Source organism: Mustelus asterias, chromosome 3 (genome assembly GCF_964213995.1).
Source record: "Mustelus asterias chromosome 3, sMusAst1.hap1.1, whole genome shotgun sequence".
Classification (NCBI taxonomy): Eukaryota; Metazoa; Chordata; class Chondrichthyes; order Carcharhiniformes; family Triakidae; genus Mustelus; species Mustelus asterias.
This window is the reverse complement of record NC_135803.1, coordinates 140,460,025-140,604,203: the sequence shown is the minus strand read 5'-3', so window position 1 is coordinate 140,604,203 and position 144,179 is coordinate 140,460,025. Positions and strand designations below refer to the sequence as shown.

Sequence of the window (144,179 nt, the reverse complement as noted above, 5' to 3'; positions counted from 1 at the left end):
AAGGAAAGTGGCTGATAGTGAGACTGCATCAGAAGGGAAAAACAATAGAAATGTGGGTGGGTGGTTGGGGATGGGAGAGTTGGATGAATGTAAAATGTTGTTTATTATTGTAAGGATTATAACCCAACCATTTTAGAATGACCAACCTATATTTTGAATAGGCTATCAGAAATTTCTTAAATGCGAGCTAGACATTTGTGGGTTCCATTTCCACCTTGTGCCATGTTTAGCATAATGCAGAACTCATTTTCATCATCTCCTATATCCATGACTTAAGCAATGTATTAGCATTGCACTGGCAGGAATCATAGAATTATAGAATCCCCACAGTGCAGAAGCAGGCCATTCGGCTCATGGAGCCTGCACCGACCACAATCCCACCCAAGCCCAATCCCCGTAATCGCATATATTTACCCTACTATTCCCCTGACACTAAGGAGCAATTTAACAATTTAGAGAATATACAGCCCTCCAATAACCTAATGCTAAAAATAATGCACAGATAGAATTGATCCCTTGAAATGTCCAGATTTTAGATATAAGATTTTAGTACCATCTGTTACTTGACATCAGTTGCTAAAATTTTGCTTTACCATCTTTTTAAACATCACAACTGAAGCATTTGTCCCACCCACGACCATTGCACTATAACCCACCCCACCCAGTTCTTACCACTCTCCCCTTTTGACTTTGAACTTGGCTAAAGGCCAATTCTATTTAACATGAATACAAAATAAAGCAACTTGCTAAAATGCACATACTGATGCAAGAAGCAAAATAAATGTAGGTCAACCCATATTTCACCTCAGGAGTACAATTTTTCATTTGTTGCCCCTGTCCATGCCTCAGTCACAAAGATCCAGAACAAAGCAGCCCAACAGTAAATGCTTCCTGCCCTCCAGCCACACCAGGACCATCTGATATCTCCCAACCACAAAGCCCAATCCGGTCTATCTCCCTTCCTTGTGGGGGAGAATTGATGAAGAAAAGTGATGTAACCCACCTCCTCCAAGGAGGGAAAACTGCCACTGAGGGGTTGGGTGGGGAAGGTGGAGGGGAGGGCGGTGGACATGGAAAGGACACAAGTGGACTGTACCCTCCCACAGAATAAAACTATCCCGAAGCAGCGTGATAAGGAAGATACATATATGTATCACTCTGCCCAGAGTCCTTACCTTGCCTCTCTGCGCTGTTACAGAGCGAGGACATTGAGTGACCCACAGCAACAGCCCCAGTGCTGCTAAACGCCAGGGACTGACACTTTCCATGACTCCAGCCTCCGTCAGCTGAGACTTTTGGATTTATTGTTGTTGCTCTTCTCTTCTTCTCTTTGCTCGCTCGCCGGTCTTGTAGGTCGCAGATGTGCAGTAGCACCGAGCGGAATCCAGAGCTCCAAACGCACTGGCCGGATTTAAACAACAACTGGATTGGGGAAGTGGGGGGGGGGGGGGGGACTCTCATCTGCTGTACGCCTCCACCAGCTCCTAAATACAAGTGGACACAAAGATGGAAATGAAAGCCAAGAGCCCTGCACTAGGAGTCGCTGATTGAAGCAAAATCAACAAGGGATAGAATTTATGCTTGGGGAGAATTAACTTCACTTTGATACATCAATGTATATCTATATGGAGCAGGAATTCGCGTTCAAAAGTATTCCAGAAAACAGGAACATTGGGGATTTCCTCCGGCCGTATCAGAGCGGGACAGAAGTTCGGAAATCCGTCTGTTTCTGCACTGACATTACAAATAATAATATTTGGGGGGGGGGAGTGGGGGAGGGCTTGCCTGGGTGCCCTGGGATGTTTCCGCTCTGTTCAGTTGTCACCCACCCGCCCCCCCGGTCTACCGATGTTGTTCAATGCTGATTTCTTGCTCTGTAACTGTGCATCGTGCAGCCCAGAGCAGCACCACTCACACACTCACTGTAACGCTTCACGTACCAGCTCCTTAACTGTCCCTTAATGTTTTACACAGCTATAGAGAGGGCGCTTCCACCCAGACACACACACACACAGAAAAACACCCAGATAACAAACTCTCTCTGAGCAAGAAATCCCAGATGATGTGTCAAAGCCCTTAATGTTCATTCACCCCAACAATACATTCCATCTTCAAAACAGGAAAACAACAGAGTTTGCACATTTTTTTTATTTTTGGAGAGGTCTCCCACAAATAACTCCAGGCTTAATGAAACTTCTGAGTCAAAAAGAACTTAATATTTGCAAACGTTAGCGTTTTCTATCCCCCCCCCCCCCCCCACCCACCCACTGTCCCTCACAGGAAGTAGTCTGTCGGTTAAAAACATCCCCAATCTTTTGGGTCATCAAATATTCGCCCAGGGCTGTCGCTTTATTTTTTTGACTTTAGTGAAAGTTTTGATTGTTTCTGTTCCGACTTTGGCTGTTGGATTCAATGTTCTTTAGAGAATGTGTCTGGCTTCTCTCCTGTAATGAACCATTATCTCTCTGGGCATTGACTTAATGGTTGGCACCGTTAGCCTTTTGTGGCCAACTTCACAGTCTGGGCAGTGAAATTCCGGGCACTGCCAACACCAGGCGCCGCAGTGATGCTTTTGGGGACTGTCTTGATTTAAAATGAGGTAAAATATTAGAATTACACAGTGTTCAAAATGCATCCATATCCCTTGGGGGGCAGGAAGGGGATGAGTTTAGCTCCCTCCTGACATACCATGCCTCCCCCCCATGTTGAATTAACGAGTTCTATTTTTAATACTTCAATTGAGAACACAGTTGTGTATTCCAACTGAATTCATAATCACTGCGCTGGATGACGGTCTATTTTGCCCAGGCCCTATTCAATGTACCAGGTGCCAAGCCATGCCAGTCCAGTCCTATTCAAAGTGCTACGTAGCTATGCCAACCCAATCCCCATTCAACATCTGAGGTAGTTATGCCAGCCCAGTATACCATTCAATAGACTAAGTAGTTATGCCAACCTTGTGTACATTCAATCAACTGGGTAGCTATGCCAACCCAGGCCATATTCAACATGCTTATTGGCAATTTTCCACAAGTTAACCATTTTAAGCTTGAAATACTCAGTTGCATTTAGATCAAGGCTTGCTTAGTTTATAATCATCTTCCTTTGTTATCATTTCCTGGTTCAAGACAAATAACTTTGCAGGTCCACCAATCCCTTAATTGTGATTATAAATTCTGAATTATGCTCCTACATTCCTTTCTTCACCAAGAGCAAATTCCCATCATTCTTCACCCAGTTAAGCTCTTTTGTTTGTCTTTTTTATTCCATTCGACCATCTTTTGTCAACTGTGGTTCCGTTGGTAGCACTCTGGTCTCCCAGCCAGGAGTTTGGGATTTCAAGTCCGACTGCAGAGACTTGACCTCAGAGTCCTGGCTCCAGTATTGTTTGAGGGAGTGCTGGCCTATTGTAGGTGCTATCTTTTGGTTGGGACATTAAATTGAGACCACATCTACCCTCTCAGGTGGGTGCAAAAGACTCCACGACACTATGTTGAAGAAAGCCAGGCATTCTCCCTGGTAACCTGGCTAATGTTTACAACACCATCACTAAAAGAGATTATAGAATCATAGAATCCGTACAGTGCAGAAGGAGGCCATTTGGCCCATCCAGCCTGCACCGACCACAATCCCACCTAGACCCTATCCCCGTAACCCCACATATTACCCTGCTAATCCCCCTGACACTAAGGGGCAATTTTCCATGGCCAATCAACCTAACCTGCACATCTTTGGAGTGTGGGAGGAAACTGGAGCACCCGGAGGAAACCCACGCAGACACGGGGAGAATATGCAGATGCCACACAGACAATCACCCGAGGCCAGAATTGAACTCGGATCCCTGGCGCTGTGAGGCAGCAGTGCTAACCACTGTGCCACAATGCTGCCCCAATTATCTGGTGGTGATCACATTGCTGTTTGGGGCAATCTTGCTGTGTGTAAATTGGTTGGCACATGGTGCAGAGGAGATTCACTGGGTTGATTCTGGAGTTGAGAGGGTTGGCTTATGAGGAGAGACTGAATAGACTGGGGCTATACTCATTGGAATTCAGAAGAATGAGGGGAGATCTTATAGAAACATATAAGATTATGAAGGGAATAGATAAGATAGAAGCAGGGAAGTTGTTTCCACTGGAGGGTGAAACTAGAACTAGGGGATATAGCCTCAAAATAAGGGGAAGCAGATTTAGGACTGAGTTGAGGAGGAACTTCTTCACACAAAGGATTGTGAATCTGTGGAATTCCCTGCCCAGTGAAGCAGTTGAGGCTACCTCATTAAATGTTTTTAAGGCAAGGACAGATAAATTTTTGAACGGTAAAGGAATTAAGGTGAACGGGCGGGTAAGTGGAGCTGAGTCCACAAAAAGATCAGCCATGATCTTATTGAATGGTGGAGCAGGCTCGAGGGGCCAGATGGCGTACTCCTGCTCCTAATTCTTATGTTCTTATTTCCTCCATTACGACATTGAGTACACTTCAAAAGCAATTTGAATTGAGGAGAAACTTCTTTACATGTGGAAAGTGGTTAGAATGTCGAAGTCTTTCCCCCAAGGTGCAGTTGAGGTTAATGACATTGAAGTATTTCAGGGGAAATTAATGATGAGGAAAAATGGAACATATTGATGGACTTTTATAAAAAAGGATAGAAGGAGGTGGCATCAACATGGGTGCATCAACATGGGCATGCTTGGGCCAAACTTCCTGTTGCTGTGTTATAAATACTAAATTGGCTATAGGGCACATCCCAAGGCCATGAAAGGTGCAATATAAATGCAAGGTTTTTCTTCCTTAATTTTCAATTTTATTTTCCCTGCAGTGCCCAGATTAGTACTTAAGACTACAGGCGCCATTTCATTCACTCTTTGTAGAGTGTCATTGAAACCTTTCTGTGCTTATCCATCTATTTGTACACCCTAACAACTTCCTTCAAAATGCTGCCTTGCAGTAGAACAATGCTGACTGTTACCCCATCTGGCACACCCAATCTTTCTTCCTGCTGAACTCAATGACAACATTTGCATTGTTTAATTATTTTACAATTTTGGCACCAACCTATTCATTTTCTAATTTTCTCATTCAAGTGGCATTTGTCATTCATCAGCCCAGTGGCTAAGTGGCTGTGCATCTTTCTGAGTGCTATCCATTGCCTTGAACGTCTTACATTTCATGGTGTCATTCACAAATCCTTAATCACAGTGCTTTTTATCGTGAAAATTAATATGCACAATGAGAAGCTATTAGTAAGACCCCAGACCTGTAAATAGTATTTTTGATAATGAATTACATTCAACAAACTTTGCAGGGCCCATTTACAGAAACACCTTCAGCAAAGGGTGCCCTCACCCTCATGTCATTACTCTGGAATGAATACATTTACAGGGGGTGCTCTCCCAGCACAGATCCTTGCTCACTGGAAGCATACAATGATTTGATTTGATTTGATTTATCATTATCACATGTATTGGGAAAAGTATTGTTTCTTGCGTGCTATACAAACAAAACATACCATTCATAGATAACATAGGGGAGAAGGAAAGGAGAGGGTGCAGAATATAATGTCACAGTCATAGATAAAGTGTAGAAAATGATTAGCTTAATATATGGTAGGTCCATTCAAAAGTCTGATGGCAGCAGGGAAGAAACTGTTCTTGAGTCGATTGGTACGTGATCTCAGACTTTTGTATCCTTTTCCTGATGGAAGAAGGCGGAAGAGAGTATGCCCAGGATGCATGGGGTCCTTGATTATGCTGGCTGCTTTTCCGAGGCAGCTGGAAGTGTAGACGGAGTCAATGGATGGGAGGCTGCACTCCTGTAAGTAAGGCTCACTATCAGGAGTACAAGTTAGCAAAATGATTCTTCTAATTCCCACCTATAAAAACTAACTGAAAATCAATTATGAGCAATATTTCAGTGATTTGTAATGGTAAAAATACTATTTGTAGGCCTTCCAGTTGCAAATTGGCTTTCAATAAGTGGATGCAATTTTTTTTTAAAAATGTATTTTATGTCACTTAACATAAATGCAAGTCTCAAAATACATTTTGCACTCAAAATTGGTGCTGTTCCATTTCAGTGATGTGTTCCACTGAATAAACACTGTACATTATATTGAGAAACCAGGGAGGGAATTCTCCCGTCCTGCCCACCACAGGGATCATAGTGGGTGAGGGGGGAACCACGCAAAGGTCCATTGTCCTTGGGCGGGATTCTCCTGTTTTGGGGCAAGCACGGCTGGAGAATCCCACCCCAGGTATTGCTGCAAATTACTGGAAGAATGTTTTCTCCGAGGCTTCAATCGATTGTGTGGGCTCTGAGAGTGATGCTTGAACAGTTTTTTATCATCTGAAGACAAAGTATAACTGTTGATTTTATAATGATCCCCGGCCAATCCATATTTTATGAAATACATACAATTTAATTAGGAAGATTTAGTCCAACCAATTGTTGGTTAGTGCTGTTCTTTCAAAGACCTTCTTTACTTTTGATGCCAGTACTGATGTAGTCCAAAGATGTGCAAGTTAGCCAGGCTAAATTGCTCCTTAGTGTCCAAAGATGTATAGGTTAGGGGGATTAGCCATGGTAAATTGCCCCTTAGTGTCCAAAGGTGTGTAGGTTAGGGGGATTAGCCATGGTAAATCCTTGGGGTTACCGAGATAGAGCAGAAGGGAGGGCCTGGGTAGGATGCTCTTTCAAAGAATTGGTGCAGACTTGATAAGCCGAATGGCCTCTTTCTGCACTGTAGGACTTCTATAGTTCGATGGTTCTAGATGGCTAGTGCTCAGCTGATGCATGACAATCTCCCTAACTGAATGATTGAGTGCAGAACTACGAGACCTTCATCTGCAGTGGACCACTGGGAAATAAAACCATATCAAATTAAATAAAATTATAACAGGTATATATTTACATCACAGATCCATCATGTCAGTGTTTATACTCCATACAAGCCTCCTCCTACTCACTTTTGTCTGACCCCACAGACATTTGTGAATGGGGTAAATTTTCATCCTTAACATCCATTTCCAATTTAACAGCTTGATTCCTGATATTATTCATTTTTATCACATGTGAAGACAAATGTTCAATGATTCTAATATGTTTTCACCTTGTGCTGTCTATTATGTCAAGGGTTGGTTGTGATTGTTAATGTCCCTGATTCATCGAGCACCTGCAAGGTAAGTGAAAATAATAATCCCAATGTTGGAGCCACCAGAGGGCAGCAGAGTGTCCATACGATGTCAGAAAGGACTAAAAATATTTCAATAAAACAAAACAGATTGTCCCAACCCACCCTGAAAATATCTTTACTCTTTAATAATGAGACAGCTGTGCATTACTGAGTGAGATCACTTCCCTTAATGGTTGCAATTAAAATTGGCAGAGAAAGAGTTCTCAGCTGTACAATTCTTCAATATTTAAACTTAAAATTAACGCAGTGATTATTGAGACTGAACAATAGCTTTCCTCCTAATAGCGAGAACACATAAACATTGCCATTAATTTATGATTGAAGGAAATAAAGTCCATTCTGGCAACAGGAACTGGCAAGGGTGGGGAGGACTTGATTTGGTTCCCTATCGTGCAAGGAGGCCCAGTCCATTTGAAAGAGACTAAGCAACAATGAAAAATCACAGAACCTTGCTGCCCTTGGAGCTGAAAGGAGCAGTTCTCATCTGTGGAGTAGGGTTTGGGTGGTGGAGGGAAGAATTGGAGTGGCAACTGCCCCAGTCTGGGTTTCTGAGGCTGGTGATTGGTCTCCAGTTCCTCCCAACTTCACAAAAATGGAGAGGAATTCACCCCTGATGTTCTCTTAGGCCCAGCCAACTGCTGGTGTGGAGGATACTGACTCTCTGCATGAGGGACCTGGATTGGTTCTCGACTGAGCCGGAGGTCACATTATGTAGGGATGTCTTTATAGAGTCATAGAATAGAATCATAGAATCCCTACAGTACAGAAGGAGACCATTCCATCCATCGAGCCTGCACCGACAACAATCCCACCCAGGCATTTAACCCTAACTGATCCCCCTGACACTAAGGGGCATTTTTTTTTAGTATGGCCAATCCACCTAACCTGCATATCTTTGGACTGTGAGAGGAAACCAGAGCACCCAGATAAAACCTTGCAGACACAGGGAGAAAGTGCAAACTACACACAGTCCCCCAAGGCTGGAATCAAACCTGGATCCCTGGCGCTGTGAGGCAGCAGTGTTAACCACTGTGCCACCGTGCCGCCCCCACTGTGCCTTGCTGGGACCTGGCCCAGATGCTCACTGGTTTTGATCATTCAGGCTGTCAAAAAGGAGTTTTACAGAGTACCCTTATTGGCCTGCGATTTTATCTCCACTTTTTACCTCTCTCAGGAGAGGGTGGGGAAGTGTTTGCTCCCAATGTGCTGGCCATCATGATTTGTAAGTTCGAATACTGGGAAGAATGTGCATGGCAAAGATGGCATCAGGATTCTATTGGCATCATCAGATGCTTATTTAAATATTTCAATCAACTGGGTGCCCTCTTCAGATGGACATGCAGACAGCCTGCTCAGAGGCCAGCCAAACCTATTGCTGAGTTTAGGCACTCAGGAGGCTTGAGAATTCAGTACCTTCTTTGATTTTGCTTTACAATTCCCTAAACATGAAAATAGAGAACCTTCTCAATACGTGTATAATTTCATTGACAAAAAGGCTTTTCACTTTTTCTCTCACTTGTCCTGTGAAAAAGCCTCAATAAATGCAGTAGAGGGGAACTCCAGCTGTAGCCAGCAGTGAAAAGTTGTGGGTCAGCACTTTCAATCAACCCTAGTTGAATTGCTATTTTTGTATTGACAAACTGGGCGACACGGTGGCACAGTGGTTAGCACTGCTGCCTCACAGTGGCAGGAACCCGGGTTCGATTCCCGGCTTGGGTCACTGTCTGTGGAATTTGCCAGTTTTCCCTGTGTCTTTCCTCCGGGTGCTCCGGTTTCCTCCCACAGTCCAAAGATGTGCAGGTTAGGTGGGTCTGCCATGCTAAATTGCTCCTTAGTGTCAGGGGGGCTAGCTAGGGTAAATGCATGGGGTCATGGGGATAGGGCCTGGGTGGACGGTGCAGACTCGATGGGCCAAATAGCCTCCTTCTGCACTGTAGGATTCTATAATTCTAAGATAAAAACTGTATACTTACTATTATGTCATATTGCACAGCAACAAGTTAAAGAATTACACCCATTGCTCTGTATAAAAGGAATTCCTGAACTATACAGAACATCCTGGGAATATGTCTTTTCCCAGAAAGAAGGTAGCAAAGCTTATGGGACCATCTACCTGAAATACTGTTTTCCCATCTCCCTTAAATAGAAGTACTTGAAAAAGTTAAGGAGGAAAAGTAATCACTGAAGACAAAAAAATAGAAATTACCAGCAAGGGAGACATTTTTAGCATAATTTGCAATTTCACCTGGATTATCTAAAGAGATAAACTGACAATCAACTACATCTTACTTTATGGACATGGAAATTCTAAATTATACTTGAATTAACACAATGGTGAGGAAGGAGAAGTGGAAATGAATAGGGTTGGGAAGCATATTCAGATCAGGGCCAGTGTGATCTCCTGGACTCGTTTCGATCGCCTCAGGGGGTCGGAGAGGAATTTCCCAGATTTTCTTTTCCCCATATTGGCCCTGGGGTTTTCACTCTGGGTTTTCGCCTCTCCCTGGAGATCACATGGTCTGGAATGGGGGGGTGGGGGTGAGTTAATAGGTTGTGATGAACAAAGCATCGTAGCTGTGAGGGACAGCTCGGTGGATAGGATATTAGGATGTAGATAGGCTGGAAAATTGGGCGGGGATCCTGGATTCAGGATTCAATCCTGGACCGGGGAGCGGCGCGGGCTTGGAGGGCCGAAGGGCCTGTTCCTGTGCTGTATTGTTCTTTGTTCTTTGTTCTTTGATATTAGCTCCAACAATATGGAGTCTGTATGGATATATCTGAGAAACACCAAAGGGCAAAAATCATTAATGGGGGTTGTATATAGAATCCGAACTGTAGTAGTGATGTTGGGGATGGCACTAAACAGGAAATTAGAGATGCATGCAATTAAGACACATCTGTAATTATGCGTGATGTTAATCTGCATATAGATTGGGAAAATCAAGTTAGCAACAGTACCGTAGAGGAGAAATTCCTGGAGTGTGTACGCGATTGTTTTCTGGGCCAATACTTAGAGGAACCAGTTAGATAAAGATAATACTAAAAACCTGTACTGGGAAAGTGGTTCCCTTGAGGGGCTGTATCGACGTAAATGTGCCGTTAAATGGACAGTGTGCAGACTCGTCCCTGCACCTTGTTAAAGATAACAATCCAGCCCTAATGGGGACATACTGGCTGGAGAGAATCAAGCTAAACTGGGCTGAGAAGAATCTCATGTCGGGTCCAAAACAGGTCTCCCAAAGATTTTAAAGAAACATGCCATTGTCTTTAATGGAGAACTGAAAAGCATGAAAGAAATCTGGGTCAAGCTAAAGATTAAGGACAAAAGCCAAGCAAGACACTTAAAGGCTGGGTCAGTGCTGTATGCTTTCAGGCCTAAGGTTGAGGCAGAATTAGAGAGGCTGGTCAAGATGGGGGACCTCAAACCTGTTAATGTAAGTGACTGGGTCACGTTGATAATATCCGTGATGAAGAAAGATGGTTTGGTATACATATGTGGCAATTTTAACGTCACTATCAATCTGATACTGTGTGCAGAGCAGTAGCTTCTGTCTTTAATTGATGATTTATTTGCTGGGTTTGCTAGAGGCCAGCATTTCTTGTGACACTAATAAATAAACTAAATTAAACTAAACTTCAGTAAAGTTGACCTTAATTGCCAGATAAATGTGGATCCAGATTCACAATAGTTGACAATAGTGACACGTAAGGGGCTACTCAGATATAAAAGGCTTCCATTTGGCTTTATGTCTATACCTGCTTTGTTCCATGTGCCATGGATCAAACCCTAAGCAGACTGGAAGGAGTCCAGTGCTACTTAGATGATATCTTAGTTGTTAGAAAGAAGGAAAGTAGTGTAGCATCTTCAAAATTTAGATGCTACACCGCAGAGACCAGAAGATTATGGATTAAAAATGTCGAAGGATAAATGTGAATACTTCAAATCTTCCACTGTATATCTGGGTTACGTAATAGATCATAGAATCCCTAGAGTACAGAAGGAGGTCATTCAGCCCATCAAATCTACACCGACCACAATCCCACCCAGGCCTATTCCTGTAACCCCACATATTTACACCTGACACTAGGGTCAATTTAGCATGGCCAATCAACCCAACCTGCACATCTTTGGATGTCATAGATGCAAAGGGGCTGCACAAATCAACTTCAAAAGTACAAGCAACTCCCCTCAAAGCGTAAACTTCGATCATTTTACTAAACTATTAAACTATTATGGAAGGTTTGTCCCTAATCTAGTAACTATCTAGCAAGCCTTTACACAACTCATTGTGTCAAAACAGGAAATGGAAATGCGTGGATCAATGCGAGAAAGCTAAGGAGGCATTATTGATGTCAGAAATACTGGCACATTTTGATCCAAAATTACCCTTGCAACTAGCTTGCAATGCATCACCTTACCGGGGTGGGGGGGCAGGGGGGGGGGGGGGGGGTGGTGGGGAGGAGCAGTGGTTTCTCACGTAATGCCCAATGATGAAGAGGAGCCCAAAGCATTTGCCTCAAGATCCTTCAACAAAGCAGAAATGAACTATGCACAGATAGAGGAGGAAACTCTAGGCAACCTTTTCAGGATTAAATGTTTTTACCAATAACTATGGAATGAAATTTACTTTCTTAATGGATCATCAACCATTGACGACAGTACTTGGGCCGGACAGCGGTATTCCATCTCTCGCAGCGAGCTAGATGCAGAGATGGCCATTGTTGCTGTCAGCATATACATACGCGACAGAATATCATCATGGGAATGCTGTTGGACTCTCCAGATTATCTTTATTTAACAATTTGTCAATGAATGGTTTGAATAGTAATATTTTCTATTTTGAAGAAGTTGATAACACTTCTCTAACCACAGACAAATGTGGTTAAAGAACTAATGAAACAGGAACTAATGAAAAGTGGAACTTTTTCAAGGAACAAATACTGGGTGTCCTTGATAGGTATGTCCCTGTCAGGCAGCGAGGAAATGGCCGAGTGAGGGAACCATGGTTCACGAAAGAGGCGGAATGTCTTGTGAAAAGGAAGAGGGAAGCTTATGTAGGGATGAGGAAACAAGGTTCAGATGGCTCGATTGAGGGTTACAAGTTAGCAAGGAATGAGCTGAAAAAGGGGCTTAGGAGAGCTTGGAGGGGACATGAGAAGTCCTTGGCGGGTCGGATCAAGGAAAACCCCAAGGCTTTTTACTCTTATGTGAGGAATAAAAGGATGACCAGGGTGAGGTTAGGGCCGGTCAAGGACAGTAGTGGGAACTTGTGTATGGAGTCAGTAGAGATAGGCGAGGTGATGAATGAATACTTTTCTTCAATGTTCACCAAGGAGAGGGGCCATGTTTTTGAGGAAGAGAAGGTGTTACAGGCTAATAGGCTGGAGGAAATAGATGTTCGGAGGGAGGATGTCCTGGCAGTTTTGAATAAACTGAAGGTCGATAAGTCCCCTGGGCCTGATGAAATATATCCTAGGATTCTTTGGGAGGCAAGGGATGAGATTGCAGAGCCTTTGGCTTTGATCTTTGGGTCCTCGCTGTCCACGGGGATAGTGCCAGAGGACTGGAGAATGGCGAATGTTGTTCCTCTGTTTAAGAAAGGGAATAGAAATGACCATGGTAATTATAGACCGGTTAGTCTTACTTTGGTGGTTGGTAAATTGATGGAAAAGGTCCTTAGGGATGGGATTTACGACCATTTAGAAAGATGCGGATTAATCCGGGATAGTCAGCACGGATTTGTGAAGGGCAAGTCGTGCCTCACAAATTTGATAGAATTTTTTGAGGAGGTAACTAAGTGTGTTGATGAAGGTAGGGCAGTTGATGTCATATACATGGATTTTAGTAAGGCATTTGATAAGGTCCCCCATGGTCGGCTTATGATGAAAGTGAGGAGGTGTGGGATAGAGGGAAAGTTGGCCGATTGGATAGGTAACTGGCTGTCTGATCGAAGACAGAGGGTGGTGGTGGATGGAAAATTTTCGGACTGGAGGCAGGTTGCTAACGGAGTGCCACAGGGATCAGTGCTTGGTCCTCTGCTCTTTGTGATTTTTATTAATGACTTAGAGGAGGGGGCTGAAGGGTGGATCAGTAAATTTGCTGATCACACCAAGATTGGTGGAGTAGTGGATGAGGTGGAGGGCTGTTGTAGGCTGCAAAGAGACATAGATAGGATGCAAAGCTGGGCTGAAAAATGGCAAATGGAGTTTAACCCTGATAAATGTGAGGTGATTCATTTTGGTAGGACTAATTTAAATGTGGATTACAGGGTCAAAGGTAGGGTTCTGAAGACTGTGGAGGAACAGAGAGATCTTGGGGTCCATATCCACAGATCTCTAAAGGTTGCCACTCAAGTGGATAGAGCTGTGAAGAAGGCCTATAGTGTGTTAGCTTTTATTAACAGGGGGTTGGAGTTTAAGAGCCGTGGGGTTATGCTGCAACTGTACAGGACCTTGGTGAGACCACATTTGGAATATTGTGTGCAGTTCTGGTCACCTCACTATAAGAAGGATGTGGAAGCGCTGGAAAGAGTGCAGAGGAGATTTACCAGGATGCTGCCTGGGTTTGGAGGGTAGGTCTTATGAGGAAAGGTTGAGGGAGCTAGGGCTGTTCTCTCTGGAGTGGAGGAGGCTGAGGGGAGACTTAATAGAGGTTTATAAAATGATGAAGGGGATAGATAGAGTGAATGTTCAAAGACTATTTCCTCGGGTGGATGGAGCTATTACAAGGGGGCATAACTATAGGGTTCGTGGTGGGAGATATCGGAAGGATATCAGAGGTAGGTTCTTTACGCAGAGAGTGGTTGGGGTGTGGAATGGACTGCCTGCAGTGATAGTGGAGTCAGACACTTTAGGAACATTTAAGCGGTTATTGGATAGGCACATGGAGCACACCAGGATGATAGGGAGTGGGATAGCTTGATCTTGGTTTCAGATAAAGCTCGGCACAACATCGTGGGCCGAAGGGCCTGTTCTGTGCTGTGCTGTTCTATGTCTATGTCTATGTCTAGACAAGTTAAAAAGTATACCAGAAATGATCCATTTCTGTCAGAAATTATGGACAAGGTATTTCTTGACAACACCAGGTTAAAGTCCCAACAGGTTTATTTGGAATCATGAGCTTTTGGAGCACTGCTCCTTCATCAGGTGAGTCATCAGGCTTCATCAGGCTCCTTTGCTCACCTGATGACGGAGCAGCGCTCTGAAAGCTCGTGATTCCAAATAAACCTGTTGGACTTTAACCTGGTGTTGTGAGACTTCTTACTGTGCCCATCCCAGTCTAACATCAGCATCTCCACATCATTTCTTGACAAGACTGCAGGAACAAACCCGGAGTTGAAACCATAAGTCATTAAAAGGTTCAAACTATCCATACAGGCTTGCTGTCTCCTCTGGGGAATGAGGGTCATCATTCCATTGTTAAGGAAATGTGTCCTAAATCAACTTCATCCTGCCACAAATGGGCTAGCTGGAAGGTTTGTTCAGACAATGAAGCATTCATTGAAGGTAACTTATGTGCAAGGATCATTGTTTAAATGACTAGGCCAATTCTTGATCACAGATAGGAATACAACACATTCAACAACCCAAAGTTCTCTGGCATTACTCAGAATAAAATGTCAGTTATACACAATTATGTATTTGATTAACTGAGGCTGCCTAAGACAAGAGAAATTGTTGAGGGGAAACAGCAAAGTCAGGTTTTGTGATGTAGGAACAGGGCTAAATGCCATGTTTTTCAGAAAGATCAGGAAGTATTGGCAAGGAATTATACCACCAATAAGAAGTGGATACCTGCCATCATATTAGGACAGACAGGACTGGTCTCCTACACCGTTCAAGCTCAGGATGATGTAATGCGGAGAAAACATGCTGATCAACATTTAGCAACTAGAACTACTTTGTCGGAGACAGAATCAACCAAGAGTCTGCGATAAACTGTGCCAAGTGAAGACTTGAACATTCCCGAGAATCTGACAATATCAGAAACAATTGTAGAAGACAAGGGGTGGGATTTTCCAGCCGTTCACACTGGCGGGATTTTCTGGTCCCACTGCAATGAACGGAGATTTGGCTGAGCACCAAATTCTCCGTTCTCACAGTGGCGGAGGGGCGTGAACGGCCGGTAAGATCACACCCAATACCTCAGTGAGGACACTTCAACACTGAGTAAACCTCCAAATCCTACATCAACCCCCATTGAGACAGCTACGGACGACACCCAAACTCAACCAAAAGCACCAGAGATTGCAGCCAACACGAAAAAGCTTGAAGTTCACCGACAAACACACAGGAATCGACATCCTCCAAAACATCGAACTTATTGACTGTTGTGTTTATCGATTGTTTGTGTTTTAAATTTTAATTGTTAACATTATATTGTGATTCATGCAGGAAACTCTGATGCAAAGGGGGAGGAAGATGTTGTGTATTCATTTTTGTTCCTAGTTAGAACAAGGTCACTTTAAGAGTCCGATCACATGAAGTATTGATAACGTGATCGGCCATTTGTGTGGGCAAACGGGCAGTCTATCCTAACAGCCTGTAGAGTAAACACCTTTCTAATAAAGCTCTTGTTTGTTTGTAGCTTTGTGGTCTGCAAGCCTATCCTTTAAAAATATCAGTTTCTCTCTCCGCAAACACTGCCAGATCGGCTGAGTATTTCCAACATTTCCTCTTTTTATATCTGATTTCTTCTAAGATACTCTGCCCACAAAGAAGCTCCTATAATTATGTGATGTAATAATTTTCAGCTTCAAGAGATAGTTCATGTTATTTAATCAATTAAGATTGACTGCAAACATTATAGTGGGATGTCGAATTTAGTCAGAGTTTAAGACAGAATATAACACACTAGTTTTACAATAATAAGTATGACCGTGACAAATAGTGAAAACCGAGTAGGACACCTGGCATACAAAAACATCTTTTTCTTGCTTCTTCTTCCCTTTTTCAATGTCCCAAGTCCTGACTTCTCAAATCACTCAGGAGTGTTGGACCAGACTCTTCTGTAAGAGTTCTTCTCCACCATCTATTGCACTCAGTTCTCCCAAGCTCTCTTACTTTATACCAAGTTTTGGGGGTGGATTATTGGCAAGGCCTTATTGGACTATAAAGATTTAATTTATTTTGATCTACCCAATAAAAGTCCAAGTCTTTGTCTAACCCATCGGGCGAAAGCCCACCTTTAATGTTATCCACCTGCCATTAACTCCTTGAGCCTTCACGTGAATCTTCTGCCCTTGGTCAATCAAGCACTTCCATCATTCTTTCCTTTTCTCACCTCAAGCCATTCTCCCTGATCAATTCCATCCTTTCAATAATATTGCATCTCCAGCCATCAAACTACCTCCCAAAGGTTTTATTATCTGTATCTGTCCGGTCAGCGTTTATTTATGCCCAAAGTTATTGATAAGGCCTGTTAGTGAGCTGTTCATAAATGGCCATTCAATCCACTGCTCTTGTTTCTTATCAAACTGCTGAACCAAGGTAATTCACTAAAGTAACTCCTGTTCTGTTTTTGCATGCCAGTTTTACATTTCAGCAGGCATCCCTATGAAGCATAGATGAAAAGCTTAACCATCGATTTGTGATATGGTCTTCTATTTATGTATTTATGGCTATGGCCCTCACTCCAAGCTAACTATTATTACCTAAGAATAATCATTCTGTTAGCTTTGTTTCTAAGGAAATTTAGCCCTAAACAGCTTCCAGTAAAACAACATTGATAGCACTAATCTATCCCTCTACTCACTTCAAGCTGATTATATAGAAATTATAACCATGTTCCTAATTTCTAACATTGCTGACACTTTCCAAGATAACAGAGGAATTAAAATGTCTTTTTCTCTGATTTTTTTTCTTTCTCTGAACTTTGCTTCCATCAAAGGTTAGGGAATGAAACATTTTCCATTTCAGAGCACTTGGATTCTGCATCAAACACTCCCTGGTTGGATATAGCCTTGTTATATGTGGATTAAACACTCAGCATATTTCACAACTCAGGAAAATCATAGAGGTAGCATGTCCTTTTAAGGGGCAAGCTCTCGGAGGCCCATGTCACCCGTTTGGCCATTCGGGCCAGAGTGCATGAATCCTGGAGCTGAATGTGGGTTTCCCTTGCCAGTTAGGAGTCTGGAGTTGTGGAGTATGATAGCCTTTATAGCACTCTCTGTACATAGCTATTTACCTTGATGAACCCTTCATCTTTTAATCTATTTCGTTGTAGCCTGACTTTGCAAGCTGCTACATTTTGCGACGAGGATCAATCAGAGTGCCTTCTTTCTGCTGCAGAAGTCGGGAGAGCAGACTTTGTGTGGAAGCCTTTTTGAAGCAACTTGTTCAATAGTCTGTGAGTGTCAAAATGCCTCTTTTTATTAAACTAGACCCATTCGACCCTAACATGGAGCAGTGGATGCAATTTGTCGAACAACTGCACTATATTTTTAAGGAAGAGGTTTAACAACACCAGGTTAAGGTCCAACAGGTTTACTTGGTAGCAAAAGCCACAAGCTTTCGGAGCCTTAAGCCCCTTCTTCAGGTGAGTGGGAATTCTGTTCACAAACATGGCATATAAAGACACAAACTCAATTTACAGAATAATGGTTGGAATGTGAATACTTACAGCTAATCAAGTCTTTAAGGTACAAACAATGTGAGTGGAGAGAGCATTAAGACGTGCCGGATCATCGACACAGATGCCATCATCTCACGTGAGAACACCATCCACCAGGTACACGGTACATACTCTTGCAACTCGGCCAACATTGTCTACCTGATACGCTGCAGGAAAGGATGTCCCGAGGCATGGTACATTGGGGAAACCATGCAGACGCTGCGACAACGGATGAATGAACACCGCTCAACAATCACCAGGCAAGACTGTTCTCTTCCTGTTGGGGAGCACTTCAGCGGTCACGGGCATTCGGCCTCTGATATTCGGGTAAGCATTCTCCAAGACGGCCTTCACGACACACGACGGCGCAGAGTCGCTGAGCAGAAACTGATAGCCAAGTTCCGCACACATGAGGGCAGCCTCAACCGGGATATTGGGTTCATGTCACACTATCTGTAATCCCCACAGCTTGCCTGGACCTGCAGAGTCTCACTGGCTGTCCTGTCTGGAGACAATACACATCTCTTTAACCTGTCTTAATGCTCTCTCCACTCACATTGTTTGTACCTTAAAGACTTGATTAGCTGTAAGTATTCGCATTCCAACCATTATTCTGTAAATTGAGTTTGTGTCTTTATATGCCCTGTTTGTGAACAGAATTCCCACTCACCTGAAGAAGGGGCTTAAGGCTCTGAAAGCTTGTGGCTTTTGCTACCAAATAAACCTGTTGGACTTTAACCTGGTGTTGTTAAACTTCTTACTGTGTTTACCCCAGTCCAATGCCGGCATCTCCACATCATGACCATATTTTTAAGATGTGGAGATGCCGGCGTTGGACTGGGGTAAGCACAGTAAGAAGTCTCACAACACCAGGTTAAAGTCCAACAGGTTTATTTGGTAGCAAATACCATAAGCTTTCGGAGCACTGCTCCTTCGTCAGATGGAGTGGATATCCACTCCATCTGACGAAGGAGCAGTGCTCCGAAAGCTTATGGTATTTGCTACCAAATAAACCTGTTGGACTTTAACCTGGTGTTGTGAGATGTCTTACTATATTTTTAAGGCCAGTGAAATCAGGGGGAAAGAGAAGCAGTGGGTAATCCTATTAACAACCTGCAGGGTTCCAACCTGTAGCATGATTATGAACCTGACTTCTCCAGATGCCCCGACACCAAAACTTTCTTGTAGTTTGTGGAATTAGTCAAGGGACATTATCACCCGAAGTCCTAATGTTAAAGCAGCAATACAAATTTAATTTGAAGCCAAGAGCCCCAGGAGAGTTGATATCTATCATGAATGTAGATATCAACTCAGACAACGGCTGAACAGTGTGAGCTTGGGTCTGCATCCAACGACATGTTGAGAGACAGACTAGTCTGTGGTGTTAACAAACAAATATACAAAATAAATTATTAGCAGAGGCAATAGAGGTCATCCAAGCTATAGAAAGTGCTGAAAGGGGAGCAGTGAAGCTTCAGAATATGTAATCAGGCAAGGACCACCGAGCTTGGCGGGAGATCACTGGTAGTTGAGGCGCTAGGGAGAAGGGCATGAAAAGTAATAAGCAAAGAGGCTCAGAGCAAAAGAGGGTGCAGTATTATAGGGAATTTGGTCTACAGACCAAGAGCTGTGAAGAATACTAACATTGTGGGGGAGATCGCCCCCAGAAAGATTTAAATTCTGGGAAGCTACATGTTATGCCTGCAATAGAAGGGGTCACATTAGAAGTAAATGCAAGACTAAGCAGAGCCTACCAGGAGCCAGCAAAAAACAAGTTCTGACTCCTTAACACAGTGTTGGGCATAACCCTGAAAACAATTCTGTAGTATACAGGTTAAACAACATTAACGTGGACAAGATGGCCCCAATTACAATTGTGTTGATGGTAAATGACCAGCCACTCAGAAAAGGAGTGGGGAACAGTTGTAAGAGAACAAACGTATACTTACAAAGAGGGGTTCGGTCTCTAAAGTTAAGAAGCACGACAGCTAGGCTAGCAACATATATTGGGGAAGCTTTATAGTACAACAACGCCCGTAAGCTATTGGCATCAGTCTGCTCAACTGCCTCTAATACTAGTAGGGGGCAAGAACCAAGTAATGTTCCAGTGGGAACCGGAGAAGTTATGTGCACTGAGGCAGCTTCTGAAGTTGAGAGTCCATCCATTGAGATTCAAACTGAAGTCACCTCTACTACCAGAGCACTGCTAGAGAATTACACTAGGATCAGAAAGTCCCCTGGACCAATTTACTTTGTACCTTGTTTGAGATCCATTTGTTGTATAATATTGTAAATAATTCAATTGTAATTGAAATGTGATAATTGGGAACTTTTTAAAGGTACTTAAAGATGTGGTATCATGCCCTTCTAAGCTCTTGGAGGGTCATATGACCCATGTGGCCAATCGGGCTGCAGCACGCAATTTCTGGAGCTGAACATGAGTTTTCCTTGCCAGTTACAAGTCTGGAGTGTGGAGTACAGTAGCCTTTATATCACTCTCTGTACACAGTTGCTTACCTTATTTTGTTAATCTACTTGGTGGTCACCCCGTCTTTGCAAGATACTACAAGCACATAACGTATAACTCTGAGTATTTTCATAATGCCCTTTTATAATTGGAATTAACAAGCCGATTTCTGTTACACTGTGTTCTCTATTACTAATAAATCAAATAAACTGCATAACTAATGTTTTATTCTGCAACTCATTTCCCTGTGCAAACAAAGGATATTTTCAGGAGTTACTCAAGGTCTTATTACTCAGGTCTTGTGATTGAGCTGTCACCCCTGTGCGGTCAGCATGTTGGCTGATTGAGGCCATGTGCACCTTATAAACAGTTAAAGTGGCACTGTTTTAATGAAAGCACATATTGCTCAGCCAGGCTTTGCCTAGGGTGAAAGAAGAGACAGAGGAGTTGTGCAATATTTTTGGTCACAATAGAATCTCGCCTAATTATTACAATAATGTATTTTGGCACGATTCGCATCATCATGTCATATGATTGTAATAAATTATTTAAAGTTTCTTCATCAAGCACACTACCATGAATACTGCACTCTTTAAAGTGACTCCAAATATTCAGCTTCTTTCTTAGTTGTTTGGAACTTTGAAAATATTCCTAGTTGAGAAGTGAATGATTTGGAGCTGGAGACAACGCAGGCACTTTGTTCTATTTCATCCAGCTGAAGGATGTTCACGAAGGAAACACTGTCAGTGGAGTCTGCCTTTGGCATTTCAAGTTCCCCCAGCTGGTTTAGGAATGTCCTGCCTCAGAGTAACAAAAACTATCATTGCATGAGTGCACTGCATTAATCGGACTTTAGTCCATTCATGTATATACCTTCATCAGTGCAGCTCAGAGTAGTATTTGTAGCACATCATTTAAATGCGTGATTCCCGTGATGTTTGGTATTCCAGTCTAATTGGTATGAAATGGAACTTTCACGTTTTTGCTGAAGTCGATTGCCAAAAGACGAGAGAAAGGACGAAAGAAACAGTAAACATTGTTTTTTTAGATTTAAATACATGGCGACAATGATTGATCTCTTAAACCATCATCTTCTTTTAAAGGAATCGCCACCATGTTAAAGAAAGACTTGCATTTATACATTGTCTTTCAGACATCTCAAAGCAATTACCAACCTTGAAATACTTATGAAATGTAGTCACCTACCTCCTTGCCTTATCCCATGCTTGCGGAGCGGTACCCCTCAAGATATATATAAACAATTCTGTCTCTCTAATGGAGAGAGATTCCCATTGTTCTTTATGGATTATGGCTAATTACCATGTACTCGCCAATTTGTGCACCACTTGCTCCGACACACAATATGGGAGAAAGTGGCCAGATTATCTAAATTTTTAAATTGGGGGATAAATGTTGGTCTTTGTTCTTCTTTGAATAGTGTGATGAGATCTTTTATATCCACCTGGTTTAAGACCACCATAAGGGCGTACTTGTCGACTGACCAATGGTGGAAGCATGGGAAGGCCATGTGATGAAACCTTCAGTAATACATCAACCAGAGCGGGCAACCTGAGCTACCTTGGAGACAAGGCTAACAGCAGCATCGGGTGATGGGTGAGCCTCACTCCTTGGAATAGTCTCTTTTGAAAACTATTCCTTGGCAATTCTTCATTGCAATGGAGGAAATTCTTTCAATTAAACTTGTTTTGCATCAGTAGCAACTGGCCAATGAATGTGTCACTATGATTATTCCAGCACATATCCGCAAACCAAAAACAAAACTCATGATAACAATTTAAGATTAATGTTAGCTTTGTGTGTTTCCTGTACTGAAAAACCACTGTACTCCTCTATATACCCGTGTTATCTCCTGACACCTCAACATTAAAATTCCTATTCTTAAAACCCACTTTTTTGACCAAGTTTTTTTATTTGATTTGATTTATTTATTTGCTTTATTATTGTCACGTATTAATCTACAGTGAAAAGTATTGTTTCTTGCATGCTATACAGACAAAGTTTACCGTTCATAGAGAAGGAAACGAGACAGTGCAGAATATAATGTTACAGTCATAGCTAGGGTGTAGAGAAAAATCAACTTAATGCGAGGTAGGTCCATTCAAAAGTCTGACAGCAGCAGGGAAGAAGCTGTTCTTGAGTCGGTTGGTACTGACGTCAGATTTTTGTATCTTTCTCCCGATGGAAGAAGGTGGAAGAGAGTCTGTCCGGGGTGCATGGGGTCCTTAATTATGCTGTTTGCTTTACTGAGGCAGCGGGAAGTGTAGACAGAGTCAATGGATGGGAGGCTGGTTTGCGTGATGGATTGGACTACATTCACGACCTTTTGAGTTCCTTGCGGTCCTGGACAGAGCAGGGGCCATACCAAGCTGTGATACAACCAGAAATAATGCTTTCTATGGTGCATCTGTAAAAGTTGGTGAGAGTCGTAGCTGACATGCCAAATTTCCTTAGTCTTCTGAGAAAGTAGAGGCGCTGGTGGGCTTTCTTAACTATAGTGTCAGCATGGGGGGAACAGGACAGGTTGTTGGTGATACAGACACCTAAAAACATGAAGCTCTCTACCCTAAATATCTCCTTATGTAGCTTAGTATCACGTTTTGTTTTATAATGCTCCTGTGAGCCTTTATTAAATAGGCCCCATATAGCAGCAACTTAAAAACAAAACTAATTTATTAGAGATTTAAATGTGGATGACATTACTGGATGCTTTGAGCCTTCCCAGCTCATTTTTGTACATTCCTTTGCTTTCTGGACTTGAAAAGATAAAAACCAAAATAGTCAATGTCAAGCAACAAACAAGAACAAATTAAGTTTTCTAAACAGATTATCGAGACTGCAGGCCTGGTTTATACTTTTGGAAAATATGTGCTTGCACATTAATGAGAAACTGTGGTTTTAATTGCGCAACTAAACAAGGAAAAAATTCTTGTTTGTGTCATCTGAAAACGGAATCATTTCGAGGCAACTTGATACAATGAGGAGGTTCACCTAGCGATATGTACAATAGATCTCCTGCCTGGAGAGTCCACACGGATTGTCTATCAGAAACCCCACAGAATCTCTGGAAAAGTGGTTTTTATCAGAGGCTTCACATTCTGAGATTTGATCAGGAGTATGAAATTCAGGGCTGCTACCTTTGCTGTAAAGTAGAAAGAGGATCCCACTTTGCACCAATAGCTTCCAAGTCGCTGAAACAATCTTCAGCCCTGACTTGTGGATCTCAGTATCTGCTGGTTTCAAATCCCATCTTGAGATCTCAAAATGTAGTCTTCTGTGGTTCAGCTCCCAAAAGATAAGAGGCAAGGAGACAGTTTTCTTCTAATGTTGAAGATCATCCCCCAGTTTATTGTACCAAGTGCCCCTGGCCAGTTAAAGATAAATATAAAGTTTAAAAAATGAACTAATTGTTTTGTTCTCGAAGAATCACCACTCAGTTCAACAGAGGTTCATGGATGTCCAAATGCAACCTCCTAACATAAAGAAATTCAAAATCAATTACTTCCACCTTCCAGTGATGAACTCTCTAATGTCATCATATACATTGATTTTCTCCTTGACAACCTTTTCATTCCAATTCTCATTCTTGATTACTTCAGCCTCCCCTCTACTCATTTTTCCTTTGCTCCACTCAGGTCACTATAATCCAGTCCTCCCTTAATCTCCCCCTCCTATAACCTCTCCTCGCAGCTCAAGATGAGTTGAAGAGAAGGCTGAAGTCATCAAATTCCCCTTGATATTCAATGGTGTTACCATCACCGAATCCCCCACTGTCAATGGCGTTACCATTGACCAGAAACTCAACTGGATACACCACATAAACACAGTGGCTACAAGGGCAGGGCAGAGGCTAGGAATACTGCAGTGAGTAACTGACCTCCTGACTGCCCAAAGCCTATCCACCGTCTACAAGGCACAAGTCAGGAGTGTGATGGAATACTCCCCACTTGCCTGGATGGGTGCAGCTCCAACAACACTCAAGAAGCTTGTCACTATCCAGGACAAAGCAGGCCACTTGATTGGCACCACATCTACAAGCATCCATTCCCTCTACCACCGATGCCCAGTCGCAGCTGTGTGTACTGTCTACAAGATGCACTTCAGCAATTCACCAAAGATCCTTAGACAGCACCTTCCAAACCCACGACCACTTCCACCTAGAAGGACAAGGAACACCACCACCGGCAAGTTCCACTCCTAGCCACTCACTGTCCTGACTTGGAAATATATCGCCGTTCCTTTGCAGTCGCTGGGTCAAAATCCTGGAATTCCCTCCCTTACGGCATTGTGGGTCAACCCACAGCATATGGACTGCAGCGATTCAAGAAGGCAGCTCACCACCACCTTCTCAAGGGCAATTGGGGATGGGCAATAAATGCTGGCCAGCCAGCAACACCCATGTCCGACAAAAGAATAAATAAAGCTGAAACTGATGGAGGAAAGAAGGAAGAATATCTCTATGAAAAGCTTGTTGAGGAGCTTGACGTCTGATTAATTTGGGGTAAAATAGTTCCAATATCTGAGCCATTTGTCTTTTTCCAATATTGTGGCATTTTGGATTAAGTTGCGTTAATCTGATAAGAAATTATCTGAGAAAAATCATTGTATATGATGAGATTAAACAGTACATCCTACCTCTATCAATGGAAGCTGAAGGTAATCGATTTTGAATTTCTTCACTTTAGGAGGTTACATTTAGGCATTTTGTATTTTGAGTCCTGCCCCCGCCCCCCGCCCCCCCCCCCCCCCCCCCGTGCGTGGGTTTCCTTTGGGTGCTCCGGTTTCCTCCCACACTCCAAAGGTGTGCGGGTTACGTTGATTGGCTATGCTAAACTGCCCCCTATTGTCAGGGAGATTAGCAGGGTAAATACGCAGGGTTACAGGGTGTGGATAGGGCCTGGGTGGAATTGTTGTCAGTGCAGGCTCGATGGGCCTAATAACCTCCATCTGCATTGTCGGGATTTAATAATCCTATGGGCCCACTGAATCTGGACGCAATTAAGGTCGGACTTGGAAATCTGCTCTCAAGCGCTCCCATACGCACTCAGCCTGAAAAATAAATCGCGAGTCTGAATTGCGCTGTGAGTGGGGCTTATCGCACCTGAAATGATCGGAGTTCTGAACTGCACATGCGCAGTTAGAAAAGAATTTGAAAATCGCGCCGCTGTTGCATCACTCCCGGGCCGCAAAAAGCGGATAAAGCGGCTCAGGAGGGAAAAGCGGGAGCGATGGCCCCCACAGACATCACCCCACCCCCACAACATAACATTCCCCCTTATCCACCCCCCCTCCCCGCTACCCAGACCAATCGCGACCCTCTGCCCCCTTTCCCCCCCCACTGATCGCCCGCAGAGTGGCAGTGACCCCCCTGCCCCCCCACCTCCCCGGGATCCATCTGGCCTCCCTACCCACCTCGCCCCGAGATCCATCTGGCCTCCCCCCCCCCCACCAGAGATCCATCTGGCCTCCCTCCCCCCTGCCTTCCCCCCCACATAGATCCATCTGGCCTCTCTCTCCCCCCCCACCAGAGATCCATCTGGCCTCCCTGCCCCTCCCCTCCGAGATCCATCTGGCCTCTCTCCTCCCCCTCCCCCCCACCAGACAATGATCTGACCTCCATCCTCCCTCCCCTCCCACCAGACAACAATCTGGCCTCCCACTGCCCTCCTCTCTCCACCAGAGAACGATCTGTCCTCCCTCCCCCCCCCCGTTCACCAGAGATACACCTGACCCGCCTCCTCCTCCCCCTCCCCACCAGAAAGTGATCGGGCCTCCCCCGTCCTGCCACCCCCACCAGAGAATGATCTGACCTGCCTCCCACCCCCCCACCACCACCGATCTGAGTCAGAGAGCCGTTGAAAGCTCTGAACCTATCTCCTCAGCAGCTGGAGCACCCGAAACAGACATTTTGTTGAGCATGTCTGTTTTGCACCAAATCTGGACGCACAAACGCAATGATAAAGGGGGAAATGCTGATAAAGTTGGGCAGGCAGTTAATTAATTCAATTTACATGCATGCAAATGCATTTCAGGTGCGAGTCGGATCGCGGCCATTCCCAGGCCTCGGTAAAGTGGCCATCTACATGGACACGGGCACGGATCGCGTTAATGGCCTCACGCTCGACTTTACCACATTTTCGCGCCCGCGCAATGGTAAAATCGGGCCCTTTGAGACCTGCCTCCTGCTCAAGGGGATTATGGTGCTGTCCCAAAGATGGGTACAGCTTTTGGAACTGAATATATTCAAGAACTAGCAAGAGAAAAAGGAGGTTGGATATGGGATGGGAGTTTTGCAAGGACACAGGAGTCCTTGCAAAAGGTGATCATTTTGAGGAGATGGGCCAACAATGAAAGATTTGCTTTTAGTTGTCTAGGCCCTACATTCTAGAATTCATTCCCTAAAACTCTTTGTCACTCTAACTCTCACTCTACCTCTAAGACTCTCCTTAAAGCTTACGTCTTCGACCAAGTTGTTAATCGCCTGTTCAATTGCCTCCTTCTTTGACCTGGTGCTCATTTTTGTCTAATAATGACCCTGTGACATGTCCTGGGATATTTTCTTACTTTGATGGCACGATATAAATGCAAATTGTTGCTGTAAAAAATGTTCATCAAGCCCCCCCATGAGAACTTTGTTGCTTAGCATCAAATCATTCCTTGAGGTTTATGATTTTATTTTACTGGAATTCATTAAGATGGTCAGCTTCTGAAAGTTTGTTTGTTTTTTCTATTTGGTTCAGTAAAGTATTTTTATGTAATAAATTACTTGTATTTATTCCAGATGTTACCATTCTAACTGCCACTGGAAGTATTTGCAGTTAGGGCACTAGCTGTGGGAAGAGTTACCAGGCTGATTCCTGGGATGGCAGGTCTACATATGAGGAGAGACTAAGTCGGTTAGGATTATACTCACTGGAGTTTAGAAGAGTGAGAGGGGATCTTATGGAAACTTCTAAAATTCTAACAGGGCTAGACAGGGTAGATTCAGAAAGAATGTTCCCAATGATGGGGGAGTCGAGAACTAGGGAACATAGTTTGAGGATAAAGGGTAAACATTTTAGAACTGAGGTGAGGAGAAATTTCTTCACCCAGAACGTGGTGAATGTGTAGAATTCACTACCACAGAATGTAGTTGAGGCCAAAACGTTGTCTGATTTCAAAAAGAAATTAGATATAGCTCTTGGCGCTAAAGGGATCAAGGGATATGGGAGGAAGGGGGGATCAGGATGTTGAATTCGATGGTCAGCCATGATCAAAATGAATGGTGGAGCAGGCTTGAAGGGCTGAATGGCCTACTCCTGCTACTAGTTTCTACGTTTCTATGACAGAAAAGGGAGCATGTTCAGTTTCAGTGAACAATGAGTAAGTTTGAACATGTTGCTTTCTCTTTATCCATTCAAATACTTTTTCATCGAAGTGAGTCTCTGTATTTCCACCTTCAGGAACATCTCTGCAAAGCTGTAGTGTAACTTTCAAAATGGATTCTGACACTGAGAATGAATCAGAACTGAGCATTTTAATATTAACAACATCCCTGAGAAACAGAACAACCATACACAAGAATTGATTTGATTTGATTTATTATTGTCACATTTATTGGGATACAGAGAAAAGTATTGTTTCTTGTGAGCTGTTACAGACAAAACATATCGTTCATAGAGTACATAGGGGAGAAGGAAAGGGTAGGGTGCAGAATATAGTGTTACAGTTACCGATAGGATGAAGAGAAAGATCAGCTTAATGTGTGATAGGACCATTCAAAAGTCCAATGGCAGCAGGAAAGAAACCGTTCTAGAGTCAGTTGGTATGTGTTTTCATACTTCTGTATCTTATTTCCGATGGAAGAAGGTGGAAGAGAGTATGTCCGGGGTGTGTGGGGTCCTTGGTTATGCTGGCTGCTTTTCCGAGGTTGTGGGAAGTGTAGACACAGTCAATGGAAAGGAGGCTGGGGGTTTGCATGATGAACTGGGCTATGCTCACAACACTTTGTAGTTTCTTGTGGTCTTGGTCAGAACAGGAACCATATCAAACTGTGATACATCCAGAAAGGATGCTTTCTATGGTGCATCTGTAAAAATTGGTGAGAGCCGTAGTGGCCATGCCGAATTTTCTTCCAAGACTCCCAAGTAATGGCAGATAACTTTACACACTTTAAGAGAGCAATAATGAATAATTATAATCCCAACTGAGAGGGTATTAGTAAGGAATTGTACTCACTATTTAAGACAGTGTTAGTGAGTAAGTCATTCTTAAAGGAGCTGTAGTGAATAGTTATAACTGTGTGTAAGAGGGCAGTAATGGACAAACATGCTGCACTCTTGGGTGGCAGAGACAAGAGAATCCAAACACCTCTAAAAGTTGTTTTTGCACTAACCCACAAAGCAATTTAGAAAAAAAATTGTCTACTGGGGGAATAAAAACATCACTTAGAAGAAAAAAAGTCTGGTTTGTGGCAGGAATTCCAATGCTATTGTTCATTCCAGACTTGTGTAATGACAGGAAGTGATTAGGAAGCATGGTCAAGTTTAAATTTCAGAGATAGGAAGAAGCATTTTTGGTGACTTTAAGATAGCTGAGCAAACAGTACTGGATATAAATCACCCAAATGGGAAGAGAATGGAATGAAATCACGCAGCCACAGACAAAACAGTCTTTATTCATCAGGGCCACATTAAAAATGTTGTTTACTTTATCAGTAAATGACTTTTTTTAGTTGCATGTTCAACATTAGACTGTGGAAGTCAGCATTGTGTTATAAAACTGAGAAAGTACCTAAGATTTATTAGGCAATGACTTCAATCCAAGATAGAACTGAGATTTAAAAAAAGAGGTCTCCCATGTTACGGAGGTATGGTGAACAATGAGCAGAATAGTAATAGACTACAAAACATTAAGAGGTCGGTAGAATGGCAGTGGGTGGGGGTAGTTGGCTGGTCAGGTAGCAGATGAAATTTAACACAAATTAAGTGCGAAATGGTGCATTTTGGTAGAATGAATGGGGGGGAGGCAATATAAATGAAAAGACATTCTAAAAGAAGCGCATGAACAGAGAGACCCGGGGTGGGTGCGGACGACGTGGGGGTTGGGAGGTATATGCGCACAAATCATTGAAAGTGGCAGGGCAGGTTAGGAAAACAGCTAAAACACCATTGTGAACTCTGAAGTTTATAAATAGTTTACAAACAAATACAAAATCCAGGATATTATGATGAATTTTGTAAAATACTGGTTCAATGTCATCACACTTTGAGGAGGATTTGAAGCTTTTGGGAAGGATTCAGAAACATTTCCAGGGATGATGGACTTCAGCTATATGGGTAGAGTCACAAAGTCAAGAGTTTTCTAGCATGAAAAGAGGCCCTTCGGCCCATCATATCCACGCCAGCCATGAAGCATTTATCTATTCTAATCCCATTTTCCAGCACTTGGTCTGTAGCCTTGTACGCTATGGCATTTCAAGTGCTCATCTAAATGCTTCTTAAATGTTGTGAAGGTTCCTGCCTCTACCACCTTTTTAGGCAGTGAGTTCCAGATTCCCACCATCCTCTTGGTGAAAAAGGTTTTCCTCACATCTCCTATAAACCTCTTGCCCCTTAACTTAAATCCATACCCCCTGGTTATTAACTGCCCTGCCAAGGGGAAAAGTTCCTTCCAATCCACCATATCTATGCCCCTCATAATTTTATACTCCTCAATCAGGTCTCCCCTCAGCCTTCTCGGCTTCAAGGAAAACAACCCCAGCCTGTCCAGTCTCTCTTGATAACTGAAACGCTCCAGACCAAGCATCATCCTGGTGAATCTCCTCTGCACCTTCTCTAATGCAATCACATCCTTCCTATAGTGTGGAATTGCACACAGTCCTCCAGCTGTGGCCCGACCAGCATTTTATACAGTTTCATCACAACATCCCTGCTCTTATATTCAATGTCTCGGCTAATAAAGGCAACTATCCCATATATCTTCTTAACCGCCTTAGGACACTCGCCTGAGTGTCTTTAACACATTCTAAAAGAAGCGCATGAACAGAGAGACCCGGGGTGGGTGCGGACGACGTGGGGGTTGGGAGGTATATGCGCACAAATCATTGAAAGTGGCAGGGCAGGTTAGGAAAACAGCTAAAACACCATTGTGAACTCTGAAGTTTATAAATAGTTTACAAACAAATACAAAATCCAGGATATTATGATGAATTTTGTAAAATACTGGTTCAATGTCATCACACTTTGAGGAGGATTTGAAGCTTTTGGGAAGGATTCTTGATTGATAAGAGGATCAGGGGTTATGGGGAAAAGGCAGGAGAATGGGGATGAGAAAAAATATCAGCCATGATTGAATGACGGAGCAGACTCGATGGGCTGAGTGGCCTAATTCTGCTCCTTGGTCTTATGGTCTTATAAGATGAAATGCATAAGCTGAAAAAGTTTGGAGTAGTCCCTCAGCAGATGGTGCTATTGCACTGTGTAAAGCAATCTGACAATCATTCATGTTTACAGTTATCATCTGTTGGCAAAGTGCTATTGTTTTATTTAAATCTGTCTTAGTTTTGCTCTTTCCTGTAACCAGATTAAGTTGCAACCAGAAACCAGAACTGGAACATCGGAGGAGGAATATGGCATTGTCACAAAATTCTTTGTTAAAAGGAAAGAACAGATTAAGATTTGAAAGTGGCATGTTAACTGCCAGACAGTATATAGAACAGAGAGAGAATGGATCAGTATATTCTACAGTTGGAAAAGCTGGGCCCTTTTATACAAAGTAGGATTTTATGAAAACATTTCTAAATCTTCAAAATTAACTTGTAATTCTCTGCATCTAAATGATGCCTCCCTTTACAAGAAAAGTCATGAGTAATTGTAAATAAGTCTGAATTACCCACAATTCAAAATATTTTCAAATGTTGACAAACTGGGGAAAAATAATTTGGAACATAAAACATTGGAGTGATATAAAGAAAGAATAGAACAAATTTACATTTATAACAATAATGTAAAGGAATATGGGGTTAATGTGTGTAAAAGACATTGAAGTGTCTGATCAACCATGATTGTACTGAATCGCAGATGGGCTGAATGGCCTACTCCTGTTCCTATGTTCCTATAAAGCACCTGGCATGATCACAGGACATCCCAAATCGCTTTACAGCCAATGAAGAAATGTTGAAGTGGAATCACTATTGTAATGTAGGAAATGCAATGGAAGGATAAGGTGTTGTCCTTGTGATCTTTAACAAGCAGATATCACAGCATCAACTGGAAAGCCAGAGAATGCAGGAGACTGATAAATAGACAATTTCAGAGAATAGGAAAATTGGTTCACTTCATCCAAGGCCTAAAATCAGGATTAAAGGAGGAAAGGGAGGAAGCGAGTCAGAGGGGTTTAGGGATGAAATTCCAGGGTTCAAGTGTTGCCAACCAAAGGCATGGCCACCAATGGAGAAGCATTTCAAATCTTGGACACCAGAAGTGGAAGCTATCACAGATGGTTGTAAGAGATTACAGAGATGAGGAAGGAAAGAACAATGGATTGATCTGAAAACAAGGATGAGAGTTTTAAAATCGAGGCACTGTTAAAAGGGAGTCAAGGTATGTCAGCGAGCATGGGATTAAATGGGATTTGGTGCGAGTTAGAATTTAGGACAGCAGAGTTCTGGATAACTTCAAATGTATGGAATGTGGAAGATAGGAAGCTGTCAATGGAAAAAAAATAGAAAATACAACATTGCAAATAATTTCTGCTAAAACATGTTACCAGCTTGTCCAGACTAAATGCATGATGTATGTTTTTAATCAAATGTTTCTCTGATGGACATCCAGACAACATTAAGTAAAACTACAGAAATTAGCTAAATAGATGGTTCAAAATTACTTACCTTTGATTTTAACACAACTTTTAATGAAGCTACACTATTCTGCAATGTATCAGAAATGTTGAAATTCTACATTAAATGAAAATTTGCACTCGTCTTGAAATGGAAGCAAGCTGGTTCTGTGCTGGAACACTTGTTACACATATAGGGACATCGGAACGAAGGAGGCCATTTAATCCTCAAGCCTGTCCTGCCAGTCAATGAGATCATGCCAGATCTGCAATCTAACTTCTTTGCCTGATATCCATTAATACCTTTCGATAACAAAAATCAGAATTAAAATTAATAATTGATCTGTCATCAACTGCCATTTGCAGAAGAGAGTAACAAATTTCTCTGACATCTTGTGTTAAGATGTGTTTCCTAAATTCCTTCCTGAAATATCTGGCTCTAATTCTTTGACTATGTGCCCCTGGTCCTAAATTCCCAAACTAGTAGAAATAGCTTCTCCAAATCCAGCCCACCCATTCCCTCCCTTTGATATCTTGAAAATGTGGATCAAATTACCCTTAAGGAATACAGTTTGCTTAATCTCTCCTCACAGTTTAACCCTTGGAGCTCAGGTATCATTCTAGTAAATCCACGTTGTACTCCCAGCTACAAGACCAACACCCTTCCTAATATGAGGCTCCCAGAACTGCTCACAATACTCTGGGTCTGGTCTGACTAACGCTTTGTATAGCTGATGGTACAATGGTTGGCTCAGTTTTCACCAAAGGTTAGCGCAAATTCTCCTCATTTGAGTTTTCTTCTTTCCTATTAATGTTTGGATTGAATTTCTGTGAAATCCTGACCCAGAGTTGGAACTCTATTCCGTCACACCAGCTTCCTTTCAAAGTTTCATGGAGCTTATAGTTCTATTCATTTCCACTCTGTTTGCTTATTCACAAGCTTCATGGGGTGGAGATTATCTGCCTATTCTGGGAATAGTCATTCAGTGGTTATGCTATGTTAATAGCCTACTACATCTCAAATTCAAGTTCCATGAAAAGATGTGAAATTGAATTCAATAAAATATTGGGCTTCCAATAGAAAAAAAAGCATCATGGAAGATGCTGGATCATACAACCATAGACTGATGTTCTTTAGAAGAATCACTCTACCCAATTTAGAAGAATCACTCTACCCAATTGGGCCTACATGTAGCTTTGGTTCTTTTTGTCCTCTGAAGTGACCATGTAAGGCACTTATGGTTGTGCAAAAACACTCTACAAAAAAAACCATATCCTGTAGTTGTTTGTCTGTAAATTGCTTTAATTATCAGTCCCTTTTCTCCAGCAGAGTGAAATTAAATCACCCAATCAGTGCTCAATCTCGATAATCACAGTTTAGCATCTTAACGAGTAGGAATGGGAGATCATTGGATGATTCATTAGGAGAGATAACTTTGATTTGATTTGATTTATTATTGTTACATGTATTAGCTTACAGTGAAAAGTATTGTTTCTTGCACGTTGTACAGACAAAGCATACCGTTCATAGAGAAGGAAAGGAGAGAGTGCAGAATGTAGTGTTAGAGTCATAGCTAGAGTGTAGAGAAAAATCAACTTAATGCAAGGTAGGTCCATTCAAAAGTCTGACGGCAGCAGGGAAGAAGCTGTTCTTGAGTCGGTTGATACGTGACTTCAGACTTTTGTATCTTTTTCCCAATGGAAGAAGGTGGAAGAGAGAATGTCTAGGGTGTGTGGGGTCCTTAATTATGCTGGCTGCTTTGCCGAGGCAGCGGGAAGTGTAGACAGAGTCAATGGATGGGAGGCTGGTTTGCGTGATGGATTGGGCTACATTCACAACCTTTTGCGGTTTTTTGCGGTCTTGGGCAGAGCAGGACCCATACCAAGCTGCGATACAATCAGAAAGAATGCTTTCTATGGTGCATCTGTAAAAGTTGGTGAGAGTCGTAGCTGAAGTCGTAACTTCCAGATGAGATGTTAAGCAAAGGCTCTTTCTGCTCTCTCAGGTGGACATATGAGATCCCAAGGGATTTGAAGAAGAGTTCTCCCAACATCCTGACAAAATCACTAACAAGGATGATCTGGTCATTATCTCATTGCTGTTTGTGGGAGTCTCCTGTGGTGTATTTTCAAGCCAATCTTAAAATACATACAGCAGTGATACACAGACAGGAGGTGCAGTGCCTTCGCTGGTTCCCTGGCATAAAAATGTAACAGAGGAAAGCAGCAGTCAAATAAAACTTGAGAACAGCTAGACTCCCAGTCATTTCGATTCGGCATAAACTTCATCAGCTTACAGGAAGAACAAATCAGCCAAAGGGTAAACAAATGTCACATGAAACAGTTCATCCTGAAATGCTTCAGTCTAGGATAACTATAGCACTGAGATAACATTTCAAAATTACTTAGCATTTTTGGATTTGGATTAATTTTAATGGAAAATTCCATTTAAAACTGCGGGGTTCAGAAATTTCTAGGATGTGATCCAGGTTTTGGTTTAAATAAAAGTTGGTTTTCCAACAGCTTCTATGCCTTAAGATGTGAAGTAGTCTGTCAGTGAGATTTTCAGTGAATTTGCACTACGAACCTTGAAAACGTAAGTGTGTTTTTCTCTGCGCAATGGCTTATTTCTGGAGAAACACATGAAGGGGAAAGGGTCTCACCACATCCAATCTCAACTGAGTGCACTTTGCGAGCATTTCTGGTTGGATGTGGAGATGTCGTGCATGAAAGAAAAACCAATACAAAAGATCTGGTGCGGAATTTTCCCGGCCCGCCCGCCACGGGTATCATAGCGGGCGGGGGGTCGGACCATTCAAAGTTCCATTGACCTTGGGTGGGATCTTCTGATTTTGGGCAAGCGCGGCTGGAAAATCCCGCCCCTGGAGTAGGTGGTGCACTGACCTCCACTTCTATTTCCTTCCCTATTCTTGGTCGGAGGTCAGGTGCTTTGTAGGTCCCTGTAAATGGGACAGTTTGAGATTGTCTCAAATTCACACAGGGACCGTCACTAACTTGGAAAGTGGGCGACTTTTGGGTAAGTATTTTCACTGTTTGTTGTTGCACTGCATTGAGGAATTTAATTCATTTTCCAGATCACCAGAGTGAGAAATGGATTGAATAAGGCTGGACAATGAGTAGAATTTTACAGCTTACATTCTAAAGGTGCCCTAGGTAAGCATAGATTATGGGGTTAACACATAGAGTGTAAAACTAAGGGTGTGCAGAGCACCATCAGTTTATGTGAGATTGGAGATTGCAGTGTTCTGCAGGAAACATCGTGAGAGCCAAAGAAAATGAAGGGTAAGATTGTCCTTAAAGGCAAAGCGGGGGATGGGAGAGGAAACTGTCTTCCTGTTTTTCTGTTGCAAAAGGAATTTGGAAGTTGGCAAGCGAGATCAAATGTTTTTCACAATAGAGTAAACTCAAAACGAACTATTATAATTTTCTTTTGCTTGTAAGAGGATTGTCTTTTTTCTTTTAAACTACTCAGGTCTAAGACCTATAATTTTTATTCTTTAGAAATTGTTTGTAAGCCTTCCTACTACATGGACGATCCCCATGCCTTCCAATTTAGCTTGCTGATGGCATTGAAGTGGAACAGTCCCGGGGAGCCGAAGGTCTGGCTAAAGTCCAAATGGCTAGAGCTGTGTCCCTTTAGAATTGAGTGTGATTTTACAGCCGTTTTTTTTTGGACAGGCCTATCATGCCTTGCTGAAAAGGGGCCAGCACTTCAATTAAAACTTAGAATAATGGACTGAAAAACTATTTCCCATCTGCTTAAACTGGGATTGAGAAGGAAGCCCCCATTATCTACCTGTGAAGGGGCCTGCGGAAAGCAATGTGAGCAGCCGTGGGCTCTCAAAAGCTCCAAGAAATCTTAGCCTTTATTTGTTCTGGTTTGGCAGTGCATTTTTCATGCTGTCTTCTGTTATTCATTTTGTTTACATCTTTATGAAAGATTTTTTTTATCTCGGTTTTCTTCTAAATCGCAGAGATTATTTTTCTCAGAACAATGTTTCACTGTTTATATAACAGCTAAAGTAGGTTGCTGATTTACCAAAAACTTGGCTCTAACTGAGACTTCAACATAAAGAAGAAGCACTGAAAAAGGGCTATGAGAAATTAGCTCTAACAATGCAATCCATCCAATCGGAGAAATCCTGGGATTAACTTCCAAAATTGAGTTGGGAGATTTAGTACAATGATGATCAACATATTCCCACTTCTAGAAGGACCTCTCACCAGGTAGTTAAAGAGCCTGTCTGTTATAGGCTGCAGACCCCCTTGTAAAAGATCAAATTTGGGTCACATAAGGAGATTTTGAATTCCATTTTAGGCTAGAACTGGTCAAATAGTATGAGCTCTCTGGCAAGCTCCACTAGTGATAGAGCCCAGTGGGCTTTGGATAGATAAGTATTAAATTGTTTTTGTGTGGTCCGAAGAGGGCTGTTACCCGTGCCCCAAAAAACACTAGGACTACTGCCATCCCAGCTACCTACAACTCCCTCCCACAACTGCTCCCCAAGAATTAGAATGGTGCAGGCCTGCATTTCTCAGGTGGTCCAATTGGACTGGTTGAAATCCAGCTTCTCACCTGTTCCATTTAAATGAAGCCGAGTTCTCAAAATGATTCTAGCCTATTTGCCTTGGAAGGGCTGCGCTATTGGCATGTTCCACCAGTGGGCTCGCCTATCAATTAAAATTGATCACAGGCTTAGTGAGTGAAGAGTCCAGTGATGAGTAAAGTTAAAATGAATGAAGTTGGTTTTAAACTGTTGCATTTTATAGCTGAAATTATACAAGAGTGACACACTAGCATCACTACTGACCAAATTGGCCGAGTCGTGAAGTACTTATCTGTTGTATGTTATATATTCAGTTCAGCTGGTCTCTCAAAGAGATTCTGAGTCATGAATGACTGAACGTTAAGTGTTTCTTGATAACACATAACTGTGCACATATGTACAGAGTATAGCCCAAGTTATAAGCTAACTCCAGGCTTGCTTTTACACAGGTCTCTGTCTAGTGCACAACTGACTCTAGTCTCAGGTCATGTGTCTCTTTACAATACTGCTTCCTAGTCCCATATTAAGTCTTGCTATGCCAGATACCCTTATACCACACCTCCCCCAGGCCTCTGTCCTATGTAGTTACATTACAGTCATGCTACTCCTTCTCCCCCCACCAACTCTTTGAGTTTATAAATTCAGATGGTCTGGAGGATTGACAATTTGTCCAGATCTCATTCTGGTCACATTTAGTGGAACTTTAGACTCTGCTAATTTGGCAAATCTTTGTTGATTCAGAGTTTGACTTGCAATCTATGATTCTGGCACTTATTTGTCTTCTTCTGCTGGGTTTTTCCCACTCCTTAGAGTTGAACTTCTCTTTGTCAATTCCCCATCTCCTCTGCTTAGGGACCATTTTTTTTCTAGTGAAAATGTTTATGATGTTCATTCATGGTATGAACCCAGTTTTTATTTTTCTGTGTGGTCATGATCATTGTGGGAGTTGAAGATCTCTCTCCCTGTTGTTTGAATGTTCCTCATCTGTGGTCTCGCTTTGAAGTTTGGCTCTTCACATTTTCCAGAACCATGGACTAGCCATATAAATGCTGTGGCTACAAGAGCAGGTCAGAGGCCAGGAATCCTGCAGCGAGAACTCACCTCCTGACCCCGCCAAAGCCTGTCCACCATCTACAAGGCATAAGTCAGGAATGTGATGGAATAATCTCCACTTGCCTTGGTAAGTGCAACTCCAACAACTCTCATGAAGCATGACATCATCCAGAGCAAAGCAGTCTGCTTAATTGGCATCCTTTCCACAAACATTCACTCCGTCCACCACTGGCGGATAGTGGCAGCAGTGTATACCATCTACAAGTCGCACTTCAGGAGCTCATTAACACTTCTTCGACAGCACCTTGCAAACCCAGGACTAGAAGGACAAGGGCAGCAGACACATGGGAATACCGCCACCTGCAACTTCCCCTCCAAGCCACTCACCATCCTGAATTGAAACTATGTTATTCCTTCACTGTCAATGGGTCAGAATCGTCGAACTCCCTCCCTAACAGCACTGTGGGTATACCTACACCATATGGTCTGCAGCAATGTAAGACAGCAGCTCACCACCACCTTCTCAAGGGCAATTAGAGATGGGCAATAAATGCTGGCCTAGCCAGCGAAGACCACAGCCTATGAAAAAACAAAAAAACTGACTTCTACCTGGGTCCCTCCCCAATCTAAGGTCTCGGGTGGGTATAGTACTGGCAGCAGCACCTGATATGCCAACAGTGGGCCTTGCCCTGGAATCAAGCTCCCCAGTGGCACTGCTAAACATCAAAGAGTTACTGGCCTCTGATTGGCCAAGAGCTCTCAGTGAGTGGGAATTCCACTCCCAGAGTCCTTCATCCCAAGGGTGGCACAAGGTGCAGCGGCCCTTCAGCAAAAGAGGCGACAAGATTGGGTTGGAGGCTCTCGTTGACTCTCTAGCTAACAGCTGACACCCTTGTCACCTCCACAAGATTCCACCCAAAGGGAGCAGAGGACAAACTTCAACTGGGCTGAGAGGAAAGGAAACTGAAAAATACTGAGAGAATTGAGGAGGAAGTATAGCAATATTGCAACCAGTAAATTTAAAGATAATTAAGAAGAAATAGAGAAGATAGTCTGGATTTTATTTCATGTGAGTGTTCTCAGCAGACGTGTTTCAGAGGGAACATCCCTGGCCCCTTGGTATTTTCATTTCCTTAAGTTAATTATATTTGTCTACTTATAAAATCATGTTCGTACCAGGCTCCCAGCATTGTTGTCACTGTCCATTGAGGCCTCATCCTTGGGGGATTGCAATCTGGTGCTGTTGCAGTTTTTGAACCGTGACAAAAATTGAGCATTGGGAAATAAAACAGAGAGCACTGAAATTACGAAATTCTGACAAAAGGTCATCAACCTGAAATGTTAACATTGTTTCTCTGACAGATCTGCTGAGTAACTCCAGCACGTTTGGTTTGCATTTCAGATTTTTGGAATCCGCAGTCATTTTGCTTTTGTACGAGAACATTGAAAAACAAGAAGATTAACTGAGAGGGCAATGTGTGAGGAAGTTGCAACAGGGCCTACATTCTCAGGCTCCAATAATTGATGTTTCAATGGGCCAAGTAAGAGGAAAGAATCAGCGAATCTTTCAGACTGTGGGAAAGAGATTGATGAATTGGATAGTACAGGCCCAGTGGAAGATGATGGCCTTGGTAATTGGGATGCCTTTAATCAATCAATGTGGCAACTCAGAATGACCAGGCTGGAAGAGGAGGTATTCAAATCTTGCACCAATATGGATTAATAAACCTGCTTCATATTTCCAACAACTTTCCCTCCTTTGTTCAACAGCATTTATTACCTACCAGAATTAAACAGAGGGCAGCAGGATAACTTTCCTAGCCCCTCCTTTCCACTTGTATCCCTTGACTCATAGTCTAACATTGCTAGGCCAACATTTCAAAATTGAAGTAATACAATATGATAGAAGGCATATCAGAAATATTGATAGGTATAAAGCTTGACTGTTCTAAATGATCATTAGGCTGTCAAACCTATCTGAAGGACAAAACACACATAACTGCCAGTGACTGAAGACAACTAGGTCTGCAGACTCCTAGTCAGTAGCAAGCCAATTGTACCCATCTGCAGTAAGTACCATAGCAAATCTCCTCTGAACGATGGCACTGCCATACCATTGCACTATTTTTCTGTTTCATTCTTTTGCGACACCAGCCTTCATAGCAAGAGGATTTGAGTATAGGATTAGGGATATTTTACTGCAATTGTTGGTGAGGCCCACACCTTACCTGGAGTGTTGCATGCAGTTTTGGTGTGTTTATCTGAGGAAGGATGTCCTTGCTGTAGCAGGTGTGCAGCAAAGGTTTACCAGGCTGATTCCTGGGATGGCAGGTCTGTCATATGAGGACAGACTAAGTCGGTTAGGATTGTATTCATTGGAGTTTAGAAGAGTGAGAGGGGATCTCATAGAAACTTATAAAATTCTAACGGAATTAGACAGGGTAGATTCCAAAAGAATGTGCCTGATGGTGGGAGAGTCCAGAACTAGGGGTTATAGCTTGAGGATAAAGGGTAAACTTTTTAGGACTGAGGTGAGGAGAAATTTCTTCACCCAGAGAGTGATGAATGTGTGGAATTCATTACCACAGAAAGCAGTTAAAGCCAAAATATTGTGTGATTTCAAGAGGAAATTAAATTAGATATCACTCTTGGGGCTAAAGGGATCAGGGAATATGGGGGGAAGGCAGGATCAGGAATTGAGTTGATTTGATTTATTATTGTCACATGTAATGGGATACAGTGAGAAGTATTATTTTTTGTGTGCTATACAAAGGATACCATACATAGAGAAGAAAAGGAGAGGCTACAGAATGTAATGTTACAGTCATAGAAACATAGAAACATAGAAGATAGGAACAAGAGAAGGCCATTTGGCCCTTTGAGCCTGTGCCGCCATTCATTATGATCATGGCTGATCATCCAACTCAATAGCCTAATCCTGCTTTTTCCCCATAACCTTTGATCCCATTCGCCCCGAAGTGTTATATCTAGCCACCTCTTGAATACAGTCATAGCTAGAGTGTAGAGAAGATCAACTTAATATAAGGTAGGTCTTTCAAAATGCTGATGGCAGCAGGGAAGAAGCTGTTCTTGAGTCGGTTGGTACGTGACCTCAGACTTTAGTATCTTTTGCCAACGGAAGAAGGTGGAAGAGAGTATGTCCAGGGTGCGTGGGGTCCTTAATTATGCTGGCTGCTTTTCTGAGGCAGTGGGAAGTGTAGACAGAGTCAATGGATGGGAGGCTGGTTTGCGTGATAGGTTGGGCTATGTTCATGACCTTTTGTAGTTTCTTGCGGTCTTGGACAGAGCAGGAGCCATACCAAGCTGTGATACTATCAAGATATTGAATTTGATGATCAGCCATGATCAAAATGAATGGCGGAGCCGGTTTGATGGGCCAAATGGCCTGCTCCTGCTTCTATTTTTGATGTTTCTATAAGGATCATCCAATACACAGTTTACAGATGTATCAGATGGGTGACTCATTGATCAGTCAACATGGTTAGCGTATTCATTTCCTTTTCCACTAAGTAGCAACAGGCATATGTCACAACAGTACGGTAATTCTCAGTCCATGTTGTTGCTGTTCTATCTGGGCATCAGATTCCTGCTCCTCTTTATGATTATCTGCACAATAATAGTATTTCCAACTTGTAATATCACTCCACACGACCTTAAATTGATGGAGTGAGGCATTCCCACAAATACTGCATGTGCCTGTTTTAAAAGCGAACTGTACTTCAGAAAGATGCTCATAGAATCTGCAAATCTCAAAGTTCAGCTGGTCTGAAATTTGAAAAGGAATGTTAACTCAAAAGTCTTCCATAATTCGTGTCAAGAATTCAATCAAGTTTATATATGTTTAATGTTTTACTGCAAAAACGTAATCACGTTTTACTACAAAGGTTCAATTAATCTTTTACTACCAGAATTCAACCATTTTTACACAATAATTCAAGCATTTTATTGCAAGAGCTCCAACAATCCCAAGCAGCATTGAAGGATTGTTAGATATTCCAGACTCTTGGCTTCAAGAGGTGTGCTTGTGCAATTATACGTGATGATATCCTTATGTGATGAGCAAGATCTAAATGCTGCATATTAGACCCTAACTGACACTAAACAATGTAACCATGCAGGAGACACTTCTCTGAGACGGCTGCTCGCCAAGTGGAGTGGATAAGCTTAGTTGGATTCATTCTCCTTCCTTTTCCAAACTTACATTGTGAAAGGGTACAGTTTCGAAATTTGGAACAGGAAGGCACGAAATTCACACTGAGGAGGAGTTAAGGCACAATGGCCCATAATTTCCAATGGACTGCCAAAAATAGAAGATTTTTTTTGCCCACTTCCCTGCGTTCAAAAATTGCAATGTAACTCCCGATGGGAGCAGCAGCCTTTGGCCTTCAATGATACAACCTCCAAAGGCCCCAGCGTGGCACAGGAGGACTCTAATCAATCCTCTTCTGACAGGGTCAGCTTGGAAATATCCATTGAGGTCTTGCTTGGAAGTAGCAGTTTTGTATTGAAAACAGAGCAGAAGGAGTCTCTGCTGTTATAAAACTAGGGGAATTTCACAGTAACTTCATTGCAGTATTAATGTAAGTCTTACTTGTGACTAATAAATAAACTTTAACTTTGGTATGTTGAAGCTTTTTTATCGTTGTTTTGGCTATTTCTTTTAGGGCGGCACGGTGGTACAGAAGGGTGGCACGTTGGTATAGTGGTTAGCACTGCTGCCTCACAGCTCCAGCGACCCGGGTTTGATTCCCGGCTTGGGTCACTGTCTGTGTGGAGTTTGCACATTCTCCCCGTGTCTACATGGGTTTCCTCTGGGTGCTCCGGTTTCTTCCCACAGTCTGAAAGACATGCTGGTTAGGTGCATTGACCCGAACAGGCGCCAGAATGTGGTGACTAGGGGAATTTCACAGTAACTTCATTGCAGGGTTACTGTGAGTCTTACTTGTGACTAATAAATAAACTTTTAACTTTAAGTAGTTAATCCTATTGTTGTTGGCTCATTCAAAGTGTAATTTTTAATTTTATTTTTATGATTGAGGATGAGTATTGTTTAAGAAGTATAAATGAACATAGGTTTTGTTATTTGTTTTAAATCTGTGAAACGCCTATTTAAATCTGCATTAAATTAATATAACTTTACATGTGGCATTCTTATAAGTGTTTGTATAGAAAATGGAAACTGAAAATGTGATTGTGAAGAAGAGAGGTCAGAACTTCTTGAACTATGATTTGGATACCTTATTGCATGAGGTTGAGCAAAGGAGAGTTCACATTTTGGGCCGTGGAAATCTAAATGTGATTATCATTAGTATTCTTCCCTTACTGAACTCCTTATATACTTATGACTGGCCAAATTCCCTTCCAACTCGATTTTCAAGTTTGCTGATGACCCACCATAGTGGGTTGGATCACAAACAATGATGAGACGGAGCACAGGAAAGAGATAGAGAATCTTGTGAACTGGTGCGATGATAATAATCTCTCCCTCAATGTCAACAAAATGAAGGAGATAGTCATCAACTTCAGGAAGCGTAGTGGAGGCCATGCCCCTGTCTCCATCAATGGAGACAAAGTAGAAATGGTTGAGAGCTTCATGTTTTTAGTTGTCCAGATCACCAACAACCTGTCCTGGGCCCTCCATGCAGATGCTATAGTTAAGAAAACCCACCAACTCCTCTACTTTCTCAAAAGACTAAGGAAATTTGGCACGTCCACTACAACTCCTACCAACTTTACAGATGCACCATAGAAAGCATTCTTTCTGGTTGTATCACAGCTTGGTATGGCTCCTGCTCTGACCAAGACTGCAAGAAAATACAAGGGTCGTGAACGAAGCCCAATCCATCACTCAAACCAGCCTCCTACGCATTGACACTGTCTACACTTCCCGCTGCCTCGGAAAAGAACATAGAACATAGAACATTACAGCGCAGTACAGGCCCTTCGGCCCTCTATGTTGCGCCGACCAGTGAAACCAATCTAAAGCCCATCTAACCTACACTATTCCAATATCATCCATATGTTTATCCAATGACCATTTAAATGCTGCCATCAGACTTTTGAATGGACCTCCCTCGCATTAAGTTGATCTTTCTCTACACCCTAGCTATGGCTGGAACACTACATTCTACACTCACTCCATTCCTTCTCTATGTACGGTACGCTTTGTCTGGTAGCACGCAAGAAACAATACTTTTCACTATATACTAATACATGTGACAATAATAAATCAAATCAAAATCTTCTGCCCTGCTTACTTCATTTATAATGATCTCAGATTAACTGTTCTGTTTTGATGTTTCAATAAAGCATTTGTATAATTTCATATTTAAAAGGTTAGTTTTAATGTTTCAGTAGAGCATTAGTAGCATTTTGTACACTCTAATGGAAAACATTTATTAACAAAAATAATGGCAGGAATTTTACCACGGCACCTGCCATGGGAATTGGAGCGAGCGAGGGGCAGACCATGAGAAGGTCCGTTGACCTCGGGCGGGATCTTACAGTTTTGGGATGAGCAAGGCCATAAAATCCCACCCAATGTTAAAAATACAAAACTTTGAAACCATGCTAACATTTAACTAAATATTTTACTTTAACAGCTGCACTATGACACTTTGTTCAATTGCCTCATCTTTTCAAATTTCTTACAATAAAATATTTTTTTTCTCTTTAATACAACGATCAATATTTTTTTTCATATTAACACAACAGTTCTGTTGTCTCTGTAAACAAGGAGGTAAGGGAGAGAGGTCAGTGAAGAATATGAGGGAGGAGGAGGGGGAAGGGAGGAAGGGGGAGTGGAAGGTTTGGACATAAAAATTGTACATTTTATATGTAGCCTGACTCTCCTGAGCCTATGTCAAAGCCTCAAAAGAACTTCAGTGATTTTAAGAAGCCAAGCTAAAAGTCTGTACTAGCGATGGTGGAACGTGACTCCAGATTTTCAATCTGCACTGTCCTGTGGGAAGTTCTCAGACGCCCCATCCACAATGAAGGAGTCTGGATGCCTCCTCCTTGCCTCCTCCTGTCTCCTTTTCTTCCTTCTTTTCCTCCTGAGGTGGCCTGCGAATTCCTGGTGACATTGGCAATGCCTTCATGATGATGATATGGTGGAGGACAGATCAGATCACCATGAACTTGAGAGATGCTTCATGGTCTACTGGAGGACTCCATCACTGAGTAGTCCAAGTCTCAGAAATGTTGCTTCAACAAATTAATAATCTGCTCCACGATGTTCCTATAGCCTCCGCGACTCTCGTTATACATCCGCTGACATGTGGTCAGTTGGTGGTGGAGTGTCATCAGCCATGTACACAGTGTGTAGCCTTTTGTCCCTGAGCAGCCATCTAGTGGATGTTCCTGGAGGTCCAAAGACAGTGGGAACAGATTGCCACAGAATGAAGGCAATGTGGATGCTACCAGAATAGTGGGCATCATTGACATGATGTACTTATGCATGGTCACATACCACCTACACGTTGATGGAAAGATAACATTTGTGATTCTTGTGATTGGGCGGTACGGGGGTGGCACGGTGGTTAGCACTGCTGCCTCACAGTGCCAGGGACCTGGGTTCGATTCTGGACTTGGGTGACTGTGTGGAGTTTGCACGTTCTCCCTGTGTCTGCGTGGGTTTCCTCTGGGTGCTCCGGTTTCCTCTCACAGTCCAAAGATGTGCAGCTTAGATGGATTGACCATGCTAAATTGCCCCTTAGTGTCCAAAGATGTGTAGGTTAGGTGGATTAGCCGTGGTAAATGCACAGGAGTTACGGGATTGGGTCGGGGAGCGTGAGCCTGAATAGGATGCTCTTTCAGAGAGCCAGAGCAGACTCAATGGGCCAAGTGGCCTCCTTCTGCACTGTAGGGATTCTATGGTTAAACCTCTCCCTGATAACATGGGTCCCACCAGAATCACATTGATACAGTTAATGTCTCTACTGAAAATCCCAAGAGCCTTGTAAGTCCATGTCCCACTCACCAAGAACATTTCCCTCCTGAGAGAGAACACAATGTAACTGCCTCTTAGGGTTGCGATCACCTCCCAGATGCAACAATTGATATTGTATTTGGATATGTTGCCCACTCACGTCTGGAAATCTCTCGTTGCCATGGGCAATGTTGTCCTGACCCTGGTGTGAGATTCCAGGCCACATTGATGGAGGTGACTCCGTTCTTAACTATCTCATTAGTAAAGCTGAGTACATTGTAACTGGCTCAGATTGAAGCTTGAGAACATAAGAACATAAGAAATAGGAGCAGGAGTAGGCCATCTAGCCCCTCGAGCCTGCCCCGCCATTCAATAAGATCATGGCTGATCTGACGTGGATCAGTACCACTTACCCGCCTGATCCCCATAACCCTTAATTCCCTTACCGATCAGGAATCCATCCATCCGCGCTTTAAACATATTCAGAGAGGTAGCCTCCACCACCTCAGTGGGCAGAGAATTCCAGAGATTCACCACCCTCTGGGAGAAGAAGTTTCTCCTCAACTCTGTCTTAAACCGACCCCCCTTTATTTTGAGGCTGTGTCCTCTAGTTTTAACTTCCTTACTAAGTGGAAAGAATCTCTCCGCCTCCACCCTATCCAGCCCCCGCATTATCTTATAAGTCTCCATAAGATCCCCCCTCATCCTTCTAAACTCCAACGAGTACAAACCCAATCTCCTCAGCCTCTCCTCATAATCCAAACCCCTCATCTCCGGTATCAACCTGGTGAACCTTCTCTGCACTCCCTCCAATGCCAATATATCCTTCCTCATATAAGGGGACCAATACTGCACACAGTATTCCAGCTGCAGCCTCACCAATGCCCTGTACAGGTGCATCAAGACATCCCTGCTTTTATATTCTATCCCCCTCGCAATATAGGCCAACATCCCATTTGCCTTCTTGATCACCTGTTGTACCTGCAGACTGGGCTTTTGCGTCTCATGCACAAGGACCCCCAGGTCCCTTTGCACGGTAGCATGTTTTAATTTGTTTCCATTGAGATAGTAATCCCATTTGTTATTATTTCCTCCAAAGTGTATAACCTCGCATTTCTCAACGTTATACTCCATTTGCCATATCCTCGCCCACTCACTCAGCCTGTCCAAATCTCTCTGCAGATCTTCTCCGTCCTCCACACGATTCACTTTTCCACTTATCTTTGTGTCATCTGCAAACTTCGTTACCCTACACTCCGTCCCCTCCTCCAGATCATCTATATAAATGGTAAACAGTTGCGGCCCGAGTACCGATCCCTGCGGCACGCCACTAGTTACCTTCCTCCAACCGGAAAAACACCCATTTATTCCGACTCTTTGCTTCCTGTCGGATAGCCAGTCCCCAATCCACTTTAACACACTACCCCCAACTCCTTGTGCCCTAATCTTCTTCAGCAGCCTTTTATGGGGCACCTTATCAAACGCCTTTTGGAAATCCAGAAACACCGCATCCACCGGTTCTCCTCCATCAACCGCCCTAGTCACATCTTCATAAAAATCCAACATGTTCGTCAAGCACGACTTTCCCCTCATGAAGTGCTACTGGAAAATCTGTGGTAGGTGGGGCTTTCTGCAGAGAGCCATTCTCCTCCTCTTTCACACACCTTCCCCTCTCTGTAGCCTCTCTTCTATTTGTTAGTCATGCTGCAGATTCAATGGCGCTTATATTGCAGTGCCGATACCTATTTCATACTAAAGGTGACAAAATCCCCTACCCTTCCTGAATGGCTGCACAAACTCAACAACAAATCTCTAAAAATGAACCACAGTATTTTCACCAACTTTGCAATCGCAGAGGTCAAAAGCATCTCAAGTTGGATGACTGTCACTTTAAGTAGGACTGGTGAGGGCAGAGTTCAGAAATGAGTGACGAGCACAGGCATTCAGTGAAGCTGAGAGGTTGAAGTTTTAGCAAGATGTATCAATCAGCCAGAACAGCAGATGGCATCGCTATCAAACTCTCCTCATGCTACCAGTGCACTGACAATATGCTCTGGCAGACCCTGTCCAGCATGGGTGCCTCACCAAAAGTGCCATTTCATACCTTCAGCGCTACCAGTTGCAGAGCCTAATTTCATAGCCCAGATCTTGTCATTTATTGTCCATCAGAATTAGTAAGGTGGCAGATTGGCCTGATAAGTCAATTAGGCTCCTTACAGCATCTCTGAACAATGGCTCTAGTCACAAGACTGCCTGCTTCTTTCATTTAAGGCATAAATCTCTTGACTCAAAGAATTCTTTGTTCCTTTGTTATTATTTGTTTTCAAATTCAGTGACCGGTTATTCATGCCTGAACTGTAAAATCACAGAAAGGAATGGAAATGACGCCTTCTTGGGCATAGCTTTCCTACACATTACACCCTTGACAGTTAGTGTGACCCTGTCTGAATATTTCTTTTTAGCAGCAGTGATAACCATTGTGCTACCGTACCCTGCATTGAAGAGTACAAGGCATCTTGATCCAACATGTGACAAGCAGACAGCAGAGTTTTCAAGCTCAAGAATCATTCATAAATGAGACTCCAAAAGTTATTGGAATCATTATTTCAAACAGACTCCAAACATTAAAGCTTTCATGCAGTACTTCCATAAAGTTATGTTTAACATGCTGTTATCAGAGTAGTTGGACGAGAACACCAGTCATTTTCTAGCAGTAGACATCGTAATTACTGGTGTAATGGGACTTAATGATAAGGCTGGTGATCTTTTACAACAAAATATGTAAAATGCTGCAATCCAAAATGCACAGTGATACTTTCACCATATGTAACAAATCCTGTCAGCGTACCTCAATCCTTTTTGATCTCTATTTTTTTTACCTCAGGGTATGTTCGTGTGCGTGTGAAGTTGAAATTTTTCTAATGTTTCCAGAAAGTGCACATAAACCAACAAGAAAAATAAACATGTCACTCAATTCTCCACAAAAACATCTCACCATATTCAGTACCAGCTGCTTACAAAGCTGGTAATGATTAGCAGTTGAAAGCAGTACAAAACCAGCCTTGGATCACCAGAGCCGTAAACACATTCCCTCTTTGGAAAAGTTCAGCCCACCTCCTGGGTTTTCCTACAAACATAAGAATAAAGAGGTCATCCCGCACAAACTCCTGTGTTTGTAAAGTTGCTGTGTCCCTCACTGTAAACTTCTATAGTTAACTGCATCTCAGTTCATTAAATTAGATTAAATAAATTGTACAGAGCCTCGGTCAGATCCCCTCAGTTCTGGGCACTGATTCTCAGCTAAGATATACAAATCCTGCACACTCACCAGAAAGATATCACGGCTTAAATTGTGAGGACAGAATGCATAAACTTGGTTTTTATTCCCTTGAGTATGGATTATGGGCTTATCTACTGCTGTTCCTGCTTTCCTGTGTTTCTCTAGTCTCTGGTCCTACAGTAAACAAGGAATTAAAGGGACCTTGTACATGAGTCACTAAAAGCTCGCATGCAGGTGTAACGATCAATAAGGAAGGCAAAATGGTATGTTGGTCTTCATTGCAAAGGGGTTTGAGTACAAAAGGAAAGATGACTTTCTGCACCTGGAATATTGTGTATAGTTTTGGTCACTTTAGTGAAGGAAGGAGGGAGTTCAACAAAGGTTTACCAGGCTCATCCCTGGGATGTTGGGATTGTCTCACAAGGAGAGATTGCGAACACTGACCTGTATCCTCTAGAGTTTTGAAGAATGAGAATTTTTACAGGACTCAACGGGGTAGATGAAGATAGGAGCAGGATTTTATGTGCACGTTCACCCAGAAACCGGAAAATCTCATCCGAGGTCAACTAAGTTTAAGTTTATTTATTAGTCACAAAGAAGGCTTACATTAATGCCGCAATGAAGTTACTGTGAAAATCCCCTAGTCACCACACTTCGGCGCCTGTTCAGGTACACTGAGGAAGAATTTAGCATGGCCAATACACCTCACCAGCACGTCTTTCGGACTGTGGGAGGAAACCGGAGCATCCGGAGGAAACCCACGCAAGCACAGGGAGAACATGTAAACTCCATACAGAAAGTGACCCAAGCTGGGAATCCAACCCAGTTCCCTGGCGCTGTAAGGCAGGAATGCTAACCACTTTGCTACCGTGCAGCCCCAACGGACCTTTCCATGGTCTGCCCCTCACCCCTACAATTCCCATGATGGGCAGAACGGGAAAATTTGCCCCAGGATGTTTCTCCTGGCTAGTGAGTTTAGAACCCGGGACACAGTCCCAGAATAAGCAGCATGTCATTTAAGACTGAGATGAGGGGAATTTCTTAGAGGGTGGTGAATCTTTGGAATTCCCTGTTGCAGAGGGCTGTGGAAGTTCAATCATTGAACATGTTCAAGGCAGAAATTGATAGATTTCTGGAGACTGATTACATCAAGAGATATGGACTTAGTGTGAGAAGGTGGTGTTGAGGTAGATGATCAGCCATGGTCCAATTGAATGGCGGAACAAGTTTGATGGGCTAAATGGCCTAATGGCCTACCCCTGTTCATATGTTCCTAAAAGAGATGCTTATTTATTTACTAATCTTTGATGTGTCTATTTAGAGGCATTCAAATCAAATAAAATAATCTATACACTGTTTTAGTGTCTCAGTCTTGTTAAAAAGCCAGATAAATGTTGACAGGATTACATCTGCCTTCACCTATAATACTAAACAAGAGGATTTTCCTCCGCCTATCATATTAATTACCCTTTGCATGTTAAGTATGGAGAAATGTAAATGATCCACTTGTTACTAAACTTTGTGGTTCTCAACATCCAGCTGTATCTAATGCAATATATATTTTAATTTACTTTTCTTGGATGTTGGGAAAGCTGACAAAGCATTTTAATTGTCCGTGCCCTGGGGCCAGATGTGTCACCACATCATGTGGAACTGGAGTTACAGAGAGGGCAGATCATGGAGGAGTGGGGGCAGCTCCTTCCCTGTAGGCAATTAGTGACTGAGTTAAATTTTAAATGGCAATCCAATAATTTTCAATTATCAACTGATGAATTCCTGGATTACCATGGTTGAATTTGAATTCATGGTGCCCTGAAATTGGGTTCTCTAGCGCAGCTGGTGCCAGCACTATGGATGTCCTGATGTGTTCCTGGTTGTCATTGGTGGCGCTCCCAATGCAGGGAGTGTCACCCATGGCAGCTATGCTGTGTGTGTACCAGGCGCATCAGGAATGGTCAGATCTTTACATCAAACAGACATTCTGGCTGATTTGCTGCATATTTCTGAAACGTGGAGCATGTAGGCCCATTGTACACATCTGCTGATTGCCATCGGCTGAAAATACAGCAGAGCAAGGGCTCTCCCAGTAACATTAATTAAAAGGACAAGCATGAAACTTGCAGGTGAGCTGTTCTTGACTTCCCCCTGCTGTGGCAAAGTTTGTGCAAGTGTTGTGGATTGGTTTTGAAGTGTTGTTGGTGAGCTGGTGCATTCAATCAAGGAGGGCAGAGTGGGGAGAATAAGTTGAGTCTGCATCAGCCCTGTCTGAGCTTTCAACACTGGAACATTGGGTGGCTGAGACAGCAATCACCCAATCCAAACCCATGACCACTTCCATCTAGAAGGACAACGGCTGCAGATAAATGGGAACACCACCACCTGCAAGTCTCCCTCCAAGCCACTCACCATCTTGACTTGGAAATATATCGCCATTCCTTCGCAGTCGCTGAGTCAAAATCCTAGAATTCGCTTCCTGACAGCATTGTGGGTCAACCCACAAAACAAGGACTGCAGCGATTCAAGAAGGCAGCTCACTACCCGCCTTCTCAAGGGCAACTAGGGATGGGCAATAAATGCTGGCCAGCCAGCGACTCCCATGTCCCACAAATGAATTTTTAAAAACCTGAAACTACATCATGGCTGAGACTGCAAGTGCCATCATGAAGCTCGCCATCACTTCCACATTGGAAAGAATGGACTTCAAACTCTACCCAGTGATCACTGGCATGTTAAAACTGGACTCCTCCATGCTCCTTAGAAGTGACAGGAGGCCTGTCAATGTGGCAAGCATCTCATTATGGATGTTCATTCTCCTGTATGCCGCCTCATCAATGTCCTCATTACCTATGCTGAAACATTTCTATGTGTTGCCCTCGGGGAAGTTGGCACAAGTACGATATTTTTCCCTTGGGCTTGCTGCAGCCCACTTGTGCCCAGTCACTCACCACATGCAGGTTGTAATTTTATTCTCGCCTCTCAAGTTCATTCAGTGCCAGTATATGAGCTGCTTAATGAATAGGATACAGAGAATCAGGTTTAATGGATCATTTTCAGGCTGACAAAATGTAACTAATGGAGTGCCACAAAGATCAGTGCTGCGGCCTCGACTAATAATGATTTTTGTTTAATAATAATTGATGAAGAAACAGACTGTTATATAGCCAGATTTGCTGACGATACAAAAAATAGGTGGGAAAGCAGGGTGTGAGGAGGATACAAAGAGTCTGCAGCGGGGTATACATAAGTTAAATGAGTGGGCTAAAATTTGGCACATGGAGTTTCATGTAGGAAAATGCGAGTTTGTCCACTTTGGCTAGAAGAATAGAAAAGCAGAATATTAGTTGAATGGAGAGTCTGCAGAATTCTGCGCCGCAGGGGGATTTGGATGTTCATGTACATGAGTCAGAAAAAGTTAGCATGCAGATTGAGCTAGGGAAGGCAGATGGAATGTTGGCCTTTGTTGCAAGGGGACTGGAGTGCAAAAGCAGGGAACAATAAACCTGTCACATTTCTACCTCCCTTTAGTTCCAAACAGGGCTCATATGTAACTCGAAACGTTAACTCTGTTTCACTCTCCACAGATGCTGCCGGACCTTCTGAGTTTTTCCAGCACACTGGTCTTTTTCAGATTTCCAGCATCCACAGTATTTTGCTTTGATATTATTATTATGAAAGTAGGGAAGTTTTGCTACAATTCTACAGGGAATTGGTGAGATTGGACCTGGAGTACTGTGTATGGTTTTGGTCTCCTTACTTGAGGAGGGACGTACTTGCCTTTGAAGCTGTTCAGAGAAGCTTCAGTGGGCTGATTCCTGAGATTAAGGGGTTGGCTTATGAAGAAATATTGAGCAGGTTGGGCCTGTACTCAATAGAGTTTAGAAGAATGAGAAGTGATCTTATTGAAAAGTTCTGAGAGGGTTTGACAGAGTGGACTCTGAGAGAATGTTCCTCCGAGAGAATGTTCCTCCTCATGGGGAATCTAGAACAAGAAGGCACAGTTTAAAAGTAAGATGTTTCCCATTTAAAATAGAAATGAGTAAGCATTTCATCTCTCAAGGGGGTCATTAATCTTTGAAGTTCTCTTCCCCAGAAAACATTAGAGGCTGTTGAATTAGACAGATTTTTGATCTACAAGAGAGTCAAGATTAATGGAGTGCAAGCGGGAAAGTGGAGCTAAGGCCACAATCAGATCAACCATGTTCTTATTGAATAGCAGAGCATGCTCAGTGGACTGCACGGCCTATTCCTGCTTCTTTTTCTTATGACAACCATAGAATCCCTACAGTGCAGAAACAGGCCATTTGGCTCATCAAATCTGCACTGACTCTCTGACAGACATCTTACCCACAACCCCCACCCTTCCCCTGCCTTTACTCCACTAATCCCTCTAACCTACACATCATGAGGCAATTTTTCATGGCCAATCACCTAACCTGCACATCTTTGGACTGTGGGAGGAAACCGGAGTGCCCGGAGGAACCCCACACAGACGGTGACCCGTGGCTGGAATCGAACCTGGGTCCCCGGTGTTGTGAGGCAGCAATGCTAACCACTGTGCCACCGTGCCTGTGAGTGTCAGATTAAGTAATAATGCTTCTTCATCAGTAGTGTGTCACTTCCTCCTAAAGCTGCTGTAGCTGGACAGGCAGCAGCTCTTGGGTTCCTGAAAGCAGAAAATCAGATGGGAAAGTTCAGGCTGAGGGAGGGGTGGGGTGGGATGGAAACCCAAAGATCCATTGTTACACCATCTGAGGTTTACACATCATGCCTGATAGCGAGATAAGCATGCAATAGGAGGTTAGAAGGCACATGAGGCTGGAACACAAACTCAACCTCAATGTTCTCGGTGACACTGGGAACCAAAGAGGTTGTCGCTGGACCCATGATTCAGAGAACCATCTCCTCCATAGGGCTTAGTGGATGCAGATGCACCTGGCCCCACCACTTCTGTTCTGCCCCCTTCTATTGTAGAAAAGTGAGAGGGAAGAATGTCAGTTTTTGTGTTGTCCTATGCTTGTGTGATATACCTGCCATGATTAAGTAACTGGAGGAATGTGGATTCAACAAGAGATGGGTGTGAGCCTGGCATCATTGGTGGAAGTGTGAAGGTGAGTGAAATATCAAGAATGTAAGGCCTGACTTCTGACTGTGAGGGAGTTCTGTTGATTGTTGTTCATTGGGCAGAGTGGGAAGTTGATGGTGGGTAGGAAATGCATTCACTGATCTTGACTACCTGTATGAGATCATAGAACTTTCTCTGACACTGCTATCAGGTCCTCAGAGCCAGACATTTTGTACCCTGGCCAAATGCTCCCACTCTCTGTTGAAGACATTGCTTGATGGCCTCCTGGTCTTTGCAGAGAGATAGCCTATTTTCTCTTATTAGTTTCCATGACTAAGGCACATCCATGAATCTGGTCATCCTCCTTCTGCCTTGATGCTCATTTGATATCAAATGCAGCACTGGTAACCTCTGTTCATCCAGTGCAGCTCCCCTTTAAGAAGGACATTTAGACACTGGAGGCTAGCTGGACACTTGCTTCTCTCTCATGCTATTAGGCCCCTGGAGTGTGGATCAAGCTACAATCAGGCAAATGAGGAGGCAGCACGAAATGTCCATGCTGCCTGCCTCAATGGGACCAGGTGTGGGCAGATCACAAATGACAACCTGAAAATTGGTACAAACTATTTTTACCCCAAGGCTGGATTACAGTCTAGTAGCTAATCCACTGCCCATCTTCTGAAAATTGTCTTAATTCAAGCATTAACTGCTTTTGTAAATACTTGAGGAATGTCTCCTTGTTTATTCTAGTTAGTTATAGCTTAAACTAATCATTTTTTATCCTTTTCACCTATGAAGATTGTTGTGAAGTTGAATTTGTGAGGTGTGGTCCCTTTAAAAGTTGGTTTTGTGTTCAGTGCTTGGATGTTTAAAATGCAGATGGCTACAGAGTACACAGATTGCAACATTTGTACCAAGCATCAGGGTTGCCCTGGTAACAGGCTTAGCAGGCTGTTGAATTTTGACAGCCTATCAGTTTAAAGAAGACACTCAGCTATCAGGAACCTATCAAATTTGAATTTGCTGTTTTTGACAACATCAGACCAATCATGGTGTAGGAAAATTGATAGGTCATCAGAGTTATAAAGTGGAACTCAACTGCCTGACTGCAGTTCAGTCAGTTCAACCGAAGGGCTGCCACCTCTCAACACCTAGAGAGGGAAGAGCAACTCCCTGCCAGCAAACAAAAATCTCTTAAGGGAACTCTCCATGTATCTAACAAAAGAGTACCAAATCAGAAAGATAGCGAAATCACCAGAATAACTCCAAAGATGTTTCCAAAGCCACAAAACCTGTTTGTATATTTTTGAGAGTTACTAAATTATTATTATTTTTTGGTAATGAATGGTCCTTGTGTTTATTTAAATAGCGTTCCAGTAGAACCTCACTTTTCTTGAGATATTACTTGTTTAGTTAAAGCTCCCAGTTGGTTAAATAAATAACTTGTTAATTATTCACTTAAATGTGAGTGTCAGGTCTTTCTGTTAATGAACCTCTCAACATTAATGAAAAACAGTTAACACCTTCCCAAACACCTTTAACAGATTACAAAGCGAGGTAATCCTCTTTGGGGGATCCGGCGTGGCTTCTCAAAAGGGAATCAACTTCTGTGTCATAACAAGATATAGGACTCCTATGGATTATGTCATGATGACGGGAAATTATGACTGAGTGATATTAATCAATAATCTCTCACCAGCTAATCAAAAGCATATTGAACTATATAAGACAAGGAAAAAAGCGCTAACTAAAGATGGCTGCCACAAGTCACAAGTGTCTGGAAATGTAAGTTAACCATCAAGTTACGATATGGATTGCACTGCAGACATGTCCTGACATGATGCTCATGGAATGTCACACCTGGGGGCGTCAAGGTCCACTTCCAAGAGGACCATGGAAAGAAATGAACATGTCATTTGCATCTTTATGATCTTACCTCTTCAGCGGAGACCAGCAATTAGGCTGGCCAGCAATCGGGAGGCCTGCAATGGGGGGCCACTGCGTATGTGCCGATCTCGGCGCTGACAGATCGGCGCATGCGCAGTGGTCCGCTCAGTGCTATGTTGTCAGCCTCTCGAATGGGGCCCACCCCCAAATTTCCGGAGTGAATCCCGCTAGGGCACTCTGTGATACACAGTGTCGGTGATTCATTCTGGAAATCACACTGAAAACAACAGCAGGATTTACTCCCATTTTCCCGCATGTTGGGAACTTATAATTCTTTTAGGAGAATCCCAACCCAAGAGTCCACCAAGACAATAGCTACCTGGAAGGGGTTCATCAAAATGACTAATGACACCCTCAGAAGCCAATGACTAGGAAATTATAAGTTCTGACATCCATCACGATGAAGTGCTTCGAAAGGTTAATCAGGCACAAATCAATTCCAGCCTTCCAGATTGCTTGGATCCACTACAGTTCACCTATCACCGCAACAGGTCCACGCCATCTCCCTGGCCCTACACTCAACCCTGGAACACCTAGATAACAAAGACCTATGTCAGACTCCTATTTATTGACTACAGCTCAGCCTTCAACACCATTATTCCTCCAAAACTCATCTCCAAGCTCCGTGGTCTGGGGCTCGGCTCCTCCCTCTGTGACTGCAACTTAGACTTCCAAACCCCCATAGATTGCAATCAGTAAGGATAGGCAACAACACCTCATCCACGATCACCCTCAACACGAGTGCCCCACAAGGCTGTGTCCTCAGTCCCTTACTATACTCCTTATACACCTATGACTGTGTGGCCAAATTTCCCTCCAACTTGATTTTCAAGTTTGCTGACGACACCACTGTATTGGTTTGGATCACAAACAATGACAATACAGAGTACAGAAAAGAGATAGAGAATCTGGTGAGCTGGTGTGACGACAATAATCTCTCCCTCAATGTCAACAAAACTAAGGAGATAGCCACCGACTTCTGGAAGCATAGTGGAGGACATGTCCCTGTCTACATCAACAGAGACAAAGTGGAAGAGGTCGAGAGCTTCAAGTTTTTAGGTGTCCAGATCACCAACAACCTGTCCTGGTCCCTCCATGCCGATGCTATAATTAATAAAGCTCACCAGTGCCTCTACTTTCTCAGGAGGCTAAGGAAATTTGGTATGTATGCTATGACTCTCCCCAACTTTTAAAGATGCAACATAGAAAACATTCTTTCTGGTTGTATCACAGTGTGGTATGGCTCCTGCTCTATCCAAGACCGTGAAAAACTACAAAGGGTCGTGAACGAAGACCAGTCCATCACGCAAATCAGCCTCCCACCCATTGACTCTATTTACACTTCCTGTTGCCTCAGAAAAGCAGCCAGCATAATCAAGGATCCCACGCACCCTGGGCATACTCTCTTCCACCTTCTTCCATCTGGAAAAAGATACAAAAGCCTGAGGACATGTACCAACCAACTCAAAAACAGCTTCTTCCCTGCTGCCATCGACTTTTGAACAGACCTAGCTCATATTAAGTTGATCTTCTGTACACTCTAGCTATGACTATAGCACTGCATTCTGCACTATCTCCTTTATCTCTAAGTACAGTATGCTTTGTCTGTATAGCGCGCAAGAAACAATACTTTCCACTGTCTATGAATACATGTGACAATAATAAATCAAATCAAATCAAGTTGTAGAACAAAAGCCAGGTACAAACATCAAAACCCAACACTAAAGAGGATATCAAAAGTGCTAAGTGGACTTTAATCAGCTGTAACCATATGAAGGCAATGGGGAACTGTAAGGATATACGAACAACAGACACTCAAATCCCCCGTGGTAGATGACAGAACCCCATCTCCTGTTGGCTTCTTCTATCTTGAAATGTTTCAAAGGTTTCTGAGATGAAACATCAAAAATGTGATTATTTGTTCTACAACAATGCTTATCGCAGACATGGTAATCAAATTCCTTTGGAATATGCAGCAACCAGGACTTTATGAACTAGGTTTGCTAAACAGAAGCAGAGGAATCTGGAGAGGCTGTTAATTGAGTAGTAGGGAATCTCTCACTCTCTCTCTCAGCCCAAGAGATGGTGAATATCCATCAGAAAAGATCTCAGGAGAAACTCATCGATTCCTGGAAGACAGATTACGGATTCAAAAATCAGAAACTCTCCTGCAAACACAGTTACATGGATTCAATTCAACTCCGGAATTTTAAAGGTACCAGCTAACTTAAATCAGCCACAACATTTAATAATCTGCACTCTAAGACAAGCAAAGGACTTAACTGTATGTTCTACTCATTTTTATTTGGGCTCTAACTTTCCTGTGTGTGTACAGCATCGCGTCTTTTATTTTTTTTTCCCCTTTGATTTAGTAGCTAATAAACTTGCCCTTTCTTTGACTCAAGAAAGCTTCGTTGAATAGCCCTTTGTTGTTCACAGCATAGATAGTAAAAGATATATTTGGTTTTGGAAAATAAATCCACAGGGAAAAGAAATTTAAAACATTTGTTGTGACCAGTTGAGGAACTTGAATAGAGGGGAGCCAGTCCACTTCTCCTCACCTGATTGTAACAGCTGTAAGAACAGAAATAGGCCATTTAGCCTATTCAATTAGACTATGGATGATCTGCACCTCAAATAGTTCTGTAACCCTCATTATGCTCACTGAACAAAAATCTATCAATCTGAGTTTCAAAATGCTCACTTGACCTAGCCTCAAAAGTTTTGGTGCAGTGAATACCAGATTTTCATGAGTTGCTACAACAGTGGCACAGTGGTTAACACTGCTGCCTCACAGCACCAGGGACCTGGGTTCGAATCCTGGCTTGAGTCACTGCCTGTGTGGAGGAGTCTACACATTCTCCCCGTGTCTGCGTTGGTTTCCTCCGGTTTCCTCCCACAGTCCGAAAAACATGCTGGTTAGATGCATTGACCATGCTAAATTCGCCCTCAGTGTACCCGAAAAGGTGCCAGAGTGTGGCAACTAGGGGATTTTTACAGTAATTTCATTGCAGTGTCAATGTAAGCCTATTTGTGACACTAATAAAATTTAAAACCTCTCATATTTGAATAAAAGCTAAAAGTGGTTACTGGAAAGCATGATGTGCGGGTTAAGTGGATTGGTCATGCTAAATTGTCCCTAATGATGTGCAGGTTAGTTGGATTAACCATGGTAAATGCACAGGGTTACACGGATAGAGGGGACGGCCTGGGCAGGATTCTCTTTTGGAGAGTTGATGCAGACTCAATAAATAATCGATTTATAATATGTGAATTGTATTTTCATTTACAAAAGGGTAAATACCATAGCAAAATCTAACTTTCTGATATAGTTAAGGGGAAAGCAGTTGAATCAGCTAAACATAGCAGTTGATATTAAAAACATATGCATGTATTAATGACACAGTTAGTTCTATCAGGTATGCAACTGTAAAAATTTACAATAAATGTGATGAAAGATTTAACAGCAGGTACTACAATATTCAGATGGTGTTGTTTGATTTATTGTGTTTTTTGCTCAGACAACCACTTTCCAGACTATACTTGTTGCCAAAACTATATTTAATTTTGTTCCGAAAGCAAAAATAACGTGATTGTTGCTTACTAATGAAAATGTTTTATATATAAGCAGATTCTAAATTCAGTATAGTGAAAATAGTTACACTCAGACCAGTCCACTGACAATTTAAAAAGAAATACAAATTTCATAAGTGTGACTTTTACAACATGTTTCCCCATCGGTTAATCATGAGATTCCTCAGAGATGTTTTTTGGGTACAAACTACTTCAAATTTATAAGTCAGTAATTATCTTGGATGTGCTAGTATGGACTATGTACTGACAATAATTTGTAAACTCAAATTCTTGATTAAATATTCAAAAGTAATCATCCAAGACAATAAATCCATTAAAAAAGGATGTGCAGCATATCTGAAGATTAAAATTATCTGCCTTCAGAGTAACGGTTCAGGTCTGCAAAAAGCAGGACAAATCCAATCCAACGCACTACTGCTGCTTCAGTTTACTGTCTAGCATCAGTGCTAGTAAGTGGAATTTACTCATCAACGCCTGTGTACCAATGGTCAGTTTGGGTTCTGGCAAAACTACTCAGCCCCAGACTTCAATATAGCCCTGGTCCAAGGGAAGGTCATTGATAAAGCAGCTGAAAGTAGCTGGATCTCGGACACTGCCCTGAGGAACTTTTGCAGTGAGTTTTTGGGGCTGGAAGATTAGTTTCCCATTTTCCTTTGGGTATAAATCCAACCTATGAAGGGTTTTCTGCTAATTCCCTAACAACTTCAGCTGATCCGTCGATGATCTATCCTCCAACATAAGGTCAGAAATGGGGATGTTTCCACAATTGGACATTTGCTAAATAATCCTTAGTGTGCTAAAAATTATACTGACAACCAATTTAAGATTGTCAGCCAGGCTCGCAGTGTGACACATTTGCATATATTGAAAGCTACATGTATTAATACACAGTGCCCTGTTCTTCACCCACCAATCAACACCCTTTTCTCATACAGTATAAAGTTGTTGTTTCCCCCTGGTATTGGTATTCTTGTGATTGTCTTGATGAGTACAAGACCAAAAGGTTCGACTATATGTTTTTTTTAGTAATGTGCATATTTAAACATTGTTACAGGACACGCAAACCTAAGGATTGTGAATGATAATTATTTCCACCAGTCATCCACTTCACGTGTAGGAATATTTTGCATTTCCTACAGCTGGCAACAACCACTCCATTTATGTTAGTCACAGGAAGCTTTTTACTGAAAATTAATCAAATTTGTTTCGCTTTTGTGTTTTAACATTTTCAGGCAGTCAGCAGAAGGTGCTTTGTGATGCCAGTTAAAGTCACAGAAACTGAAGTATTTCCACTGGCGAGACTATCATCAATGCAAACAAATCAACCTAATCAAAAAGACTTTTGTAAAGGCAAAATACTGCGGATGCCCCAGCTCTGATGAAGGGTCATCCAGGCTCGAATCGTTGGCTCTATTCTCTCTCCACAGATGCTGTCAGACATGCTGAGATTTTCCTGCAAAAACACTTTTTAATGTTTTATGACCAGGTGGAAATTAATTTTGCAAAATGAGTTATTTTTGCTTAAAACAAGCAAAATTAATTGTCTAAAAAATGATAATGACATTGTCAAATCTTTGAACAGTAAGAAGTCTCACAACGGGTAAAAGTCCAACAGGTTTATTTGGAATCACGAGCTTTCAGAGCGCTGCTCCTGCATCAGGTCAGTGATCGTTTGATTATTGAGGCATTCCGTAGCCACGATAGATGCTGGTATTCATCTATTAATAGAAAGGGCATTGGGCGGCACGGTGGCGCAGTGGTTAGCAGTGCTGCCTCACAGCGCCAGGGACTCGTGTTTGATTCCCGGCTTGAGTCTCAGTCTGTGTGGAGTTTGCACGTTCTCCCTGTGAATGTGTGGTTTTCTCCGGGTGCTCCGGTTTCCTCCCACAATCCAAAGATGTGTGGGTTAGATGCATTGGCCATGCTAAATTGCCCCTTAGTGTCCCGGGATGTGTAGTTTAGAGGGACTAGTGGGGTAAATATGTGGGGTTACGGGGATAGGGCCTAGGTGGGATTGTTGTTGGTCCAGACTCGATGGGCCGAATGGGCTCCTTCTGCAATGCAGATTCTATGAAATAATTTAATTTGGTAGTTTTCTCCCCTCTTTTTACTAAGTTATTATTTGCATGGATATTCTTTAGACCAGAGAGACCTTTGATGCATTTCCCAGACTGTGCTAAAATGGCTAACAAATTAGGCCTATTTATGAACATTGATCAGTGGAACTCAGCAACTATTGTAGCTACAGAATAAATAAGCAACATATTGAAAAAGCTGAAAACCGTGAACTCTTAGTGAGGATGCAATAACTAAATAATTGTTACATATATTGACAACTAATTTGCCAGAATTATAGGAACAGAGGAACAAAGACAAATTATCATTGGCAGTTTGAAAATGACAAATTCCAATTGCAAACAAAAGTCTTAAATTTAAACAAAGTCAGTGACATAGGTATGAGGGGAGAACTGGCTAATTTGATGAATAGACTAAAGTGTATGGAGGTAAAAGAACAGTGGGAGACATTTAAAGAAACAATTCAAAATATTCAGCAAAAATATCTTCCACTGAAGAATAAAACCTCAGCCAGAAGCACCCATCTGTGACTCACTCAGAAAGTTAAGGATTGTGTTAGATCAAAAGAAGAAGCTTGCAATGTTGATAAAGGGAGAAATAGAATACAACAGTACATTAGCCAGAACTATGAAAAAAGATTGTAAGAGCTTTTGTGAGTATATAAAAAGGAAGGGAGTAGCTAAAGCAAATATTCAACCGTTAGAAACAGAGACAGGAGATATTACCATGAGGAATGAGGAACTGATGGAGGTATTGAACATACATTTTAGCCGGGATTTTGCATTTACCTAAATAGTGACTGGGGTGCAAAATATCTCAAGAGGCCAAAACTTGCTTCAACAGGACATCGGAAATGATTATCCCTGCCCCCGCCAATAACTCAACGGGGTTCCTGCCATACAATGGTGGGAACCCAATTAGCATTCATTAAACTATCATTAACGGTCATCCCACAGCAATCCTCCCCTCACGTGGAAGGTCCACTCACAGCTGTGTGATGTCATGTTGGCACGCCTCAGAACAACTTTTAAAAACAGGAAACTGGTAAGCTCTCTTCTGAGGGGTTTCAGAGGGCAGTGCATGGATCAGGGGAGAGAGGGTACCTTGAAATATTGTGGGGGGGAGCCAGTTACAGGGCTGCAGTTTGGAAGCGAGGGGTGTAGGAGGTCAGAGGAGGGACAGCTGCTTGGGGCACTGGTGCTGTGCCAGGAAGGGGCAACCAGACCATGCAGCTTGGTACTGTGGGGGGGAACAACAAGCCATGAGGCTCAGGGCACCGGGTGGAGTGGAGGGGGACAACCAGCAATGTGTTCAAGAGTTGGAGAGTTGGGGGAAAAGTGTAATGGATGTGGGGGTTGGGGATGGTTAGGTGGTTTGGGGGGTTGAGATGGCATAGTTGTTAACTCAGAGGGGGAGAGCTGGTGGGGTTGAGGGGGGCAGAGGCATGGGGGGGCTCAGAGGGCCAATGGTCTTTTTTGAGAGAAGGTGTTAATGGTCTGGCCCCTGAAGGGGGAAGGGCTCATCACCGATAGGGGAAGGAAGCCACTTTTAAAACCTCACCCATCCTGAAGCTGTTCAGCTACTGAGTCTCTGCCTTCTGTCTGGGAAGCGAAGACTGGCTAGAGGTGGATATCCATTAAATAAGGCCTGAAGGATTCACTCAGATGGGGGGAGGTGGGCCTGTGAGTTCATGACTGAGAATGTTAACTCGAATAAAGAGGCATGATATGAGCATACCTTTGTCTACCATTTCATTGAGCCACTAGTCTATTAACATTCATTTACTTTGACAGCTGAGGCCACTATGCCCACTTACTGACCAGTAATGTGTGTTAGTGCCACTGATTACTAATCAGCAGTTGACCCTTTGTGCACTGACCTCCCCGTTCTCCGACTGCCATCATTTCCCTGAACCATTTGCTGAGACAGAGAGCACTTACACTCTCCCTGACAAAGGGCAAAGGCTAAAAGGTTTAACAGAGCTGCCTGCTCCATCTGGTGTGGGTCCTGCAACATCCTTACAGGGCCCTCCCACTACCCCCCTTTGACAGGGTAGCATACAGGGCCTTACACTGGACCAAGGAGCTGATGCCTGCGCCTGACATGAGAGCTCAGGAGACAGGAGTGTTTCCAAAGCTGTGGCCACTTGGTCAGGCTGAGTGAGGAAAGTTTGGTGTGGGGTATTGTCCTTTCTGGGAGACTGTAAGAGAAAGGCCCTCAATGAGATGGCCAGAACGCTGCTCCTGGGGATGGATGGGCAAAGCGTCAACCCATGGTGGCAATCCCTATTCCCTTGCAGTGAGTAGTGAGAGAGAGAGAGATGGAGCCTGTGGAACTGGTTATCATTCTTCTATCGCATCGAGAGGAGCTAAGACGTCAACGGAGACATCCGGCTCTCCAGAGACAGAAGCAGAACCCTGAGGAGGAAGGACTGGCAGAGTCTGCTCCGCTGCCACAGGACAGACCCCATAAATTGGCCACTTGGAGAAGCCTTCTATAGCCCAAGGTCTACAGACAGCGCCTGACCTTCCTAAAGTTGAGCAAAAACAAATGTTGACAAATACTTTGCCTGTCCATGGACACAGTGGCTGATCTGTGCAACCATCTTCAGGAGTTGGTACCACATGAATGTGGATGGCATCCACTGCCTCATGCTTTGAAAGTCACAGCCGTCCTCAACTTTTACACATCAGGGCTCCACCGTCAATCTTTGTGGCATCTCACAGGCCTCCACTTTTAAGTGCATCAAGGAGGTGATGGATGCACTCTTCACTTCTCTGGGTGGAGCAGTGGCACAGTGGTTAGCACTGCTGCCTCACAGCGCCAGGGACCCGGGTTCAATTCCAGCCTTGTGTGGAGTCTGTGTGGAGTTTGCACGTTCTCCCACTGTCTGCGTGGGTTTCCTCCAGGTACTCTGGTTTCCTCCCATTATCTAAAGCTGTATGGGTTAGGTTGATTGGCCATGCTAAAATGCCCTTTAATATAGGGGGATTAGCAGCATAAATACGTGGGGTTACAGGGATAGAGCCTGGTGGGATTGTTGTCAGTGCAGGTTCAATGGACCAAATGGCATCCTTTTGTACTGTACGGATTCTATGATTACAAGGGTTCACAACCACATCCATTTTAACAGGGACCAGGCTAGTCAGGATGCATGTGCAATGGGATTCACCAAGGTTTCAGGCACAGAGCTTTCCATAGGGAGGGAGCCATTGACTGCACTCACATAGCCCTCCGATCCCCATGTCATTAAGCAGTGCAGTTTATCAAGTGCCTCAATGTTCAGCTAGTCTGCAACCACACAAAGCACATCCTCCAACTGTGTGCTAGGTTCCTGGGGAGCGTTCACGATCGATTCATCCTTAGCCGCTCTCAGATACCCAACGGTTTCGATGGAGCACAATAACTACAGGGTTGACTCCGCCGGGTCAAGGGATACCTCCTGAGGATATGGTTGATGAGGCCTGTGTGGAGGCCACAGAGTGAAGCAATTTTTTCCACTGCTCTTCCCTAGCCAAAATATTGTCTCCCCTCTTTTGTAAAAATGAACAAAATGTATTCACTGAGAACAAAGTCCACATCTTCCACCTTCATGCACAAGCTGTCTTTTTGGTCTCTAATTGATTGGCCTTACTCTTTCCTTAGTTATCTTCATGCTTTATATATATTTATAAAGCATCTTTAGGCTTTTCTTGATTTTACTATATTTATCAATATTTTTCATACCCTCTCTTTGCGTTCCTAATTCCCTTTTTAATTTCATCCCTGCACTTTCTGTATTCCCTTAGGCTTCCGCAGTATTAAACTCTTGATATCTGATATAAGTTTCCCTTTTTTGCTTTATCTTATTCTATGCTCTTTTAGCCACTAAAACATAGTTACTGCAGTTCAATTCTATTTGTTACAGCTTTTGTTCACAAAAAGCTTTCATTATATATACATAAATTATATATACAAGAGAAATGTATATTTGTATATATAAGTAATTTGGATTGCATTTATAACAGATGATGGTTTTGTGAATTTGACCATGAGAGGAAAAATTTACATGTTAAGTAACAGTGTAATTTGAAAGTAGAAAATGTGACGTATAGATTTGCAAAATGAATCATTGGTCACTTACACAGTTATTCCTGGGAGCTGCTGTAGATTTATCACAGTGACTATTATTTTGCTACAATGCTCTACTTACATGGAATTTTTTTGAACATTGCAGTCTTGTCCTATCCAGACAGTTGTGCCCTGTCCCAATGAACCAAAAACATTTTGCTCCTGAAAGTTAGTGTTAAAACTTCACAGTATGAGTTTCCTAAAGTTTATTGCCCTTTGCTTCAGGGCTAAATTATTTTAATTTGGAAAATTAAAGCAGCAAAAATGTTTAAAGAATTCTCTGAATGCAATTACAGTTTTTTTTATATATACAATTACTTGATCACCTGTGGTGTTCTTGACTGTTCAAAATAAAATTGTTTCATAGGATTTTGTGTCTCTGCTTCTCCTTCACTCATTCATTCGATTCTTCACTGTTCATTTTCTGGTCATCTACTCATTTTGTTTCTTTCCTCCTTTCTGTCTCTTGTCTTCAGCATTCCACAAACATGCCTTACCCTCCCTCCCCCCACAACCCACCCGACCTTGCTCCTGCACTTTCCATCCCCGCTACCCCAAAATTACACACTCCCAAATTACATGCTTCCGTACACTTCCCATCCATCCTCCCCAACCATACACCTCAAATTGCACTTCCGTGATTTGACATACTTGACTTATGCTCACGGTATACATTAAGATAGTTTCATTCTGTTATAGAAATTCAAAATGTTGGATATACTCAGCAGGTCAGGCAACGCCTATGAGAGGAGAAAGAGAGGTAATGTTTTAGGTCAAAGCTTTCTGACAGAATTGAGTTTGGAATTTTGTCAAAATCATAGAATGCCTACAAGTGCAGGAGGAGGCCATTCAGCCCATCGAGTCTGCACCGACAACAATCACACCTAGGCCCTATCCCCGTAACCCCACACATTTACCCCGCTAATCTCTCTAACCTATGCATCCCTAAAACATTAACCCTGTTCCTAACCTACACATCATTGACCTGAAACATTAACCCTGTTCCTTTCTCCACAGATGCGGCATGCCCTGCTGAGTATTTCCACAATTTTGATCTTTTATTTCAGGTTTCGAGCATCTTCAATATTTCCCTTTTGAATGAGAGCCCCAACCTAGCATCTGGCTCAGGTGGGGCACATGACATCATGGACCGGCAACATACATGAATAAGAGAGAAACAGTAATTCTGCGTGGGATTTTAGATGGTATGAAACATGGCACTGAGGCCATGGATTGATATGTCAGTGGAGGAGAGGGTGCAGAAGAAAACTCCAGGAGGGCTGGAAACACAACACAATGGCCTGGGTATCTACAAAAGGGATAGGGAGTGCATTTGACAGTTTGGGAAGACAAATGTGGAACCTAAAGAAACCAAAGCTGGAGTCTTCAAAGCAGTTCAGAGAAGACTTACTTGACTCATTCCTGGGATGGTGGGGGGCTTACCTATGAAGAAATGTTGAACAGGTTGGGTCTATATCCATTGGAATTAAGAATGAGAGGTGATCTTATTGAAATGTATAGGATCCTAAGGCGATTTGATGGAGTGAACACTGGGAGGATGTTTGCATGTAAGAGAGACTAGAGCCAGGGCACTTGGTTTAAGAATAAGAGGTCTACCATTTATAACTGAGATCAGGATTTATTTTCTCTCAAAGAATTGCTAGTGGATGATTTTTCTTCCCCAGAAAGGAGTGGAAGCTGGGTCATTGAAAGTATTCAAGGCAGAGTTAGACGAATTTTTGATAGACAATGGGATCAAGAGTTATGGGAAGCACATGGAGCTAATTGGAGTTCATACCACACAACCAGATCAGTCTTGATCTTACTGAATAGCAGAGCCAGCTCAAAGGACTGAATGGCCTCTTCCTGTTCTTGAGTTCTGTGAGAAGTAGTTCCTCCTCATCTCAGTTTTAAATCTACCACCTCTCAACCTATACCTGTGACCTCTTGTTCAATATTGCCCCATAACAGGAAACATTCGGTCTATATTTACATTATTAATCCCTTTTAAAATTTTATATACCTCGATCGGATCCCTTCTCATCCTTCTGAACTTCAGTGAGTATGAGCCCAAATTGTTTAATCTCTCCTCGTGCAACAACCCTTTTATCCCCGGAATCAGTCTGGTGAACTCCTCTAAACTGCCTCCAATGCCACCACATCCTCCCTCAAATAAGGAGACCAAAACTGAATACAATACTCCAGATGTGGTCTCACCAACATCCTATACAACTGCAACAACATTTCTCTTTTATACTCCAGTCCCTTTGCAATAAATGCCAACATCCCATTTGCCTTTTATTACGCGCTGCACCCACACACCGACTTTAGTGATTCGTGAACATAGACACCCAGATCCCGCTGACTGGATGCATTTTGAATCGGCTTTCCATTGAGGTAATAATTTGCCTTTCTATTTTTTCTGCCAAAATCCACATTAAACTCCATCTTACAATCAATGTTCTGCAGTTTTAGTTATCCACATAATTGACTGGATGTTCCATAACAAAGCAAAGAGGGGATATGGCTGGTAAAAGTAGGGAAAATCCTAAGATATTCTAGAAGTATATCAATGGGAAGAGGATAACCAAGGAAAGAGTAGGGCCCATGAGGGATCAAGGGGAAAATCTGTGGGTGGAGGCAGAGGACATTGGTAGGGTGTTAAATGAATATTTCATATTTGTCTTCACCCATGAGAATGAGGAGGTAGTTATGGAACTTGGGGTGGGGGGTGGTGGGGGGGGGGGGGGGGGGGGGGGAGACTGTGAGGCTCTAGAGAAAATTATCATAGGGAGTGATAAGGTTTTGGAGGCATTGGCGGGTTTAAAAGTGGACGAATCTCCAAGTCCAGCTGAATTGTGTCCCAGGCTGTTGTGGGAGGCAAGGGAGGAAATTGCAGGGGCCCGACCTAAATTTTTAGTTCCTCCCTGGCCACCAGGGAGGTCATGATGTGGAGATGCCGGCGTTGGACTGGGGTAAGCACAGTAAGAAGTCTCACAACACCAGGTTAAAGTCCAACAGGTTTATTTGGTAGCAAATACCATAAGCTTTCGGAGCGCTGCCCCTTCGTCAGATGGAATGGTTATCTGTTCTCAAACAGTGCAAACCGACACAGAAATCAAATTACAGAATACTGATTAGAATGCAAATCTCTACAGCCAGCCAGGTCTTAAATGTACAGACAATGTGGGTGGAGGGAGCATTCAACACAGGTTAAAGAGATGTGTATTGTCTCCAGACAGAACAGCCAGTGAAATTCTGCAAGCCAAGGAGGCAAGCTGTGGGGGTTACTGATAATGTGACATAAATCCAACATCCCGTTTAGGCCGTCCTCATGTGTGCGGAACTTGGCTATCAGTTTCTGCTCAGCGACTCTGCGCTGTCGTGTGTCGTGAAGGCCACCTTGGAGAACGCTTACCTGAAGATCCAACGCTGAATGCCCGTGACTGCTGAAGTGCTCCCCCACAGGAAGAGAACAGTCTTGCCTGGTGATTGTCGAGCGGTGTTCATTCATCCGTTGTCGTAGCGTCTGCATGGTTTCCCCAATGTACCATGCCTCAGGACATCCTTTCTTGCAGCGTATCAGGTAGACAAAGTTGGCCGAGTTGCAAGAGTAGGTACCGTGTACCTGGTAGATGGTGTTCTCACGTGAGATGATGGCATCCGTGTCGATGATCCGGCACGTCTTGCAGAGTTGCTGTGGCAGGGTTGTGTGGTGTCGTGGTCACTGTTCTCCTGAAGGCTGGGTAGTTTGCTGCGGACAATGGTCTGTTTGAGGTTGCGTGGTTGTTTGAAGGCAAGAAGTGGGGGTGCGGGGATGGCCTTGGCGAGATGTTCGTCTTCATCAATGACATGTTGAGGGCTCCGGAGGAGATGCCGTAGCTTCTCCGCTCCGGGGAAGTACTGGACGACGAAGGGTACTCTGTCCACCGTGTCCTGTGTTTGTCTTCTGAGGAGGTCGGTGCGGTTTTTCACTGTGGCGTGTCGGAACTGTTGATCGATGAGTCGAGCGCCATATCCTGTTCTTATGAGGGCATCTTTCAGCGTCTGGAGGTGTCTGTTGCGATCCTCCTCATCCGAGCAGATCCTGTGTATTCGGAGGGCTTGTCCGTAGGGGATGGCTTCTTTTACGTGTTTAGGGTGGAAGCTGGAGAAGTGGAGCATCATGAGGTTATCCGTGGGCTTGCGGTACAGTGAGGTGCTGAGGTGACCGTCCTTAATGGAGATGCGTGTGTCCAAGAATGCAACCGATTCCAGAGAGTAGTCCATGGTGTGTCTGATGGTGGGATGGAAGGGAATGGAAGCCCAGTGGGTAAGGAAAAAACTAGGGCAGTGTTTTAAAGTTAGGACCAGTTATCACAGAATCACAGATTACTACAGTGCAGAAGAGGCCCTTCGGCCCATCAAATCTGCATGGATGCATGAAAGGCCCTGACCTGCCCACCTAATCCCACTTGCTAGAACTTGGCCCATAGCCTTGAATGTTATGGCGTGTCAAGTACTCATCCAGGTGCTTTTTAAAGGATGTGAGGCATCCGCCTCCACCACCTTCCCAGGCAGTGCATTCCAGACCATCACCACCCTCTGAGTAAAACGTTTTTCGGGGTGCCAGAGGACTGGAGAACAGCTAATGTGGTCTCACTATTTAAGAAAAGTTGTAGAGACAAGCCAGAGGACTACAGACCAGTGAGTCTCACATCTGTGGTTGGGAAACTACTGGAGAAGATTCTGAAGGAGAGAATCTATCTCCATTTGGAGAGGCAAAGTTTGATCAGGGATAATGAGCATGGTTTTGTCAGAGGGAGGTCATGCCTAACAAATTTGATTGAATTTTTTGAGCATGTAATGAAGTGTGTGGATGAGAGTAGTGTGGTTGATGTAGTTTACATGGATTTCAGCAAAGCCTTTGACAAAATCCCACATGGGAGACTTGTTAAGAAGGCTAATACACATGGGATACTGGGTGATCTGACAAGGTGGATTCATAATTGGCTTAGTGGTAGGAGACAGAGGGTGGTGACAGATGGCTGCTTTAGTGACTCGAGGCCAGTGACCAGTGGCGTACCACAGGGGTCCATGCTAGGCCCCCTATTGTTTGTCATTTATATAAATTACATAGATGACTATGTGGGGGGTAGGATCAGTAAGTTTGCCGATGACACAAGTATTGGCCAGGTGGTTAACAGTGAGGTTGAGTGTCTTGGGTTACAGGAAGATATAGACAAGATGGTCAAATGGGCGGATAAGTGGCAGAGGGAATTTAACCCTGAAAAGTGTGAGGTGATGCACTTTGGAAGGAGTAATTTGACAACGATGTATACCATGAAAGATCTGACACTGGGAAGTTCCGAAGAACAAAGGGACCTTGGCGTGTTTGCTCATGGATCTCTGAAGGCAGAAAGGCAGATTTAGAGGGTGGTGAAAAAGGCATATGGGACACTTGCCTTTATCAATCAAGGCATAGATTACAAAACCAGGAGTTGTGTAGAACTTTGGTGAGGCCACAGCTGGAGCATTGAGTGCAGTTCTGGTCACCACATTATAGGAAGGAAATGAACGCACTGGAGGGGGTGCAGAGGAGATTCACCAGGGTGTTTGCCTGGGATGGAACATTTAAGTTAATAAAGAGAGATTGGATAGGCTTGGGTTGTTTTCTCTGGAGCAGAGAAGACTGAGGGGTGATCTAATTGAGGTGTTCAAGATTATGAGGGGCATGGGCAGGGTGGATAGGGAGCAGCTGTTCCTCTTCGTTGAAAGGTCAGTTACGAGGGGACACAAGTTAAATATGAGGGGTGTGAGTTTTAGGGGGGATTTGAGGAAAAACGTTTTACTCAGAGGGTGGTGATGGTCTGGAATGCACTGCCTGGGAAGGTGGTGGAGGCGGATGCCTCACATCCTTTAAAAAGCACCTGGATGAGTACTTGACACGCCATAACATTCAAGGCTATGGGCCAAGTTCTAGCAAGTGGGATTAGGTGGGCAGGTCAGGGCCTTTCATGCATCCATGCAGATTTGATGGGCCGAAGGGCCTCTTCTGCACTGTAGTAATCTGTGATTCTGTGATAACTGGTCCTAACTTTAAAACACTGCCCTAGGTATTTTCCTTACCCACTGGGCTTTCCTTAACTGACTCTATCTACTGGGTACCTTTGGTTGCAAATATCAAACCAAAGCTGTTTGGTTGTTGTGTGATTGGGTCATTATTAACACTTTGTAGTTTCATTGATTGAGCAATGGTACAAACTTCTCGGCTTGATGGAAGGTGTAGATGGACTTTAGTTAAGAGCAAGGAAATTCCAGTTTAGTCAAGATAGCCTGAAGCACCTGAGTTAACAGCAAACAAAATCCATTGTTTAGTGACCACGCTGTTTTAAAATATGGCAAATTAATGTGGGAAGTCCGTTCTGTTCTTAATCCTATTTCACCCTTGTCAGTGTACCTCCAGACTCCTCCTGTTTTGACTTATCATACATTCCGATGATGTAACAGCCCTAACCTGAGAGCCTCGTTCAAATATTTAAAAGCTCTCTGCATCAAGCAGAGAATCAGCCTCACTACAACAAATCACAGGGCTTCAACTTCCTTCCCAGTCTCTGCTATTCCCCGGACAGAGAAGCCTCGGTCAGTGCTCGGTCAAGATGACTAATTTCCGGATGCTTGTTTATCTGCTGCTCTGTGTGTTGACTCGGACAACGCACGGGTTGCTGCTGGGGACGGATTTGGGTAAGTTTGCAAAGTTAGCATCAACCGCATGTCGCAAGTGTGAATTATTCAGGAAGAGGCAACTTTAATCGCTAAATGCAGTAGCTCAGTGCTCCCAAGTAAATTGGAGCATGAACTCTCAAAAGCCCAGGGTCTGTAATCCATCTTAAATCCGATCTCTGGAACTATTCAGATTGTTAGAAGAGTTTGAATTCTACTGAGGTTTGCTGTTAAAAAAAGGACATGTCCTCGAGTGAACCAGATGGAAGAGAGCAAAGCAGTAGCGAATCTTCCTTTGGACAGGAGCGTATAGAGCTACAGCATGTACCACCGGATAGAATTAAACTTCTTTTAAATTATAATTTAAAAGAATATTAAAATGAGTTGGGGGTTGCACAAATGTTTTGCCTCTCCTGCACCCGGACACCATTAGTCAAATAAGAGCAAAATACTGCGGATGCTGGAATCTGAAACAAAAACAGAAAATGCTGGAAAATCTCAACAGGTCTGACAGCATCTGTGGAGAGGGAATAGAGCCAATGTTTTGAGTCGAGATGATCCTTCGTCAGAGCTCTGAAGCGTCATCTAGACTGGAAACGTTGGTTCTATCCTCTCCCTATGATTAGTCAAATGTTTGAAACTGATAGAAATTCTTCTCAACAGGTTGTAGTTTTGCTTTCACTTGTTTACATTTCTGCCCCGTGCTCCTGGTGAAATGCCAATCCTCTGGGCTGAATATTTTACAATTTTAGTGTACCTCTAATAAGGTACCCCTCACCACTTTGTCCCCTTTTGCCTAGACCGCAGAGTTGGTAACGTTGTAACCCGGCTTTATAGCTCATCCCTTACTCGCCTGAACTCTCTACCGTCCTTTCCCTGCAGAGCCTGTTTTTCTTCTGTATAATTATCAGAATTGAACCGAGTGTAAGGGTCAATGCATTGTGCAGCCTCTGGGAAATCATGTCATTCTATCTAGGTGGACATCAGCCTTCTATTTGCTTCCCTGCATTGACTGGATGCTGCAAGCGGAAACTACAAACAAGATGTGCTGTCCGCGGCACCGTAAAACTAAATAAAAATAGAAAATGCTGGAAAACTCAACGGGTCTGGCAACACATGTGGAGAGAGAGAAACACAGCTCGAGTTAATATGACTTCTTCACATTCATAAAACCAATACTGGGTGACAGGAGCGTTATTCTTCATTTACGAGGACATAATCCCAAGGGGCTCTGTCTGGTTGGTGCTCCAATATATAACAACATGCAGTCTGAAAACTTAAGCTCATAAAAGAGGACAGAAGGGCGGCTGGACTGGTTAGGGAGGAGTGCTACCCGCCCCGCCCCCACCCCCTTCCATCTGCCAAAGAGATTGTTAGAGATTTTTGAAGACCTAACACTTAACCACCTTTTATGACCCAGGTGGCAATATCAGAGTAAAAGAGAATTATAAGACCGTGCAAGACATCGGAGCAGAATGAGTAGGTCATTCAGCCCATCGAGTCTGTTCCGCCATTCAATGAGATCATATCTAATATGATCATCCTCAACTCCACTTTCCCGCTTTATCCCCATAACCCTGGATTGTAAAACCATAAAAGGTAACTAAAACAAACATAGAACCATTCTTCTAACTCTCCATCTATCACCGTGGCCATCGCAATGTTCCGCATTGTCACTGCAAGTGAATCTCGACATATTTAATCTTCTACTGACTGAAGAAATGAAATATGAAGCCAGTCTCCATTCACTAAAAAAAAGAAATTGCCTCCTAGTTCTGAGCGGGATCTATGAGGGTTTACACGGGAAGGGATAAGTGTTTAAAACTGTCCTTATTCGAGTTCGTGTCCCTTTCCTCAGAGGTATAATAAAAATAGTCACGAGTAGTCGCTTTATGCTGTGCAGTTATATCGCTGTCTTTAATGATGCTTCGGGGTTTCTTTTTGTTTATTACAAATACGTTAATACAAAACAATTACAAATACACAAAGAACAAATGTAAAAAAAAACATTACCAATGGCTAACGCCATCCATTTATCAGTTACTATCTTCTATTTCGGAAGGGTTCACTAACTGTCATAGTTTTCCAGGGCATTGCCCTCTCAATACACCTCCAATTACAAATCATAATCTACAAAGTGACAAACATTAGTACAACATAACAATTATAAGGAAAAAGGTATAACTAGCAAATGGGGGGAGCGAGAGAGAGAGATTGGAAGCATAAACTTTGGCCAGATATAACATTGTGAAAATTATGGAAGGAATTTCATAGCATGAGGCCCACCCAGTTGAAGACAACAACACCAGTGATTGTGGGAGAGGGGAAAGACTTGATGCTGAAGAGTGGATGGAGGAGGCTGGAGATATGCGTGGGGAACATCATGGAGGGGGAGGGGGGGAGCTTAAAATAAGACTGAACATTTTAATTTTGGTTTTGGAGGACTGAATTCCCATATATCCCAGTGAGGCCAAGGGTGAACAATAAGTCTCCATTTGTCAGTACTACATGGCCTGAGGACGGGCCAATAGGGGGGACAATGTCATGGAGGTGGAACTAGATGTTTTTTGTGGTGATAGAAGGGGTATGGAGTTGGAAATTTCAATAGGAGATCCACATGAACTGTATGGGTTCTGACTGACTGGGGAGGGATGGAACCGGCGGGATGGGAAGAATCTGTGTTTGGAGCTAAAGATGACGGCTTCTGTTTGTCAATATCTAGCGGGAGGAAATAACAACCTGCCCAGGACTAATGCTGAAAAATCAACCGGTAGCAATGAGGTAATGCAGAATTGAGAGGAGCGAAACTGGATGTGATTGGTGTCCACATAGAAACTGACTCTCAAGACTGGAGATTATGTTGCTTCGGGTTAGCAATGAGATGAAGGGGGGAGAGGGGGGGTGGCTAATGTGGTGGTGGTTTCCAGTTCTGAGGAAGAAATCATTGCTAGAAATGTTCTGGTTATGATCAAGAAGGGAAGAGTGGAAAGGAGGGCAGGCAGCCTCAGAAAGCTATGCAAAGGAGGATCGTGTGATTAATAGTTGGGAGATATTACAAAAGATAAAAGACCATACTCTCAGTGGCGGAGAATACTGTTTAACACAATAACATTGACTTTGGTTTGAATGTAGTTCTTGCGTTAACATTTCAATAGTGCTGGGGACAGAGACCCTAGGTTTGCCGGTTCCATCCTCGAGTGTAACCCTAATTGTATTGGCACCAGCCGCAGAACATCTTGGTATGTGATCCCCTAATTTGCGGTAAGTTCCGAATAAAATTGCACTGCACTGTAACCTCTGTAGTCTGGAAATCTATTGTTCGGAAAAAACAGTTGTCCAGAATTATTTTGGGCAGACCAAGTAACTCGGGGATCGTGGAAAATACAGTAAGAAGTCTCACAACACCAGGTTAAAGTCCAACGCCGGCATCTCCACATCGTGGAAAATAGTCAGATTTTAAAATAACATTTTAAAATATTGCTTTACACTGTGTTATCAACCATGTTTTCAGGTTCACACCTGCTCAGATTTTCCAGCATTTTCTGTTTTTGTTCACAAACTTGTTTGTAAGGCATTGATATCATTTTATAATTCTGAAATCCAGAAACGACTTGGTCCCAAGCATTCCAAAGTGGAAAGGTTACAGTGTGTTATGCAAACTGGTCTTGAATGCGACTCCATTACAGCTTGATTTTTAATGCAGTTAGTTAGTGTACTGTAATCCTCAATACGATTGCAAGCTGAAACAATGTTATAATTCGGCCTGGTTTTGAATGTGATTATTTTAATGCACTCCTGTGTTCTTTCCAGCCCGCTGCTCACCAAGCCTGGTGGGGAATCAATGGCAGGAACCGCCGTCGCTGGGTTGTAAACATTGCCGCTGTTTGCAGTTGGGCAAAGATCTCTTCCAAGAATGTGAGACGTGAGTAAGCACTATTTTTACCCACATACAAAATGTAAAACTCACCCAATCAAACTTCCAAAAAGGACAAAGTTTGTCCCTTGCAAATACATCTACAATTTCATAACTTGGAATTATAAAACGCTTTAGTGTGGAAAGGATCACAAGACCCTTTCACAGGGAGAGTGAAGACGAGGAATATACATTAAATGATTGGACAATAAGCTACAGTGCAAGAGTTAGAAATGACCAAAATCTTAAGTTGAAACAATAGTGTCAAGAAGCGTTCTTAAACCATCTCTGCCTTGCCTCGGAGAAGAAAGTTCCAGAGAGTGGTAGAGGTTGCTGAAGGTATTGCTACTAGAGTGAATGGAGAGAATACTCAAAAGTTCCATGTTGTCGGCCCAAAGAGTGTGGTATGGGCTGAAAGTCTGAAGTAGGCTGGAGAGTGGAGCAAGATTACATCAAAATAAACCTTTGTCCGTGGTCATATGTTCCCACTACTGTGCAGTTTCTACGTTTGATTAATTACTCCCTTCTCTATGCCATGCATTTTCACTTTACCTCTCCCTTTTCAGATTTTTTACACTATAATTTCCAACCCTAAAGTTCTGTTTTAAACTTGGGTATTGGTCAATGGCTGCCATTCTGCAACCAATCAGAAATTGCATAAAAACAGGCCAGAGCTGAGATGTTCACCTTCCCTTCCACACAATCTGGCTACGATTAAGAATTAATCATGTGAGAAAATCATGGCTGTGCTCTTGACTCCAGTGACCTTTCTTCATTCCCCTTTCCTAAATATGTCTGGTATGCTACCTAACCCTGGAAGGTGTGCAAATCAATTTGTCCATCACCCATTAGTAACAGACAATATATCGCACTATCTTCCAGTACAGGTTAAACATGCTCATTTTTAATACTTTTATTCTTCAAACAATTGGTATTGAAATCTTCATTTTGTCTACAATACATAATTAAAGTTGAAGTTAATTCTTGTTTTATAAAGAATTTAAGTATACAGGGACATTGGATTACAATAAATGAAGATACTAACATATGAACAGACCAGTAAAAACCCTCCAGTTTATCCCACTTGTCGTACACAATTGTGATAAATTGGGCCAAATTTTCATCCCGGCTCAGGCCTGTGCACTTTGAGCTCTCAAAATACACACACAACTCTTGTATGACTGAGGAATTTTCATCATTTTACATGGGTCAGGTGTGCAATGCATTGTGAGAGCCACAATGCAGTGCATGAGGAGTATGGGTGCAGAGGTGAACGGGTTAAATTTAAAATCATTAAACTGCCAATTATCAAAGAAAATCTGGAATTCAAACTCACTATCGTTGATACGTGACCCAAAATTCCAAGGGAGGCGGAATGTTTAATCCATTAAATGTCAATTAGTAAACAAACATGAAACCACAAAACATATCTATTATAGGTTCCTAAACATTTCAACAGTTTTTGGATCAATAAAACCTGCTGAATTTAAGCTTTTGAAACCCAGCCAAGCTTTAAAAATGGACCAGTTTTTATAACAAAAGCTTTAGGCTCCACTGACAGAACAAATAATCAATTCTGACAATCAATGGAGCGGGAGCAGGCACAAACCATTTTTTTCTATTTTCATCAGTAGGGATTTGTTTAAAAATAAAACAGCCAGATTTGCCAGTCTAAATCAGAGCACAAAACCTAAGAACAGAGGACCTTTTTTAAAAAATACATTACAATTCCTCTGTGGGAAAAGTACTGGAATGCATGTGAAAAATTACACAATGCTGATCAATGTAAAAGTCTACTTACCTTTGTACGACATATCCCACTGTGAATTACTGCATTAAAATCATATCTACATTACACTATAGGACTCAATAGTGACATTTGAAAATGTCAACCCACTTTAGACTTTGCAGAATATTCCTGACTCCTAGCAGGTTTTCCATTTTCTTCACAAACTTTCAAGCTTGGCAATGGGCTTCTAAACACCCAGAGTACCAGGTGGAAATGGTGTGGAGGAAATGTGATTTCCAGCCTCCATTTAAAATCTGGACACATTCTCAAAGGGGGTGGGTGTACATTCTGCACACTAGGCATTCCCGATCTGCAAAAAAGGTGAAAGGAAAATAGCACAGGATCTGGAATATAGAAGAAAATCAGAACTTCTCCAAAGAATCAGTGTGGCCATTCACACACCAAAATAGACCTCCATAGCCAAGTGAAAATTCAGCCCTATATATCACAATTCTACCTTCCATAAAATTAGTCATCCAAAACTTTACCACCCATGTTTTAATACGCACCATATCCCATTTACCCAACACCCCTAATCTCACTGACCTGCATGCCTCCCAGTCAAGCAACGTTTTGATTTCAAAAGTCTCCTCATTTTCAAATCCCTTTGACCATGCTCCTCCCTATCTCTAATCTCCTCCAGCCTTTCACTACTCAGATAACTGCACTCATCCAATTCTGGCCTCTTGTGCATCCCCAATTTTAATCATTCCACCATTGGTGGTCACTTTCAGTTGCCGAGAAGCAAAGCTTTGGATTTCTCCCTACATCCCTCTACCTCACTTGCTTCCTTTAAGGCACTCTCTAAATTTTGGTATTCAGATTTGATAACGCCTTAAGTGACTCAGTATTACATTTTGTTTTATGTTATTTTGAAGCATCTTGAGGCATTTCAATAATTGATGTTATATAAGTTATATATACTCACCATCCAATGGATCCAATTGAACAGCTAACATCACAAGAGCTGCAAAGCTTTGAATACTGTCCTGTGTTACAATTCATACAAATACTTATACATTTCTCCATGATTGTTTATTGTGTGTAGCATGCATATCTTCACTTGCCATTGCAAATGTCCTCACTGATGAACAATTGGGTTAGATTGTACCGACCACATCCCACCCAGGCCCTATTCCCATAACCCCACACATTTACCCTGCTAATCCCCCTGCCACTTGGGTCAAGATAGTATGGCCAATCAACCTAACCCGCACATCTTTGGACTGTGGTAGGAAACCGGAGCATCTGGAGGAAACCCACACAGACACGGGGAGAATGTGCAAACTCCTCACAGACAGTTACACAAGGCTGGAATTGAACCCGGGTCCCTTGTGCTGTGAGGCAACAGTGCTAACCACTGTGCCACCATGCCGCCCCTATTAGTTTCTGAAAGTTGTCAATATCTAATTGCTTTAAGTTTGAAACTAAGCATTTACACAATACCTCAGTCAAGATATTTATGAATCAATATTCTCTGAACAATTAATACATTTATGCAGTTATTAATTTTTTTAAGTCTGGTATTAGATTGAGGATTTCAAATGCCACTTAAACATTTTAAAATTACAATCCGTTCTCCAACGGATTAAAACATGTAATTTGCAGTTTCCTCCTATAATAATTTACTAATTTGTTATTCACCACAGACCAATGAGGCCTTCAGCCTGGCCAATTGGATGTGAAAGGGTCCGTGTTGGCTGCAACTACACAATAGTGAGAACAAATAGACCGGATGTTCATTGCCCAGGATGGTCGTACACCAGCTACAAGTACCTCATCCGAGTGACTGGGTTCGTTTGGGATGCAGAAACTGGAGTGATTGGCACCCCTGGCTTTAAACAAAGTGATTTTGCACAACACTCGGTTCCCTCAATTGTCAAACAACAGGAAGAGGTTCTCAATACTGGAAGCCCAGCTCAGCTGAACAGCATTAAGAAACAAAAAAGACGTCTGAAAACCAAGTTAAATAGTGAAAAAAAGAGGAAACCATTGTAGATGTCTTATTAAGCAAGCATGATGAATTTTATATAGTAGTTTGAGAATTGCTCTAGGTATCTACTTTACACTAATTGTCTATCAATGTGATTTTGGCTATTTAAATAGTTCAAAACTGACAGGTGTATGTAAGACACTATGTTGAAGCAGCCTAGATTTTGGAACTAGCCAAGCGTACTTATATAGTTAAATTTGAAATGCCATAAATGATGGAGATGGGAAGTTCAGAAAATGCATAGCTGACCAAAACGTTACATAGATTATTGCGTGAGGATGCCCATTAAGAGAACAGGAACTCAGATGACAACCAATTCAAAATGTTCAGCCATTGCTTGGATGCTGGTTGACCTGCTGTGCATTTTCTCTTCCCACACCTGTAATATCACAAGAGTCCAATGTTCTGAGATGGCACAAGATATTCAAGTTCATTCATAACCTCTCCATAAAGATTGGCCTGATCAAACCATTGCTGAACAATTAATTTACAATAAAGACCTTTCAACTTTCAAAAACAATTGTTCAACAAACCTCTTCGGGTGCTTTGATTTAACAAAGTAAAGATCTATACATTTACATAGACGTGGAATTTAAGTTTAGAAACATCAATCTTGTTACAGTTCAGTAACTAGCTACTGCACTTATTACCAACACACAGCAAGGACATTTGAACAAGATTGGTGACTGCACCATAGATAAAATTTGTAATCTTTCATAAGTCTGAGAAGCTATTGTAGGTTCTATATTGCACATAGTATGACCTGTAATCATATAGTACAATTCTGTACCTGTTATGAGGTCAAATGACATATGTTCTTAAATAAAGTGTGGCTTCAGAATTGTAATAGACCAAGAGTTAATTAACAACAATACTTTAAAAAAGTAATCTTTTAAAATACTAGCAATTTAATTGTAGATTTTATTACAGCTAATTTTACTCCAGTGGGGTTAAATTTCAGATTCTACCACTGGAGACTCATCAATGGCTAACATACCAATCATTTTAAATCTTTTATCAATATTTGCACTGCGCATTTAATTCCAAACTTTAAGGTGTTGAACAATGCATCTGATAAAGATAATCAGTTATCTTCAAAATTGCAGTTGTATGTGTAATAAATGGAAGTAAAAGACATGTTGGCTGAAACATCAGTGAAGTATGAAAGCAGGCATCTACTAAAAAGCAGCTGGATATAATTTATATATGCCTTAATTGTACAATAAATAGTATATTATTGTTACACCAGCTTTTTAAACAATCGTTTGACATTTGGTTTCGAGTTTTCTGTTCTCGGTAAGTGTTCATTACTGAGCAGTACATTTTATTTTTTACTTGTTTATGACCAGCGTTTATTACCATTCCCAATGGTCCTTGAGGTGGTGTGTTGGCATGGGAACACATGTCCATGGGAAATTTCTACTTACAAGTATTTGTGGACCGCTTGGACAGGAACTTATGTGGAAGGGCAAGGAAGAATAAAAACAGCATGTGTGCTGATGTATAAACTGAACATTCTTTCCCAAGAAAGCTCTCCCACAAATATGCCCAAAATAATGGAAGGGGTGAGAAAATAGGGAGATGAGCAGACTTCCAAAGTAAAATAATTCAAACAACAGAATAGGTACTATAGTAGCAGCACAGGTTGCTGGATGACCATGTACCAGATCAGATATTTGTACAGTTTTGCAGGAACACCACAATATATACTCATATGATTTTTAGATGTTCCTTATAAAATCCAAACTGAAGAGATCAGTTAGGGATTATGGGCTTTTCAATCCTAAGGTCCAACAATTTGTATTTATAGAGCATCATTTAATGTCAAAGTGCCCAAGAAACTTCAGAGATGTATTATGGTTGAGCCAAAGGTGCTGGTATAAAGGGTGACCAAAATATTTGTCAAGAGATAGGTTTAAAAGTGGTGACAAACAGAGGGATTTAGGAACAAAATGCAAGAACATTACACAGCCAATAAATACATTGGTCATTTGTCGGGGAAAGGGCATACATGGAGCCAGAGTGGTGTAGGTGGTGCCAGCAGCATAGTGGTAATGTCACTAGTTTAGTAATCCAGAGGCCTGGGCTAATGCTCTGGGGCTATGGGTTCGAGTCCCATCATGGAGGCTGGTGGAATTTAAGTTCAGTTAATAAATCTGGAATTTAAAAAGCCAGTCTTGGTTTCATGGTCACTTTTACCATCATCATAAAAACCCAACTGGTCTGGCTTACATATGATCCGCAGCAATTGACTCTTCTGAAATGGCCTAGCATGCCACTCAGTTGCATCAAAGCCACGACAAAGTCTAAAAAGGCAACAAAACTAGACTAATACAAAAGGCAATGAAACTGGACTGATCACCAGGCATTGACTCGAGCACTGGAAACAACAATGGCAAATCCAAACCTGTCAACCTTCAAAATCCTCCTTGGTAACATCTGGGGGTTGCACCAAAATTGGGAGAACTGTCCCACAGATGAGTCAATTAAGTCTGACATTGTCTATAAAGTATTATTCTATGAGTATGACTATGTGCCAGACACCATGAACACCATCCCTGGGTATGTCCTGACCCACCAACAAGACAGACGCACCAGAGTTGGCAGCACAATGGTATAGTGTCAAGAGGGAGTTGCCCTGGACCCCATGAAGGGATTTTGGATCCCATGAAGTCACAGGGCATCTGGTCAAATATGGGCTGGAAACCTCCTACTGATTACTACTGACCACATCCCACCCCACCCCACCCAATGAATCAGTACTCCACGTTGAACAGCACTTGCAGAATGATTCAGTAGCACTGACTGAACTGGCCAAGTCCTAAAGGACATAGCCGCTTGACTGGATCTGCAGCAGGTCGCGAGGAAAAACCTACTTGACCTTGTTCTCACCGAACTACCCGTCATAAATGCACCTGTCCATGACAGTATTGGTAGGAGTGACCATCGCAATGTCTATGCGAGATGAAATCCCATCTTCACATTGAGAATACCCTCCATTATGTTGTGTGGCACACCGTGCTAAATGGGATAGATTTTGGAACATATATAGCAACACAAAACAAAGGCATCCATCAGGTGCTTTGGGCCATTAGCAGCAGGAGAATTGCATGCAACAACAATCTGTAACCTTGCAACGCAGCATATCCCACTCTACCATTACCATCAATCCAGGGGAGCAACCCTGGTTCAATGAAGAGTGCAGGAGGACATGCCAGGAACAGTACCAGGCATACCTAAAAATGAGGGGTCAACCTGACAAAGCTAGAACACAGGGCTATTTGCATTCCAAAAAGCAAAAGCAACAAGTGATAGAGTTTAATAATCCCATAACCAACAGATCAGATGCTAGTTCTGCAGTCCGACCACAGATTGAGGTTTACATTTGAACAACTAAATAGGAGGAGGCAGCTCCACAAATATCCCCATCTTCAATGATGGGGGAGCCAACCACATCAATGCAAAACGCTAAAGCGTTTGCAATCATCTTCAGCCAGAAGTGCCTCGGCCTTCTCCTGAGGTCCCCAGCATCACAGTCGTCAGACTTCAGCCGATTCGAATCAATCCACTATATCAAAATAATTGGATGAAGGCGCTGGATACTGCAAACGCTATATGCGCTGAAAACATTCCAACAAAAATACTGAAGACTTATGCTGCAGAACTAGCTATGCCCTTAGCCAAGCTGAGTACAGGAACATTACTGGCGCCTGCCAGGCAATATGGAACACTGCCCAGGAATGTACTGTCCACAAAAAGCAGGATAAATCAAACTTGTCCAATTATTGGTAGATCAGTGTACTCTCAATCGTCAATAAGGAGATGGAAGGGGTCATCTTCAGTGCTATCAAACAGCATTTACTCAGCAATAATGTTTTCATTGAAGCTCTATTTGAATTCTGCCAGGGCCACTCAGGTCTGGAGCTCATTACAGCCATGGATAAAAGAACTGAACTTGAGAGTTGAGATGAGAGTGGTTGTCCTCGAGATCAAAGCATCATTTGGCCAAGTACGGCATTGATGAGCCTTAGCAAAGCTGGAGTCAATAGGAATCGGGAGGGGCGGGGGGGAACCCTTCTGTTGGTTGGAGTCATAAATAGCACAAAGGAAGTTGGCTGTGGTTGCTCGAGGTCAATCATCTCAGTCCCAGGATATCACTCTAGGAGTTCCTCAGGGGAGTGTCCTAGGCTCAACTATCTTCAGCTGCTTCATCAGTGACCTCCCTCCATTATAAGGTCAGAAGTAAAAATGTTTGCATATTGTTCAGCACTGTTTGTGACTTCTCAGATACCGAAGCATCCACGTCCATATGCAGCAACACCTGTTCAACATTCAGGCTTGGGCTGGTAAGTGGCAAGTAACATTCATGCCACACAAGCACCAGGTAAAGACGCTCTCCAACAAGAAAATCCAAACATCTCCCCTTGCCATTCAATACATTATCACTGAATCCCCCCACTATCAACATTCTGGGGGCTACCATTGACCGGAAACTGAACTGGACTAGCCAAATCCTGTGGCTACATGAGCAGAGTAAGAAGTCTCACAACACCAGGTTAAAGTCCAACAGGTTTATTTGGTAGCAAATACCATAAGCTTTCGGAGCGCTGCTCCTTCGTCAGATGGAGTGAAAATAGCAGGTCAGAGGTTTGGAATTCTGCAAAGGGTAACTCACCTCCAGACTCCCCAAAGCCTGTCCTTCGTCTGCAAGGCACAAGTCAGGAGTGTGATGGAGTACTCCAACAACACTGAAGTTCAACTCCATCCAGGACAAAGCAGCCAGTTTGATTGGTACCCCAACTTCAAACATAGATTCCCACCACCATTGCTGCAGTAGTGTTTACCCTGCAGCAATTCACTATGGCCCCTTCAACAGCACATCCAAATTTTGGCTTCTACCACTGAGACAAAAAGGTAGTACAAGCATTAGGAACACATCACCTGCAAATTCCCCTCCAAACCACACACCATCCTGAGTTGGAATTATATTGCCATTCCTTTAGTGTCGCTAGTTCAAAACCCTGGAACACATTCCCAGACAGCACTGTGGATATATCTATAACCACGTGGCCTGCAGCAGTTCACCACCAGCTGCTCATTGGAAATTGATGATGGGCAATAAATGATGGCCTAACCTGTGATACCCACATCCCGTGAAAGAAAAAGTAGGGAATGGGTGACATAATTGTTGGGCTGGAGGGGGGGGGGCATGAAGAGTTTTAAACATGAGGCTGAGAATTTAAACTTGGAGGAATAGGAGACAAAAAGTCAACAAGTACAGGCCATGGTCGAGCAGGGCAGGATATGGCCAGCCACATGAACTGACATTTATGGAGAGCGGAGCATTGAAGGCTGGTCACAAAAACACTGAAATAGCTACGGTTGGAGGTGACAAAAGGGCATAGGTTAGGTTCTGCAGGTGAATTAAGGTCAGGATTAAGGCAGGTGATTGAGGTGGAAGCAAATGGCCTTCAGGATCTAATAGAACAAGGTTGCAAGCAATCTAGGTCAATCGCAGCGAGCAGGGAGGGGGATGGACTTTGCACAAAGGTTTGTTACAAAATTTATGATAGGTACAAAGGTGATGGCTTCAGTCTTAATGCTTAACTGGACAAAACTGTCTCTCACCAGACTGGATTTCTGAAGAGAAGCTGCAGGCCTTGCCTGATCTTTGCCCAGGTAGAAGTTAACTATTTCTGAAGAGGTTGTCAAAAATCAGCATGTTTTTCTTATCCATTCAGAATAGTCTTTCTAGTAGGTCCAGCAAATTTGGAAGACAGTCAATTCTCTCTTATAAGACGTCAGCTCTCAGAGAAAAGAGTTACAGTTATGAGTTCTTTAAGATTGTATAGTTATACCGACCAAATACAGGTAGATTCAAGTTTGTCATTTAGATGTAATCACTTCCCTAAGGTCAAAGGAGGGAAAATTTTAAGGTAGCTAACTCAGAAACAGCCATTAGTACAGATTTACAGAAAAAATGGGTAGCACTCTCTAAGTGAGGTTCAACATACCATCTCAGGAGGCAATCCTCCTCCCAGTGGTAGGAGTTAACTAGCTCATTTAGACAAAATTGCTTAATCATATGCTAATGATTTGCAAGGTTACTAAGTTTAATCCATTTAACAGATTGATTATTTGTCTGTCCTTAAATTGTCAACTGTGGAATCTAATCCTATATTAATCTCAATTTATATCCAATACTGCGATGTTACTATTGATATAACTGAACTGCCTTTTTAACCTCCATTATGTAACTTATCAAAATTTAAATCCTGAAAACAAAGATCAAAAAAATTGCCAGTAGTGATTTTGTTGCATAACCTTTTTGGTAATTTGCAAGCAAGAGTTAATTCACTCAGTAGTTTATGCAAATTCTGAGGGGTTGCAAGTGTAAATGCTAATACAACTCAAACTCTGCATGACAATTTTGGGCAAGACAAATTTCAAAATCAGCTGAGACATCGACTGGTGGGATACCAACTTAACTCCTTGGGAAGACAGTCCAATTTAACTCCTTAGGAGTTAAGGGGAAGAGTTGAAGATTTGTCCCATGCTGAACCAATACTTACATTTACTTGGGGTGTCGTAATAATCATCCTGTAACTTCCACTTATGTTTTTAAAATGAACTATAACTGCCTCAAGGCATTCTGTAGAAAGTTCAAACAAAGGAACGTGGAGTGGTTTGTAAACATAATCTGAAATTACTATCTTATTCTTTTTACATAGTCACGTGGTTGGGATATATTTTTTTATAAAGTGCTGGACAATGTGAGCAGCATAATGACACAAAAGGATCAAAACAAAAGTTTTAAAATCATTCCAGTTAACTGGAAACTTCATACTACACTTTATGACAGTTTAATTAGTCTTTAACAACATCCAACTTTATAGGACTAATTTTCACCTCTTCTACTCTTGCAGCAGGGGGGCATGCTTACTACTGGTTCTGGCCATGGTCAATGCATTTTAGAATAGTTTGCTAGGAGGCACAGGAGTGAGAATTCAGGCATAACTTGGCATTAAATTTTCCAGTTTAGGATAGCAACCAATTATTTATTCGAATCTTTTGGGAGACAAATTACTACCATGAACTCCCATAACATTGTCATAGCTTCAGCAGACTTGGGAGGTCTCATTTTCAGAATTTGAAGTGACAAAATAAATGTAATGTGCACTTAAAGCACTTACTGGACATTAATTTACATGCAATTGCAAAAATGTGTTTTGGGTTGTTGGGAGGAAATTATGATGTCCCTGTTTACACTATTGCCAAGTAGTTTCTGAACCCTCCACCACAGACAGTCAGCAGTTCCTTTCAATACCCTAGCCAGTGCCATCTTTGGCTGGACACAATCAGACAAAGAGGTAACTTCACTGCCAATGATCCAATTTTCACTTCTCATATTAAGAACGAAACAATATGAAACCTGCACCTTATCTACAATACTACGTATTAGTATTTCAAAATACAGTTTCATCCAGAAGAAAACCATTCATTAAATATTTTAAAACTTTCATTAAAGCACAGTACTTTTTTAAAAAAAAAAATCAAAGAGCAACAACTTTATTTCAAATTAATTATAGCAGCATGCCGAAGAAAGTTGCCCATTAGATAAACATTGCACTTAATATTTCAAAAACATCCAAGCATAACATATAGTGACCTTTATGTTCAGTTTATATTGCACAAAAGCAAGATGCATCAGTGTATAAGTAAACTTGTTTATGCTGAATTTGTAAAAAATATACTTTAAAAGCCCTAGACATCAAAGAAACAGGTCTGACTCCCATGGTATTTACAATCCCCAAGAGTGCTGTACAAATAACTGCTCATCATCAGTACAACTTAGTTTTACAATTTATTGGTCATATTTGACATGAACAAAATGTTAACCTGTAAGTTCAAGTGGCAGTTCTCTACTGCAGAGCAGCTCCCACTGTCTAGCAAGCAATGCAATCAACTTCTCCCGACTTTCCGGACTGGCTACAAAGAGACACCACTGAACTTCACTGCTGTTGTTGCAGTGGTATTTTCTACTGGCAGAAGAGGCATTAAGTGGATGTTCAAAATGGTCAAGCATCATGTTACTCAAGAGGTCACGGTTCTGCACATCATCAAATACAAATGTGATGGCCTGTGGGTAAGTCTGATAACCCATGAGTACACGATCTAGATCACGGATCCTCCTAGCATCAGTTAATTTGTATTTGTCCCTCTGTGGAGGTTCCTTTGCAAATTCTGGCAACGGATAACTGACATAATCTTCTTCAAATAGAAGCATGTCGTAGCTAGTCAAAATTAAAGTTTTAGGTTGTAGAGAACTTTTGCTAGCATGCGAAGAGGTCTCCAGAGACTTTACTTGAAATGCCAGAACATACAAAAGTATGTTGGATGTCTGGAGATTATTTGGTTCCTGTATGTTCTCTGCTACAATAAAGGTCAAGTCACCAACTTCTTCTTCACTGGGATAAATGAATTTCACTCTACTAGAGTGGACAATTTCATAATTTTCCATTTGACCTGTTCAGAAAAGATGCAGAGAAGTTAGAAATAGCTCTTGCATATTAATACATTTTTTTAAATGAACTGAATTGCAAACCAACATATTTAATTTTACAGGGAGGTAGAATCGATAATATAATCGGCAAATAGCAGGCCCTAGGATTAAGTAGGACGATGGTCTTTGTTTTCGTTAACTTATTTTTGTTGCTGTGACTACAGCTAATAAGAGGAGTTAAATATTAAAATAATGCTGTGGACTCAAGGCAAGACTTAAAGAAATGAGCCAAACTGGCGCTGAAACAAATGTAGCAAGTGGGATTGTGAAATTGCGGTACAAGTCAATCTCTAATCAATGGTGCTTTAAGGGATAGAAGCATGCCAGTGCCTCACTCTGACAGGAGAAAAAATGAATAATTAAACACTCTTCAGTTCCTAGCTGTTGGTTTAGGACAACATTGGTGAAAGTAGATTGGTCAAACAACACTGGAAATTTGGGAACATTATAAGAGGTTATTAATCTTAAAAACTAATCTAAATGCGTCAGTTACCTATAAAAACGAAGTCCTTTTTTACGCACAAGATGCGGAGCAAATTGATGGTCGGTCCATTAAATTAGTAAACAGAATTTAATAAAATATTTAACCCCAAAGTACATTGAGGATAATGTTTAATCGTGGGAACCTATTGAACAATTTTCTTCAGGTTTTTGCACTAAATTCTATTCACAAAGTCGTTATCAGTACCAATGATATGCACGGAAACTGGCAAGATAGAGAAATCAGAAAAGTTGCATCAAGAATGTCATATGGTTTGAAGGTTTTGGTAATCATAAATGGGCTTTTCACAGGCCATATTAAATACTGTGGCAGCTCATTTTATGTTCAGGCAATAAATTTTGGTTGCACATCACTGATTTCTTCTTTATACTATGTCTTAAAACATTCTAGAAATAAACACGAGAAAATAAACCTACAGCTTCCATTCTCTAAATCACCAAATCGAATTCCCTAAATCACATGGGTGACACAGTGGCCAGCACTGCTGCCTCACAGCACTAGGGACCTGGGTTCAATTCCTGGCTTGGATCACTGTCTGTGCGGAGTCTGCACATTCTTCCAGTGTCTGCATGGGTTGCCTCCGGGTGCTCCTGTTTCCTCCGAAAGACGCATTGGTTAGGGGCATTAGCCATGTTAAATTCTCCCTCAATGCATCCGAATAGGCACCGGAGTATGGCGACTGGGGGATTTTCATAGTAACTTCATTGCAGTGTTAATGTAAGCCTACTTGTGACATTAATAAATAAATGTAAATTTAATGAGGCGATTCAGCAGCAAACTTCAATTAAACTGATTCAAAGTTGACTGCCCAGAACTATATAGCCCTGTCTACATTACCTGTGCTTTTCTTTCCAAATTCTGTATAGAAATCTAGCTCTACTGGTTCTGGTGAAGGTGTCCGTTCCAACAAAGATAAAACAGCCATTAACTGCTGCACAAAGGTATGAGTGGTATAGCTGTCCCTGGTCAGGCAAGCAACTGTTTGTTCAGCAGATGGGCCTAGATCAAAAGTTAAAAATGTACAATGAAGCAATTTTTTATAAATTGTGGAATTTGTTAAATCCAGGAGAAAACTGCAGTTTGCCTAAACATGATCATACATCATTTTTATATATCTAAATATATCATTTTTAAAAGGGTATTTCATGCAACAGAGTCTTTAATAGTAAAAATCTTAACTTGTTAGCCAACATCTACAATCATTGCAATGACAAGTATTTATGAAATATCATCTTGTGTGCGTTGCTACAATGAAAATTCAAATTCTTCATGGACTGAGTTCGATAGATTTTTCATGGCAGACGAGTTTATAGGCCTACACCTAAGCAGGACTTAACAATAAAAAAGTGCAAGTTGAGGACCCAATCTGGTCTATAAAAATCATAAACCAAGAACCGATATAAATACCACTACCAAATACCATCGCACTCTGCAGTCCTTAGAAATGCTGCACTGATAAGTCACAAGCCTTAGACTGAAGAGGAGAGTTACCAAGAATGTGAGAACAGTTATATGGAAAGAGTAGAGAAAATGGAGTTGTTCTCCTTAAAGCAGAGGTTAATGAAGAGATTCAATTGTGGTGCTCAAAATAATTTGGAGTTTTGATAGAGTAAATAAGAAGGAACTGTTTCCATTGGTGTGAGAGTCGATTGATCAGAGCACACAGGTTTAAGATAACTGGCAAAATAGCTAGAGGGAAGATTAGTTTTTTGATCTGGAATGCACTGCCTGAAAGAATGGAGTGGTGGGAACAGATTCAGTAGTGTAGTTTCAAAAAGGACTTGATACGTGAGGAAAAAGCAGAGGTGTGGGGAACTCAAAAGAGCTAGCACAGGCACAATGGGCTGAATTGCCTCCTTCTGTGCTGTAAAGGTCAGTAAGATAAAGGAAATTAATCAGCATTGCAAGACTTTTTATCGTCAGTCAAAGAACAGGATTTGTGTTGCAAAAGAATCTTCTAGTTCTTAACACAACTACACATCAGTATTAAAACATCAAGAATATAAAGTGATATCTGTGTTAACAACTTTATTTTGCCATGGTCATGGCTAAAGTTTCAATAGATTTCAAAGAAATGCAATTGAAGTTCATTGTTATTGCACTGTTATATTTTTTTTAAAAACACAAAATTAGACATTTGGTAGATACTTGTACAGTTGTGAGAGCAAATTAGAAGGTTTGACTCACCAGTTATGCGAAAATACTGATCAAAAAGGCCCACTTGCACAGATTGCAGATCATTTAATTTCAGGACAAAGCAGAAGGACAGCAGCAGACTGGTCTGTTCACAGTCAAAAGGCAGCTTCTCATTCCAACATCCTAATAAAATTGATGAAAACAGGTCATTGAATGTTAACGTGAGCTTAATTTATTAAAATAGCTTGAGTTTTAATCAGTGTTTCCAGAGAACTGTTCAAAAAGCAATACTGAACATTTAACTCTAAAGTTAAAACTGGTGCAACGTTCAAGCAAGAGGCACTAGCTTCTATAACTGACAGTATTATGTAGTGGTCAACTTGAGAAGTAGTCAGTTTCAGCTGAAGTTTGTACATGTATATCCAGGATGCTTTATCCTCTAATAAAGATAATGGTGCAGATTTTTCAGGCAGCTCACCACTAACAGGATCACAGAATGGTTACAACACAGAAGGAGGCTGTTTGGCCCATCGTATCTGTGGTGGGCCTCCAAAGGAGCAGTTTATCTAATGCCATTCCCCAGCCTTCCCCCTGAAGCCCTGCACATTCTTCCTTTTCAGATAATAATCTAATTTCCTCCTAAATGCCTGAACTGAACTTGCATCCACCGCACTCTTAAGCAGTGCATTCGATCCCAACCACTCATTGCATGAAATAGTTTTTCCTCATGTCCTTTTTTTAAACTTTGGCCAATTACCTTAAATCTGAGCTCTCTTGTTCTCGATCCTTCCACAAAATGGGAAGTTTTCCCCCATCTACTATGTCCAAACCCGCTCATGATTTTGCATATCTATCAATTCTCCTCAACACTTCGCCAAGGAAAAAAGTCCCACCCTCTATCCACATAACAGAAGTTTCTCATCCCTGGAATAGGTTTCATGACTCTTTTTGCAATCTCTTTAAGGTATGCAAGCGTGCCACCCAGAACTTCTGTTCTATACAGATTTAATACAACATCTTTACATTTGTAAACTATGCCCCATTAACGCTTTATTAACCACACTCTCAACCTGTTCTGCCATCTTAGAATTAAACCATTTTATATTGCATCTCCACATTCTTCCTTCCAAAATTATTCACTTCACACTTCATTGCCTTAAATTTCATCTGCCACTTACCCACCCATTCCATTAACCTATGTCAGACATTATACTTTTCACTGTTTACAATGCTTCTAAATTTCTTATCACCTTCAAATTTTGCCCTGTGCACCAAGGTCTACGTCATTCAGGTGTATCAGGAAGAGCAAAGGTCTTAAGCACCAAACCCAATGGAACTCCACTATAAACCTTCCTCCAATCCAAAACATTTTGCAAAACCAAGAGATGAAAGAAATTAAAACAACCACCATCAATAGGGAAAAAATACTGGGGAAACCCATACCTAGAGGCTGAGAGGTTCCCAGGACCTGCAACCTAAGGTTTTAAAAGTGGCTGCAGAGATAGGAAATTCCTTAGGTTCTAAAAGGGTCCCAGTGGATTGGTGAATAGAAAACGTAACACCTCAAGGAGGAAGACAGAAAGAATAAAAAGGCTGGAACATCTGTCAGAGAGAAATTGCTATAATCCATTATTAAGGACAGAAAGCAGGATAAAATCATCATGGGATCAGGCAGAGTTAATGTGGTTTTATAAAACAGAAATCATGTTTAACTACTATATTGGAGTAATTGTTATTACACAAGGTACAAAGTAATTATCCCTACCAGTTTGATCAGCAAGCTGAATGACGGCGTCATCTAGCACAAAATATAGTGCTTTGGTTGAGAGCATTATGCACGCAGTCACTTCAAGCTCAGAATATTTGTAAAATATGACTGAAGACCAAGTTAAATGTTTTAGCTCCTCATTCTCAACCTGGAAAAGTACAATTGAAGAAAATTGGTGAAACAGAGTAAATAGAGGGAACAGAGAGAGCAGCTAAAAGGTGAACATTTGCTTTAGTCATCAGCACCATAGCTTTGAAAATTTACACAAGAATAGATTTGCTGTATAGCAATCGCAAAATGGAAGTAATCACTATTCGCTAAGTATATTCGATACATAATATATAGTGGAATATTCAATATTCCAGATAGAGACTGACAAACATCCAGAATTACTGTTTAATATCAAGTGGCCTACTACTTAATATGGAGGCTGATTGAAGAACTTAGTTCAAATTCAAAAATGAGCAAGGGTTATAAAAATTACCTCAAGCAAAAATACAAAGGTATTTAAAGTCATGTAAACAGTCAAGATGTGCAAGGATAAACAGAAGCAAACTACATTTTCCTAAAAGTTTGTCAGTGCAGGACTATCAATATTAATTGGTGAAATATAAATATTCAACATACTGATTAGTATACAAAATATCAATTCATAGAATCACTACAGTGAAGAAGGAGGCCATTCGGCCCATCGACTCTGCAACAACAACAATCCCACCCAGGCCCTATTCCTGTAACTCCATTTATTTACCCCGCTAATCCTACTAACCTACACATCCTGGGGAAGGGGCAATTTAGCATGGCCAACGCATCTAACTGTCACATCTTTGGAATGTGGGAGGAAACCGGAGCACCCGGAGGAAACCCTCACAGACACAGGGACAACATGCAAACTCCATACAGAGTGACCCAAGCTGGAAATTGAACCCAGGTCCCTGGAGCTGTGAGGCAGCAGTGCTAACCATTGTGCCACCGTGTTGGTCATAGTCCAGATCAATCAACTCCATACAATTTTTAGTTAACGAGAATCAGATACTAAGAAGTCACTTAGAGCAGAATAAAACATTGACAAGCTGAACAACAGAGACAGCACGGTGGCACAGTGGTTAGCACTGCTGCCTCACAGCGCCCGGGACCTGGGTTTGATTCCCAGCTCGGGTCACCATCTGTGTGGAGTTTGCACGTTCGCCCCCGTGTCTGCGTGGGTTTCCTTCGGGTGCTCTGGTTTCCTCCCACAGTCTGAAAGACGTGCTGGTTAGGTGCATTGGCCCGAACAGGTGCCGGAGTGTGGCGACTAGGGGAATTTCACAATAACTTCATTGCAGTGTTAACGTAAGCCTACTTGTGACTAATAAATAAAGTTTTTTACACAGCGGGAGCATGAGTCAAGAGAAAATTGTATAAAACAGCGTGAAGTCCTGTACACTTTCAGAAGCTCATTTCAAAAATGTAATCACAAATTTGAGAAAAACAATTCAAGCGTTAAAATGAATGAATGAGTTCAATAAATAATTCCATGACAATGGAATTGAAAATTTACAATGCAGTCAAAATAGCAGGATAAATAATTCCCGGCACACCAATTCACAGCCAGAAATTAAAGTGCATTTGAAGATGAGATAGTTGAGGTACATTCCCATGAAGGGGGAACACAAACAAAGCAGAGCTTCCTGGGTGAATAAGATTGACAGCAAGATGAAAACAAATAGTAAAATGTTCTTCAAACGTATTAATGGTAAAACATTAGTGAAGGATGGACTGGGACCCATAAGGGACAAGCAGAGGTCATTGTAGGAGCTCGTTGAAGGAGGGAATGGCAGAGGTACTAAATGAATATTTTGCTTCTGTCTTTAGAAGATGGTGACAATGGCCTAGTTAAAAATGTGGGTGTTGAGCAACTGAGCAGTATAGTGATAGATAAAGGGGTGTTAAAAAGGCTGGCAGCACTCCAGGTAGAGACGTTGCTAGACCTAGATGTGATGCATCCTAGATAGTTGAGGGGGGTTAAGGGAGCAAATTGAGGAGATGTTGGCAGAAATTTTCCAAGCCTCTCTGAACACAGGATTAGTCCCAGCGGACTGGATGATTGTAAATGTGACACCACTGTTTAAGGAAGGGGCAAAGGATAGCACAGAAAACTGCAGATCTGTCAGCTTTACTTCAATAATGGGAAAACTGATGGAGGCCATAATGCGAGAGAAGATAAATATACACTTAAAAATAAGTTAATACCAGACAGTCAACATGACTATGTCAAGGGCAGGTGATGTCTGACAAATTTAACTGAGTTCTTTGATGAGGTGACACAGGCAGTGATTTGAGGGTAGTGCCATGGATGTTATATATTTGAACTTTCAGAAAGCATTTGATACAGTCTCACATGGCAGGTTGGTTAGCAAATTAGAAATGTTTGGGATTGATGGGTTCTTGGCAGCAAGAATTATAAGTTAGCTAAGAGATAGGAAACACAGGGTAGGTAGAGATTGGCATTTCTCAGACTGGAGAGAAGTTAAAAGTAGTGTTCCCCAGGGATCAGTGCTGGGACCCTTGCTTTTTCTGATTTATATAAATGATTTAGAGATGGGTGTTGAGAGCAAAATCTCTAAATTTGCAAATGATACTAAGCTAGGGAGGATTGTGCATTGCGAGGATGATGCTGACCAACTTGAGAGAGACACTGACAAGTTGGCCAAATGGGCAGATGAATTTCAATGCAGCAAAATGTGAGATAACGCATTTGGTAGATGAAATATAGGGAAGCAATACAAGCTCAATGGTACAACCTGAAGGGGAGTATAAGAGCAGAGACACCTTGGGGTTCAAGTGCATAATTCTCTGAAGGTGGCCAGGTAAGTTGAAACAGTTAAGGGCTATAGGATCCTTGGGTTTATAAATAAAGGCATAGAGTACAAAAGCAAGGAAGTGATGCTATACCTCGACAAATCATTGGTTAGACTACATTTGAAGTATTGTTTTCAGTTTTGCACACCTTATTTAAAAGGATGTTAAACCCCTATAGAGAGTGCAACGGAGATTTTCTAGAATGATAACAGGAATGAGGAATTTTAGATACAAGGAAAGGTTGGATAAATTGGGTTTATTCTCCTTGGAACAGAGAAGATTAAGAGGTGACCTTATTGAGGTGTTCAAAATTATGAACAATTTTGACAGGGTAAAGGAGGATTTCTACTAGTTGGCATTTCAGTGACTAGGGGGTCACAATTTCAAGATGGTCAGCAAGAAAGCTTGGAATGAGATGAGGAGAAAACTCTTTGCAAGGCTATGGATGAAGGGCAGGAGAGTGGGACTGAGCTGTTCTTGTAGAAAGCCAGCAGACGTGGCAGACTGAATGGAAGCAGCACAGGAGGAGGCTATGCTATGACTTCTAGAAATTATTTCTGATATATTATATACCATGAAATAATTTCTAATACTAAATTGAAGAAAAATATGTTGAGATGGATAAGGCAGTTCACAACAGATATACATTAATTCAAAAGGATCAGTATCATGGTTATTGCCAAAATGGTTAAACTGGTGGAAATTCTACTATCTAGAATTATTCCCTTGCGTGGTCACAGCCCAGCCCCTCAAAAAAGGAACGTCAGGCCGAAGATTACCAGAGTATTCCAACAGGTCTACCACCGTAATTATATTCAGTATAACTAGTCTCATCTCTGGTGGCTTTAGCAAAGATTTTGTACACAAATATGTACCCCCACCATGTATAAAGATTACCTCAGCCACACTATTGTGAAAATATTCCACAATAGCTCTTCCTTTCAAGCCTGCCAGATGTCGGAGAGATTGGGAAGCCGAAAGATAAAAAGGACACTGGTTTTCTTCAGTTAGTTTCTGCAGCAGTACCTCTGAAGGATACAGCAGAGAAAGGCTCAGCTCTGATCTGACGTTTGGTTGGCCGCTGTATAAAAACACAAAATATGGAAACTTAAAAAGGAATACAGGTTTCATCACTTAATGAAAATTTTAAACAAGTGAAAATAAGGGAAAAGCACGTTCTAAACAAAACTTTTATAATCCATGTGGAATAGGTTTTCCAAGCACTTTGGTCTTCTATAATCACTTGCTGCTTTGAATTTTCTAAGGCATATTAATTAACATTTGCAGCTTAGAAAAAAAAATCCTTCCAAAAACGGGGTAGAGCTGTCTGCCAAATGTAAAATGCGAACCACGTGTTGGTGTAGAGGACCAATTTCTAGTCAGTCTGCTCTATGTGGGCAATGCATGTCCTAAACTCCCAAACATAGCAGATCACCCGCTCTATCCCATGCACCAACTTAAAATGAGAGTATAACCTGAACTGAAAAACTGAAGCCAACTTCCTGATAGCATTGTCCTAAACATATATTAGATGAAAATGGGACTTATATGCCAAATACAAGCCTAAACAGAGAAAATGGAATGGAAGCCACGATTTACAGCTGTTAATTTTTATGCAGTGTAGTGACAGAAGTAATTATGTTACCATTCTTTCAGGATGACCCTTCTCCCGTTTAAACAGAATCCTTGGCTTTGTATCTCAAATACAAGAACAAGGAGACAATTCAAACAGACAAGATCCTGGTTAGACTATAATTGGAATGCGCTGACCTGTCCTGGGATCCCATTATCGGAGGATATAAAAACAATGGGCAAGGTACAGCATTAATTCCCCAGGTGTTCACGAGACGGAGGAAGTTATAGTTTGATACACAGGCTCTTCGCTTCACACCCCAACTCCTCCTCCTCTCCACTGCAACCCCCACCCCCACACAAGAGCTTTGGCAGTTGTGGCATAATCTCAAAAACCAAGGTTATGTATTCATTTTTTGCAATGGTCAGCAAGGTGGCAACACGTGGACATAGTAGATTTAAGATAAATTGTGATGATACTGTGCCTTTAAGAAATGTTTTTGCATCATGTTTTTTGTACGGGTTATGTTTAAAATTCAGCTCTGGTTTAGCTGGTCCCAATCTGTCTGCAATTCAGATAGCTCCAGGCTGAGAATGCAGACTAATAATTGATCTTAGCTAATAGAGTGTTTGTTTTAATCAGAATAAATTGATTTTTTGTTTATTTTTTGTTTTTCCTCTGGGGTTTTGATTTTGTTGATAAAAGAGAGAGTCATGTGAAGGGGAGGACCTAAGCTTACAGGGAAAAACCATTAGTTTCTGCTTGATCCTGAAAGAAACAAGGTGTTTTTCTCTCTCTTTGGAGGCTGCTGTTTGAGTGTTAGGACTGATGTGGAGATGCCGGCGTTGGACTGGGGTAAACACAGTAAGAAGTTTAACAACACCAGGTTAAAGTCCAACAGGTTTATTTGCCAGCAAGTGTTAAAGTAGCAAACCCGGAGTGATCTGTTAATGGTTATTGAGCCAGCACATGAATGGAATTATAGAAACTCCTGCAGTCCTATGTGTTTGATCCCATAGTGACAAACTTGACTTTACAGATGTGCCCATAATTCACCCAGGACTATTGGATTCATTGTTGCCCTCTTATTCAGAGAGGTAACGTGATGGTGTAATTACTTTAAAATGGTACAATAGTAGAGAATCCTGCATGTATCAGGTTTAATCCTCGTGTTTATATTTAAGCACTAAAATCTCTTGATGGCAGTTGGCTATCTTGATTAAATAAACCTGTTACCCGCTAGCCATCAAGTCCAATCATACTCCCATACCTATAATTTGTTTTAAACAACATTTACTCACTGTTTCAATAGCAATTTATGACAGAGAATTTCAATAATCTTTGGCGTAAATAAATTTTTCCTAACCATCATTTGAATACTTTTGTGATTTTGTTGGTGACCAGATCAGAAACCCCAAGGTATGTTATGAAGTTCGACTAGACCCCAATTATTTTTTGATTTTGACATGACTGTGAGGATAAGTTGTTTCACTCCAGATGTGATTCTATTGACTTATTAAGAAACTTTTATCAAAACAAAATTTAATTTTAGCAGTAGTTTAAATATAAGAAATGAATTAGCTTAACTTTTACCGATTGAAATATTTAAACATGACAAGATTCAATTCTTAACTACTAACCTATCTCTATTATTCCTTATAAACTGCTCTTTAAAATAATATAGCAAACAACACAGGTTCATGTGCTTTTTCACTTGTTAACAGTCCTGTAGCCTTAAACCAAATAAACCTGTTGGACTTTAACCTGGTGTTGTTAAACTTCTTACTGAGTGTTAGGAGACAGGTATCTGTCTGTATCACCTGCCAAGGGTGTTCAAAGGCTACAGGACTGTTAACAAGTGAAAAAGCACATGAACCTGTGTTGTTTGCTATATTATTTTAAAGAGCAGTTTATAAGGAATAATAGAGATAGGTTAGTAGTTAAGAATTGAATCTTGTCATGTTTAAATATTTCAATCGGTAAAAGTTAAGCTAATTCATTTCTTATATTTAAACTACTGCTAAAATTAAATTTTGTTTTGATAAAAGTTTCTTAATAAGTCAATAGAATCACATCTGGAGTGAAACAACTTATCCTCACAGTCATGTCAAAATCAAAAAATAATTGGGGTCTAGTCGAACTTCATAACATACCTTGGGGTTTCTGATCTGGTCACCAACAAAATCACAAAAGTATTCAAATGATGGTTAGGAAAAATTTATTTACGCCAAAGATTATTGAAATTCTCTGTCATAAATTGCTATTGAAACAGTGAGTAAATGTTGTTTAAAACAAATTATAGGTATGGGAGTATGATTGGACTTGATGGCTAGCGGGGAAATAGTGGCACAGGCTTAATGAGCTAACAAGCCTATTTCCAAGTTGTATCACTAAATAGAAATGCAAACATTTTAGTCAGATAAAAAGATTTCAAAAACTATTTTCATTGCTTTGCAGGTCAGCTGTGATCATTACCTTGAAGGACCAATTAAAATCTTAAATTTCATCGTGTATCTTTGACATTAGTGTTCAAAGTAGTGAGCTAAATAATCATGAAAACCAAGATAAAAACAGAAAATGCTGGAAAAATACAGCAGGTCTAGCAGCATCTGCGGAGAGAGAAACAGAAAACCTTTCGAGTTCAATATGACCCTCCTTCATTACTCACTTGAAAGTTTCTCTCTACAGATGTTGCAAAATTTGCTGAGTTTTTCCAGCACTTTGCTTTTATTTCAAATCTCCAGCATCCACAATACTTTGAATTTATGAAAATCAAGATAGCCAACTGCCATCAAGAGATTTTAGTGCTTAAATATAAACACGAGGATTAAACCTGATACATGCAGGATTCTCTACTATTGTACCATTTTAAAGTAATTACACCATCACGTTACCTCTCTGAATAAGAGGGCAACAATGAATCCAATAGTCCTGGGTGAATTATGGGCACATCTGTAAAGTCAAGTTTGTCACTATGGGATCAAACACATAGGACTGCAGGAGTTTCTATAATTCCATTCATGTGCTGGCTCAATAACCATTAACAGATCACTCCGGGTTTGCTACTTTAACACTTGCTGGCAACAAGTCAGACTTGTGAAAGCTTCATTCCTAATTCAAGAATTCAAGCTTTGTATGAAAGTACCATGTTTGCTTTAAATTTTATAGTTTTTATACAGGAAACTAACCATACATAATTTGAACTTCAAGAGTACCCACCAGGCACTGATACCAAAACTACGCAGTTTACTGGGTTTTTCATGCCTTCATCAAGGCTGATAGATGGACTGCCAGGTAGAAAGAGACATTCCATTCCTCAAATAGAATGACCCTGTTCACAATCCATCATTAACAATCATACAATTGCATCAATAAGAGTTAAGAGATCAACAGGGATGCCAATTTTGGCTTCCTATGTGCAAATGTATGTTATGGGATAGGAGAGACTTGATTTCTTTTGGACATGTTTAAGATCATCTCCCTTATGAAACATATTTTAGGATTTAATGACCAATCATGGATTGTCCTGATATTACCTTTTGGTTTCTGGAGAGTGACTGGTGGTATCTGCGGAACATTTTTCCAAGCAGCTGTGATCTGGAGAACCTCTGTGTACCACAATCGATTTGACACCATGTAGGCTTGCTCTCAGTTGACTGAACAGTCGTAGAAAGTGAAACTTCTCATGAGGCAGCACAAAAACTGCAGTTGCAAGTTGATATCCAATCAGGAATTCAAGTACATGGCCATCAGAAAATGCAACTGTTTCCACTTTGTGCGATTTTTGTTTTGGGTTTAAAAGCAATGTAGCCAGTGAAATTCTGTTCAACTTAAATGGATATCTTGCATCCTCCTCTTCAGAATCAGGTCTCCTTTTTGCTGCTGCAGAGAAATCTACCCTTACAAAATAAAGATTCTGGGCTGTCAAAAACAGCAGACAAGGTATGTACATAGGTTTGAGATTTTCTTCTCCCTCAGGAAGCATTGGCGAACAGATTTCAGAATATAGTGTGTTCTTGGACTCTGATTCACTATCACTGGCCACATCCATACATTGAACAGTTGGATTCAGCACTTCTAACTCATCCTGCAACATGTTATTATCTTTGATCAGAACATATGCAGCAAAACTACCTCTAATATCAGTGTCATTTAGTGAGAGCTGCTGATGCTGCAAAAGCTGAAGGATGAAGTCTTTTATAAGTGGCCCTTCAAGCCTAGGTAAATTTGAAATAGATACAGACTCTTGGTGCAGAACAGTTTTTAAGCACAAGTAGAAATCTTTGAGATTCTGGGAATCAGAGATAAGGAAGAAACAACCATGGGTTCTCATCTTCACTGAGACACACATTTCTGGCACTTCAAAATCCACTTCCAAAATTTCTGAACAAGGAAAATAGAGTACCATCTGCATCTGAGAAATAACATTTTGCATATTCCCCAAGAGCTCATGTTGAAGAGTCTGAAATACAGCTACAACACTGTCAGTCAAAACAATGCAAGATGCAAACAACCTGAGTCCCTTATTCACCTGAATACAAAGTGCCCATAGTACCTTTAATACCTTACTGGTCTCAGTTTCTGCATTGGCAGAAACAGTCGGAAGATCAATGTCTGAACTACATTCAAAAATATTGTCACCTTGATCTGGTCCCATTTCAAAATACCCAGCTTCAGGGTGGAAGACCTCAGGATGTTCAACAGGGTTTCCTTCGCAGTCAATCAATGTCTCAGTTGTGTGTAATTTCAATGCAGCTTGGTTAATCATTCCAGACAAATATGCAGCAAAGTCATGATTGCTGGCAATGTATGACACACAGGAGAAAGGCAACACAAGTGTCATTGAAGGATTGTGTAATGTGTTCGATACATCAGATTGGGCGATTGCATTCTCAGGACCAAACCTTTTTTGGGGGAAACAAAAGATTCAAAAGAGTCAGTGAAAATCAAACAAATGCTGTAGAAGGGAAAAAAGATGAAGTAAAGCCTGGACTACAGTTCAATATTTATGTCAAGCTACTCTAAGTAGTGAATAGTTGCAAAGACCATAATAGATCTGCATAATATATGGAAGACTGCAGTGCTTCAAAGATTCTTTCATAGTTCGTATATAGATAGCTCATACTGTGTAATGCATAGAAACATACATAGAAAATAGAAGCAGGAGTAGGCCATTCAACCCTTCGAGCCTGCTCCACCATTCAATATGATCATGGCTGGTCATCAAACTCAAGACCCGATCCCACCTTTCCCCCCTTTCCACTGATCTCTTTAGCCCCAAGAGCTATATCTAATTCCTTCTTGAAATCACACAATGTTTTGGCCTCAAATACTTTGTGGTCGGGAATTCCACAAATTCACCACTCTCCTCACCTCAGACCTAAAAGATTTACCCTTTATTTTCAAACTGTGGCCCCTAGTTCTGGACTCCCGCATCATCAGGAACATTTTTTCTGAATCAACTGTATTTGATCCTGTTAGAATTTTAGAAGTTTCTATGAGATCTCTCTCACTCTTCGAAACACCAAAGAACATCATCCTAATTGACTTAGTCGCTCCTCATATGAGAGACCTGCCAGCCCAAGAATCAGCATGGTAAACCTTTGCTGTACTCTCTCTATAGCAAGGACATCCTTCCTCAGATAAGGACACCAAAATGGCACACAATACTCCAGGTGTGGCCTCACCAACATCCTATACAATTGCAGTAAAACATTCCTATTCCTATACTCAAATCCTCTCGCAATGAAGGTCAACATACCATTTGCCGTCTTCACTGCCTGCTGTCCCTGCGTGCTTACTTTCAATGACTGATACACGAGGACACCAAGGTCTCGCTGAGTATCCACCTCTCTCAACTTACACCTGTTCAAATAATAATCTGTCTTCCTATTTTTGCTACAAAAATTGATAACCTCACATATATCCACATTATACTGCAACTGCCATGTACATGCCCACTCACCCAGCCTGCATCTCTGCATCCTCCTCCCAGCTCACCCTCCGGTAATGGACTTCAGCCTTACTCTGAAAACAGGTTTCAGTTGTATTTTAAAAAGACATTAACCCACTGTTAACAATATATTCAAAAGCTGAAGATGCTATACTTTCACACAAGTAGTCCAAAGTTAATGACACCATTTTGTCTTGTGAGATAATGGTTTGTGCCATGGTTATCAACTCTGTGAAGCAACATCTAGTGTGGCTCAGGAGCCCCACCCTGGCATTGCATTTCTGCTACATTTGCTGCAGAGGAAGACAACAGTCTGAGAAGATGCATGACTTGTTGACCTGAGTCTTCTCTGGGCCCTCTATTCGGCTGGCTGAGCTTTTCATTTCTGATCATCTTTGTCAATGCCTTTCAAAGAGTCTCCACAAGTCACAGCCATTAGTCCAAAATAAACAAATATTACTAAGAAAGGCTTGGTACACAATGTAGTTCAAATTTTATTTATTAGTGTCACAAGTAGGTTTACATTAACAGTGCAATGAAGTTACTGTGAAAATCCTCCAGTCGCCACACTCCAGCAGCTGTTTGGGTATAGAGAGAGAGAATTTAGCATGGCCAATGAACCTAACCAGCACACCTTTCGGACTGTGGGAGGAAACTGCAGTATCCGGAAGAAACTCACACAGACACTGGGAGAACATGCAGACTCCGCACAGACAGTGACCCAAGCCAGGAATTGTAAGGCAGCAATGCTAACCACTGTGCCACCTGTTAACCAATGTAGCATGGTATACCAGTTATCATTAGATTCTCCACACTGCTTGCGATGTTAATTGGGATGAAACAGAAATTTCAGCAAAGAAACATGCAGATGACAGAAAAACACCTATACATACTGCTGAAGGGCAAAGTAGACTTGTTCTTAAACAATGAAACCAGCAAACTATCAAGTCAAGTGCATCAAAATCATTGAAAGTCCTAAAGTTAAAATTCTAAACAAAACAATCTACCCACTTTTACCAGATCCAGGAACTACATCACTCCTATTCATAATAATTTACTGATACTTACAGCAGCACAGGAATGCCATACCTCATATGCGGGTAGTCAGGACACTCCCCAAGTGATTCCTTCTCAGATTTTATCTCCTGATTTGCAACCTTAAATGAAATTCAAACAAATGAAAATCTAACCTGATTTCAAAATTTGGATTCCAATTAAGTTTCAATTAAAACAAAACTAATTGCATTTATTATTTTCCTCAACCACCCTCCCTGCTTTTTCTCCACTTCTTCCAATGTATTCTTCTCTACTGAAGAGAGCTAAGGAAGTGTGCGAGAGGCTCTCTAACTAATTTGCTTTGAGATTCACTCCCATATGGGAAAGTAGAAAGCACAGACATAGGCTGATATACTCCAGCTATGTACTTAGTTGTATACTATACATGCCAATCAATCATTTGGTTGGGTAATTGCAAAAGGTTATCATTGCCAGTTTTGACAAAGGTGCTGAAAAGGAATCTGATTGATAGAATTATAATGCCTGGTATTAAAAGGAATGTGGTAACCTGGATGTCAAGTTTATAAAATATAACTAGCTCCACCAGAGAGCCTGCAGAGGCACAACTGACCATATTATAAAATATAAATCAGAACAGAGGACAAAAGCAAAGAGATGTAGCTAAATTGAGACAAATCATTCTCTGTCAAGTTTTGTGCTCACGACTTTAGGAAAGATCTCAAAGATCATGGAGAAGATGCAGAGATTCTCGATATCATCTTAGCAATGAGTGGTTCTGGTTGAGAAACCTAGTTCTTTTTCTTAAAGTAGAGAAGGCTAACTGGACATCTGACAGGTGTGCTAATCGTATAGGGCTTTGATAATGTAAGTAGGGGAAAACTATCTATTATTTCATAACCCATAACTATAGGGCAGTAATTGCAAGATCAACAACAAATGAATGAAGGGAAGGTTAAATATTTTATGAAATATAACATGCTGTTAGGAAATTAAATGCCTTTATAAGAAACAGTGGAAGAAGAGTTGTTAAAAGGGATGAGGATAAATATTTGGAAGGGTATAGGAAAAAAGGGAAGGGATATGTTAAGTGATTAGCTCCACCAGAGAGCCAGCAGAGGCACAACTGATCAATGCTTCTAATTTTAAATCATTGCAAATCCTTGATTGTGGATACAATAGCCTTGACCTAATCCCAAATCTGTTTAAACATGCAAATCCACAACTATGATGCACTTATGGAAACCCAGTCATATTTACACAGTAGTCCCACAATTTGAACAAGTACAAGCTTTTAATCAAATTTTACTGCATGCAAGACAGTCACTGGGCAACAGTCACTGGGCTGGTTTGAAGTGAGACAAAGTAAACAAAATTCACCACTAATGGTTTCAATCAGGTTGAGCTGATGTGCAATTACTGTAACTATTAAAAAGTGAAACGAAATGTGATCCACTGGCACAGCAAACTACCAGACAGGACAGCGTCTCATTGTAAGGATTTCTTCACCTTCAGAAAAAGCGCTGAGCAAAAGATTTTTCTCCTTCAAAAGATATGGGAATGAAGAGAAAACAAAATTGACTCGTCCCAGTTACTAACCAGATAACAGCTCACTTGCCTTCACTCATCAGAATATAATTAGAGCTATTCAGTCCTCGATATTCCACCAATTTTATAACTGATCTGTATCTTAATTCTACTTATCCACCTTCGTTTCACATCCTTTAATACTCTTGTATAACAAAAAAATCTATTGATCCCAGTTTGAAATTTTCAATTCACTATGTATCAACAGTTTATCTTTTGGGGGTCGGGTGGAGAGGAAAGAGGGGCAGGGTGTGAGAAGAGTTCCAGATTTCCACGACCCTTTTGTGAGGAAGTGGTTCCAACCATACTCAAACAGCCTAACTCTAATTTTAAAGTTACGCCCCCTTGTTTGGAGTACGTCACCAGAAGAAATAGTTTCTCCTCCATCTACCGAATTTTAAACATCTAACTGCAATTTATATATGCAAGGGAATATCCCTTCGCACCCCAGTATTTTCTGGTGAATCTACACTCCACCCCTTCAAAGGCCAATACTTTCTTCTTGAGGTGCAGGGATTTAATGAGCAATTAACAGATAGAAGATATACATATAACCAGCCTTTTTAATGTGCAAATCAAAGACAAGGAATGTAGTCTGTAAAGTAATTGCAACGCTTTTCGATTTCTACCTGTCAGCAATCAACTTTCAAATGGGTGCAATAACATTACCTTGCTCTCGATTTCATGCATATTTGCTGTGCTGGAGCATCCCTGGGTAATTGTAGAAGTCATAGGAGTCAAACTGTCATTTTGATGTAGATTGCTGAGTAGGGCTGATTTAGTACCTATTTCTGCAATAAAAATGAAAATCTGGAATTATTCATTGATAGCAAAACTGGAATCACATATTGGATGCATGGCCCATAAAGATCAATGTTTCCTTTTATTATTTTACCGGAGGATTATTGCATTTTGAAAATATACTTCAAAATATGAGTTTGGTCACATCACCTTCAATATTTACCAATAAAAAGCAAACATTTAAGTTTTATTTGCTTATGCAAAAACAGTAATGTCCTTTAACCTTCACAGCCACAAAAGAATCTTCTGTATTAAGAAGCAATTCAAATAAATTTAAGCTTGGTGGTGTAATTTAAAACTGGAATGAAAACTCCACCAATGGCTCTACATGGTAGGTGACCATGCAGTTTAACAATGGTCAAGAACAAAAAACACTTTTTAAAACGTTACAAGTGTTTGCCATCTTACTGAGCACTATTATGGTGCGTGTGTGTAGTTATCAAACTCAAAAAATGAAAGTTTTGCGTTTATAGAGTACTTTTCACAACCACTGAAAGCTAGTGAAATACTTTTCAGTAGTCACTGTTGTAATGTAGGAAACACGGCAGCAAATTTGTGCACAGCAAGCTCCCACACACATCATTGTGATAACGACCAGATAATCTGTTTTTGCAATGTTGATTGAGGGTTGAATATTGGCTAGGACAGTGGGGATAACTCCCCTATGCTTCTTCAAAATAGTGCTGTGGGATCTATTACATTGACCTCAAAAGGACAGAGGGGCCACGGTTTAATGTCTTGCCTAAATGACAATACTTCCAACAGTTCAACACTCTTTGGCACGTGTGCATGCGTGTGCATACACTAGTGAGTGAAAGGTTGTTTCCAGTGGGATTCTGCAGGGTTCAGCTCTGGGTCCCTGGCTGTTCAGGATATAGATCAATAATTTAAGACTCAAATGTAGGAAACAATTAAGAAGTTTGCAGAAGGTATGATTATTGGCTATAGTGAGGAAGAAAGTTGAAGACCGCAGGAAGATATCGCTGGACTGGTCAGATCAGCAGAAAATGCCAAATAAAATTCCAAAGAAATGAGGTAATGCATTTGGGAATGGCAAACTAGGCAAGGGTGATGAATGGTAGGATATTGAAATGATGTGTAGAGGAATAGAGGGACCTTGGAGTTCATGTCCTCAGATTCCTGAAGGTAGCAAGGCAGGTAGCTAAGGTGCTTAAGATGGCATCCATTAGTGGCCAAGACAGAGTGAAAGGGCAGGGAGGTTATGCTACAATAGAAAATACTGGTTAGTATAAGAATGTGATTAGACTCGATAAGAGTACAGCGGAGATTTACAAGCCTGTGGCCAAGAATGGAGAATTCTAACGATAAGCAAAGATTGGCTGCTGTGTTTTCATTGAAACACAGGACGCTAAAAAGAGATTAATTTGAGGTGTTTAAAATTATTAGGGACCTGGACACAATGGATAGTAAGGACCAATTTTCCTTAACAGAGGGGTCAATAACCAGGCGTAGAGCTTTAAAGTATAACTGGCAGATGAACTGCAGGTAATTGGGATCTGAAACAGTGGTACAGGGCGAAACCCTCATCACATTTAAAAAAAACAACTGGACGTGCACTCAAACATCTCTAACTCACAGAACTATGGGTCAATAGCTAGAAAATGAGATTAGACCACCTAGCTCTAATCAGATGTAACTGACATGATGGATGAACGTTCGTTCCTTAAATTCTCTATGTTTCTAGAAAGTTTAAGGAAAGACATAACAGAAGCATTGAATTTTATAAAAGGGTAGGAGAGAGAAAAACAGTGCCTCTGATAGAAGGGTCAGTAACCAGAGGCTACAGATATAGGCAATTGGCAAGAGACGCCAATGAGATGTTATGAACTGGAATGCACTGCCTGAAAGAATAGTCGAAGCTAAGGAAATTGGTTATATCTTTGAAAAATAAAAAGTGCAGGACTATTGGGAAACCTGTCACACGTACAACAGATCAAATGGCTCCAATATGGACCTTATGATTTTTTCTTTATTATTTCATGGGATGTGGGTGTCATCGCTGGCAAGGCAAGCATTTGTTGCCTATCCCCAAATTTCCCTTGAACTGAGTAGCTTGCTGGGCCATTTCAGAGGGCAATTGAGAGTCAACCACATTGCTGTGGATCTGGAGTCACATATAGGCCAATTTCCTTCCCTGAAGACATCAGCGAACTAGATGGATTTTCTGACAATCAATTATAGTTTCATGGTTACCATCACTGAGAACAGCTTTATATTCCAGATTTATTAACCGAATTCAAATTCCACCAGCCACTGTGGGATTCCTACGGCAGCTAGTGGAACTTGAACCCATGTCCCCACAGCATAGCTTAAGCCTTTTGATTACTCATCCAGCAACACTACCACTACACCACCACCTCCCCTTAAAATTCTAAATTTGTTTTCAACTAGGAAATCTTAAACTAATTACACTAGTCTTAATAAAAAGGTTCACTCCTACTGTGTTGATATTCTTTTCCAGTTTTCTGCAGACATTCTGCCTGCTTGACTCAAGTTAGACAAAAGCCAAACCCTTAACCTCAGGCCATATTGCAGCTCTATGTATCCACAATTGGCAAATCAAAGCACTGATTATCACCATTAAAGTCATTCTAACAGCTACTCCAAGCTGAGCTTACATTAAAGAAGTCATATATTAAGCAAATGGTCATTGGGTTAACCTAATGAACCTTAAATCTTAAAATGCGATATGTGGAAAACATCATCCTGATGACATTTCAGTTGAATCTTACCTTCATGCTGAAAAGCTGGTTTAACTTAATAGTACATACTAATAAAAGTTCAGCTGTAAAAATAATCCTAAATCCTTGCTGAGACAAATGCACATTTAGAGCTTTAAATGACCCAGGTAATGGACATACAACAGTAGATTGCAGGGAAAATTAGCTTTCTTGAGTCACACATTTAGAGCAGAGTTATAAAAGATTACATACTTACCTGCTTGCCATGCATGTTTTACAAGGGGTTAAAAGTTGAGCTACTTGAAAGATAGCAAAGTCTCTAAAAATGATACATCAATCATTTTAGGTATTAAAGGCAGAAAAAACTTCTCCATCTATTCAGCAAGCTCATTTGTAGACTGCTGAGAGTGGAAAGGGATCACATTTCTAGAAAAACTAGAATTTTCAACTATCCATCGATCCACCTAGCTTTCAAAAAGGAACCTAGAAGTATTTGGTACAATAACTGATTTTGTACGCAAGTTATAAGTGTCAGTGGTCTATCCCTTTTATGCATGCAAGCACACAAATGCAGACAAGCAAGCACTTGAACTAGAAATGGCCCACACCAGCAGCCCGATACATACATGATTACCTTGGCTGGAGCTGGCAGCATGGTGCAGCAGAGGAGAGGAAGGACAAGCAGCATAAGAAAAGCAGCTGGGTTTGGACCCTGACGCAGCGAGTCTCGCTTCCTCACTGATCTAACAAAAAAATGTAGTTATTTAAGAAAACACACAATGACTCTGCAACTTAAACTTGGCAGAGTACTAATTTTAGCAAGAGTAAAGAGAGCTAATACATCCTGAAACAAGTCCTCCCTCCCATCAAAAGCATTTTTAGATAAATGCTATTATTTAGAGAGCTATAGCTTAGATTATAGACACCCAAATACAACTTTAAAAACAATTAGATTGCTTCCTAGGTAACTTCAAACTGAGGAATATCAAATCCACCCAAGACATCCCGTGCTGATTATCCACCAACTAGGGAGAGCATCAGGGAGGGAAAGTAAAATTCACGATGTAATTCAGGATATCTTTGTGGCATGGATCCTAATCTTTATAGTGGATGGAACTCAGTATTGGCCATTCAAAAACACTAAATACCAAAGTAATTAAGAAGTTGAACATAGAAGCAAATTTTATTACTGCAGTCTCACCTTTTTATCTGTACTATTCATTCGATCTTTTGCTTCTTTGGCTTTCTGAATTGCCTTTAGCACCTCAACTGTATCAAGTTCCTTTTCTGTTGTAACAGTATTATCCAAACAGACCTAGAAGACGCACAAAAAGCAAGTCACTCTTGGGAGGACTTCTGACAGTAATTCATGGTAATACAGGCTTGGAAACGTTACTGAAAACCCAGAATTTTCCATTTAATTTTCGGTCCAAGGAAAAGAATTGCACCCTCAAATGAAGGATTAGAGGCAGGTGTATAAAAGCTCTTGAACCAGCAACAAAGTTCAATAAATAATATACCAAAAAACGTTCTGCGATTTCAAATGTCATTTGATTAGATTACACTGCCATATTACTTGGTTTCAGTCCCTCAAAATTGATCAACCCTACAGAATAAACCTCCAGCATCTACAAAATAGAATACATGATAAAAATGGTTTACAATAAATTTCATTAAAAGACAAAATTACACAAGAATGACATTTTAACAAATGCATTTTTCCAAACCATTGTTTACAGAAACTAATGCACTTTAGGATTTAAATAGTTATAATAATGCTTAAATTATAATATTCAATGTTTTACAACCATCTCAATAGGATGGTCCACAAATAACAATGGAAAGTAGAATAGAAACATTCCACAACTCATATTCCATTCGTGCAATGATGACTATTGCAATCTTACCTCGGAGGCTCGATCTCCAAACTGTGCAAGCACCTTTGTTCTGTAATCAGGAATAATGCTCAAAGGGTTGTTACTCAGAACCACCTTCTCGAGGCATGGCAAATTCCCAATGTTTCGGATTTCTTCAATCTGAAAAAGTTCATTTACATCAGGATAGGTTGTACTTTCTATAGAAATGCATTTATTTGCTCTGGGCAGCCAAGCTTATGTTGGTTGAGCACATACATGCAGCAGGCTCTACAAAGCAATACAGGTATAGAAAATACAGTGCATGAATACCACATGGACAAGTCCAAATTTAGTAATTGAATGGGAGAGCAGTTTTAGTAGTGCAGTATAAAGGCATTCTATGCAAAACATAATAGGGCTGAATTTAATACAACAGTGGATTTCCCCTTAATGTCTCTGGTAACTGGATAGAACACCATGATTTTCCAGCAAATAAGTCATTGGAGAATTCAGGTGAAAAATAGCAAATATGCTGCCAATTTATGGTAACTGATGCAATTACTGTAACATTTATGTCATCTGTCAAAACTAGTTATCAATAAACTATATAAATAAAAATAATTTGTAAGACGCAGGTCAACTAGAAGCAGAAAACCAAAGACCACGAAGGAAAGAAAGTTATTACAAATATGCTGAACTGTTGAGAAAACCCCACTGATTTCACTAAACTGCCATTTTCTCTCTGTAGGGTAGACTTAAATTTCAATAACTTCAGACCATGAACTCTGATCTCCATCTTGATTCCTCCTCTTCTCCCCCAAAAGTGTCCATCTGGATCTTGTTCTCAGGTTTTTGCTTTCAGACTGAGCTGCAATTCTTCTATTAACACCTTCTCTGCACCAATACTTTGCTTCTTTACAACTTTGGCCTTTTGTTCCAAGACATCTGTGATATTTAAGCTCTAACACACTCTAACCTATCCAAATCCACCTGACTCTGAACATAATCAAACCTAGTCAACATTTATCTTTCGTAAAACAATTATGTTTGACAAATTTGCCTGAATTCTTTGAGGATGTAACAAGGAGGGTAGATAGAGGGGAACCTGTAGATGTAGTGTACTTAGACTTCCAAAGGGCATCTGACAAGGTTCCACTTAAGGGGTTGGTACATAAAGTAAAAGCCCATGGAATTGGAGGAAATGCATTAGCGTGGATTGAAAACTGGCACAGGCTCATTACAAGCAGCAAACCCAATTGTCCCATCCCACTTCCTTGACTTCCTGTCCAGTGTGCCCACTGGGATTTTATCTTGACAATCTCCTTCCCGCCCAACTCACCCCTCCCACTGATGATCAGCAGTCACCACCCGTCACTCCAGAATGGCAGTTCACCGATAAACAAGGCCCTTACCCATCCATAAACTTATTGTGGGTGACTGCATCAACTTCATGATCTTAACAGAAACCAGACTGAGGGGTGGTGCCACTTATTCTCCTAATGAAATCTCCCCCGCCTGGCTATATCTTCAACCACTTACGCCATCAGACCTGTCACAGTGATGCTTCGGACCTTATATTTACATTTTTGCTATAACCAACTTTCTCCACCATAATAACATCACCCAGTTTCACCTCTCAGCTCATCTGCTGTAACTTCCACACTAGAGTATTTCAATGCACTACCAGCTGGCCTCCCACATTCTCCCCTCAATAAACTTGAGGTTATTCAAATTCTATCCATGTCTTAACTTGGTCCGTTCATATATCACACTGGCACTGGTTACCACTTATACAGCATCTTGATTTTTAAGTTCTCATCTTTGGTTTCAAGTTCTTTCAAGGCTTCATCTCTCCATATTTCTAATCTCCTCCAGACACACAACCCTCCAAGATATTTGAACTCATGTAATTCTGGTTTCTTTAGCATTCCCAATTTTGATCGCTTCACCATTAGCTGCCATGCCTTCAGTTGCCTTGGTGCTAAGTTCTGGAATTTCCTCATTACATCTCTCCTCCTTAAATAGAACATAGAACATAGAACATTACAGCGCAGAACAGGCCCTTCGGCCCACGATGTTGCACCGACCAGTTAAAAAAAAAACTGTGACCCTCCAACCTAAACCAATTTCTTTTCGTCCATGAACCTATCTACGGATCTCTTAAATCCTACCTCTTTGATCAAGCTTTGATCATCTGACCAAATATCTCCTGTGTGCCTTGATATCATATTTTGTTTTCTTTTCATTCACAGGATATGGATGTTGTTGGCTAGGCCAGCATTTATTGTCCATCCCCATTTGTCCGAGAAGATAGTGGTTAGCTGCGTTCTTGAACCAGTGCAGTCCCTGTGGTGTAGATACACCGTGATGTGGAGATGCCCGCGTTGGACTGGGGTAAACACAGTAAGAATTCTCACAACACCAGGTTGAAGTCCAACAGGTTTATTTGGTAGCAAACGCCATTTGGTAGCAAACGCGTTTGCTACCAAATAAACCTGTTGGACTTTAACCTGGTGTTGTGAGAATTCTTACTGTGTATATACACCCACAGTGCTGTTAGGGAGGAACTGTCAGGATACTGACCCAGTGACAATAAAGGAACAGCGATACATTTCCAAGTCAGGATGGCGAGTGAGAGGGGAACTTCCAGGTGGTGGTGTTCCCAAGTGTCTGCTGCCCTAATCCTTCTAGGCGGTAGCAGTCATGGGTTTCGAAGGTGCTGTGCATGGTGCCTTGGTGAATTCCAACAGTGCATCTTGTAAATGGTACATACTGCTGCCACTGTGCCTGGTAGTGGAGGGAGTGAATGTTTGTGGAAGGGGTGCCAATCAAGCGGGCTGCACTGTCTTGGATGGTGTGGAGTATCTTGAGTGTTTTGGAGCTGCATTCATCCAAGCAAGTGAAGAGTATTCCATCATACCTGACTTGAGCCTCCTCGATGGTGGCAGGCGGCGAGTTACTCACTTCAGGATTTCTAGCCTCTGACCTCATTTTGTAGCCACAGTATTTATATGGCTAATCTAGTCCAGTTTCTAGTTAATAGTAACCACCCCAGGATGTTTTACAAGGCCCCTGTATAATTTCTTTGGAATTTTTCATTTCTAGAGCGGGTTACACTGATTTTGCCATGCAACCAATGCCACTTTCTCTGGTAGAATTCTAATAAATCTCTTCTGCATCCTCTCCAAAGCCTTGACATCCTTTCTATGATATGGTGCCCAGAATGGACCACATACAGTGGAGGTCTAACCACATTTTTATAAACATTTAGTAAAACCATCTAATTCTAAATTTACACAATAAACAAACATGCAAAATTACCTGCAATACTTTGTTACTGCTGAGGTCCAAGTTTACCAGCGAGTAAAGTTTGTTAAGGCCTGACAGACTTTCCAATTGGTTTCCTGACAAATTTAAAGTTTTAATGTTTCCAAGTTTTGTATGAACACCTTGCAATACTGTGATCTTGTTGTACGACAAATCCAAATGAATGAGATTATAGAGATGCTGCAAACAAAAGGAAATAAACACATTAGTTTCAGATTGGGAAAAGCAAGAGCACTGCATAACTAAACTATACAGAACAAAACACATCAATTTAATGCCACTGTAGATCGCTTGAGTAGCTACATCAAGGACAAGTTTTCAATTATAAAATGGAGATAACGAGCAAAAACAATATCTCACATGTTTCTTGTTGTTACACGTATGCCTATCCAGCATTTGCTTTCCTTGCAAGATAAACTGTCAAAATTCAAACTCAGTTCAAACACCCACACTTCTCAATACTCCAAAGACCATAAATACTCAGCACTATCCTTCTTCCAAGCATCAACAGCCCATTTCCCTCTCTGTTCATTACTACGTTCCATTCACCAATTTTCCTCTTTCAAGCATCCTTACAAGATCTCACAATCCTACAACTCCTCACTCCTTCTGCCTCCTTAATTATCTCAAACATTCCTCCCAAATAATATACTATCACAAAATAATTTATTTTATACTGTAAAGAAAGCTGCAACACATCTGAGCTCGTTTTCAAAATTTCTTTCAATTACTGGAAGATTTCTAATGTAATTAACAAACTTCTGAATTAATTATTTTGGGAGTTTAAACAAAATGTGAGATTTAAGCAAATGTGTAGAAACAATTGCCTTTGGTCCAGTTACAAAATTAAAACTGTAGCAGTATAAAAATATATAATTTTTTGCATAAAAATGAACAGTTTCACTCCAAAACAGCGCAATCGAAGATCAAAAGAAAATCATACAAAAGCTCAACTATACCAAGGTGGTTAATTTAGAAACATCAGAAAACAGATAGAACATAGAACATAGAACATTACAGCGCAGAACAGGCCCTTCGGCCCACGATGTTGCACCGACCAGTTAAAAAAAAAAACTGTGATCAACAATACCCATCCACATAATTGGAGGCATTAAGATAAAAGAATGTGACTAGAACTCTTCATAACCTGCTCCAAAGCCCAATCTGCCATGTAAAGTGGCCATAACAGATCATATACCATTCAAAAAAGAACAGGGAGTTATCCTGGTCAGCATGTATCACTCAAGCAACAGATTACCTGGTCACATAGCTCATGTGGGACACTGCCATGCAAAAAAAAGAAAAGCCTGCTGCATTTCCCTACATTATAACAGTGGCTATCTTTCAAAACCCAGCTTACTGGTTGCATTACACTTTGACATACGAGGTTGCGAAAGGTGTTACATAATTGAAGTCTTTTCGTCCCTAATAAAACCCTGGATCTTTGGGAAGTGGAGGTGGGGGCGAATGTTCACCTTTCAAAAATACAGCAGCTTTAGGAAATTACCCTCTTAATTTTGAAAGTTTGTCTATCTAAACCCTCAAGACTCGACTTTTTAATTTAACCATTTAGTGTCCATACCTTTTCTACTTTTTAAACTCAAATACACTTCTCCTTAATGACTTTCATCCAACATACAAACAATTCTGATTCTATATGTCCTCCCAATATTATTAAAAGTACTCATGTACACACGCATTTTTTATGTCTAAAAATTGACATTGCACCCACTAGACACAAATCCAGTGCATTTGATGATCAAATGTCTCCGGCCCTGGGAGACAAGACCAAGTAAGAGTTTTAACAACACCAGATTAAAGTCCAACCTTGTAGAAACTTGATGTCTGTGTCGATATGCGCGATCTTCTTGGAGATCCTCTCCACTTGGAACCGGTAGTTTGCGGTGTCGATGGTAGTCATGATGTGGAGATGCCGGCGTTGTACTGGGGTAAACACAGTAAGAGTTTTAACAACACCAGGTTAAAGTCCAATTGGACTTTAACCTGGTGTTGTTAAAACTCTTACTGAGTTTACCCCAGACAAGACCAAAACAGATCAATCAAGCACGACTTAAGGCCCTAAATTTCCTAACCATACTGCTGCATTACATTAGTGTGTCTTAATGGTAAAAAGCATCCTATGCAGTACTATCAAATGTCCTCTGAAAATCCATGAAATACAGCACCCACTGTATTTATGAACACACTGCATAATTTCCTCAACTCAAATTTGAGAGATATGATCTGTCTTTTACAAACACATGCTGGCTGTTAAACAATTCTTACCAGGCAATTATTAATTTCATCCATTTGGTCTCTGGAAGATAACCCATTACTGACATCAGACTGACTAGTGGCAGTTGTTCAGGTTATCCCTCGTGTATTGCTTCCTTCTCAACAATTACCCCATTTAATAGTTCCGCTCCTTCCTCCTGCACACCTTAAATCCCACTACCAAATTCAAAGAACTATGGCAAATATCCATTTATGGTCTCCTTTATTCCATCATCTGCCACATAACACTCTCCATCATGTCTAATTGGCCCTATCCGATAACTACATTCATAAAGCATTATTTCCATTCGTTATTTGATAGCTCTTCCTCAGATTTTCAACCATTCATTGCTTCCCCACCTAAATGCCATTTAACCTTTTATATTAGCTCTAGATTTTTAAAAATTCTTTTACAGAATGAGGGCATTGCTGGCTAGGCCAACATTTTTATTGCCCATTCGCAATTGCCCTTGAAAAAGTGGTGGTGAGCCGTCTTCTTGGACTGCTGCAGTCCATCTGTTGCAATTACACCCACAGTGCTGTTAGAGAGGGAGTTCCAGGATTTTGACCAAGTTACAGTGTTCCCATGTGCCTGTTGCTCCTGTCCTTCTTTCAATTCAGTAAGAAGTCTCACAACACCAGGTTAAAGTCCAACAGGTTTATCTGGTAGCAAATACCATAAGCTTTCGGAGCGCTGCTCCTTCGTCAGATGGAGTGGAAATGTGCTCTCAAACAGTGCACAGACACAGAAATCAAGTTACAGAATACTAATTAGAATGCGAATCCCTACAGCCAGCCAGGTCTTAAAGGTACAGACAATGTGGGTGGAGGGAGCATCAAACACAGGTCAAAGAGATGTGTATTGTCTCCAGACAGAACAGCTAGTGAGATTCTGCAAGTCCAGGGGGCAAGCTGTGGGGGTTACTGATAATGTGTCCACATCATGACTTCTTTCAATTTCCAGATTGGTTATGCGACTTCAACTCTAATGTTAATCTTGTCCAAGGAACTCCACCTTTTCTTTAAGTTTTAAAGTTTATTATTGTCACAAGTAGGCTTACATTAACACTGCAATGAAGTTACTGTGAAAATTCCCTAGTCGCCACACTCCAGCGCCTGTTCGGGTACACTGAGGGAGAATTTAGCATGGCCAATGCACCTAACCAGCATGTCATTTCGACTGTGGGAGGAAACCGGAGCACCCGGAGGAAACCCACGCAGACATGGGGAGAACATGCAGACTGCGCACAGAAAGTGACCCAAGCTGGGAATCCAACCCAGGCTCCTGGCGCTGTGAGACAGCAGTGCTAACCACTGTGCCGGCCTAGATACTCAACCCATGTTATGTTTGTTAATTAGTGAACGTTTCCCAATGTGTACCCAACATCTTAACAACCATTTTTTTCCCCAATCTATGCAGTGTCAATGCACTGGTTCTCCTTAAAATTAGCTCCCTCATCCTTCTTATTTTGTTAGTATTTTCTTTCCTTTTCATTTTCATATCTAATACAAATTAGAGTCATTGTCTCATTTGCTTACCTTTACTGTGTGCTTTCCAAAACTAGATCCACCAATGGCATTTTTCCATGTTGGACTAAGCACATATTGAACTGAGCTACACTGTATTCTCTTCATTCCACTCTCTTGCCTACTTCTGCATACTCAACTTGTGCTGCTCTGCTGGGACTTTTGAGTCTATGGTGTCCTAGCTCTGATTTGCTCTTGCTAACGCCCATCATGCTGAATAATCTTTGGTGTTCTGCTATCTTATCTGCCTGGTTTCCATCCTCAACTTCAGCCTTTCAAAAAATCTGCTGCATTTTGTCACAAAATTGGCCTTCCCATCACCTTAATTAAACAATATTCGCATTCTTCTTCGCTAGCTTCACCTCAACCCCATCATTGGAGTCAAACTAAATCTGGAATTCCCTCCCATAACTGCCTCTTTCTCCGCATAAGGTTGTCTTTAAAGTAAAGCTTTTGGTCACCTATCCTATTCTTTCATTCTTTGGTTTGCACATCCATTTTATTCATTACACCATTTTGAATGGCTTTCTATACTAAAAATGATACTGTACGAATGTAAGCTGTTGCGTTATTTCCAAAAGCGCCATTCATTTCAAACAGCTTCAAGTGTCTACTAAACAGTGCAGACTGACCACAAAAATAACACACCAGTTGTTCAAGAGAATGGAGTAATTAGTATCTTTGATATTTGGCAAACACTGCAGATTCAACACAATTCCTAACGATTCAGTAATCGTCCTACCTGTAAATTTTCCATTACTGCTATTTCATTGTAACTTAGATCCAGAAATTCTACTTTAGGAATTAATTTCTGTAAAACAAATGCACAAAAACATTAATTACAGAACTCATGCACAGTAAATTTGGATAAAGCAACAGAATCAACTGAATTCAAAATGGCTAACAAAATAATTACATAATTAATATATTACAACATCATAATGTATGCACACTTAACATAACGCACTTCTATTTAATAAACTGGTTAATTGGATGGAGCGAAGTTGAATCCAGCCATTTTTCTCGTGGGAAAAAGTCAAGCAGACTAATTATGCCAAAAAGTGAACAATATCTGCTAAATGAATGTTAAAATAGTATTTGTAACATAAGAACAAGAGAAATAGAAGCAAGACTAGACCACACTGCCCCTCATGGTTGCTCCGCCATTCAATATGATTGATCTCCTGCCTCAACTCCATTTTCCCTCCAACTAATCATTTCCCGTGATGCGTTAAGACATCAAAAATGTACCCCTCTCAGCCTTAAATATACTCAACCCTCTGGGGTAGACAATTTCAAAAATTCACAAAAATTACTCTTCTCATATCAATGATTAGCCCCCTATGATGAGGCTGTGATCCCATGTTTCATTTTCCCCAACCAGGGGAAAACAACCTGTGTCCACCCTACCAAGCTCCCTCAGGATCTTAGATAAAAGCAAAATACTGTGGATGCTGGAATTGGACAAAGGCAATGTAAATAAGGATGAAGAAGGGTGAGAAAGGTGCTAAAAGTGTTCATTAAGTGATCAGAATGTGTGAATGGCAGAAGAGGTACAAATGGTTAAGGCAGTTGCCTTGAAGGGGGAAGGGGCCACATGTCTTCCTTCTTCCTCAATTGTGGTTTTCCACCCACTGTGATTGACAGGGCTCTCAACCGCATCTGACCTATCCTCTGGGCCACTGCTCTCACCCCCTCCCCTCCCTCCCTCCCAGAACCAGGATAGGGTCCCCCTTGTCCTCACCTTTCACCCCACCAGCCTCCGCATTCAAAGGATCATCCTCTGCCATTTCCGCCAACTCCAGCATGATACCACTGCTCAACACATCTTCCCGTCAGGGACCATTTTCTCCAGGACACCCTGGTCCACTCCTCCATCATACCCAACACCTCAGCCACTACTCACAGCACCTTCCCATGCAATCATAAAAGGTGCAACACCTGCCCCTCTACCTCCTCCCTGCTCACCATCCCAGTCCTAAACACATCACATGCACCTTCCTCAATCTGGTTTATTTCATTCGCTGCTTCCAATGCAATCTACTCTACATCGGAAAGAGCAAACGCAGATTGACTCACCGCTTTGCTGAACACCTTCGATCCGTCCGCAAGGAGGACCCAGACCGTCCCTGTCACTTACCACTTCAACACACCACCCTACTTTTCTGCCCACATTTGATTTGATTTATTATTGTCACATGTATTAACATAGTGAAAAGTATTGTTTTTTGCACGCTGTACAGACAAAACATACCGTTCATAGAGAAGGAAGTGAGAGATACAGAATGTAGTGTTACAGTCATAGCTAGGGTGTAGAGAACGATCAACTTAATGCAAGGCAAGTCCATTCAAAAGTCTGACAGCAGCAGGGAAGAAGCTGTGCTCAAGTCGGTTGGTACATGACCTCAGACTTTTGTATCCCGAAGAAGGTGGAAGAGAGAATGTCTGGGGTGCGTGGGGTCTTTAATTATGCTGGCTGCTTTGCCGAGGCAGCGGGAAATGTAGACAGAGTCAATGGATGAGAGGCTGGTTTGCGTGATGGATTGTGCTTTCATGACCTTTCATAGTCGCTTGCGGTCTTGGGCAGAACAGGAGTCATACCAAGCTGTGATACAACCAGAAAGAATACTTTCTATGGTGCATCTGTAAATGTTGGTGACAGTCGTAGCTGACTTGCCAAATTTCCTTAGTCTTCTGAGAAAGTAGAGGTATTGGTGGGCTTTCTTCACTATAGTGTCGGCATGGGGGGGGGGGGGACCAGGACAGGTTGTTGGTGATCTGGCTACCTAAAAACTTGAAGCTCTCAATCCTTTCTACTTTGTCCCCATTGATGTAGACTGGGGCATGTTCTCCTCTACGCTTCCTGAAGTCGATGACAATCTCCTTTGTTTTGTTGACATTGAGGGAGAGGTTATTGTTGCTGCACCAATTCACCAGATTCTCTATCTCATTCCTGTACTTTGTCTCGTCATTATTTGAGATCCGACCCACTACGGTGGTATCGTCAGCAAACTTGAAAATCGAATTGGAGAGGAATTTGGCTGCACAGTCATAGGTGTATAAGGAGTATAGTAGGGGGCCGAGAACACAGCTTTGTGGGGCACCGGTGTCGCGGATGATCATGGAGGAGGTGTTGTTGCCTATCCTTACTGATTGTGGTCTGTGAGTTAGGAAGTTCAGGATCCAGTCGCAGAGGGAGGTGCCGAGGCCCAGGCCACGGAGTTTGGAAATGAGTTTCATGGGAATAGTGTTGAAGGCTGAGTGTAGTTCATAAATAGGAGTCTGACATAGGTGTCCTTGTTATCTAGGTGTTCCAGGGTTGAGTTCAAGGCCAGGGAAATGGCGTCTGCTGTGGACTTGTTGCAGCAGTAGGCAAACTGTAGTGGATCCAGGTAGCCCGGAAGACTGGAATTGATTCGTGCCATGACTGACCTTTTGAAGCACTTCATAATGATGGATGTTCGCCCTTGGCCTTTTGCAATGTTCTTGTGAACTCCAACGCAAACTGGTGGAACAGCACCTCACCTTCTGATTGGGCACTTTACAGCCTTCCGCACTGAACATCGAATTCAACAACTCGAGAGGATGAACTCTCTCCTGCACCTTTGCCCCATTTGTTTCTTCTTTTCATCCCATTCATCCATTTTTATCATCCTTCTTTCTCACTTCAATTTTTCCACTTCTCCATTCCCGCTTTCCATCTTGTGGGCTGGTCACCAGGTAAGAAACATATTAAGCAACAGGAATAAAAAGATTTTGATTTTTGTTTTCAGGGGAAAACAATTCTAAAATATACTATGGTGCAGTATGAATATGAAACCTGTTGAATTGTCTTGTAATCCTTCTCCAATCCAATATAAAAAGTAACATTTCCCAGGATAATTCATTGTCAATTTCTCTTTATCAAAGATGGTTGTTTCTTTTGACGTACGTATGTTTTAAGCCAGTTGTATGTTCTAAGCCTCCCTGTTGTATGTTCTAAGCCTGCACGGCTTCCCACATTGTGAGCAAGGACGAATTGTCTGATTTTGTCGGGACTGCCTGGTCTTTCTAGCTTGCCATTTCTCCTTTGCAGTTCAAAGGAAATTGCTCCCCAGATAGTTCTTTCTTGTGCATTTTCTCCCAGTCCGTGGTGGACTCGTCTGAGGTTCACCTGCAAGGAGTCCTTGAACACTAAACTCTGCATATCTTACAGGCAGCATCTAAGTTTAAGTTGTGAGTACTTTCTTAAGGATTTTGTCAATTGTATGTACTACATGCCACGGCATGTGAGCTGGGTTTGAGGATGATTTAATTATTTTCCAATTAATGGCACAAGTCCTTAATTTTCACAATTTCTCCCATTAAAGAAAAGCAGGCAGCTCACTTCTCAACAACCGTTGAGGCCGAAAATAACCTAGCTGAATCACGAAGTCATTACTTTCCACCTGTGTACCAGTGTCCAAATCCGCAATCACTGCATTCATCCTATAACCTTGCCCTTTATTTTTAAGTTACTTTTTACTACATTTGCTACTCTAGTTTATATTAAATCACAAACTATTCGAATTTCACCGATTTTATTGCTAGGATGAAATGCAAGGGACAAACAAAATGATTTCAGCAGCTGTGATTTTAATGTTTGGAAGCTAGAGTCTGCATTAACTAGGCGTAGAGAAAGGAGTCATCGTGAAAGGAGCAGAAGCCCAAAGTATCGGCAATGCCCTTAACTTGAAACAGCCAGTGAAGGAATGTGACCACTTGGCAACACAAATAAAGCAGATCAAAGCCACTTCTCATTGCAAATGGATAAAAAGGGGTGGCACAGTAACACATGGTTAGCACTGCTGCTTCACAGCGACCCAGGTTCAATTCCCAGCCTAGGTCACTATCTGTGTGGAGTTCGCACATTCTCCCTGTGTCTGCGTGGGTTTCCTCCCACATTCTGAAAGACGTGCTAGTTAGGTGCATTGACCCGAACAGGTGCCGGACTATGGCGACTAGGGGAATTTCACAGTAACTTCATTGCAGTGTCAATGTAAGCCTTACTTGTGACTAATAAATAAACTTTAAAAGCGTACAAAACTGACCTCTGACGCTCCTATGCCTATACAGGCATCAAATGGACAATTAAGCGCAAATAGAGTGTCACATCACACAGCAGGAAGCTTTACAATTTGGCAGTCTTTCAAAAACACAATAATAATTCAATTCATCATATCTTTCAGATTTTCTTGCAACTCTATGTTTGTGGATTTGGAAACTGTACGTGAGCTTACAGACTCCAAATTAAAAACTGGAATCAGTTTCATATTTGCTAAGCATAAAATCAGTTCGCTCTAAGTGGTCATATATGGTAAAAAAAATCAATGTTTTGAGAACCTGTGCACATGAATTTGATATTGAAACACAAACTAGTTTCCCTTTTCTCAACCTGACCTTTCATGACCCTGTATACAACAAGTTTGTGGATTTGGAAACTGTACGTGAGCTTACAGACTCCAAATTAAAAACTGGAATCAGTTTCATATTTGCTAAGCATAAAATCAGTTCGCTCTAAGTGGTCATATATGGTAAAAAAAATCAATGTTTTGAGAACCTGTGCACATGAATTTGATATTGAAACACAAACCTGTATACAACAAAGGAAAAAAAAGTGATTTTTAAGAGGCAAATAACGTTGGATTTAAACTGTCTTATTCACAATAATTTGCCTTTGTTTATGACATAAATCTGTTCAATTAGCACAGAAATACTCTTCCTGGCTGATCTCTCAAACAGTTGGGAAGGAGTTCGACAAAACTCCTGTTTTTTGCATTTCTTTGTAGGTAAAGGGAAGCGAGAGGGAAAAAGCGAATGCAGAGTTGGAAGCACAGAACGTAGTCAATTGAAATATGTGACTGGTTGCTGAACCCAATGGCCTTTTCTTGAATGGAATGCATCATATATTTCCTTACCACTGATTCATCAATATTAGATATCTGGTTACGACTCATATCAAGTGTGGTCAGCATGCTCCACCTTGGGATAATAGCAGCAACCGGATGCTCAGATGCCATCCCCTCCACTTCCCATTGTTCAAATTCAGAAGCCTCCGGCACAAGGATATCCTGATTAAAACAAATCAATTTTATCAAGTAACTGATGATGGGAGAATGGCATCACTTACAAACAAAGAACAAAGAACAATACAGCACAGGAACAGGCCCTTCGGCCCTCCAAGCCCGCGCCGCTCCCCGGTCCAGGATTGAATCCTGAATCCAGGATCCCCGCCCAATTTTCCAGCCTATCTACATACCAATATCCTATCCACCGAGCTGTCCCTCACAGCTACGATGCTTTGTTCATTACAACCTATTAACTCACCCCCACCCCCCCCATTCCAGACCATGTGATCTCCAGGGAGAGGCGAAAACCCAGGGTGAAAAACCCCAGGGCCAATATGGGGAAAAAAAAATCTGGGAAATTCCTCTCCGACCCCCTGAGGCGATCGAAACGAGTCCAGGAGATCATAATGGCCCTGATCGGAAAATGCTTCCCAACCCTAGTCATTTCCACTTCCACGAACACCATATGAATTCCCTGCCCCCGAGACAGGTTCCCAACTATCCGCAGTCTCGCTCTGTACTGGCACCAGCAAGATGATCATAGAATGAAGCCTTGAAACGAGAAACCAGGAACAATGAGCCCGCGCCGCTCCCTGGTCCAAACTAGACCACTCTTTTGTATCCCTCCATTCCCACTCCGTTCATATAGCTGTCTAGATAAGTCTTAAACGTTCCCAGTGTGTCCGCCTCCACCACCTTGCCCGGCAACACATTCCAGGCCCCCACGACCCTCTGTGTGAAATATGTCCTTCTGATATCTGTGTTAAACCTCCCCCCCTTCACCTTGAACCTATGACCCCTCGTGAACGTCACCACCGACCCGGGGAAAAGCTTCCCACCGTTCACCCTATCTATGCCTTTCATAATTTTATACACCTCTATTAAGTCTCCCCTCATCCTCCGTCTTTCCAAGGAGAACAACCCCAGTTTCCCCAATCTCTCCTCATAACTAAGCCCCTCCATACCAGGCAACATCCTGGTAAACCTCCTCTGTACTCTCTCCAAAGCCTCCACGTCCTTCTGGTAGTGTGGCGACCAGAACTGGACGCAGTATTCCAAATGCGGCCGAACCAACGTTCTATACATCTGCAACATCAGACCCCAACTTTTATACTCTATGCCCCGTCCTATAAAGGCAAGCATGCCATATGCCTTCTTCACCACCTTCTCCACCTGTGACGTCACCTTCAAAGATCTGTGGACTTGCACACCCAGGTCCCTCTGCGTCTCTGCACCCTTTATGGTTCTTCCATTTATCGTGTAGCTCCTCCCTACATTATTCCCACCAAAATGCATCACTTCGCATTTATCAGGATTGAACTCCATCTGCCATTTCCTTGCCCAAATTTCCAGCCTATCTATATCCTTCTGTAGCCTCTGACAATGTTCCTCACTATCTGCAAGTCCTGCCAGTTTTGTGTCGTCCGCAAACTTACTGATCACCCCAGTTACTCCTTCTTCCAGATCATTTATATAAATCACAAACAGCAGAGGTCCCAATACAGAGCCCTGCGGTACACCACTAGTCACAGGCCTCCAGCCGGAAAAAGACCCTTCCACTACCACCCTCTGTCTTCTATGACCAAGCCAGTTCTCCACCCATCTAGTCACCTCCCCCTTTATCCCATGGGATCCAACCTTTTTCACTAGCCTACCATGAGGGACTTTGTCAAACTTACACAAATAAAAATCCTCAATTTAAACATCACATTTCCTAAACTATAAAAATGAATCATGGTTTTGTTCATAACGCAAATAAGGATGTGATCACAGACGTTTTTTTAAATTGCCTCTCCCGAACTTCCCCAGATTGCAACTTGTCATTTTCACCTTCCACTTTTTCAGTTTTATGGATTGGTGTACTTACCATCTCTATTCTTAACAAGAGATTCGATAAACAACCTCGTCCAATTGAACAGGAGTCTCAAGAAGCACAAGGGCAGAAGGCACACAGGAACACCATCACCGACAAGCATTCCTCCAAGCCACATATCATTTAGACCTGGAATTATACCGCATTTTCTTTACTGTGGCTGGATCCAAGGTGTGTATGACATGAAGAGGATAATGTCGGCACCTTGTCCCGCTATCCTCTACAGGTTCAAGGCATCTTCTTTTGGCCCTCCTCTACCTGTCCACCAATGGGGCAGAGAGCCTGTGCAACTTCACTCTTGATCCCAGAAACACACAGCTCTGTATCAGCCAGCAAATTTCACATATTCAGTGGAATTGGGTGCATAGAGGCTACGTTCACCACTCCACAAAAATCATTTCTGATCTGTGCTCGAGTGCTAAACCAATAGGTGTCTGTTTTAGCACCTCCAGGCACATTTAAATCATTGTAATCAATTAGCTCTTGCTTCCTAAAAATTGACTTTCAAACAGGTGGTGACTTAGCATCTATTTTCACCCTTTCACCAAAATAAACTTTCCATCATCTTCATTATTGGCTGCTAACTAGTGCGCCCTGCTACAAAATAAACGGGCAGGAACAGTCATGAAGCCACATCGCAATATGATTACATACCTTCAGACAAAAAGGGATAAATAGAACCAAAAAAATACTCAATATACAAACACACAAGTATATGTACAAAAACACAAAATTAGATGCATACTTTCATTGAAGCAGTTGAAAAAGTCACACTCATTGTGGCCAGTGAGTTCTTCAGGGAAGGAAGTCCAATAATTTGTTTAGCCTCACAGTTATTTATCTGTAACAATGCAATACAAACATTAAGTTTGTTAAAAACCAAATAATCTCATAAATGAAACTGAATAAACCCATTATTTTGCAAAGTTTCCAAATTATTGGAGTGTGAAACAAGTTGAAGGAAAACGAACAATTTAGTTCTCTCCTCACTAACTGCATGATGCTACCTTGTGCAAAGCAGCAGCACGTGTTAATTTTTTCTAAAATTTATCTCAAGACATCCAGAAATTACTTTCCTTAAGCACAGGTATTCGGCCACAAATATCACACCTCCCATTATTTATTGTTGCACTAGAAATTAAGAACCAAGTTACTGTATTTGGGGAGTTTTTTTTTAAATAGAAAAAGTTGGACTTCAGTCAACTAAATTATTTCTTCTCCTTTACTAACCTCAATCTGATGAACAGACTTGAAAATTGATAAATCAAATTCAAGGAGATGTTCTTGAATATTGCTGGTACCAACAGCTCCTCTGGTGCCAGTTATCTGTCAAAAAAAAAATTGAGAGATCTTTAGTCCTTCACAATTTAAAATTGAAGAACTATTCGTGACTTTAAAAAAAAAAGCAATGCTGCACTGATAGCTCATTTTTTGTGTTGCATTGAAGTTGAAGAGGTTGTTTCCCACATGTCAAGTTCAATCTCTGCTTTATGGATGAAATGCTTTGATTCTATTTTGCATCACTTTGCAAAAACTCAGCAGAATTGCAAAGAAGAGTCAATGCCATCCTCAAAAACCAGCCTGATCAAGGAAGATAGAAGCTTAGAATAATTATGTTGAATGTCAAGTGTATTCTACCCATGAAATATTTTGAAGTAATAAGATTCTCTAATTTGCAATAAAATATAGAACATAGAACAGTACAGCACAGAACAGGCCCTTCGGCCCACGATGTTGTGCCGAGCTTTATCTGAAACCAAGATCAAGCTATCCCACTCCCTATCATCCTGGTGTGCTCCATGTGCCTATCCAATAACCGCTTAAATGTTCCTAAAGTGTCTGACTCCACTATCACTGCAGGCAGTCCATTCCACACCCCAACCACTCTCTGCGTAAAGAACCTACCTCTGATATCCTTCCTGTATCTCCCACTACGAACCCTATAGTTATGCCCCCTTGTAATAGCTCCATCCACCCGAGGAAATAGTCTTTCAACGTTCACTCTATCTATCCCCTTCATCATTTTATAAACCTCTATCAAGTCTCCCCTCAGCCTCCTCCGCTCCAGAGAGAACAGCCCTAGCTCCCTCAACCTTTCCACATAAGACCTACCCTCCAAACCAGGCAGCATCCTGGTAAATCTCCTCTGCACTCTTTCCAGCGCTTCCACATCCTTCTTATAGTGAGGTGACCAGAACTGCACACAATATTCCAAATGTGGTCTCACCAAGGTCCTGTACAGTTGCAGCATAACCCCACGGCTCTTAAACTCCAACCCCCTGTTAATAAAAGCTAACACACTATAGGCCTTCTTCACAGCTCTATCCACTTGAGTGGCAACCTTTAGAGATCTGTGGATATGAACCCCAAGATCTCTCTGTTCCTCCACAGTCTTCAGAACCCTACCTTTGACCCTGTAATCCACATTTAAATTAGTCCTACCAAAATGAATCACCTCACATTTATCAGGGTTAAACTCCATTTGCCATTTTTCAGCCCAGCTTTGCATCCTATCTATGTCTCTTTGCAGCCTACAACAGCCCTCCACCTCATCCACTACTCCACCAATCTTGGTGTCATCAGCAAATTTACTGATCCACCCTTCAGCCCCCTCCTCCAAGTCATTAATAAAAATCACAAAGAGCAGAGGACCAAGCACTGATCCCTGTGGCACTCTGCTAGCAACCTGCCTCCAATCCGAAAATTTTCCATCGACCACCACCCTCTGTCTTCGATCAGACAGCCAGTTACCTATCCAATCCCACACCTCCTCACTTTCATCATAAGCCGACCATGGGGGACCTTATCAAACGCTTTACTAAAATCCATGTATATGACATCAACTGCCCTACCTTTTTCCTTTCCTGAAAAATTACTGGCTGCACCACCACAATTTTAAAAGCAAATGAAAATTACAGTTGTGCCAAAATATCAACAGGCACAAACCAAAATTTGCAAGCCATTAAGGGTAGTGCAAAATGTACCAGTTATACACGAGATTTTACAATTACAATTTTAGAGAATTGATTTTTACCTTTAAATACTTGAGTCTACAAGCAAAATCCAGGATGTGTCCAAGGTCAGTCTTGGCATCACCATTGGCACAAGTAGGACTGGCCAATCTCAGTTGTTGGGTGATCGCATACAACTGCAGTGGTTTAAGACAAAAAGCTTCACCCGCCAAGAGCAATTGCTCACCTATAAATTGTATTAATATAAACATTTTTAGACAAATGACACTTCACCACCTGATAAAAAATGTAAGCTGGGTTACATGTAGAACAGGTATTTTAATTGATGGATGGAAAGTTTACTAAGACAACATTTATTTCTGCCAATTTGATTAATAAGACTAATTCTTAAAATTACAAGATTTTGTTTCCTGACTCTGGTTTCCTCCCACAGTCCAAGAGGTGCTGATTAGCTACATTGGCCATGCTAAATTCTCCCTACGTGTACCTGAACAGGCACCGAAGTGTGGCGACTAGGGGATTTTCACAGTAACTTCATTGCAGTGCTAATGCAAGTCTGCTTGAGACACTAAACGTTAAAATATAATCATATTGTCGTAGTTATGAGAGTCTTTTTCCATTTTATTCATACCTTAAAATTCCAGACCTCAACATACATACTTCATTATTAGCCCACTGAAATTATTGCAATCTTAAAAAGAAAACCAGGCAGACAAATTTGCAACCCACAACATCAAGACCTTTAGCGTTCAAAATTAAAGACCATACCTTTGTGAAACAGTTGCTCAGCAAGGGCAGCTGTAATGCCATTTATCTCCTACAAAAGAACACAATATTCTAATCAAAATCTTCACATCTGTGCAACCGTGATCTACATATATGGATAACTGTTCAGAGTCAGACATTTTTCCACAGTTCATTCATTTTCTGTTCTCTATGAATCAGAAAGATTTTGGGCAGAAGTCAGCTCTGTGACAAGATGCAAATCAGCACCCATTGCCTTTAGCCTGATTAACTACACCTTTTGTTCTATATTTCGACGCTACTGTAAAAGTAGTTTTTCTAAAAGCACAAATCTTCCCTGATTTGTCATACTTCATATTGATAAAGATAGGGAATTATCATTTCTCTCTAAGATCACCTTAAATGATTAATGCCTTGAAAATATACTCTCCTTCACAAATACCAAATATTCATGATAGTCATTTGACAGCACAGAATTTGAGCATTGCTGAACAAAAAGACAAGTTGTTGAAGCTTTTTGCCTCGCACTTATCAGGACAATTAATTACTGAGATGTGGCCGTTGCTGGCCAGGCCAGTATTTATTGCTCATCATTAGTTGCTCTTGAGGGGGTTTCAGCCCCTCAAGTGTAGGTACATGCACAGTGCTGTTAGGGAGAGAATTCCAGGATTTTGACCCAGCAACAGTGAAAGAACAGCAATATATTTCCAAGTTAGGATGGTGAGTGACTTGGTGGGGAACTTCCAGGTGGTGGTGTCCTGAGGTATCTACTGCCCTTGTCCTTCTAGATGTTAGTGGTCATGGATTTGGAAGGTGCTGCCGAATGAACGTTGGTGAGTTCCTAAGTGCATCTTGCAGATGGCACACACTGCTGCCGTTGCTCATTAATGATGGAGGGATTGAATGTTTATGAAAGGAGTAGCAATCAATGGGCTAGATGGTGTTAAGCTTCTTCAGTGCTGTTGGCGCTACACTCATCTAGGCAAGTAGACAGCATTACATTGCACTCCTGACTTTTCTTGTCGATGATAAACAGGCACTGGAGAGTCAGGAGGAGAGTTACTTACCACAGGATTCCTAGCCTCTGACCTGCTCTTGTAGCCACGGTATTTATGTGGCAAGTCCAGTTCAGTTTCTGGTCAATGGTAATTCCAAAGATGTTGATAATGGGAGATTCAGCATTATTAATGCCATTGAATGTCATGGGGCAGTGGTTAGATTCTCTCTTGTCGGAGATGGTCCTTGCCTGGCACATTTGTGGCATGAATGTTACTTATCAGCTCAAGCCTGGATATTGTCCAGATCTTGCTGTATTTGGACATGGACTGCTTCAGTAATTGAGGAGATGCAAATGGCGGAGCAAATTAAGTCTCAGTTGCTCAAGAGACCTGAATTGAAGGAGTGCACATATTCTGGAGGGGTGTAGAGATGGAGGAGATAGGAAGAAAAGAATGGAAAGTTGGCCAGGGTTGCAGATTTCTTTTTCAGAAAGCAATATCAAGCCACATACCAGGTTACTAGAATTTTCATTTTGCACATGGAGGATAAACAAGCGTCAAATTAGCCTGACTAATAACCCAGACAATGTGCCTCAATTTTTATCACAATCGTTTGATAATGTGAAATTTGTTTGTAAAAAATCATTATAGTAAAAGTGGCCATAAACTTGTCACGTTACCATAAAATCACAATCGGTCCTTTCGGGAAGAAAAATTGCCAATATTACCACATTTGCCCTTTATGAACTGTAGTCCAACATGGTCAGCCCTTAACTGCCCCCTGAAAGAGGCCAAACAAGCCACTCAATTGTATCAAATTTGCATACAGCAGTTAAGAAGGAACACCACCGTCTACCATGGCAAGTAAGGGTGGAAAAATAATCAACTTGCCAGTGACACCAATACGTACACAAGGACTTGCACATTTTTCAGAGATATTTTAAATATATAAAACAAAAATCAAATTCTCAAACAAACATTATTACAGAATGAGATTTTTTTTTTTAAAACTTACATATAGATGAAAATTCAGAAAAAAGGACAAAACTTTTGGTGCAGCATGTGGGAACTTCGTTAGGAGGGTTTGCAAATAGGCTTCTAACTCTTTCTGTCTTTTTTCTACAAATGTTTTGGAATTTTTGCCAATGATCTTCTTTGGTGGAAGTAGGTTTTTGTCAATCTTCTTTTCTGCAGTTAGCTAAAACAGAATAAAGATGTTAAAGAACATATTTCTTAAAGCTGAAATGGCATAGACCATTAGATTTTTAATTAATCAAAGCAGGTATCAGTTACAAACGCAAAGCATTCACTAGAGCATGAAGAAACGTGAACCAAAGAAATATTTTGCAATATGATGGCTTTCTTAATGCACTGATAGAGCAACTTGGAGCAGTGAAAAAAAGAAAGTGTACATTTCACTATCTAATGGCAGTTACAGAAAATAATTAAAAAGTGATGGACAACATGCTAGCAACCTGCTCAGGATATTTATTGTGGTTTTATTCATTAACGACTTTCCATTCTACTGGAAATGTTCATCATTGAACAGGTATTGAGCTCGTATTTCCCAGTGGTTGGGAGGCAAAGGAGGCACTTCTGAAAGGAGACTATACAACTTTAGACTGATGAAAATTCCACCCACTCACCAACTATTGCTTGGAAAACACACAATTGTTTTCTCTATTTATCTTCTCCAACCTTAGAATCCATCCATGTTTGAGCAAGAAAGTGCAACTTGGACATAAGATCAGCCTCAAGAACTTGGGCATTAAAAAAATTCAACATCAAACAGACAAAATAGTTTTGGAAAATGTGCCTGAATATTCTGTCCATACAACCCACACTCAAGATTGAATTAACATTGACCTGGCTTAGCCAACATGAATGGAATGAGCTTCCTCTCAGATGGGCATATGTGTCGCACACAAGCAATTCAAAACTGACTGTTAAAGCTATCAAAAGAAGGGAACCCAATCATCTCTGACATCCATGTCACAGATATGTTGACTCCTAATACTTTCTGAAATAGCCTGGTAAACACCATTATGTAAATCTCTACAAAGGACAAAATCTCTACATCAACCACAAAGGATCGGTCAATAAATGCACACATATCCAATGAACAAAAAATGCTTCACATTAACAGTTACTTCAACACTTTAGAATTAAAATTTTCCTTAAATTGGAATTCTAAGAAATAATCACAGAAATAACAGCACAGGAAGCTGTTGTTCACCACAATGCTTGTGTCAGCTTCTATTTGAACCAAATACTAAAAGCCCACTTCCCTGTCCGCCTGCTAGTCTTCTTTTTTAATTATCTGGCAATGGCAATAAAAGGTAAGTAAAAGACTATAGAGAAGATTAAGGTGGAATTTAAGCAGTTTCCCAAAGGTACGTTGCAAACTATTGTTCCAAGTGATTGGTAAATTTGAAACCAGCATTCCAAAATCTCAATCCTTTGTGCGCAAAAATCTTTCCCTACATTTTTCTGCAGCTAATTCAGAGTTTTGGCTGCTGGTTTCAAATTTACCAATCACTTGGAACAATAGTTTGCAACGTACCTTTGGAAAACTGCTTAAATTCCACCTTAATCTTCTCTATAGTCTTTTACTTACCTTTTATTCTCAGTAATTATAACAATAAATCTTCCCTATTCTGCCATTGTTCAATCTTTCCTACAATGCAATGCCCAGATCTAAATTCAATAATCTGTGGCTTGACCAGTTTTCGTAAAAATTATTTTTATTTTCAATGCTGTGTAATAAACACAGAATCCAATTTATTTTTTCAAACTTATAAATAACGTCTCCAAAAACTTATTTTCCTCAATGCACATTTGAGAAATGGCTTTGGATGTCCCTTTATGTTAAGGATGATGTATTAAATTCAAACTTTTTGCTGCCTCCAAAATGTATCCAATTATAGGTCCCTGCAGCAAACTGCATCTGCCAACTCTCCACCCGCTCCATGATCCCATCTGTACCCTCTTTCAATCTCCTTCTCAGATTTGCCAAGCCCCTGACTCTGGTATCTGTGTCCATATCCAACTCAATTACAAGGAATGCAAGAGAAGAAGCTTCAGCAGAGATCAATGGATCAGAGTCAATGCCCAGACTCTATTGTGAACAGCTATTCATTCATGCATTAGTTTCTTACTGCGAACCTTATCAAAATTGTCTTCTGAAAATCCACAAGTAAAATGGCTTCTGCATTAATTTTTATTTATATAATGAGATTTCCTCAAACATTTAATCAAGTTTTATCTGTCCTTTATAAATTCATCATGACAACCCCAATTAGGTCAAGTCTCAGTGTACACTAATTGCATCACTATTTTATAGACTCAAGAAGTTTACTTATAAAAATGATGATTAATGCTTCTGATTTCTAGTTTATCCAGTTGCCCTTTCTTGCATAAGGTGTAACATTTACCACCCTCTAGTCTTTAAGCACAATCACTGTTTCAAAATAGTTTTGATTTCTTGAGTACTGGAATACATATCTGGGTCTGATAACTTATATTTTTAATTCCATTGCCATGTTTTGCTCAACTGAATTACAATATTATTAAAGGGGATAGGTTTATGCAGTCTAGAACTGAGGTAGATCACACAACTTCAAACTTGAATAAGAGAGACACATAGAAAACACAAGATGAACCATCAGTTGTTTTTTTCGAAAGGCTCAAGATACACACAATACAGCTTAATTATCCAGAATATGTATTCTAAGCTTATTGCATCAGAGCTTCATTGCAATGAGCACACAAACAGCCAATACAAAGCAGCAGCGACAGCAGCCCATGTCTGGTGCAGACATAAATGACAGAAACACAAAATTATGGGGAGTAGTTATAATTATGAAAGCTAAGTTCCAATGCACACTGGCATAAAAGTACTAAGCACATCACAAGCAACAAGGCAAGTCACAGAGCAAATTGTTTAGAATACAAATTTGCAAATCAAAACCCCAAAAACCTTTTTGCCAATGTAGTTCAAAAGGGGTGTCAGATCTGTGCATTTGTTGACTTAAAAGCAATTTATGCAGTGATACTCCCGAGTTTCTTTAGACAGTTAATATTGTCTTTGGCAAGCTAGGAGTGTGCCAACATTTACCAAAGATTTGATAACCACTGGTTGAGAAGATCACTGCTGCCAATTGATTGAGGGTGCAGCTAGTTTCCTAGGCCATTGGAGCAGCAATTAGAGCAGAAACTGAAATCTGGTATACAAACCAAATGTCAATTTGATGTGCATCCCTGCATAAAAGCTACGTGGAAGTTTTGTTGTTGCATGTCAGATTTCACAGCATAACCTGCTTTGCAGAATATTTGGCAGAAAGTGCCATGCATCTAGCATTTAGTGACTACAAAGAATCTTAGTAAAACAACACGTGTTTTACAATATGCAAAAAACTTGCCTTTTCATGTAGCTCATGAAAATCACTGTAGCGGTGTTTAACTGTCCATTGATGATTCCCAACTTTCACTTCTATGATATACACCTAAGAAAGTTATAGGCTTTCATTAGTGACAACTACCAATATGCAGCAGTGATTTAAATAATTAAGGAAGAGATATACACATTTGATGTTTTGCCAACTGCTAAAATGTCATCAACCTTTTAATGTAACCCACAGTACATCAAACCAAGTTCATTCATTCTCTTTGAGGAGAGTAATGAATCAATATGGGAAAAGAAAAAATTAGATCAAGATAAAATCGTAACAAAAATTCTGTCTGATGTCAAAACAAGAATTAAAAAATACTGTTCAGTCTAAAACCAAATTAACCACAATAAAAACCTTAGCAATAACATGGCACCCATCCATCATATTAATCATTCACTTCCCCCAAGACCGACATGAGGTGGCTGCATTGTGAACCATCTACAAGATGCACTGCAACAGCTTGTCAAGGCTTCTTCAACAGTACCTCCCAAAGCCACAATCTCTACCACTCATAAGGAGAGTCAGTAAATGAGAACATCACTTCCAGGACATACAATATATTTCTAAATCAGTTAGTGTTGCATCAAAATCCTGGAATTCCCTGCCTAACAGCACTGTGGGACTATGTTCAGCACATGGACTAAAATATTTCAATAAGGCAGTTCACTGCCATCTGTTCAAAACCAATTAGGAATTGGCAATAAATGCTGCAGCTACCCATGAAACCATATTCCATGAACTAATTTTTAAATAAGCATTCATATTTGATTTGATTTATTATTGTCACATGTATTAGCATACAGTGAAAAGTATTGTATATCCCAGATACTTACAGTTTAAGTTAAGTTTGGGCCTTACCTTCTACACTACTTGGTGAAATAGCGGAAGATCAATTCTCAGACAAGATTTCCGCTACTCCAGCTGAACACTGATCACTTGAATGCTTTCCCCACCCTTGTACAAGTATGTGACCAATACTAATATATTTTATCGAATACTGTACAATTACACAGTATTTAAATAATACAAAATTTGGCTGGGGGAGGGAGGGTGGCAGGTGACTTTTCCTGCTCTTTTTTGTCAGTGTAGTGCAGAAGAAAATACCTAAATTCTGATTGAAGTTGGAACAAAGCAAGAAAAATGGTTAGACAACCCTGACCCAAAAACAGAATCTTCAGACAGAAAATTAGTTCTGCATTAATTAAATTAATCTACAATGCATAGTAAATAATCAATTCACTGACAAATTTGCTGAACTGGTGCAATGACAATAATCTCTCCCTCAATGTCAGTAAAACAAAGGAGATCGCCATTTACTTCAGGAAGCACAGTGGAGAACATGCCCCTATCTACATCAATGGGGATGAAGTGGAAATGGTCGAGAGTTTCAAATTTCTAGGTGTCCAGATCACCAACAACCTGTCCTGGTCCCTCCACACAGACGCTATCATTAAGAACGCCCAGCCACACCTCTACTTTCTCAGGAGGCCAAGGAAATTCAGCATGTCCACTACGACTCTCACCAACTTTTACAGATGCACTATAGAAAGCACATCTTTTTTCCGACTGGAGTCAAAATCTGAGATCACGTGCCAACCGACTCAAGAACAGCTTCTTCCCTGCTGCCGTCAGACTTTTGAATGGGCCTACCTTATATTATGTTGATCTTATTCTGCATCCTCTCCTTTCCTCCTCTATGAATGGTATCCCTTGTCTGTATAGCACGCAAGAAACAATACTTTTCACCGTATACCAATACATGTGACAATAAATCAATTTCCACCAATAAATATCAATTTAATCAAATATTTTCTCAATCAATTATTAACTTGACTGTGTTCAAATATTTGCAAACGAGCTGGTTTTCCCCTTTTCCAGTGTGCAGAAATGTTGGTTCATCTCATCTGAAAACTTGCCAGAGGGCAACACAACAAATCAGACAATGCAATGCCAGAAGAGGCATTCACACCAACAGCAGCAACACCCAAAGTTGACATGCTTTTGGTCTGTAACAAGGCAAGTCAATCTTTCTGTTCCATACAGGCCACCAAAGCAAACCTGTACGCTACCTTAATGCAATGGAAAAGGCAACAAACGACTCCTGATCAGTGAGTAATTTGAAACAACTGTCCATCACAGTTGGACAGTTTGTCCATCATAAAACCAATCAGTTTTGAAATGGTGAAACAATTTTAATTAAAGCTATGGTTACTTATACAATAACACAAATTTTTTGATTGTTCAGCAAAACAATTTGAAATATTTATTTCACATCTGCATTAATTTTTAAAAATTCAAACCAATTATATAAAATGCTCTATTCAGAACCTCACAAAACTTTAGAATAACAATGCACCTTCCTCAAAGCTCAGTGAACAGCTGATCCACACTGACAAGAAAGGTGTCAGATTCAAACCACTGTTTTCACAAATCAGCTGATCTCAGCTAAGCCAGAGGCTATGATGACATGTCTCCCGTGCTGGTGTGAAATCAGGCAAGGAGACCCCGCTGATCAACATTCAGGATATCCAGCTGGAAGTGCTGATTGCCAGGATTGTAGATGATGACAACATTCAGCTCAAAAGTAGTAACTAACCATACTGCACTAGAAATCAAATAAGCTGGCAGCCCAAAAATAATCTCAAAGGCTATGTCCCAGTTTTCCTGATCAGTTACCTGAGAATTGGACATCAACTACGTGCAAAGATTTAAACTTTTAAGTTCAAAAGAACATGAAATCTGTTGAATATATTAGATTTATTTCTAAAGTCAACATTTAGAGCTTTCATGCTCTGAGCACTTAGGCAGATTATTAAATTTTCATGCAACAAGATAGGTACAACCTGAGTTGAGCTCCAGTGTGCAATAATCCATATCTCAACAAATGTTCTGTACTATGAAGAATGAATGCAAAACATCCACACAAAAAATTGGGAGGTGGGAGAGGGTGTGGATCACATATCAATGCTTTCTTTGGCTCATATCTTAAAATTGCTGTTTTGATTTCACTGCAGAGTCAGGCCTGTCACAAATCTAAAAGTATTGAAGTTTATTTCTTCTTTAATAGGACCGGATGTTGAAAGTCAAATAAGAACTTTAGTTCTTTCTTGCCACCCAAACTCGACAAATACATATTATTCTCCTTACAAATCTTAATGTAGAAGACACAGAAACAAAAGAGTGGCCAAATCCAAAAGTCTAAACCAGGAAATTATGACTTCCTGTGTTTCTCAGTCACAAGTTACTAAAAAATTACCATGAGTACTGTACCTGCAAAACTGAAAATGCTGTTAAGGGCACAGTACATTTCCGAGATGCAATGTCCGTTGAAATTACAAAATCAAATAAACTTTCAACTTCAGATCAGACAGGATCCAATAATGTTGGAATTTTAACTTGGGTAACAGCTCAGCAATTACTATAATTTGTTTGGAGTTTTGAATTAAACTAACACAAGTAGTTTGCAGTTTTAACCTCAGAAAATAGTCAAAAAATACTAGTACACCTGTGCTTTTCCATTTCTACTCCATTTTTGCCACATTTGATTCTTTACATATTGTTACAGCTCTTCCTTGACCTATTGGCTAACTAATCAACACCAATGTGTTGCACTTCACTCATTTTTCATTAATCTTTGGATTGATCAAGATTTGGAAAGAGGAATAAAATAAATTTGATCAAATGTAAAGGAAATATAAAGGTCTCCATCATTAGTAGGTGGATGTGTTTTCCCAAAAACAGAAGATAAGAGAACACAGTACTCAAATTCAACCAGTTAGAGAGCAGCACTGGCAGAAGCCCAACTGATCTCAAGGACAATCTTATTCTAATCTTTTCTTCATTCCTACTTCTTCTGAAATTGATTCCTTGCTTGGTTGGTTTTACTGGGAACAAAATATATTTACATAGTACCATGTATCTATCTATGTTTTGAAATCCTACGTAAGAACATTATTGAACCCAATTTGACAGAGTCAAATAATGAGATATAACAGCCAGTGACCAAAGACCTCATCAAAGCTGCAGGTTTTAAGGAGCACCTTAAAAAAGGAAAGAGAGATGAAGCATGCAGAGGTTTCTGGAGGGAATTGCAGAAATACAGGCCTTGACAGCTGAATACACTGTCAAAGAAAATTTAGAATGCACAGAAGATCAGAATTGGCAGAATGCTGATTTTTCAGTGGATTATAGGGTCAGATATAGGGTTAGAGGCATTCTCCAGTACTTCACCTGTTAGTCAGGTGAAACCTTGACAAAATTTTAGCTATTATTCAAAAATAAGGACCATCATAACAAGTTCTACCCTCATTTAAGAAACAGACAGAATCTCTCTGCCCCAGGTCACTAGATAATAATCAGGACCCAAAACCATAGCTTTCCCTACCTCTTTCTAATCCAAAATTACCGATATTCTTAACACCACCACCACCACCCTCCTATCTGATAACATCAAACCTGTGATCATCCTGAGTTCTGTGACTCAGCTACTCACTACTAGACACACTAAATATGGGAGGGAAGGAGCCAATTCTCATGCAAAGAGATCAAATTATTTATAGGATGAGTTAGAAACTGGACACCTCTCAGATGGAGGAAATATCAGATGCAGGAAAGTCCCGTTATAATCTGCTGGATGCATCTAAATTAGTCAGAAAGATACTGATAAATTCACAGAGAAATCAGCATTCTGATCTACTTGCTTGACAATTTGAGAGAAGAAAATGGTCTGCACCCGATCCTTGAAGGGTGCAGTTCGGCTGGTCCAATGAAGATATTTTTCAAAGTGAAATCTGTTTCCATTCTGGCCTCCACGCAAATATTTTTTAAGGCAATATAGGTCAGAAGGATTTACACTGATCTGAAATAAAACAAACGCTTGAGTCCATCTAGGGGGTCTTCACAGTAACTTCATTGCAGTGTTAATGCAAGCCTACTTGTGACACTAATAAATAAATTAAACGCTAAAAAAAAGAGCATGCTATCTAAATCCCTGGCCCAACATCATGCTATGAATACTTCCATACAAGTCGGTGATGGGGTGGGCTGTTGTTGCAAGCGTAATGTCACGTTAGCAACATTTCCACAGCATATTTATATCCATCATGGAGGCAATAAATAATGTTCAATTATGGCCCATTTCAGATTAAAACTGGATTACAGATTGAGATCCTGTTTAAAGGAGGGAGAATCCGCTGAAAGCAGAAGGTGGTGGAGTGGAAGGATCCTTTCCGCTCTTTCCTCCCATTTTAAAAGTCAGGTTCCTCTTCCCGGGTCCCTCACTTTGCGGTTGTCCCAGTCTCAGACCCTGCCCCCCAGATACCCAAACACCAAAGTGTCTTTCTTTCTCTCACCGTATAATTTTCCACCAGTTCCGAGCCGATGATGCGGATTTCTTTTCCCTCGAACTGCCCCTCCGCAAACCGGCCCGCCTCCATCCCGCTCCTGATGAATGTAAACAAGGAGAAGCGCAAATAAGTATCTGACACCCCTTCAATCCATGCTCCACACCGCCATCCCCGCCGCCATTTTGACTCCGCTCCCGGCCGCCGGCAGCTACAACAACAACTTAACTGGCATGCGCACAAGGGGCGCTGGCCCGTCACGTGCTCCCTGCTCAGCTCATCAACCTGGGCCCAAGCTGTCAATCAAACCCAGTCTCTCCCAGTCCCATCTGTGCAAATGGCTTTCGCAATCGTTGTCATTGTGGCAGATTACAAATATAACGGCACACGTTTAAAACAAAATTACTAAGCTTTTTTAAAAAAACTTAGTAATTACATGACCTTACTTCTCAGTCAGGGAAACTATTCATTTTGGTTTGATTTACTATTGCTGCAGAAGATTGGGGTACGCGGAGTTGGGGGTAAGGTGTTGGCGTGGATTGGGGATTGGCTATCTAACAGGAAGCAGAGAGTTGGAATAAATGGGTGCTTTTCTGGTTGGCAGTTGGAGACCAGTGGCGTGCCGCAGGGATCGGTGCTGGGGCCTCAACTATTTACCATTTACATAGATGATCTGGAGGAGGAGACTGAGTGGAGGATATCAAAGTTTGCTGATGACACGAAGATGAGTGGCAAAGTGAATTGCGTGGAGGACGCAGAAAGTCTGCAGAGAGATTTGGACAGGCTGAGCGAGTGGGCGAGGATCTGGCAGATGGAATATAACGTTGGCAAATGTGAGGTTATCCATTTTGGAAGAAATAATAGTAAATTGGAATATTATTTAAATGGAGAAAAATTACATCATGCTGCTGTGCAGAGGGACCTGGGAGTCCTTGTGCACGAATCGCAAAAACTCAGTCTGCAGGTGCAGCAGGTGATCAAGAAGGCGAATGGAATGTTGGCCTTTATCGCGAGGGGGATAGAATATAAAAGCAGGGAGGTCTTGCTGCAACTATACAAGGCACTGGTGAGGCCGCAACTGGAGTACTGTGTGCAGTTTTGGTCCCCTTATTTGCGAAAGGATATATTGGCCTTGGAGGGAGTGCAGAGAAGGTTCACCAGGTTGATACCGGAGATGAGGGGTGTAGCTTATGAGGAGAGATTGAACAGATTGGGTCTGTACTCGTTGGAGTTTAGAAGGCTGAGGGGTGATCTTATAGAGACATATAAGATAACGAAGGGGCTGGATAGGGTAGAGGTAGAGAGATTCTTTCCACTTAGAAGGGAAACCAGAACGAGAGGGCACAGCCTCAAAATAAATGGGGGCCGGTTCAGAACAGAGTTATGGGGGAACTTCTTCTCTCAGAGGGTAGTGAATCTCTGGAATTCTCTGCCCATTGAAGTGGTGGAGGCTACCTCGTTGAATATGTTTAAATCACGGGTAGATAGATTTCTGATCGCTAAGGGAATTAAGGGATATGGGGAGCAGGCGGGTAAGTGGAACTGATTCGGTTCAGATCAGCCATGATCTTGTTGAATGGCGGGGCAGGCTCGAAGGGCCAGATGGCCTACTCCTGCTCCTATTTCTTATGTTCTTATTGTCACATGTATTGGGAGACAGTGAAAAGCATTGTTTCTTGCATGCTAAGCAAAAAAGTTAAAGTTTATTTTTAGTCACAAGTAATGCTTACATTAACACTGCAATGAAGTTACTGTGAAATTCTTCTCCTCACCACACTCCGGCACCTGTTCGGGTCAATCCACCTAACCAGTACGTTTTTCAGACAAAGCATACCGTTCATAGAGAAGGAAAGGAGAGGGTGCGGAATGTAGCATTACAGTCATACTAGGGTGGAGAACCACAATTCAGCCCATAATTTGTTCATTCTATAGCACCTCAGCCTCCCCACCACATTATCAACATCAATTTGTATTGAAATAGTGCCTTTATCGTAATAAAACACCCCAAAGAAAGCAAATTGCCACAAAGTCACATGAGGCTATGTAAGGACAGTTGGCCAAAACATTTGGTCATAAAGCAAAAGACGGAGAGGTGTTGGGAAGGAATTCCAATAGGCCACGGCTGATGAAAAGATAGGGGTAAGCCCATGGCGAGATTTGAGAACAATGATGAGAATTTTAAAATCAAGGCATTGACCAGGAGGCAATGTAGGTCAGCGAGCACATAGGTGAAAGGTAGAAACAAAATACCTGCGGATGCTGGAATCTGAAACAAAAACAAAAAATGCTGGAAAATTTCAGCAGGGCCCAGGCCATCCTGACTCGAAACATTGGCTCTATTCTCTCTCCACCGATGCTGTCAGACCTGCTGAGATTTTCCAGCACTTGTTGCGAGTAAGGATACAGGTAGCAGAGTTTACAGAGGATCGAATGCAGGAGGCTGGTCGTGAATGCATTGGAATAGCCAAATCTGGAGGCAGCGAAGTCATGGATGATGGTTTCAGCACAAGATTATGTGAGGCAGTGTCAAGGTTGTGCAACGTTATAGAGATGGAAATGGGCAGTCTCAGAGATGACACGCAAATTGCTCTTCAATGAATTTCTCCTTCACTGCTACATCCTTTAGTCCAATCCATCAGCTAATCAATGATCAAAATGACTTGCATTAATCCTAAAGTTGCTTTAGAGTAGTTTCAATCTGCATCCCTGATCCACTCTCACAATTTAAGTTACAGCAACTATATTGTACACCTCTATACACATCTTTCAGACTGTGGGAGGAAACCAGAGCACCCGGAGGAAACCCACGCAGATACGGGGAGAATGTGCAGACTCCGCACTGACAGTGACCCAAGCCGGGAATCAAACCCGGGTCCCTGGTGCTGTGTGGCAGCAGTGGTAACCACTGTGCCACCGTGCCACCCATACTTTTCAACTATCTTGTCCCATAGGTCGACATTTTATTGCCTTTATTGATATATCTTTTCCAATGGTCGGAAATATTTAATGGATAAAAGCAAATTACTGTGGATGCTGGAATCTGAAACAAAACAGAAAAGGCTGGAAAATCTCAGCAGGTCTGGCAGCATCTGTGGAAAGAGAATAGAGCTAACGTTTCGAGTCTGGATGACCCTTCATCAGAGCT

The 144,179-nt window shown here is 41.5% G+C and overlaps 2 protein-coding genes and 1 long non-coding RNA gene across 7 annotated transcripts in view; 1 reads left to right on the top strand and 2 right to left on the bottom strand.

Moving 5' to 3' along the window:
- Positions 1–1,447, bottom strand: part of LOC144491876 (stabilin-1-like) — a 213,167-nt gene extending 211,720 nt beyond the window's left edge. Inside the window, exon 1 of the mRNA XM_078210166.1 lies at positions 1,176–1,447. Within this exon, the coding sequence (XP_078066292.1) occupies positions 1,176–1,268 (93 nt within the window). The 5' untranslated portion in view covers positions 1,269–1,447. The remainder of the gene's footprint in view (positions 1–1,175) is intronic.
- Positions 1,448–72,286: 70,839 nt separating this feature from the next.
- LOC144485048 (uncharacterized) lies at positions 72,287–81,653 on the top strand. Its single transcript, XR_013496137.1, has 3 exons — positions 72,287–72,470; positions 76,260–76,371; positions 79,801–81,653. It is a non-coding gene; the product is annotated as an uncharacterized LOC144485048 (long non-coding RNA).
- A 5,306-nt stretch (positions 81,654–86,959) lies between these two features.
- nisch (nischarin) lies at positions 86,960–141,234 on the bottom strand. Of its 5 annotated transcripts, XM_078209774.1 has the most exons (22): positions 141,044–141,229; positions 140,425–140,550; positions 135,663–135,746; positions 132,257–132,439; positions 130,268–130,316; positions 129,562–129,725; positions 127,758–127,853; positions 127,273–127,368; positions 124,505–124,657; positions 119,311–119,379; positions 114,762–114,947; positions 111,492–111,620; positions 110,786–110,899; positions 110,219–110,327; positions 106,751–106,872; positions 104,570–104,637; positions 101,064–102,431; positions 96,852–97,035; positions 93,111–93,261; positions 91,397–91,528; positions 90,047–90,208; positions 86,960–88,670 (listed from the first exon to the last, which is right to left on the bottom strand). In XM_078209774.1, the coding sequence occupies exons 1-22, from the start codon at positions 141,125–141,127 to the stop codon at positions 88,039–88,041; spliced, it is 4,461 nt and encodes a 1,486-aa protein (XP_078065900.1). In that variant the 5' UTR covers positions 141,128–141,229; the 3' UTR covers positions 86,960–88,038. The 5 variants fall into 5 exon arrangements, 4 of the variants coding, with proteins under 4 accessions (XP_078065900.1, XP_078065902.1, XP_078065904.1 ...); XM_078209776.1 differs by lacking the exon at positions 140,425–140,550 and having other exon boundaries at positions 141,044–141,234; XM_078209778.1 differs by lacking the exon at positions 140,425–140,550 and having other exon boundaries at positions 135,663–135,733; positions 141,044–141,233.
- Positions 141,235–144,179: the final 2,945 nt, after the last annotated feature.

Bases quoted from the DNA above. Each gene is read 5' to 3' on its own strand.
- nisch (XM_078209774.1), bottom strand. From the start codon at position 141,127: ATGGAGGCGGGCCGGTTTGCGGAGGGGCAGTTCGAGGGAAAAGAAATC. The intron at 132,440-135,662 runs GCAAGTTTTTTG...ATTCTGTTTTAG, and splicing joins TTCATGAGCTACATGAAAAG to CTAACTGCAGAAAAGAAGAT. The intron at 127,369-127,757 runs GTTAGTAAAGGA...GCATTGTTACAG, and splicing joins AGTCTGTTCATCAGATTGAG to ATAAATAACTGTGAGGCTAA.